The sequence below is a fragment of the Daucus carota genome, chromosome 4 (genome assembly GCF_001625215.2).
Source record: "Daucus carota subsp. sativus chromosome 4, DH1 v3.0, whole genome shotgun sequence".
Classification (NCBI taxonomy): Eukaryota; Viridiplantae; Streptophyta; class Magnoliopsida; order Apiales; family Apiaceae; genus Daucus; species Daucus carota.
This window is the reverse complement of record NC_030384.2, coordinates 30,270,164-30,382,715: the sequence shown is the minus strand read 5'-3', so window position 1 is coordinate 30,382,715 and position 112,552 is coordinate 30,270,164. Positions and strand designations below refer to the sequence as shown.

Genomic DNA, 112,552 nt, shown 5'->3' with positions numbered 1-112,552 from the left:
CATATATTTATCTAAAATATTTAACATCCGACGGAATACTAATGATGAAATTTAGAACATATATTATTTTTCATTTATTTTCCATTCTGAAATGCATATATTTATCTAAAATATATAACTCCCGGCGGCATACTTACGATGGAAATCAAAACATGTAATTTTTCATTTACTTTCTGTTCAGAAATGCATATATTTATCTAAAATATCTAACTTGCGACGGTATCCTTACGACGGAATTCAAATCATATTATTTTTCATTTATTTTCAGTTCTGAAATGCATATATTTATCTAAAATACTTAACTTATGATGGTATACTTACGACGGAAACTAAGCAGGAAACATTGATTATATTTTACTTATTTGTGCCAAAAAAATGACCATAGCTTATGACCCCGTCATAAATTCACGCGCAAAATAAGAAAACCATCGTAATAAATCCGTAGTGTAACTATCAACTAACTGCACCAAAACATATAATAAACAATCTAAATTTATTGCACAGGTCCCTTAATAGCAGTATAAATCTCTTGGAAGGTTTAGTTTAGCTGTGCAAAAATAACCCACCGTAGCATTTTTAAGGTGATAGCTATATATGGAGAGGTTACCACCATAAATCAACACCAAAATCCTGATTGGCTTGTTCATGATATAGCTGCCTACACCAGTCTCCACACTTAATTTGACCATCTTGGATAGAAGACTTTTATCTGGTCCTGTGGTCCACTTGCTCTTCATTTACCTTCAAACCTGGTCAACAATCTCTGGCCTCCCACCAGTCTGGTTGGCTCATGCATGGGCCTAGTATGTTTCCATTACCCTCCAAACAATTGCTCTCTTTTGAATCCGACTACTCGATAATTTCCTGTTTTACCTAGTCCGGGTACATTCGGGTTTTCTAGTTGGCTCAGGGTGTCAGGGTTTGTTTATGTATCCATTACTGGATGATATTGTGAATTGTGATGGTTCATGTAGCCATTTATAAAGATCAAGAATATGCACCGGTGGTGATCAAGGTTTTTCCGGCTAAAGCTGATTCATGAAAGACCTAGCCAGTCAGGATTAGGGTTCCTCTGTGTGATTTTACTTCTGATCATTCAGTTTATGTCAATGGTGTTGCCCACTGGCTAGCCTTGTCTGGTTCGGTAGGCATTACTCCCTCCATCCCAAAATACTAGTCTCATTTCAAGAATTTTTTTATCTCATAATAGTTGTCCATCTCTACATCCAATGCAAATTTATCTACACATTTTCAAATTTACCCTCTTATTTTTTTTCATTTCCAGTGCTAGTTTCTTACACTTATATATATGTCATGAAACTATATTATAATGCAATAAAGAGGGGTAATACTTGAAATATATGATTCAACTAACTTTTCTTGATACGCGTTATATTTCCCAAAGAGACTACTAAAATGGATGGAGGAAGTACATGCTAAAGTGGCCTAGTTTTTCTGAGAGAGTGATCTATGGGTGCAGAATCCAGAGGATTCTTGTGACCGACAACAGGACTTGGTTTAATAGTGAGGAGTTCAAGAAGTATTGTGATGATAATACTTCCCACCTTTAAATCCAACGTGCAGGCCGAGGTGGCAAATTGAATTATCCTAGATGGACTCGAGAAGATGGTTGAACTCTCGAAATCAAATCAGGTGGATGAGTTGTTTCCAATATCTTAGGCATACAGAACTACCAGAAGGTGACTACGGAGGTAACGCCTTTTCTTTTGGCTGATGGAGCCGAAGCAGTAAGACCCCTAGAACTAACCCACGACTCGCCCAGAGTGAAAGCATTTGAGCCGGACGGCAGCTGTGAAGGCATGAGGTTGGCTTTGGACTAATTGATTATGTCTGATATGAAGCGGATGTCAAGATTGTCTGAGTATCAGAAACGGACTCCTTTCTACTACAACATCAGGATGAAGTGGGATGTTAGAGAAAGGAGACTGAGGGCCCGTTTGGGCAAGCTTAAAAGAAGTGACTTCTTGCTTAAACTAAAGAAGTGGAGCAGAAGTGAGAAGTAAATAAGTGAATAAAGTGTTTGGAAAAGAAGCAGAATCTGTGAGAGAGAAGTTAGGATTCTCAGCTTCTTAAAAGTGCTTCTGCTTCTTTACACAAACGGATCAAGAAAAGCAGAAGCCAGAAGCAGAAGCTGCTTCTAGTAAACAAACAGCCCCTGAGTCCTTAGAAAAACTGAGGCCTCTTGAATAGGCAAGAAAAGGGAGTTGGCCCCGAACTGGGAAGGGTCATACTAAGGAGCCAAGAGGGCCTTTAAAAGTATTATTTTTTAAATTTTCTTTTTTTGAATAAAAGTAGGTAAAAGATAGTTTAATTCAGAAAAAGAAAATTTAAAAATAATATATTTAAGTGCCCGGTCAAAGCACATTGAGATGTGTGCAAAAAGTCAAGCGTCATATAAAAAAACAGAGGGAGTATGTATGTACCCATAAACTGTGTTGCCTAAGAGCATCTCCAAGAGGCTCTTCATTTAGGCTCTTAACTTGAGATTTGAGGAGTGAGAGGAAAAATGTTGCTCCAAGAGACTCTTAAGTGGCTCTTAAATCTTAAGAGCCTCATGTTTCTCTCTCCTCTCTCCTCAAAGTTAAGAGCCACCACATAGCTCCTAACTTATTTTTTTACAATAAAAAAATCATTCCCTCCAATTCACCTCCATCTTTCACTCTCTTTTGTTGTAGTGGAGCTCAATATATGAATAAAATATGAAATAGAGAAGAGATGTAGAGAGTATTGTTGGAGTTTACACTCTTAACTTTGTTCTAAATTGCTAAGAGCCATATTTTTTATATTATATTTAGGAGCCAACAAGGAGGCTTTTGGAGATGCTCTAAGTCTCTCATAAGATTGCTTCTTTATATATAAGCATATGTCACTGGGATGGAGCCAATTGAATCCTATATGACCATGCTATTAAACAGAGCAGTTGAATCTTTGCTTGTGCATCATCACGCCAAGCTAGAATAATAACACAAAGAGTAAGATGAAATCAGAATAACATGATCATGAAATAAATAAAAGATTCTTTTGTTCAACTTCAAAATATTTCCTCTGATAATTAGTTTTTCATGCCACTACTTTGTCATTTCAAACTTCATTCCCGCGGATTTTAAATCAAAAATCAAGCTTCGTGTAGCCTAGTATACCTTGTATTCAAGCTCAACAGGTAAATGACGAGATTTTCCAAAGACCAACTTATATGAAGACATTCCAATAAGAATTTTAAAACCTGCTCAAATAAGCCCCAATTAAGTTGATCATCAAGCTTCAAGGACCAATTTTTCTTGAGATTTCCATAGTTTTCTCCAAAATCGACTTTGGCTCACGATTTGAAATATCCAATTGTCACTAGCTTGTGGATGACAAGGAATGCAACTAGTTTATTAAGAATGTGAGAACCCCGTCATTTATAATAGCTCATGGAACTCCAAATCTGGTGAGCACTTGTTTAACTCCAAATCTGGTGAACTTGCTTATACTAGAACTTCTTCACCACTCTAGCATCATTTGCAGGACTGGCAACTGCGATCCACCCACTTGAAGACGTAATCAATGTCCACCAAAATGTACGTTAAAGGCCAATAAGATCACGATTACCAGATATTTACCACTATCTTTATGCTACTATTATTCCCACGATACTTTAAAGCGTGACGACAATGTTTGAGGATATCAAAAATCTCTTTATGCGGTACACATCTTCTCATCATCCCATCGTTTGTAGGGCAGAGGCTCTTACGAAAAGTAATGTTTTGACATCAAAAATGAACTTTTTTCCCTTTCTTGATAACTCAACTCAGGTGGCACAACACCTCCTACTATGTTATTGACTAAATTTCTATGTACCGTGGTGTGGACATGGAGACATTTAGAAGTGATTCTCTGAAAATAATCATCTACCAAGTTTTTAGGGCCTTTCTTATATCGCAAAATCAAACTCTAGAAGTAAGAGTATCCAACGGATCAAACGTGGCTTGGCATATTTTTTGACATGAGGTAATGAAACACAGCATGATCCAGGTAGACAATTACCTTAGATCTCACAAGATAATATCTAAACTTGTCAAAAGAAACACCACTGCGAGTAGCTCTTTCTTAGTAGTAGCGTAATTGACTTGTGCATCATCAAGTGTCTTGCTTGCATAGTAAATCATGTGCATATCTTTGTCCTTTTGTAATCTCAAAACCCGTTGCCTAGTCACTAGCATCACACATAAGCTCAAAATGCAAGCTCCAATATTCTGGGGCTTACATGATAGAAGTAAGCTCCTTCTTTGACATGTTCAAACAAACAAGACAACTCTCGTCAAAATCAAATATAATACTACAGAGCTGACGAGAAATTTTAGAAAAATTCTTGATAAATCGATAGTAAAACCCGGTATTGCCAAAAACTTTCAATCTCCTTCACCAGTGAAGAAATTATGCTTTCATTCGTCCTCTGTTTGATGTACCTCTTGGGTAAGAGAATCTAGTTTAAAAGTTAAAAATTCATCACCTCTGTCAATTGAGCTGACTTATATGAACTTGTGTCAAGTTTACTATTAATATTACTTCCATATGCTACATCCAAGCAAAGACAAACATAAGAATTCATAACTCCATAAGTACTCAAAATCATCAACCTTGTACAAGCTTGTTACGGACACAAGCCTTTTCTTAGTTGGTTTTAAAACTCAGAATTATAATTTATATCACCTTGTTTATTGAGTCTTGTCAGAAGGATATATAGTACTTGAACAAGAGCTTAATAGACGGACTCTCCCATGTAGAGCAGTTTCAAGAAGCTTTTGAAACAATTCCAGAACTGTCTCTATAATAGAACATTTGTGACCAGTGTACCTTTATTGATCTTAAATGACCCATACATTTGAACAAAGTGTTCAGAATGAGATTGTGGATCTTTTCTTTCAATATAACCTTTTAAAGCAAAGTTACTCACCACTGGGATTGATATCGTAGTAAGTTGCAATTATGTCAGGAGTCTTGTGGAGTCTCATAATCCCAGATAGTCACCTTGTCAAGTTAAATTTCACGTTCAATGTCGTGCCTTTTTCGTGACCATATATACTCCCTCCGTCCCATTTTAGTTGTCACATTTCTATTTTTTTTGTTGGTCAAGTTGACTAAATTTTGACCAAAGATTATGAATCAATACTCTTTCATTATTTTAAAAAATTGAAAATTACATCTTAACTTAGATTAAAAGTTATTTCCAATCACATATTTTTTAATTTTATCAATTAATCCAGTCAAACTTTAGTCAATTTGACCGGCACGAAACCAAATGTGACAACTAAAATGAGACGGAAGGAGTATTGATTTGTTCTTTTATTTTTCTTTCTTCTTGCTTCAAAGCTCGAATTTTGGTTCAAATTCAAAATCTCAAACACTTTTAGATCTCTATATATAAGAAGTAAAAGTAACTGAAAAGAAAACACCAATCAGATAAATCTTGATAACAAATTTATTAAAATCTTAATAAACTTAACATTATTACCTTCCCTAGTAGCGGTGTCTATTTGTTGAAGTAAATATATTTTATTCGTTCGCGGAGAATGACCAAATTTGAATATCAAGTATTTTATGTACTTTTTATATCTAGAAATTTGATTGGAAGGTTGTGTATTTTTTTCAATCAACTAAACTAAACTAATGAGCAATTAAAGTTATGAATTTAGGATAAGAGCTTTGTTAATTGAAATTAATGTCAATCAATTGTGATATACGAATCTTTACGTTGTTAAAAATAACTTTTATACCATTTATAAAGTTTTCTCTCAAGATAAAATATATTTCTTACAATTTTTTGTTGATATCACTTTCATGATCAATCAAAACCAAATTATAAGCTATTGTGAACCAAGGACTATGTGTTTCATAACTCGCCTAATATTCTCCAAACTAATTAATTAAGTTATGTCTATCATATCATGAACAACAAGAACTATACATCTCTAAGTTCTTATAATTCCTTAAAATTTAATTAGAGGTTCACAACTCCTATAATTATGTTAAATGCTTAATGACATATTAGCATATGTAGATGAATCATAATACGAAATTTAACAAAAATGTGATACTAACAAATACTCCATAATTCTCGGATTAGAAAATTAGTAACTCATTATAAACAAAGAAAACACGCGTATACATAATTGAAACTATGTTTACACAAGTGCATAAAGAAAATACAACTTAATTCCCTCAATCATTACTAAAATTCTCTCATAAAATTTCACTCTCACAATGCACGTAGGATGATCTCTGTCACACAATAATAATACAAAACCTAATAATGAAAGTGTTTTTAATGATTTTCTGGAAAGATAAACCCAATTTTCTTAAATAAGTTCGATTATAAAAAGAAAATCGTATATCTTCGATATCTGTAGATAATTTCATTGTCTTTACATGGATTTTAATATTATAGATAATATCATTGTCTTAGTGGAAAGTGTAATATTGTCCAACTCTCCTATCGAGAATTCTAATTATAGTCCGGGCAATATTTATTGCACAATATATCCCTAAAATTCGATTCATCTGAATTTCCTTCTCCAACTAAACTTGATTTTTACCAACTTTAGGAATATTTCACCTTTTGCTGCTTCTCTAAACGAGTCGTTTCCCCACGTCGTTCACATTTGCTCTGCATCTCCAATCATTTCCATGTCATTCCCACCTTTTTTTTTCCGGCAGCAGAAACAGATTTTAGCAGCCACCTACATTTCCTTTAAATTCTACCGCCACCTGCCTTCTAAAATAAATTTACTTCTTAAAGAAAGGGAAAAAAAAAAACTAAGACTACTGTTTAGTAAAATTTGTTGAACCTGTAAGATATTTCTCTTCAATGGTATTGGCTATATTGGTTGGCTATAATTTAAAAATAGCATGTTATTAATATTTTAGATTGTTAAAATAGAATATATCAGTTCAATATGGTAATAAATAATGTGCAATCTTCCTACAGATTTCTTACAGAGCTGTAGAGGTTCGACAAATTTAGTCATCCATAAGAGGTTGGCTAAATTTATGGACAACAGGTCACTGTGGTTGGAGTGTGAATTATTGAACTGGTTGGCTAAATTTTTTATTTTTGGCATGACAACTCACCTTTTAGCTAAGGGGTCTTCATGGTTGGAGATGCTCTTAAGTGAATATCTAAGTCGCACTGTAGTCCTACATGTTTAACTCGATCTACATATAAACGTTACAATTACAGGACTTTGTATATGCACGCGCTTAATGCTGCTGGTCATGCAGCAGTGCAGCCTTGTCTTACCAGTTCATCCTCTGGCCATACCCGACACAAGAATCATGCCAACAAACAATTTTAGTACCATGTGCAGATTCTAACAATACTAAAGAAAGAAGATTACAGATCCCTACTTTTACAGTCATGCTACTCAAACCAAACTAGTTGTTGAACTGCTATCAATACTGAGCAACGCTTGAAAGCTAGTTACAACTAAAATGTCGTCACTGTACCTTTTAATCATAAAATTAGCTGGTTGCAGGCTTGTGTACATGTCAAGTACTTACCAGTAAAGAAACTCATCACAGCAGAGCTACAACTTCATCTACCGCACTTAGGAGCTCATCTACAAACCGGCAACATTGATTCTCCTGCACGACCCAAGCATCAAGTTCATGAGTCATTCGATTGCCTCTCTACAAACAAATTACCATTTCACAAGTAGCCCAACTCGCTACTCTTCTTATTTGCACCAAACACATCTGACAATGAGTGGAATGCCCTTACTCTCTGCTAGTGCTCTTGCCAGACGCAAGGCGCCCATCTCCACCATGCACCACCTAAAGTCCCTCTCTATTACTGCTTCAATTGCATATAAAACACGTCGACAAATGCTGAAAAGTAGTTTGCAGGGCCTTAACAGTTTCTAATTATGATACTACTATATCATGATGAGTAACGCTACAGAGCATGCAGGACTAGATGCATGTGGCATACTTTTAATTGGGTACTCCTATAATATTGTGCATCTCTATTGACTCTACATAACTCATATAAGTGACCAATAAAGTTATGTCTCGTGTATTCAGGATTCAATTTAGAATCGATAACATTATTATGTGATTATAGCTTTCAAGAGAAAGGTATGCCAGAAAGCTATAAATGAGATTCTCATTCATATAAATCCTTTTTACCAATATTTGAAGAGACTCTTTGATAACACACAGACATTAAAATTGTTAGTCCTACAACACATCATAGATAATCAAACTGATATGAAGAAAGAAAAGGCATGTGCAAGGGACCTAAGATATTTAAACAGTAACAGGCCTAGATAGTGACTCAACAAAGATGGAAATTCTAAAGAGATGACATGCTATCATGGTTGCAACCTTCCAGAGAGATAAAGAGATAACTTCCTTCTCATTCCGGCTGCAGCCTTATCAACAGAATCACAAATTTGCTGCCTATATTCGGAGTCATTTTCATAAGTGAAGAGAATTTCTTTTTGCACCTCATCATCCAAATCGATTGTTATATTATGCAGCAGGCAGCAAACAAGAATAATTCTTGGTAACCTGTCTTTATCAGGTCTCCACATCTCTCCGCCAATGATCTTCCATGTCTCCTTCAACCGTGATAATGCCTTTTGTGCCACCGAATGTGTAGCAGTGTGCCTCCTATTGAAGCTTGCCTTATGTTCAGAAAGATTTCTTCCTCGGTAAGGAGTCAAGAGCCATGGTAACAAGGGGAATCCTGCATCTCCTACAATATATTCTCTCAGTTCTGTTCCTTCTGAAAGTTTCACTGTTTCCCCATTTAGTCTCTTTCCTTCATTGCAAAGTTTGAAGAAACTTGAGCTTTTGAAAGCAATAGAGTCGCTTAAACTTCCTGGCCACCCAGTAACAATATCTAGGAATCTCATATCAGTGTCCACAATTGCCTGTAAGATCATACTGTGGTTCTTCTCATTATCGTACCAGACCACATTTGATTTATTCTTACTACTGGGTAGACACATTTTAATGTGTGTGGTGTCAATGGCACCACAACAATTTGGGAGCCCTCGAATTTTCTCAAACTTTGACTTAACCGTTGTCATCTTTGTTTCTGTAAAAGGCCACTGGATATGGTGGATTCCACTTTCTTCCATAGCTTCCACAAACTTCCAAGTTATTTTACGGACAATTGCTTTGTTTACCTGAAGGGAATCACCAACAGTTAATAATGATTCACCAGAACTCAACCTTCTCAAAGCAACTGCTACTTGATCCTCAAGACATAAAACTCGCCCGTTAATATCAGTGAAACTTGAAAACCTTGCCATCATAACATCCTTCACAAGTGAACAAATGTACTTAAACGTCTTTCTCGATATCTTGAAAATTAATTCAAAATTTGCTGAATCCTTTGATTCAGACAATGACCCTGAAATACCATAGAATGCAGACATTAGTCTGTGCATCTCATTTTGAGTGACGTGGAAATACTTCTCAGGTTACTAATATAAGACTCTAATACTCAACATAGGCTTATCAATGAGTTTGCCAAATTGCAGATAGACTGATAAAGGAATCACATGATATGTTATTATTAGTTTTTATAGACCAGCTTTGTACCACTTTTCCTTCCTATTCACTGTCTATAATCAGTCATTTGCAAAACTGGGTACATTTCCTCTACAGAATTTCCAGCCTATTCCAAAGTTTCAAATAATAATTGTCGCGAATCAGAAGTCAATATCGTAAATACAGCAAGGACTCACAGATTTCAACAAAATTAAGAACCCTTGCAAAGAAACATCATCATTATCAAGCAAGCCACCATTTTTTTGTTGAATTTTTTCTTGATTGTACACAATCAAGAACAAATTCAACAAAACACAAGAACCGTGTAAGATCTCATAAATTCAAAGCTTATTTTTGGTGCTCAAAGCTTTCGATGAAGAACAAAAAATACATAAAAGAAGCACTAGTATTAATATAAGATTAATCAAGAATAAATTCAAAAAAAACCCATGAACAGTGTAAAATCTCATAAATTCAAAGCTTATTTTGGGTGCTCAGATTTTGATGAAGAACAAAAAAAAATACATGAAAGAAACACTAGTATTAATATGAGATCTTGTGGTAAAACAGACAATAGTAATTAGGAAACATGAAATATTATTTTAATTATGAAATTAATCCTACTGATCCCACTGGCCAATGAGTACTAGAAAAGAGTTTCAGGAATAATCAATATCTATTCAAATCAACTTTTTAATTATTCTTAATATTCACTCTTAACTCTAAGTTTCGCCTTAATCCCAGGTTCTAAATTTGTTTGACAAATATCATCATCAACCTCTTAGTTGGTGTACTGCCCGCCACTTACGTTCTGGTAAATTTTCACTAAAGCAATTTGTTGATGCACTTCTCACCAACTTTATCTATTGGAGGATATCTCTCCAATATTGAAACAACAGTTCTGCTAAGCCTCATCATGTGCCAGATTGACGCTTTCTAGGTCTTCTTTCTACGATCTTTCTGCATGTCCAAATTTCTTGCACTTCCAACACTAAGGTTTATACTCATTCCAGCAATCATCATTTTTAAAACAACATATTTTTGTACATTAATAAAGCTAAACTATTTTAAATAATCACAATATATAACCTTCATTTTATATTTATTACGTTTGACTGAATAAACTCCTCCAACCACATTTTTGTACATTAATAAAGCTAAATTACTAAGATCTACTGCTTCTATGTATGCTTTTTCTCATGTCATTCGGTCAAACATACAAACAATTTTTCGGAATTCTATTATCAAATAGACAATTCCCTGTTACCCAGAATTTGTTGACCACTGCCAGCAACTTGTTATAATAGTATAGTACTCATGTGCTCTGTCTATTTTTTATGCATAGAGTCCCAAAATCCCTTTGATATTTAAGTCTTGCATATTCATTGCACTTTATTGCCTTCATATTGTTCTTTAGCTAATCTCAATTATCAAAGCCCCTTTTCATGTTTCACACCTCATTTTTGTTTTGAGAACTGATTATGCAATGGCAGAACATGAATCATACATATATCAAGCTTGTAAAGCTTTTGTCGACTAGTCTCTATAGGCTCTAATTTAATTAAGTCTTGGATTCTTTTCAAGAAATTGTATTTTTCTCTCTGTTCAAACCTCAACCTGCTTCCTCAAACATAAATCACTCATGACTCATGAGCATTCAGTCGGAACTTTATAAATTTGTAATTGAAAATCTAAGAAATATTTAATGTGTGATTGAGAATCATGGCTTTATTTTTTTCTCAAAAAACCATATATTATGATGGGGAAGTAAAAATACTGTAAAGCAATGATAGTATTAGATATAAAATTTGTTATTTTTCTTCCTATATAAAAATGCAAGTACAAAAGTACAAAGGGCAACAATCAATGTATACACACACATATAATATTTACGAACTTGATCCATTGTCCTGATTATATGAAATTAAACCTAATAATATAATAGTATATATTTTCTGAAAAGAAGGAGAAAGTTTTACATCAACTTTAAATTATTGTCAACAGCTATAAATAATATATATATACACACACATTAAAATTCACATATTGCTGCAAACTTTTAGAGACAATGGTAATCAAACATAGAAGGAGGTTATATTTTCGAAACTAATTAATGACCTTCATTAAAGAATAAAACAATCGCATTTTTGTAAATAGGTAAAACTTTTAGTGCAACTTAGGTGCAACAAAGGTTAAACACGTCTATTATAAAGGATGGTGCCATTATTTATACATAACTAGAACTTTTGTATAATTGGGGTTAAACATGTAACAACAACGGTTCACCATAGATTATATATTCATGTTGCACCACATTTGTCCTTATATAGAAACTTAGGAATATAAATAGTTCGACTATGTTATAACTAATTACATAACGTTAATTAATTATTATAGGGGGCATTTGGATAGTTGATGAGGATCGGTAATGCCAATGAAAGATAGGAATCAGGGTGGATGGAAATGAGTATGATATAGAATTCGAAAGGATATGTACAGAATAATTTGCTCAAAGTAACAAGGTTCCCATTCTAAACAACCAAATTGTTAGTCCAAACACTAACCTATGAGATTAAGGTTATGATTCCCCTTCATCTTACCCGGGCATGTCCAATGGTTGTACTAAAATAGATGGAGCTATTAATATAATTTACCACCAAAAAGTTGTTCTTTTGCTAAAATAGCGTCATGTCCCAAATGGTAGGTTCCCAAAGTACCCCACCTATTTTGAATCCAAAATTTTTCTATCTAACTTTTTCACTTTTTCATGAGGTAAGATAAGGTGTCAATTATAGCCACATTTATATTTTGTTCTATATTTAGTGCAGCTTTTTAATAAGGGGGGATGAGTTGTTAATTATAGCTTCATCTATCTGTTGTTCTAAATTTAGGCAAAGCACAGTCTAGTACTGTGCTATTTTAGCACAAGATATTGAACACCATTGAAGTGATAAATTTTGGTCTTTGTTCTAATATAGATATTGAACAAGATATAGCACACCATTAGAATTGCCCTTGGATGTTAAAAAAATAATACATGGCTTAATATATTCTATATATGTTAATGCATATGTTTGACTCCTTTCAATTCTTTTGAACCTATTAATAATATAATAATACATGCCCTTGAATTGTCCTTATATAAATGTAATATTTATACACGACTCCTTTCAATTTTTAACCTATTACTTATATAATTTCTCAAAGAATACTTATAATATTCTATATATGTTAATGCATATGTTTGACTTAATTATAGTATAATATTTAATATATTTTTAATCCAATTAACTTTAAGATTATATATAATTATTTTATATATGATAAAATACACCCATCAACCATCCGCCAAACACCTTAAATTTTCAAGGGTTCGTTTGATTCGAGAGAGGTTACGGGGTTGAATTCCGGAATCGGGTTAAGGTGCTATGAGGTTGAGATATCATTTCGGAAATCAGGAATCGGGTTAAGGTGGTATGAGGTTGATGTATCATTTTGATATCATGTAATCGGGTTAAGGTGGTATGAGGTTGAGGTATCATTTTGGGAATCAGGAGTCGGGTTAAGGTGGTATGAGGTTGAGGTATCATTTTGATATCATGTGTTTGGTTGAGTGGTGGAATGAATATGGTTGACTTAAAATAATTTCAAGTGATTAATTTTCATTAATTAAAAAAATTATTTAATATTTTATTATATTTTTGGGTCATTAATTTCTTTTTGTATTAACAATTTTCAAGTAATGGCATAGATAGAGATGAAAATAAAAGGAAAAAAATTTGATTCCCTAGACCCAAACTTCATACTTACCTCCCCTTCAAATATGAAAATCTCATACTTTGTGAGGTTGAGGTATGGGTTTCGAGAAAACTTCTTTTTCAAACCAAAAACCGGGTATGGGTATGGAACTGATACTAGAAAAGCACGAACCAAACGACCCCAAATGAGTTTATCTAAACAATTCTGAATTGTCCTTCCCCCAATATATGTAAGATTGTAACACGGGTGGCCCCGACTATAAGCAGAAAAGACTTCTATCGTCTCGTCTCAACGCCCCCAAAAAGTTTCGGACCCCCGAAATTCAAGAATCATAAATACATGAATTCGAGAATACATAGCGTGTATACCAATTACGACCCCGTGAACCAATTTTGACAAGGAACCTCCAAACCCCAGGACCAACCCAGATTGATTGTCACACACCTTACGGTGGTCCACACTTAGCCATTACACGAGATCATCATAGAGGTCTAGTCTAGTCTAGTCTTGCAAGTAAATGGAACATCAAATATATCACAGCTAATGATTTAACAAAACCAACCAAACATACATACCAGTAAGCCTCTTGGAGAACTGGTCCCACCAATCAAAAGACTGAGGTTGAGGTGGAAGACAAGGGCCATCGTTGTTGCTTTCAAGCTCCTCAATGGAGGTATCTTTCTCTGCTCTCTCCTTTCTCTTCAGCCCTCTAATGGGTCCCATTGGCACACCAAAAACAACCCACTGAATATGAAGACTCGCAAAAGTTGTGAGCACCAGAGCGTTAATAAAATTGGGGGTGTGTGTTTGGAGAGTGGTGGTGGTGGTGCTGAGAAACAACGTGGAGTTTCTCGGTGGCCTTGACAAGGGGTTTATATACTACTTCACCGACCCATCAAGTGCATTTTGTTAAATCAATTTTTTTTGTTTTTACAACTAAAGATTTCATGTTCAAATTTTATTTATAAAAAATGTTTTGAAATTTTACGAAATTATTTTAGTGCACATCAGTATTCTTGAATATGTAATTTTAGGTGGAATGAATAATCTCACATTATATTTATTAAAATCGATTGCAAAAATAGCATTTCATAATTATGATTTGCATTTTATTCATTGTAATTTGTAGGTGCTATGTTTATATTTAGAAATTTAAAAGGTTTGTAGAATTTTATGAATTTCTTAAATAATTAAAGGAGTAAAACTCATGATAAGATGTAAAATTTTACAGATTTAGATAATTTTTTAACAAAATAGCCCGAAAAATCTTGTCCGAATTAAGAAAATTTTTTTAACAAATATCCTGGAAAATCTCATACATTTATGACAGACTTCGAAAGGGGCGATAAGTAATTAAAATTCCTATCATATAGAATTCCAAAAAACTCAATATTTAAATATCACAAAACTATGAAAATAAAAAGTATGTAGAAAATTTCAAAATGTTACAATGCAAATTTCATATGCAGCTATACCTATATTCTACACCTAGTACAAAGTGAAAAGCAACATGCCCAAAAGGCACACCTCGCAGAGTGCTCAGATATGTTATGGCGTTCTGAGCATGCTTTTTCCTTCCTCAAGAGTCAAGACGCATCATGAAAGTCTTTCCGGATCATGAATCCGACAAATCATGATCAGCATCTTCCAGGATATTCAACAAGTTCAGCAACGAAGTATCAATAATTGAAATAATTCTTCCAAAATATAAATCACTGGCCAAAAAAGTCTCGTGTAGTATCCGAAAAATTGGGCACATGGTAAAACCCAATGCAGGGCAGTTTATATTTCTAGAAGATATCAAATGAATTAAGACAGAAATAATACGATATCACCTTGTTTTAAATGGACAACAAAGGGTCTGCGTAATTAACTAGCGGTGGCAACCATTGAATCAGTAGATTGTTTCTTCGGACAAGCTGAAGAAAGGTGACCCTTCTCACCACACTCATAGCATGTTCTACGCCTTATCTTCCCGCTAACAGGAGTTGCATCAGCACTAACATTATTATTAGCCCCAGCGCTAACGTTTTTAACCTCAACATTAGCTCTTTCAACAGGGGCACTGTAAGAACTCACTTCAGCAATATTTCTTTTGATCAGGGCATCACGAGTAGTTGCTTCAGCATTATAGGCATTATTATTATCTGGCACAGATTTCATAAAGTCGGCAGGTTGCTTATTCGGGCACTGAGAACTTAGATGGCCCTTTTCCCCGCACTCGTAGCATGTCCTCCTCCTTATCTTCCCGCTGACAGGACCTACCTCATTATTATCAGAATATGCCCCAACAGTATCAACATTCATATTGGTTGGTATATATATTGTTGGATCAGCATATTGTTTATTAGGACAAGAAGAAGAAAGATGGCCCTTTTCACCACATTCATAGCATGTCTGCGCTATCTTCCTGGGGACAGTAATTATTTCAACATTATCAGGAATGACCTCAGCATTAGCAGTACTTGCTTTAACATTATCATCATATTTACTGGTTGACAGAGATTGGACTGCATCAGCAGCTAGTTTCTTTGGACAAGATGAAGTAAGATGACCTTTCTCCCCGCACTCATAGCATGTTCTCCTCCTTATCTTTCCGCTAACAGTACTTGTGTCAACATTATCAGTATTCACTTCAATACTGGTTGGCAGAGATTGGATTGGATCAGCAGCTTGTTTCTTTGGACAAGAAGCAGTAAGATGACCTTTTTCACCACACTCGTAGCATGTTCTCCGCTTTAGCTTACCACTGACAGCACTTGTATCCATATTATCAGATTTTACTTCCACATTTTCTACAATCCTACTAGTTGGAATAACTTTAGCATTGGGATCTGCCTTCTTTGCAGGAACTGCGCATCTTATTCTTACAGGTCTTCCACAAAGAATCTTCTGATCCAACTTTAGTGCCATGGTTACATAGAGGCTATCACTAAAATCCACATGGGCGTAACCTCGGAATTCTTTTGTTTCCTTGTCTTCACCAAATCGAATAGATGACACTTTGAAGTCGGCGAAAAAACTTTTCAAATCTTCCTCAGTTATATCCCATGATAAATTACCAACATATATCCTATTGTAACCCTCCACAATTGCAGGCGAGAAATCAGAAACTTTTTTCTCTATAGTTGTCTTGCAAGGCTGAATTTTGAGAAAAAGTCCACCCCTGCGAAAAAATTTATGTGGTGAGGTGCAAAGCAATATGAGGGCACAAGAATGACAATTAACCATAAGCAAATTCTTACATGTCAGCCCCATCAAGAGCCAAAGCTCTTTTTGCTGCTGCTTCAGTCTGCAAAACAACATCATGTTATTAGCACAGCATAAATCTATGGGCTCTCTGTAAACATGATCTCGACTTTCATGTTATATGGTTAGGGAAAATAACTAAGCTATAACAAAGCAGGATATCTTGTTTAGTATGAGTCTCAAAACATTTCACAGAGCAAGGATAAAAAAGCACACTGATCTGATTACTACAGACTTGTTAGAGCATCTGCAAGAGACTCTTCATTCAGACCCTGATATAATGCAAAAAACTTGCTTCTAGTCATTTAGAACATAGACATGTGCATCCCTCTCTAGCAATACTCCTTATATTTCCTAATGTTTATAATTAGTAAAATAGAAAATCGAGAAAGAAAGAGAGTGCCTTCAATAAATTTTTAACAAAATAAACATAGGAGTGGGAGGCTCTAAGAATCCGATCAGACAATATCGCTCCAACAATGTATTACCACCACACCAACCAGTAACACAATCAGGTGGCATTAAACTCCACCAAACAGGTTACAAATTATGATCTAAGCAATGCTTCTTAATAATTTATCAGCTTATATAGACTGTGTGCCTGTAAAAAACAAAGACATGATCATATAGGCCATAGAAACAGCTAGCTAAGATAAATCCTAATTATAAAAGCTGGTCCAAGGATGTTCGCAAAATAGGCATATCAATACATATAGGGCACGATAGAAATATACTGTGATATCCCAAATATTCACTGTATAAAAAAAAGGATGATTGGTTACAAGAGGACAATTTTGTGATTACACCTGATATGTGTATGTGATGATTAATTTATTCTTAATTGCTTTTTAATTGTACTTGTCTCTTATCTTACTAAAGGAGAAACCAAACAAGTACACTGTACACAAGTTTCTTTGTGTAATACTAACCTCTCCGTTTATTAGCACAAGCGCTGTAAATATGAATATACAGGGTCATATAGAGGTTAAGAAGATGCAAAACCATCTAGGAGGTAGGAGCTACCTTGAAACTGATGAAAGCAATCCCCCTAAACTTTCCAGTATCAGGAAACCTCATACAATCAACTTCAGTAATGGTGCCACAACTTTCAAAGAAACTACGTATATCCTCCTCGGTCGAGTAGTACGGAATGCCTCCAACATAAACTTTGGTAGAAACATCTGAATTTTCTTGACTGCAAATAACAGATAGTCACACATAAGCATTTTCAACATAATAACAGCCTCTCTATTAAAATACAGTGAGAAACGTAAGTTGGGTAAGATACTAAGATGAGGATTATTCTTATATAGAAAGAACAACTTATTTATTCTTTTCTAACCTTGTCTATTAGACCTGCTGTTAATTCGGGATCAAATATATTTAACCTAAATGGGAAAAAGGCCAATAAGTAGACCAAATGCTTAAGGTTAACCAGGTGTTCTACAGCCTAAGGTGAGAAATGAACTGAGTATTACTGCATTTTCTTATGTAAGCATCCCAAGCTTATTGCCCATGGCATAACCTATCGTCCTGTTCTACTAGTAAACCACATAAATTATGGTCTTATATGAGTATTGCTTCAATTTATCTTGCTGTTGTTTTACCCTTAAGCCATGTAGGCGTCTAGGAGGTTTGGCCACATGGTTCAGTTTACTATTTTAATTTATAATTTAGATCCCCAAAAATAAGAACTTTCGAAACCAATTGTTAACTCATTAATCAACCATATAAACTTTCCAGACTGAAATTACACCTACCGAAAACTTCATCCTAATATTAAAATCATTGAAAATAGCAAAACTAATAAGAGTTGCGCTCAAAAGAACAAACTACAAACTATAACATACTCAAAGTAATAAACTTTTAAGACAGCTCTCAGCAAAACAATTTATTTATCTTGCACAAACATCAACTACTTAAAAATAAAAACTAAAAAAAGGCAAGCAAAAAGAACCAGCATCCATATCAACTAACATCCCGCTACAAACCAATTTAACCTACAATCCAGCTATAAATTACTGGCTACTATAACACAACTCACTGGTACCATAGCACAAATCACAGATCATACTAGTATAAGTCTATTGTCAAAGTACTAGAGTTTATCAGTCTTGCTTGAATAGATCACTAGTTAGTAATTTGCATATGAAACAACACAATATCCAAATTAAGTTGGTACAAGAAATATTATCCATTGTATGAGTGAATATCGAATTTTATCTATCGAAGACTATCCATACCTATCAGTGACCTTAATCACCTCAGCAACCCGATCTTCCGCCTTCGCAACCTCCACAACCTTCTTCTCAACCCCAACCCCCTCACTCTTCTTCTTCCCTTTACCCTTCTTCTTCTTTTTCTTCTTCATCTTCCCCTTCACTTTCTCCTCTTTCACACCATTTTCCAACCCATCAATCCCCTTTTTCTCTATCCCATCAAGACCCACTTTCCCATCTCTCTTCCTCTTCTTCTCCACTTTCCCACCCTCTAAGCCCACCCCATTTTCTTGATTTTCCACCCCATCAAGACCCAATTTTTCACCTCTCTTCCTCTTCTTCACCTTCTTTTCAGCTTCTAAGCCCGACCCATTTTCTTGATTCTCTTTGTTTTCAGTTTGAGCATCAGTAGAAGTTATGACTCTGCGTTTATCTCGTTTTGACAATCTGGGTTTCTGGGTGAGTGAGTCAAGAAGTGATTTGAATGATTGTTTGGCGTTTTGGGATGATGAGATGAATGAATCTGTTAATTGGGCTCTGATTTTTTGCTTGAGCTTCTTGTTTGATAAGACCATTGTGGTGTATCTATTGTTTTGGAGGCGGTAGTGACGGAAGAGAAGAAAGCCTAGGCTACCCAAAGTGCTAAAACCCCAAGAGGCCAAGAAGAAAGGGTATAAACCAGACAGTAAACGACGTCGTTGGTTGGCTGGTTGGCTCTAATTTGTTTCCATATTTTTTCTAAGGGTTTGTCAAGTGTGTCAAGCGCAGACTTTTATATATCAGTGAGATTTTGATTGGTGTGGTTGTTGCATTTACAGGCATCAACAATTATTAAGATAGAAAAGCCAATAAAAATCTCTCAAACTTATCAAATTCCGTGCTTAGCGTGCGACACACACTAGAAAAATCGTTTTTTTTAATAGTTCAGGAAGGCATATTTCGTTAAAAATTAAAAAGAGTTACAATTTTGTTGCAAATAGAATAATTCAATCACTGATATAATTAGTATAATAATTTTCTAGTTATTCATCTTAAAAAATGATAATAATATTTAAAATAATAAAATTAGTATTATTTAAATAGTTACAAAATTTTCTCAAGATTGTCAAATAAAATTGATTAGATTTTTTAGAAGGGGTTAATTACAATCTAACAACTTTAAAAAATATTATTAAAAATAGAAAATAATTTTGAACTGAACTAAATTAACGAGATCTTTATATTTTTTAATGGATTTTATTGATAAATTTTAAGTGTGTTTGTGTGTGTGTATATCAGGGAATTTGGCAAAATTACCCAATTTTCACATATTAATTGCAGATGCATGTTTCTTCTAGTTTTCTTATAAATATATGATTGCTTTCAAAAACTTATTCAAATTATTGCAAAACATACGATACAAAGGGTTGTCTACTACACGTATACACACACAATTGCTTCTATACTACCTACCCCTCTTTATGTTTCCACATCTACCACTGCTTTTGCATGACGAGCTTATGTGAATACTTGACTTCTGTGACCGACCAATCACTATCAATAGCAACTGCCAGAGCAAAGATTTGGTGCAATTGAACAGCAGTTGTCACCTCATACCTGCAAATCCATAATTAAATAGATCATAAGTATATGAAGAGCAGTCGCAAATTATGTAAGTATGGAATGGTGAATAGATTGAGATGTAATAGAAACTGAAATGGGGGAGTCTGATTCTAGTTGATTTTATGATTGCTTTTGTTATATTAATATTGATCACGCAGGTAACACATTTTTCATTTACAACCACTTGCAACTTATTATATTTAAATGTAATTTTCAACAAATTTTTCAAAGTTGTATTTGTGGTTGCGTATATGGTTGCGAGCAGTCGCAAATATGGTTTCATATGAAACCTCTGTATTTTGCAAATATTTTTTGGAACATAATGTTTTTGCAATTCGTTCTAAAAAATGACAGTATTTTTGTAACAATTCTTTTTTTTAACGTAGGAACCCGCAGCCGCTATCCTTCGGGTGCGCACTAGATAAACTTAGACTTGGTATTTATGAAGAAAAACCCTATACATTTTCTTTGCATACAAGAAATTTTCTATACGTTCTAAGTAAATTCACTATTATTTTTTACTTGTAAAAATACTGTTATATTTGGTTATGATCCAAGTTTATAAATCAAATTAGATCTTATGAATATTATATTTCTAAATCCTGTAAAATCTAATATCATACTCATTTCTTTTGGTTTTTTAATTTGAAAATGTTTTTTCATATGACTGATTATTTTGAATATATTTCTAAATGACATGCTTCTTTCTTCGAGGTTCCTCAAATCAAGATTGTTTGGCTTTTAAGTACATCTACTTACTCAATCAACAATTGTGCTGATTTGTCTTTTGTGCAAATGGTTGCTTTAAACTGATAAATTCTCAATTAGCATTTGGGTTGAAGTACTAGTCGTTGATATGATTTATTTTTATTCATTGATAACTTTGAAGTCATCAATTAATCATCATTTCATTTTGTTCAAGTGACATTGAATAAAATATTTTCATATGACAAAAAAAAAAGAATAAAATATTTTCAATTCACCGTCCCATTTACAAATTCAATGATAGAATACGGATACATTTGTTGTTCCATTATACTATCAACTACTAACACATGAACTTGTTACAAAACTCATCCATTGATGGATTTCTTAATCAATCGAATACTACTAAAGTGTGTTAAATTCGTTGATCATTTACAAGATTTACGTATACAAAAAATATGCAAGATGTTAAGATTATCATTAATAATAATATAATTACTAACAAATGAATTTCTAGCTGCAAGTTTCACTTGAGATATACAAGTGTAACTTTTCCCAAAATATACCTATACAAAATGAATACTAATTCTGAAAATAATTGGATACATTCTAAATTAGGATTAGGCTATCCTCACGATGATGATTTTCCATATTCCTTAAAAAACTAATCTTTGGTCTTATGCCTCTTAATAGTTATCGTAGTCGTATAGATCTATACAAATCACGGATGACATGTGACTTAAAATACATATGATCATTATTATTAATTGAATCATGTGTTGTACATACATTTGCATAACTTAATCTATGCTTATATAATGCACAACTACACCTATCAATATATCACACGATATACTCTATACTAATACTTATATGTTTTCGTACATATCATGTTTGATAGAATATCTTTCTACAAACTAGTTGTTTAGAATCAATATTTTGTTGTTTCCTAATGTACTCAGACTCTCAAGTACTAACACTTCATGATACTAATCAAGCACTAGTTCGTAGTGCGTTATAATAGTGGTTGATGACTGTGTTTCCTACGCATCATTAAATCTTCTTTCCAATTTTTATAATGACAAAAGAAGCTTAGTCATGTTTAACAAAAATCTCCATTTTCATTTATTATAAAATACTCTCTTTATTTCGAAATATAAGTTATTCGAATTTTCTAACATACATTTCTAAATTTTTTGACCATATAGTTAAATTACTATTTTTTAAATTTTCTATTTCTGAAAAAAATATATATAATTAATATTATAATTCAAAAATATTAAATTTAACCATGCACTCAAAATACCTAAAAATATGTGTCAAAAAATTATATTTCAAAACATAGGCACTACCGGAGAAATTTTTAGTGTCATCATACTATAAGACGTCAAAATGATACAGAAAGCTAGGTAGATCTATCGCTAATGTCTAATGAAATGAAGTCTCCAGGGACACCAAGGAGGAAGAAAAAGAGAGTATCAATACTTACATTTTTCATAGCTTTAACCATTTTCACAGGTGTAAGCATCTTTCTTCTAGCTTTCAGATCCATCGATCCATCTTCTTTGGCCAAAGGTGACACAACCCAGTTCCTCACTCAAGAAATCACAGAAGCTGCTCTTGGCTATTCAACTCTCAATACCACAACTAATTATATTTATAATCCTCATAATACTACTCTGAGAAAGACCCAGAATCAAGAATGTGCCAGTGTGGAGCAGATGGGGGATGGGTTTAGAGGTGGGTTTCAAGAACAGAGTTTGAGGGTGAGGAAGATTATTCAAGCCCACTTTGATGTTAATGGTAATGTGCTATTCATTGTTTTTTGGTTATAGTTTTCATGGGTTTTTGTTGTTTTGTTTGTTTTGGCATAAAGATTGAATCTTGAATAGGAAATGTTGGTTTATTGGGAAAAATTGAATCTTGAATTATAAATGTTGGTTTAGTGGTGGAACAGTTTGTGATTTGTGGTGGTAGTTTCAAACCGTTTCCCAAATGTTTTGATTTGTTTTGTAAAAGGGTGCATGAATTTTTATTTTTTTGAAGTGAAATGTTTTGGTGAGGGTAATTGTGTTTGATAATCTAGTCGTGTTAGATATTGCTACCCTAAAAAGTATTAGCAACTTGAGGATAAGAGTAAACTCGTGTTTATAATTCAGAAATTAAATGTTAAGAGGACACCTTAAATTGGTATTTTTGTTGCATCGTTAATTGGTGTTCGTTCAAGTAGTTTATGTAAAAACATATCTTTACTTATGTAGTGGTGAAAGAAGAAACTGTATGAGTTTAGGACTAAGGTAATTATAATGTCATTGAGAGGGATAATACTCGAGATTCGAGAGTTTTATGCACTGGTTTCCTCTAAAGATAAGAAAATATATTGAATGATGCATGACGAGCAACAGTGAGACTACAACATGCTGCATAACCAACCAACTTAACTGCTTATTATTTTATTTATTCATTGCAATATTTTTCCTAACGAATTGCAAATAAGCTGCTCTGCTGGAGGCACAATTAAATTCTTATTCTATTCTGTCAATCTTTTAGGTGCTTCGCGAGTTCGTGACCTACCTCCAGAGCAGTTCTGTAGACATAAATTTGTTTTAGGAAAAGCATCTGAAGCTGGATTTGGGAATGAAATGTACAAGATCCTGACGGCTGCTGCACTCAGTATAATGTTGGACCGGTCACTGATTATTGGGCAAACCAGGCATATTGGTTATCTCTCAAGCCTTTATATATGTTTATCCATTAATTTCACCTAAATGATGAACAAAAGTAACCACTGATCTTCCAATTTGCCATTTTTTGTGCACTGATACTTTGTTAGTGATCCGATCTGTTAGGCAGTTGATATTGCTGCATGCTTCTCTGGCTATGTGCATGAATTTTATGCTAACGATGAAATTATAGCATTTTTGTCTAGGTTTTCATAGTGTTACTCAATTTTATTCTTGGTTGATAACACAAGACTGTGCATGCATTTGTGATCATAATATATAATTCACTATGAGAAACATTTGATCCAATATATAACTCTATTCCACCTTTAGTGAGTTTAATTCCAAAGATGAATTTACAACTTTGTGTCAGCTACACATATACTGCCTGAGTTTTTTTTACTTGAATCATTTATTGATAGATTGTTGCATGCATTCACCAACGATGTCTAGGCTTTTACATGGGAAATATACATACTAGGAGCGATGAATTTTACTGGAGCTTTTTTCTGGAGCTTTTTTCCATCTTTTACTGTTACTAATAATAAATACTATGTTGATTTTGATTTTTTTCCCTAATACTTGGTTAATTTGCATCTTTGCAGGAAGAAATTTCCATTTGGGGATCATGTCTCTTATTCAAACATATCATTTACCTTGAACGAAGTTAAGCATCTTTGGAGACAAAATGGCTGTGCTACTAAATATCAAAGACATTTGTTAATGAGGATTGATGATTTTCAGAAGCCAGCACGAACAAGTGTTCTTTGTAGCAACTGGATGGAGTGGGAGGAACCAATAATATGGTAAAAACCGTATTTTAATTATTACTCCCTTGGAGGATTTAACATATGAGTATTGACTTTCAGATACTATACCAGGCTCCAAAATACCACAGATGCTGTAGCAGCTCAGTTTTTTCTAAAAAACATCCACATCAAAATGAGGGAAGTTGCCATGAATCTATTTGGAAAACCAAATGATCTTCATGACAGGCCCAATGTGTTTGGAGAGCTTATGAGAGTCCTCATATCTCCCTTAGAAAATGTTAAGCTGGCAGTGAACTCAGTTCTTGGTGATGGGAAGGATCCTGATATTGCACTGCACATGCGGATGCTTATGAATAGGTATTGCAATTGCATAACCAATTTTATGTATTTCATTAAGGGTGTCATGCCTTTTTAAATGCTTTGGCGGTAAATTTCCAATACATAGATTATTGGAAAGTGTGTGCCCCCCCCCCCCCCCCCCCCCCCCTCTCACTGCTGCACCTAACTTGTGCAAGGGAACATATTTTAAAGTGTACAAACATGTTTTTTCCAGTCTAATAAAATTAGAGTGTTAAAGTTTGTAGTGGTGCACTGATTTCGAGATGCAGGAGCAGGACAATTGAATCAAGTGAATAAGTGATCATAAGTACTTATTGCTAGTGTATGAGTAATTTCTTATAAATAAGTGCGCATATGCTTTTCATTTTACAGGTATAAAGTTCTTACATGCTTCTCTACAGGTCTTTAAGAGCAACTCAGGCTGCATTAAGTTGCATAAAAAAAGCCGTTCATGATATGCAGCTGGGCTTGAGACCCAGAGTGGTTCTGATTTCAGACAGCCCCTCTGCTGTAAAAGATATCAAACCAATTTTAGAAGAATTTCTTGAGGTAATAATCAAACCATTATTTGGCTTGTGTAGGTAGCAAAAAGCTTCAAACTTCATACTTTAAATTAAAAAGTTCATTACATGATTTCTTGTATATCTGCTAGTTAATTTTTCTGTCATGATCTTTTACTTTGCTGAGGGTGTAGATTTTGCTTAACCTGCTTCCTCTCTGGTTGCTTCTTGATATCAGGTTCTTCATTTTGATTATGAACACTTTAAAGGAAATATATCAGGTAATACGTATGGACAACCTAATGTAACTTTTAGAGCAACGGATTGGGGACCTGCACCACGATGGGTTGCCTTTGTCGACTTCTTTCTTGCATCGCGTGCAAAACATGCTGTAGTTTCTGGGGCTCACAGGCGTGTTGGGACAACCTATGCCCAGTTAGTTGCAGCTCTTGCTGCAGCAAACAGTCTTGGTAATTTCATGTTTTTTGCCCAAACTCATTCTTCTAAAACCACACCCTATGTCTTCTACCTCTAATTTTTCCATGTGCATGATCTTCAGCAGAGAACTCTTCTGCTAGTTCCAGCTTCTCGTTCTTTAGCAGCTTCCAAAGTAGTTTGCTTACAGAAGGATTACGGAATCAAATTGGCTGGGGACATGTGTGGAGCAGATTTGCTGGCCCATTGAGCTGCCACAATCAAACTACTCAATGTGCTTACACGCCGCTTCTCCCTCCTGCTTGGTGGGATGGACTATGGCAATCGCCTCTTCCACGAGATATCCGCAAAATGGATGCTTATGGAATTCAACTATCAAGTCTTGGCACCTTTGATGAAGAACACCTTAAGTCTTCCTGCACTTCGAGGATAAAACATGCTACTAAAACTGTCACCCTAATCTGAACCTTAGTTCTCACCTTCTAGGATTGAGGGATTTTCATGTTCCCCATATTTACCAGCGAAATTCGATTCTTTCATAGATTTTTTGTAAGATAGACACTTATATTTATTCCACTTTATGTATCATAAGTTGAAGTGACCTAATTGTAAAATTACTCTGTATACAACAATATAAAGAATTATGAAGTAATATGTTTATGTTTTTATTTTTGACTGTTGTTATCTTCACATGTTATTCTGCTTTTATTGCTTTGATATCGTATTCACTTAAAAGCTCTTTCTTAAAAAGTGGTTGTTATTATGTGCCGGAGAAACCTGGTTGACTTAATATTAACCTATGTTTCTAAATGTTTATTTAGAAGAGAGAGTGAAAAAAGAATGGCAGAACAAACAAAACAAGAGAGAAGAAACCAAAAGGCAAACTAACAAAATAATTTGTATTGAAAAAAAAAAGACTAATGCCACGTAAGCATAATAACTAATCTTAACCATCACCAAGTGCTTACATCCAATCCATACAAATATATATCCATTTCAGACACAAACTAAGTTGAGATTGAGTGGCTCTCTGATTTCAACAATGGCAGTCTCATCACTCTCCCTCAGCTTACCGTCCACAAGTCTATCAGAAAGGGTCAGTTCTTGCTGCATGCACTTTACTATTCCAATACTAAATTCATTTTTCTTTCATCATTAGCCTATGTTCTGTACTTGTTTTCAGTTTAATGTGGCACATTCAAGATTTACTCTTAAGCCTTCTGCAATCCACATTAATGCCTGCTCAAGTGACCCAACTTCTGAGGATGAAAGTAAGCTGATACATTCAACTGCAGAATACTAATGTATTCACAACATTAACAAATGACTGCATATGTCTGTTTGTGCTAAATGCTCATGTTGCAGGAAATTCCAAGAGAAGGCTACTATTGCTGGGAGCAGGAGCACTTGCTTCGACTATAATCCCCGTGAATTCCGTGTTGGCTGAAGGTATCATGGTATTCTTTTGAACATTTTTTTTGACAAAAATCTTTTGAACATGAATTAGGTTGAAATTCTATTGTTTGGAGTTTCATGCTTCAAAAAATGCAGGAACCCCAGCAAACTATGATTCATTCACGGACTTATCAGATGGCTATTCATATATTTACCCCTCAGATTGGAGGGTAAGTTTCAGACATTTTGTTCTGTTGATGGAAGTTGATTTTTATGGTTGTACATAAACAGCAATTTTGTTATGTATAGGAATATGATTATAGAGGACATGATTCTGCTTTTAAAGATCGATATCTCCAATTGCAAAATGTTAGAGTGAGTTTTATACCAACTGATAAATCAGATATCCATGATATGGGTCCAATAAACAAGGTACTTTCATCTTCCAAATTACTTTTTGAAACTATCCTAATTGTTACTGACCCCTTCGCAACTTCTCAAGGTCGTGCCCTATTTGCTCAAGAATGTTTTGGCTACACCTACGCAAGTAGCAGATATATTTGATATGCAAGAGGTTAGCATCCTTTTGTGCATCTTGCAGCAGTATACTACAGATATGTCTAATAATAGTGGGCTAAAATTAAGGTTAAGCAGCAGAATATCTGTCTGATTCTTGGAAATCCAGTGCAAATTGCCTTTAAACTGAAACTCCAAAGTATATCAAATCTTGGCATAAATTTAAGGGATTTAACAGTTCTTGTGTCCATGAATTGTTGCAGAGGACAACCGATGGGAAGAACTATTACACCTTTGAGTATACACTCACTTCTAAGAATTTTTCAAGAGCGGCTTTTACAACTATAGCAGTTGCAAATGGTACGACATCTCTGACTCTAGTTCCTGCACTTTATCATACAGTTTTAAGAACTCTCAGTATAGCATCATCTACCAATTAATGATATTGCATTACGCCCTGGAACGATTTCATCCAGTGAGTCAGTGACAACGCATTAAATTCATATATGTTCTTTGGGAAATCAGAAAATTTCTTCTGGCATAGTCATACTATAATCAAATTCTTCTCCAGCCTATAAAACTCCATGCAAATGTAATTGTTAATAGACATTTCATTTTGCTTCACAGGGAGATACTACACGCTAATTGTTGGAGCTAATGAAAGGCGTTGGAGAAGAGTAAGGGACAAGCTTAAAATAGTAGCAGACTCATTCAAGGTGCTCGACATTTAAATGCTGTTAGAATCAGGCTCAGAAACATCACGCAAGAATGCTCATCGATTTCTTTATCTTGTACATAATCATGGCATTTGTACCAATGTGCGCTTGGGCTCCTTTTTGAAATTGAACGAGATTTGCAACTCAATATAGTACAACTGTCATTGATATTCCATTATCAACTACTTGTATATCTTAATCCAGTATTTTACATTAGCATTTTTGTGTTTTCCCGTCTACATTCGTTACTTTCAGTTTATAATTAAAAAACCAGACACTTGACTATCACGACCATGACCTTCTCCGCCATTTGAGGATTAGTAGATTGGTAATATCGAAGGATTCAGATATTTCAATATGGAGCTTCAAGTGACAATCTATCCTGCAAACTGCTGCAAAGTGCCAAAGCATTGATACTAGGTCAAATGATACAATTTTGATCAGAAAATAATGTAATTGTTACAAACACAAGTTCAAAGTAAGACAACAAGTGTTATATTTACCCCTTTTCCTAACCAATGATAGACATTGTTATCACAAGTACTTAATAAATAAGTAATTACTTACAAAACATAAAATGAAAAAAAATGTTTTAAAATTTGAACCCAAAAACATTGAATTTATATCGTTCTTTTACCATCATATTTCTTAAGGCCCTGCTCTCGAGTTTTTTCAGGGAGAAAGCAAGTGAATGCATATCCCACTTTTAGAGTGAAAGTATGCTATATTTGCATCCATTTTCACTTACTTTCCTCCTTTTTTCAAAAAAATTCGGGAGCACAAACAAAAGTGAAATTTACATGATTTTACTTTCTTTTCACATGTTTTCCTCCCTAATTACAACTAGGGAGCAGTGTGGAAGTTTCTTTCTTTCTTTTTTTTTTTCTAAAACACTTCTTCTTTCTTGAGTTGTTATATTTTGTCTTAGATAATCATAAAATGGTTTAAAAGTTAAAACTATGTTACATCGGTGAAAGATACAACAATGAAACGAGAAATCAATGTACTTAAGTATGGTAGATACATATACATATGTAATGATATTTTAAAGTTGTCATCTTTGAGACACCATTCAGTTTACACTTCAAAAACTCCACTCTTGACAAACAAAAATTCAAATTGTGGCGGTACCCATAATGCAGTTTCATTTGATTTGTCTCGCAGTAGTATATATCATGACGATGTAAAGATAAGGAGTCTGGGTTGTAGTGGGAAGGTTTATGAAGCAGAGAAGGTGTTTGATGGAATGCCGCAGAGAGATGTTTTTTCTTATACTTCAATGATTACTGTTTACCTTAAAAACAATGATCTTTTGAGGGCTGAATCGATATTTCTATCGATGCCGGAGAAGGGTATTGTTGCAGAATCTGCAATGATTAGTGGGTATGCTAAGGCGGGTCGAATAGAGGAGGCTCAGAAAGTGTTTGATGGAATGAAGGAGAGGAATGTGTTTTCTTGGACAAGTTTGATTTCTGGATATTTTGGGATTGGGAGAGTTGGGGATGCTTGCCGGTTATTTCAGGAGATGCCGGAGAAAAATGTGGTGTCTTGGACTACAATGTTATTGGGTTTTGCTAACAATCGGTTGCTTGATCATGCTAAGGTAACTTTTGAGGTAATGCCGGAGAAAAATGTGGTTTCTTGGACAGCTATGCTTAAAGCATATGTTGATGGTTGTAGGATTGATGAGGCCCGGAAACTTTTTAATGAGATGCCACAACGTAATCTATATTCGTGGAATGTAATGCTTCAAGGTACTTTAGAAGATGAAAGAGTAGATGAAGCTATTCAATTGTTTAGGTTAATGCCTTCTAGAAATGCAGTTTCCTGGACTATAATGGTGATGGGTTTGGCACGAAATGGATCAATTGAACATGCACGGACATATTTTAATCAGATGCCCAAAAAAGACATAGCTGCATGGAATGCAATGATCACAACGTACTCTGGTGAGGGCCTCATGGTTGAGGCAAGTGAGCTCTTTAATAAGATGCGTGAGAGGAATATTACTACTTGGAATGCACTCATTGATGGCTATGCAAAAAATGGCCTAGATGGGGAAGCATTTAAGCTCCTCGTTCATATGCTTAATTGTTTCCAGGTTAGGCCAAATGAAATAACTCTCACTTCAGTATTGATATCATGCAAGGAAAGCACTTCAGAGTTGTTGCAAGCCCATGCTCTTGTCATACGACTTGGGTTTGTTCGATCAACTTCGCTTATGAATGCTCTTGTTACAATGTATTCAAAAATCGGGGATGTCAACTCTTCTTGGTTAGCTTTCACTGATCTTGAAACAAAGGATGTCGTGTCATGGACTGCAATGATAGTATCCTATTCAATTCATGGATATGGTTCCCAATCTTTACAAGCATTTGCAAGGATGCTGAGGTCAGGAACTACACCGGATGACATCACTTTTGTTGGAGTTTTAACAGCCTGTAGTCATGCAGGTCTTGTCAATAAAGGTCAAAAGCTTTTTGACTCAATGGCTCATGCTTATGGGTTGGAGCCGAAGGCTGCACACTATTCCTGTCTTGTTGATATCCTTGGCCGAGCTGGAAAAATTGAGCAGGCAACTAGGGTTGTTGATACGATGCCTCTGCATGAGCGAGATGGTGCAGTTTTAGGGGCACTGCTTGGTGCGTGCAAAATACATGGGGATGTTGAAGTAGCAAATCGCATTGGAGAAGAGTTGATTGAACTTGAACCGGACGAATCAGGAGGGTATGTTGTTTTGTCCAATGTCTTTGCTGCATGTGGGAAGTGGGACAAGTTTGCTCTTATTAAAAAGAAAATGAAGGAGAGGAGAGTGAAAAAACTACCAGGTTTTAGTCAGATAGATATAAAGGGTCAGTCCCATGTATTTTTGGCAGGGGACAGAAATCATCCTGAGATTAAGCAGATATATACTATGCTAATAGAGAAGCTTTTACCTCTAATGCAATTAGATTACTCGAAAGAGGCAGCTGCTATGTTATCATGCTGATACAGCTCGGCAAAATTTTGTAAAAATTCAACACTTGCTGATGGAATTCGGGATTAGGTTGCATATAAAGCTTGAGATAAATGTACACAAACCCCGTCTTGCCTTTCAAAAATTGATGTCTGAGAATTATATCCCTTATCAGCTAACAGGTGAAACCAAGGAGACTAAACTCAACAAAAAACTCCCCGTAGTCATTCACAGAGACCCGAACCTCAGGCAAAAGAAGAGTAGCCAGACCAGGTCTTGCTTGAAGTGTATTGCAATGGTGATTTCATTGCGTATTCCGAAGTTGCTGGGAGCAGAAACTTCTTAGCACAAAATATATGAACCAACAGTTTCAAAAAAAGACGGGGAAGAACGAGAAAAGAAGCAATTTATAAGTTTGTATAAACATCTCCAGACGGGGTTCAGATTGTTAGCTATATTTTTTTCTATAGGGTTTCGGCCCCAAATAACCAAATTTGAGGTGATAATGCCCCAAATATCAAAATACCCAGTAAATGGCCCTCACTAACCATTAGTGACGCACATGATGTAGCGTCTTGGTTTTTTTAACCAAAACGCTACATCGTGTAGCGTCTTAGGTTTTGTTTTTTATTAATAAAATAGAAACGCTACATTCAAAAGCGTTTAGTCACTGTGGTTTTTGTTCAGCAGGGAGTGTATACAGGCAAGACGCTAGATGCAATGGCATCCAGCCTTTCTTTTTTTCTCATTTAACTAAACACGCTACTTAAACTTGCGTTTATATTAGTTTTAAAATCAAATGGTAGCCCAGTAGTGTCTAGCCTATAAATTTAAAATACCAAAAACAATTTTTGTCCTAAACCCTAACCGTCAGTCAATTTAATTTAAAGTATGAATTAATCATTCTATAACCCAAACCTAAACCCTAAATGTTAACGATTGTAAATTAATTTATTCCGCCGGTTTCTCGGCTTTAGGGCCTTCGGTCCTGCAGCCTCGCATTAATTATGGTTTAGGCTCGAGGGATTAGGGCCTACCGGCCCTACACCCTCAATCCTAAACACTAACCGTCGGCCAATTTAGTTTAAAGTATGAATTAATCATTCTATAACCCAAATCTAAACCCTAAATGTTAACGGTTGTAAATTTACTTATTTCGCCTACACCCTCAATCCTAAATCCTAAATGCTTTGTTTTTCAGGATCTTGGAGAGAGACCTTACGGGTTTTCTTATCAGACTATAAAATCTTATTATCTAAACGTCCGGAGATATCTTTGCGTATGTTTCGGTTAGATGATAAACTTTATTGGATGAAAGTAATCCCTGATGCGGCTATTGTATCTAGGGGTGAACACGGGTTGGGTCGGTCGGGTTAGGGGCAAAAAAATGACCCAACCCAATTAGTTCGGTTTATAAAAAATTAACCCATTAACCAAAAAAAATATACATAACCCAACCTTGCTAATTAAAATATGGGTTGGGTTGGTTCGGTTTGGGTCGGGTTTTACAAGCAAAAAAAAAAAAATACAAACTAAATAAACTGTCAATGCTGCCAAATTGCCAATCTGCTCCAGTTCACTGTTCTTGCACTTCATAGTTCATAATACATAACAAAATATTGTCCTAATTTACATATCAGAAGATAGTCTGCTTAAAAGTTATATAAGGGCAGTTCTAGTTTTAGCATCTGGTGAGTTTTAAATTAATTTACTAGTTGATCTGTCATTCAACAGTATCTGGTGAGTGAGGATTTAAAAAAAACCAGCAAACTATGTGGTAAAAAAATATTGGACCTGGGAATAATATGTTTATTTAATTATTTTTATATAAACGGGTTGGGTTGGGTTGGTTAAGGGTTAAAATATGTAAAACCCTGACCCAACCCAATTTATTCGGGTTTTTTGAAAATCAACCCATTTAATAATCGGTTTCAAATGGTTCGGTTTAATCGGGTGAAAAATGGGTTGGTTTGGGTCAGTTTTTGCGGTTTGGGTTGGTTTTGTTCACCCCTAAATTTGTATCCATGATACAACTCATCTACAAGTATGTAGATCCTGACAAAAAAAAAAAGAAGTTAATGGACCCTTGTATAAATTTCTGCTAAGCCCGTAGAATAAATGCATTTCCTTTGCTATGATGAAGCTTCGATGTTCAATCATCTCCTTGCTTGATCTGGTAAATGCTTATGGAATTGCTCTTACAATACGCACAAAATTAGGTGTGTTCTTTCCAAAATATAAAATGACATGATTATCCTTATGTCAATATTGATTGATTCAGTGTTTATATTATTGTGGCGTGATTCATATGTCATTTTTTCATGATTAGATATAATTATGCAACAATTTTTTTCTTCTGATTGTGAAGAGATTGGATATGTGTAATCGATCTTATATTTTTAATATGATTATTTACTTTTTATTTCTTATGTATTTTTGTTGTCGATTTTTAATTGTGGTTAGTGTTCTTGATGAATGTTTGTAGTTCTTGATCGTGTCAATGGAGATGTAGTGGTGACTTAATTAGTGCGTGTGATGAACTTAGATTATTCTGATTTATTGCGTGATTTTAGTTTTAGCTTTTAATTCTTGGATATTATTTGGTTTTATTAGTAGTAATGGTAGATATTAATCTTAGTTTTTGATTGGCTAGTTGACTCTCTTTTATTTTGTTCATCTCTGGAATTTGATTTTTCTTTGCATGCTTTAATTTGAATTGTTGTATTTTCATTAGAAAGATTAAAAGATTAATTGGTTGACTGAATTTTATTGCTGATTATTGTACCTGAATTCCATAATTCATGGGGGCCATAAAAGATGGCTTTATTGTGTCTTAATGAGGTATTATTGTGCCTTAATGAGGTATTATTGTGCCGTTAATGGTTGATTGGTAAATTGGTGCATACCAAGTTTATATTGTGTTAATAAAGATTACCAGTTAAACGTGATAAATTTTCTTCCCTTAATTTTGTCTTATATTGTAGTAGATATATCTAATTTTATTTAATTTACGTAATCATTGATATTACAAGTCAATTATTTTTTGTTGAGATTTATAACCTATTGTTTTATTAGGTATCTAACCAAAGAGATCTCATTATCTCTTTGGTGTAGATTTTTTGTGATTTTTTAACATACGTTTTTGATTCTACTTTCCTTGTGCTATAAATTATATTAATATTTTTATTTTGTATTTTATTATGAGTGTTGACTCTTTTCCTCTATCGTTTTTAGATAGTTACTCCCTCCGTCCCACCAGGTTCTTTACGTTACTTTTTGGCACGCATTTTAAGGCTCCTATAAAGTATACTTACATTATATATATTTTTTAAAAAAAAATCTTGAAAAAAAATTTGATGTCTAAACTTTTATTCAGAAAAAAAATAATTTAAAAAAATATTATTGACCTATCCTTTATAAGAGCCTCAAAATGCGTGCAAACAGTGAACGTAAACTACCTGGCGGGACGGAGGGAGTATATCATTTTATTGTCTGTATGAACTTATTGTGTTTTTTTTGTATTGTATTTTTCAGGCTATATTGGAAGGAAAAATGATAGCCGGACATCCTATGGGTGTTTTATTATCGAACATTAAAGCTTTATTGTCTAAGTGTCTCCAGTCATCTCTGCATGTCTGAGTGTTAGATGATAAATTTTCTTGAACGAAAGTAACTCCTGACAGCAGTTTTTCTATTCTGATACAATTTGTTATACGAGAAAGTATCTTGTGACAAAAATAAAGTATTCCTAACTCATAAGCTTTGTGAAATCAAGTTCATGTACCTTACTCGCTAAATTGACCGACACATCTTCCTTGTAATTTGTAACCAAAGATAAATTATTATTTTTTGGTAGAACAAGAGTTGATAAAAAATCAACTCATGAACAAGAGACAAAATCACTCCTCAGTTGAGAAGACACCTCATCAGGGGATCAAACACCCAACTGAGTGGCAGATTCTTCGAAAAAACTTGTTGAGTAACCTAGTGAGTAACACTTTTGCAAGATTGAGTCACAAAAAGGATTCTAATATGAAAAACAACCATTATTAATCTGATATCTCCTAGCTATAAGAACCACAAAATCCCTCTTCCATGCCTGATTTCATAGGAAACCACAAAGTGTCTCTATTTCATTATATTTCATCCATATCCCAATCATGACGGCGCAGACTCCGTAGTATAAAAACTAATCACTGTTTTGCAATCTAATTTAATGAAGGCATTAAAAAGACGATGTTGCCTTATGATTAAACAAGTTTCACGAATAGCAATTAGCTCAGATTGTAAAGGAGATGTGACAGAAACAAAACAACCTCTTTTATGAAGGCATGACGGTGCAAACTCGGTAATACAGAAGCTAATCACTGTTTTGCAATCTGATTCAATGAAGACACTAAAAAAATGATGTTGCCTTATGATTAAACAAACTTCACGAATAGCAATTAGCTCAGATTGTAAAGGAGATGTGACTGAAATACAACAACCTCTGTCGTTTACAAGTTTTTCATTAGAATTTCTATCAATAACCTCGATAGCCGCAATGCTTCGTTTGAAAGCACCATCAAAATTGAACTTCACCAAATTTACGGGGAGAGAAATCCGATGTCGTGAAGAATTGTCAACAGAGTTACTTGACTCTAGGTGAGATACTTCTAATAAAGAAGAGTATTATGATTGAGTAGAACAACTAGCCTTTAAAACTGAAATTGGACAGACGGACACATTGTCAAAAACAAATTTATTTCTTACCAGCTAAATGGACTATCTAACAAAAATAAAATTTGAAATATGTATACGATCTCTTCTAGTCTCCAACTTCGAAATAGGAGTTAACAAATTATGTTGAGTAGGAGGGAGGATGAAGCGCCAAGAGACAAGAGAACCAGATTGGTCGTGTCCATTAACGTTCAAAAATCATATGTTCAACAATTTCAATGCTATCCATATAGATTGAGCAAAATAGAGACAAAAAACACTTATGCTTGAAAAGATTTTCCCAAGTAACTATGGCATTAATACATATCCTCCTCCACATAAAATGTTTTAGTTTAGACTGTGCAGAAATCGACCTAATGAGATTCCAAAATGATCTATCAGGCACCAAAAATGAAGAAGCTTGATGAAAGGAGCAATCAAACTGATATAAACCATCCTCCTTCAATTTTATAGCTATATAATATTCAGACTTAAGTGTATAATATTTTAGAAATATAATGCCAAGCAAGTCTATCATTAACATCAGTTAAAAATGACTTAGTTAATGTTAAACTGAAACCAATCAAAAGATGCGACTTTTTACATAATCAAAGTTAGCTAGGGAATCATATTTTCTCTCAGATCGTAGCTTTGATAGATGTTCTATTCCTAGGTCTGTCAAAGATTGTATTGAAGCGGATTTATTAAGTTAATAAAATTCTCAGCTTTCCGTCAAAAAAAAAGTATCAAACCATAATCCATATCTCAATTTTGGTTCGCATCATATCAAAATTGGGTCGGATCTGACGAATTGTGCAGTTCAACCTATATCGAGATCACCCCTACGATAAACTACCATTTTTCATATAGAATAAAATTATGATAAAAATACTGGTCAAAATCCATGAAAACTTTATTTTAGAAATCTTCCACAACCATGCACGTTATTCTATATATAGTAATTACTTAAGGGTTTTTGAACAACTACTAAATAGACAACCACCAAATCGGGGTCGTTCGATGAAAATTAATTAACTAAAAAATGAATATTTTAACATACAATCAATTTTAATAATATTTGTTCATTATTTCAGTTTTTTTCGTTGAATTATAAATACTCGAGCATCCTCAAAACAAAACTAGTTCGAAAATTATTTTAACGTTATTTAATATCAAGAATATGAATGATCAATAATTAATTTTAAAACAATTAGTTTTAAACATAATTTCCACCTAGTCTTCTGGCTTATAACCACTTCCGACTCAAATCAAAACAGGATCAATACATAAGATTTTTTTAGGAAAGAAGATAAGTCGATAAAAATATCACAATTCTTATGAATATCACATGAAAGAAAAGTGGAGAAAATCTATCCGCAATATTTCAATTACGGGTGTTAAAGTACTCGTAAGTCGTCACAAGTTATTACGAGGCCATAATGTTTCATTAGGGCCCATGTGCACATGCTAAACGCAGAAATTTTTAGATTTGGACCATTTTGATCGGTGTGGTTGGTGTATTTGCAGGGGGTCCACCATTATTAAGAAGTAGGAGTCAATCAAAATGGTCCAAATATAATGATTTCCGCGCTTAACATGTGTCCATGGGCACACCATAGAAAAACCGATATTAAATATCCATCATAAAATATTATAAATGAATGGTGGCTAAAAACCGGTGCTTAGTCACTGGTGGTTGGGACCAGTTTCCTTACTTGGGACTAGAATATACTCCTCTGCCGACCTTCTGTTTCTTATCCCATCTCGTTTAAATTTTAGTCTTTGGGACTAGAAGGGTGTGTTGGATTGAAATTTTAATTTTGTGATAAAATGTCGCAGAATTGATATAAATTATTTAGAAATTAAATACAATGTTTCAAAGTCTCATGAATTTTACTGAGATTTCAAAAATCTTAAATTACACTGACCAATCCCATAAAATCCAAAAATATATCAACATTTGAAATACCATATCCCTATCACGCATGACAGACACATTTAGGGATGGGCACGGGCATTTCGGGGTCGGGGAGTGCTATCCCGCCCCCGATCCTCGAATCCAATACCCATCCCCGCCCCCGTCCCGAACCCCAAACGGGGATTATTTTCCTCCCCGATCCCCGCCCCGAACGGAGAACGGGAATCTCCACGGGGATTCGGGAAATTTTATTTTTTAATAAAATCATAATTTATAATATATAATATATATATTTTAATTGAAAAAACTACTAACTCCTAATATACGAATAACGATATTATCACATATTTTCAACATCAAATCATATTAAAATTGATTTATAATATAAATAAACAACACGAATCCCCGATCTCCGTGCCATCCCCGAGAAATTCCTCGAATCCCCGATCTAAATGGAGCCGGAATTGGATCGGGGTCGAATGGGGCGAGGTGAATGCCCATCCCTGGACACATTTGATTTTCTAAATATCGTATCCTTTTTCTCTTTTCAATTCAGTCCCTAAAGCTAAAATCTAAGGTTCCAACCAATTAGGACATCCTTGGTGGTATGCGTTGATGTATTCTTATGTAAGACTTGACTGGAAAAAAATAACTGAGCAGGGACCTGGGATTAAGAATTTTACTAGAGTTACTTCTGCCAAGCCATGCTTAACGAGTAAAAACAAAAACAATCATAATGATGGAAAACAATAACACGGATATAAATTTAGATAACGATCGAGTCAAATCATATTGAACATAATACATAAGAAAAATCAATAGTCCTTGGTTATTCCAGGATAAGCAACACGGACACAAGGAGGTTCCAACCAAAAAATCAACTTACCTGTATCTGAAAGAGTAGTCGCACAAGTATTCTTGTATTCATGAAAGTGACGAGCATCATCCTCCAACAAGTTTGGATTAGACTTGAATTCAACTAATTCACCATTCTCTATGGAGTAAACAATGCACCCACCATCCGAAAAATGATATATCTTGTCTAATAATACTCCGTTATTTCTCATATCCTTTTTATTTAATGTGGCGACTTGCAAGTTTTTGTCGCTCACAAATAATGCTTTATCGCCCAAGCTACTTAGAGGAGTCCAAGACTTCTCTGCCCGATTATATCTTTGTATACACTGTTTAGCTCCGGCTAAAGTGGCATTCTCTTGTGCATCTGAGCCACAATACAGAATCGTCAGCTCTCCATCCAACTCGAACACTCTGGGTATCCTTGACGAACGAAAATTTCGGACAAAGAGCCGTTTTACCAGCAAACATTCAAACTTGAGTTCCCCGTCAAGAATATTATAGTTATAGGTAGCTAATTGTCCACACGGAGATACAATGTACAACAATCCACCAAGGCAGACAAGACTGCAAGAACACCGCGCAAAATTAGGCACAGTGTCAAATTGTTTAGCAGTCCATTCTTTGTCACCACTTCGATATGTTAAAAGAGCAATTTTGCCGGCATGACTAGCGTCTACAAGAAAAAAGACGCAATCCGGAGAATCAGGTTGGGTGGAAAAGGTTGAGTGAAATAAAAAACGGCGTGGATAGTCAAACTTTGGGAGGGTGATGATTTTTCTAGTGAAAGGCGAGAACAATAACCAGTATCTACGAAGCCAAAAAAACAATCTTCGTTGACGCATGCTAATTAATAACCAGTTGTGCCTCACGCTAGGTCTAATTTTCATATAAGAAGAAGACGGAATGCCTAATTTAGCCAACGATATATAGTGTTGCGAAGCTAGGTTCGGAGATGAAGAAGCATCATAGAGTTGAATATCTAAGCGCTTTGTTACAGGTGTAAGTGAAGGATCCAAAGTTAGACACCAAGGTAATGATTTTGTAGTCATGATGGGATCAACAGGCAGCCAGTTCTTGCAAACAACACGAAAACGAGCCTGGGCAGTGAGACAGAGTCGGCTTAGAATTTCACCCAATAAGTTGGCATCAAGTTCAGACCATGACTTGATATCAACTAATTCTTCTTCATGCTCCTTTTCTATCTTCTTCTCAGGCTTATCTCTTGAGCAGTAATAGATGAGCAAAGGAATTGAGACGATGAACAAACCAAACAACTTCAGATTTTCAGTTTTTAAACCAGACATCTTTCACGCCTCTTACTAATATTCACGCACGTCGACCCCGCCGTGTATATATGCACATATTCCGCCAAGAATTATTATTCCGCCTAGAATTCATACTACTAGTCTACTTGACAAGGTATATTCTATTTCTACAAAAACTCTTCCCATCTACTTCTATCAGGAGGATACTTGCACCTTTACCATATTTGTTTTTTTTTTTTTTTTTTTTTTACTTTTTTAGTATGTAAGAGTATAATAATTGTTAGTAATTCAAATGAAAACATTATGATTTTATTGTTTTTTATGATACTATTTTTAATGACTTTTGGGTGTAGTGCTATATAAAACTGTTTCATGATGTAAGAGTGTACTAATCATGAATATACAAAAAAGAAAAAAATATACTCCTTCCATTTCAATTTACATGTCCATTTTTAAGAAAACTTTTAGTTTCAAATTACTTGTCTACTTCAACTTTCAATTGCAAAATCATATTTCCAAAGTCAATTTTATTCAACATATCTCTTATTTATATATCCTAGATCAATCTTACTCCACATATTTTGATCATTTAATACAATTAATTTGTAAACATCCACTATTTTTAAATTGTGTGATTTTTTTAAGTGGAAATCTAATTTAAAACGGAGTGAGTATATTCATAATACTAATTGCAATATGCATCCATAGTATTTCGTAATACTAATCAATTCAGCAAAAAAAAAAAAGTACTAATGAAAACAATAACGTGTATATACACAAATAACAAAGATAATAAGAGACGATCAATTAAAACTTTCCCAACCTTGTAACTAAAATTTTATAAACGGATTGGATGTAATTTCAGTTTTTCACATCAATTAGCTTGTATGATTGTATCCCATCTTCATCCTGCAACGAAATAATAAACAAAAGTAAAAATAATGAACAAAAGTAAAACTCATGAGATGCAACTTTGAGAGAACGAAGTAAATGAATATTCCAATAGAATTAGAGTTGAATTAGGAAAGGAAAGAGTCTTGAGGAGAGAACACACAAAATCCAATGTATAATTCAATTTCAAACTAAGCTTCGGGCAGAAGCTTCAAATTTGAATTATGCATTACATGATATAAAACCGGGAGATAGCACGCAAGTGTGGTGTTGGAATTTGGATGTGGCAAAAATGTGTCTTCATTTCCTAAATAATATCAGTGGCAGAGTTGTAATATTTATTAAGTAGAAGGGCAAAGAATCATGAGGTGGAAACTACTATTCCAAACAGGCAAAAGAAACTATAATATTCTACATAGATCATAGATTCATACATACATAGATGGGGTGTGAGTTGTGACAAGGAGGTTAAGAAAATTTAGTGGAAAAAAAGTAGTAGTAAAAGCTGTTAAAGTGATGAGACCGATTAAATATATATAGTGAGTGTATAGTGCGAGTAAGGGGTTGTAGTGGAAGATTGTAATGGGTGTAGTTGAATTATTATATTATAAAGGTGGTGTTTGGCAGCATATTATAAGTCGACTTCTGAGTTTGTAAGTTATAAGCACTTATTTGTACCGTTTGTGTAAAAAGTCAAGAAGCACTTAAAAGAAGTTATGATTACTAATTTTTGTTTCAGGAGTTCTGCTTATTTCCCAAACAGTTTAATCACTTATAAGTCTTAACTTGCTTCCGACTTCTACTCCACTTTTTTATTTTAAAAAAAAGCACTTATTTTAAAGTCACCCAAACGGCCCCAAAATCTTACTATTTCTGAAATGTATACAATCGTCCCAAAAAAGAATCTGTATAGAAATGAATGAGACGGAGGAAGTATCTTTTATCTGTATAATATAGTTGAGTTGCTGAACGCTAGGGCTGTAAATGTAAAGTCATATTTACTACCTATTACTGGTTAAAATGATACCTCGTTAAGTGATATATATCCCTTTAATGACTACTTTGATATTTAACCTTTTTTAATTCATATATTCAGGCCACTGGAATTCTACTTGATTGCCAATACATATATGCAAGTCATATTTACTCCCTACTGCATGCTACCTCATCTGTTACAAATTGCTATTGAGGCCGTGTAATTTAGCCACGACAAATGACAATTTAACACCAAAATACAGCGAATATACACACATCTTAATATATGTCACTAAAAAGCTTCGAAACAGGCAGTAAAAATAAGAAGCAAAACATTATTAAAGTTCTCATCTCAAACCTCAGTTCATTTTAACAAGGAATATATACATACAAATTGAACAATAGATTTCTGAAAATATAGACAAAATTCATAGCTATCGAAACTCAAGAAAAAGATAGACAAAACAAAACATATTTCATAGCTATTACCAAACATTAAAAAAGACAAGTCTAAAATCCAACACCCGTATATCTTACTGAAATACGCAACAACTTAAGATCAAAAGTTATAGATGCGAGGAATCCGTAATGAACTACTAACCTTTTTAAGCTGCAACTTTTGTAACCTGTGTTTAGCTCCCGCTTCGCACAAAATGATTCTACACTCTCCAAGTTTACAGCTGCCGACAAATAAAATACCAAAAAAAGGAAGACTTAGATAGGAGAGAAGCAATGGTAAGCTATCAGATATGAGGCAATAAATATGAAATCTAGTGAGGACTATGACTATTGAATGCTGCTCTATACTTGGAAAATAAGGCTCGAGAAAAAAATGATGAGTTTAAAGGACATGTATACATGGAAACCAAGAAGATATGATAGGGAATTTGATTAAAAAAGGAGGGAAGTTTTGAGACAAAGCAAAGTACTCCCTCCGTCCCACCCATTTCTTATCGAATGGGTTGGGCACGGAGGTTAAGAAATATGTATAAAGTAGTGGAAAAGAGGAAGAAAAGTGGGTAAAGTGGTGGGACCCATTGATTTTTAATGTATAAAAAGAAGATAGTGGAGTAAAAGTAGTGTGAAAAGGAAAGAAAAGTGGAGAAGTGGTGGGACCCATTGACTATTTTTGGTAAGTTTTGAAATGTAAAGAATTGGGTGGGACACCCCAAAAAGGAAAGTGTAAAGAAATGGGTGGGACGGAGGGAGTAATAGACAACAAAAAGAGTAAACACAGTGTACATAGTTAGTGAGAAACTGCAGTCATATAGTAAATATGAGCTTATTGCACTTTGTAACCCTACACTTTGGCCAATTAGCAAATCAGACCCCACATTGTGAAACGTGACACAATAACCCTACCCTTTATTTTCCTTTTGGTTTGTAACCCGGGCCCACTATTCCGTTAAAAAACCACGTTACTGTGAAGTGATTAAGGGTCAACAGCTGCAATTTCAATTTAAAACCCCCTATTGATTTCGTATACCTAATCTGAAACCCGTATCCGATCCGAGCCATTTCGTGTACTTTTCGTGTATATTATATATAAAAATATTAATATAATTTTAATCAATAAATAGTTTTAATATATAGTTTCCTATATAATTTATTAAATATGAATGATATATTGATGCTTGCATACAATTCTCTACAAATTTGTTAACGAATCTCTAACATATATTTACATATATATATAAATATATATATTTTACACAATTATTTATATAATATATTATAAAATATATATAATAAAAATTCTGTACAAATATTTCGTATATTTCGTGTACCCAAAATGAAAGCCCATATCCGACACAAAATCTATCGTGTAATTTCATGTTCGTGTACTTTCGTGTTTCGTGTATTAAAAATCAAAACTCATATCCATGTTTTTCGTGTCGTTTCGTGTTAGCGTGTTACGTGTTAAATTACCAGGCCTACATCAAGTACAGGGGTAATAGGGGGTTATAAACTAAAATTTCAGCTGTAATCCCTTAATCACTTCACGGTAACGTTGTTTTTTAACAGAATAGTGGGCCCGGGTTACAAACCGAAAGGAAAATAAAGTGTAGGGTTACAATGTGTCACGTTTCAAAGTGTGGGGTCTGATTTGCTAATTGGCCAAAGTGTAGGGTTACAAAGTGCAATAAGCTCTATAAATATCCTCTTTTATATGTAGAGCAGTCTGACTTATAAGTATGAATTTATATAATCGACAGCCAGTCAAGTTAAGATCTCGCTTTCTATGACACTATCACAACGTCATCGGCGCTATTACAACAGGTACACATGATTAATATAAGTGAATCAAAATATGACATGATGTTACATAATCAAAATATATAAACATGATGTTAATTTTAAAATTAATTAAAATTAAAAACAGTGAGCAGCAAGTTAATGTTACATAATACTTTATACAAATTAAAAAACATCAGTCACATAAACTAAGATAGGCTACTATGCATACCTATATTACAAGCACACTAAGCATATGTCACAAATTAAGCATATGTCACTCATAACCAACACTTAAAACCCAAAAGACAAACATAAAACCAAACTAATAATTAAAATTAAGTAAACACAGTATATATAATTACAAGCATGCACAGAGACAGCGAGAGGGGGAGGGGGGGCGAGAGAGAGAGAGAGAGGGGGGGGGGGGGAGCGTAAATTATACCTTATCTCCTTGCTGAGAGCTTAAATCGAGCTTAGCCGACTTCGAAATCCTAGGTGAAAACTTTTCTGTTTCGAACCCCCAAACTTCGAAACTCTAGTTGAAACCCTAATTTAATTTCTCTGCTTTGAAGAGAGTGAGTTGAGTTGAGTTAAGGTGAGAGCGCGAGTTGAGTTGAGGTGAGGGGAGAGCGATGTGAGGCTGAGGTTGAGGTGAGGTCGGGTGAGGTTGAGCGAGCGATGAGATGGTGAGATAGTGGGGAGTAACTGTACTTAGCTTCAATCTGGAGGGAAACATGCCGCCCATTTTTCGGACACACGTTTATTTTTATTTTTAATATATTTATTTTAATATTTTAACATTTTTTAATATTTAATATTATGTTTTATAAATATAGAATGTACAAATAAAGGAATATTTAATATATTCTTATATTTTCGGAATTTTTTTATTTAAGTTACATTTGAATACAGTATCGTTTAAAGATTTTTTAAAAACATGAAAGTGAAATTATAACGAGCATTATATTATATTTTCTACTGAGATCTGACACATCCCGTGCATTATATTTTTTGATTATTTTTTCCCGACACTCGGAAAGGTATTTAATATCATCTGTACGGTTGGATCGTTTTAAAAGACATTTAAAAAACAAACAGTGAAACCATCACGATCCCCAATACAAGTATCTTGTGCTACACAACGTTTACTGCTGAGATACGATACAAGACGTTCACTATATTTTTCGATTATTTTTTCCCAACACTAGGAAGGGTATTCAATATCATCCGTACGGTTGGATCGTCTTAAAAGACATTAAAAAACGAACAGTGAAATCATAACGATCCCTAATACAAGTATCCGGTGTTACACACGTATACTACTAAGATACGACACAACCCCTGCATTGTATTTTTCGATTATTTTTTCCCAACACTAGAAAGGGTATTTGTTAGGTCCAGGTACGATTGTAGAAGGGGGGGTTGAATACAATCGATACCAAATAATCGCGGAAGTGAATCTGATTGGAATATAACTTGTTAATCAGATTATAATTAATTAATATAACAATGTTTGAAGTCGTTATATAATTAATATGGTTCAGTTTTAATGTCCACTAAAGTTCGTAGAATAAATTCGACAGGGTATATTCTAGATTTAGTGATTAAAACAACCGGGTTATCAAAGCACAAAAAACTGTGGATATAACGATCAAGCAAGTTACGAACAACTTGAAAGCTTTACAAATGATTTGAATATCAAAGTGATGAACACTTAGAAATGAAGAAACTAAGCCATATTTATAGGCAAAGCTTTGTACATGAAAGACAATCACTAGACAAGACAATTACAAGCTTGAAAAGACAAATACAAAGCAAGTATGACAATCTAGGCTTGGGCAAGACAATACAAGGCAAGGTAAGACAATTTTGGATTGTCTACCAAGCATTAAACTCGCCAGCAAGACAATACATTGAAGGGAAAGATAATTAGAAAGAAGGAAAGACAATCTGTATGGCAGAAAGACAAACAGAATTGTCTTGATCATATTAGCACATTCGGCAAGACAATTTAATTGTCTGGCAGCCCTTCATAATTTTGGCAAGACAATTTAATTGTCTGGGCAGAGGTGTGAACTTGGTAAGACAATTCTTTAGAATTGTCTTGCTGCTTCATTAATCCATTCGGCAAGACAATTCATTTGAATGGTCTTGCACACCTCTTTCTTCCCTTGAAGCAAGTTCAGTAAGACAATCATGGATTGTCTTGCTGAGCTTGTTTTGGTGATTATAAATGAAATATAATAGCATATATAAGATAGAAAATTATTCACTTAATTAAGTTAATCATATAAATTCATAAATTAAATTAATTCGAGAGTGAATTAATTTAATAAATAAATTACATAATTAATATAATTATTTGAGAAGTGAAATATTAGTCCATTAAATATTTAATCACCCAATCTTTAGTAGAAATGCTTCCTGTCTTCTTTAAACTTTAATAACTTCTTCTTGATTTGTCGAACGAACGAACTACCACTTCTGCTTGACTTCAAATATTTAATTCGAATAACTGATACACAGATGTACTGTCTGGTTCATCTGTATCTAGTTAAATCAAATATTCTTCATCAAATAAACAATAAGAATTTGGTTTGTTCGTCGAGTCTTCGTCTTGTAAGTACTTCTTCATAAAATGGAATCTTCTGATAAAATAAAGTATAGAAACTTTATATCTTCTGAACTCTTGGACGTGCCACGAAAGATTATTTGTGCACTGAGGCTTGAACATATTAATGAACTTCTTTCAGTGGTGTGCAGCAGCATCCTGGAATTTATCTGACATATAATTCCCATAAATCATTTGACGTTCTTCGTACGGATTCCGATGACTTTCTATTTACTGAGCTTTCTTATCTGAGTTGAGTTGTACCTCTTTAAATACAAATAGGCTGAACATATGCCTTTCAGTATTCACTATAATCGGTACGGTTGGATCTCTTAAAAGACATTAAAAAACGAACAGTGAAATCATGACGATCCCCAATACAAGTATCTTGTGTTACGTACACACGTATACTACTGAGACACGGCACAACCCCTGCATTGTATTCTTCGACTATTTTTCCCCAATACTGGGAAGGATATTTAATATCATCCGTACAGTTGGATCATCTTAAAAGACAATAAAATATTTTTAATAATAGATTAATTAAATAAATAATTAAATAATTATTTAAATAATTAGTTAATTAAATTAATTTTTATTCAAGTAACGTGGGGCCCACAAGTGGAATCCACTAATTAATTTATTAATTAATTAATCGTGATTTTGAAAACAATCTTAGGCTATATATAAGTTATGCAATTTCTAACACCACTCATGGGTTGATGTAGTGGTTGGAACCTCATACCCTTTTATCGGTGGTCATTGGTTCAACTTCAAGCCTTACAAAATTTTTAGTAGCTATACTACAATACTAGTGCCATGTCAACAGTCGAGGTGGGACCTACCACCTGCCACGTCAGCAGAAGTGAGCCACTAGTGAAACCCACCGCTGCCACATCAGCAGTTGTAAAGACCACGTGTGGGACCCACCTTCCACGTTAACAGTAGGGGCCCAAGGTGAGACCCACCCCAGCCACGTCAGCAGAAGTAGGGCCCACGTGTGGGACCCAACACCTGCCACTTCAGTAGAAGTGGGGCCCACTAGTGGGACCCACGTCTGCCACGTCAGTAGTAGTGGGGCCTACGAGTGGAGCCCACCTGCCACGTCAGCAGTAGGAGCCCACGTGTAGGAACCACAACAAGCCACATCAGCAGAAGTGGGGCCCACGTGTCGGACCCATCACCTGTCAAGAAGTGGGCCTAGTAGTGGGACCAACCATTGCCACATCAGTAGTAGTGGGGCCACGTTTGGGTCCCACCTGTCACATCCGCACTAGTGGGCCCACAAGTGGTCGATATTTAATAATAATAAATTAAATAATTAATTAATTAAATAAATTAATTGTTTATTCAAGTAACGTGGGACCCTCAAGTGGGACCCAATAATTAATTAATTATCTAATTAATTAATTAAATAGTTAACTAATCATGATTTCGAAAACCAAATTAGGTTATATATAAGTTATGCAATATCAAAAATAACTCATATGCTGGTGTCGTGGTTGGAATTAAGCATTCTTTTATGGGAGGTCATGGGTTTAACTCCGAAGCCTTGCAAAAGTTTTACTTGCAATACTACAATAGCAGTGCCACGTCATCAGTTAAGGTGGGACCCATCACAACCACGTCAGCAGTAGTAGGGCCCACTTGTGGGACCCACCTTTCCACGTGTGGGACCCGCCATGTCAGCAGTTGAGGTGGGACCCACCAAAGCCACGTCAGCATTATTGGGGCCCACGTGTGGGACCTAGCTGCCACGTAGGGGACCCACCACTTAGCGGAAGTGGGGACCACAAGTGGGACCCACCACTGCCACGTCAGAAGTAGTGGGGGGCACTTGTGGGACCCACTTGCCATGTCAGCAGTGGTGGTCCCCACTTGTGGGACCCACTGCCACGACAGGGCCCACAAGAAGTGGATATTTAAGAATAATAAAGTACTTAATTAAATATTTATTTATTTAAATATTTAAATAAATTTATTTAACTAAATAATGTGGGGCCACTTTGGGCCACTGCCACGTCAGCAGATGTGGGTCCCACCTGTGGGACCTACCTGCCACGTCAGCAGCAGTGGGGCACAAGTGGTGGGGCCCTCTTATTAATTAGTTAATTATTTAATTAATTAACTAGTTAATTAAAATAATCAATTAAATAAACTATTGTAATAGTTGGACGTGGCGTTAAATAGTTGCAACACTGTCACGTTTAATGTAACACCGCATTCGGCTATTGTAATACTTCTTGAGTAGTGTTTCATTATGTCAAAATATGTCTAGCTATTGTAACACGTTCTTAGATTAAGCTATTGTAACACGTGCGTAGTGGTGGGCTTTTCATGCTTTATTAAGTCATTGAGGAACCGAACCTTCCAAGGAAACCCAAGACCCTGGCTGTTCCAACTTAAAGTAGTCATAATGATCGGCGGGTCTGTGAAACAGAGCCCCCATAAGCAAGTTTTTTTGGTTCTGGATTTGTTTTTGAGAGTCCATCATATGTTGATCCCCCAGTCCTTGGTTGTCAACTTGGTCCACTTCATTGGGCCTGTCCAGACGATGCCTTTTAAGATCCGAAATTGTAAGCCCACTCGATTCGAAATTCTTCAGATTATTATTCCACCCTTGCTGTAATGCTTTAGCGTTTAAAATTGAAACGGCTGCCATATTATCATTGCTGCTACCAGCATTTACAACTGGCATTAATATTTCATGACTGGCCTCTCCAAAATTTGTGGTGACGGACGTACCCTTGTTGTGTGACCTCTCCACTTCCCCGGCTGGATCTGGAACTGAATTTCCTTGCCATAATTAACCACCTCGACCCTTCTGTGTAATTTCGACGTCGCGGTTCCGCTTTCACCCAAACACCGTATGGTTTCTCGATCTTATCCGGGGATGTGTCAAACAATTTCTCACAATATTTTTCATCGTGCCCATAAGCCACGTATGAAGCAAAAAGTGGGAACTCCATCATAACGAAATTTTACCCAACACCATTGTTTCCCACTCATTTTGAGCTTCATTCGTCGTTTTAGAGGTATTTCTATTGATAACTTTACTCTTACCCTTAATTAATCACGCCATACCCCAATGAAGTTGTTAGGATCAGATTTTACAAACTGACCTATATAATTTTCTATGTTTTGAATAACCCTCTAAGACATGAAGCCCACATCCATTCCATGTAATTGGACCCAGATAAGCATATTATTCAGGCTGAGTGTTCTGGGGTTGTCGTCGTCCTTCAAGCGTTCAAACACCAAGTGACTCCTTCCAAACGTCCACGAACTACCCTCGATCACCCACTTGATGTCAACCTCAGGATAAAACTGAAATATGTACCGATTTGGTTGTAGTTCTTTCACATACACTCCCCGTCCGGGCCTCATAGCGCTGCCATTATGTTGCATTGCCTGAAAATCGATTGGAGAATCAATCGAAAAACGCCCTACCAAGCACCATCTCATATCAATCTCTGCCTGTACACCATCTTGTTCCTCATATTGAAGGCCCCTTTCTTCCTCATCTTCAATCCTGATGAGAGCAAAACTATCTTCCATTTCCTTAACTGCTGTATTTGACTCTGTCATATTGATACTATAGAAAAGAAAACTAGAAAGAACACACTTTTCGACTAAACAAAGACACTGTAGAAAAGAAAACTAGAAATAACACACTTTTCGACTAAACAAAGAGACACATCAATTTTAAAATAGTATGTTATTAATATTTTAGATTGTTAAAATCAAATATAGCAGATCAACATGATAATAAATGATGTGTAATTTTCTTACAAATTTCGTACAAGTAGATGTTCGACAAATATAGTCATCCCTATAAAGTTTGCTAAATTTATAAATAAGAGATGAGTAATTTGGTATGGTTATAATATGAATTTTTTAAAAAATTAATTATATTTTTTATTTTTAGTATGTCAACTCGCTTCTTATGTAAAGACTTTCTAGATTGGAGCAGGTCAAAGTTGGGTTTAGAAGCAAAAAGAGCGTCTGATGCTGTCAGGAAAGGTGGGAACCAAAATTTTGGCACATGTCAACATAATGACATAAGTAAAATTTCAAAATCGTTAAGTGATTCTCCAATCCGTGATATCTTGCGAAAACGAAATACTGAACAAAATGAAAGCTACATTTGTAACCACCGATTTAGAATCGGCCCACTTATTGGAAGTACCCTCAAAATCCATTTACATGTTTATTTTCAAAATAAATTTTATTCTTATTTACATGTTAATTTATATTTTCAAAACAAATTTAAATGATAATATTACAAATCTTCCTATAATTTCTATTTTCAAGACTTGACTTAATTATAAATTAGTTGAATTCACGTTTTCAACACATTAATTAGAGATATTCTACCCCTTTGAATACATTAGTTAGAGGTATTCAACAAAAAATTTTAGAGAATAAATTATTCTTTAATAGATGTAATTTTTCAAAATGGACATATAAAAAGGATAAAGAAACTAATTTACAATTTTTAGTCATAAATGCTGGCAACGTTATTTATATTGGGAGACGATATCTCGACACGCATATAAAAAAGAAATTTAAAAAAAATTATAAATTTATATTTTATTAAAATCTTAAAATACATGTGAAACAGTTTAAAAAAATATTATAATTATGTCCAAGTTTCTCTTGGAGAGCAATAGCATAGCCCAGTTTTTACTTTACAGAAAGATAGGGCCTGTTTGGTTCATGGAAGCAGAAGCTGCTTCTGGCTTCTGCTTCTCTTGACCCGTTTGTGTAAAAAAGTAGAAGCACTTTTAAAAAGCTGAGAATGCTAACTTCTATCTCACAGCTTCTGCTTCTTTTCCAAACACTTTATTAACTTCTTTACTTCTCACTTCTACTCCGCTTCTTTACTATAAGCAAGAAATCACTTCTTTTAAGCTAACCCAAACGGCCCCAATAAACCGCTGCTTAAGGAAATTCTCCCATCCATGCACTAAGAACTACTTCCTCGGGTTTAAGCAATTTTTCATGCTTTCCTTTTTCAGATATCTCGTTCAGTTCTTTACGATTCAAAATTTATTAAAATATAATAAGATTTAATAATATAAAAACAACTACTTTTTTCCGTCATACTTACTTTATATATTAAGAGGGCCGTATTCAATTTGGACTTTAATAGATTGTTTTAAGTTTATCAATTTTAATGGATTATATGTGATTTTTGATTGTACGAATTCTTGATAAAATGTCAAAGAGTTGATAAGATTTAAGCACAATACTTCAAAATCTCATGGATTTTGATGGGATTTCAAAAACTTAAAATACACTGAAAATGCCACAAAATCAATTATTTTATTAAATCCAAAAAAATCAATCAGCATTTGAATACCATCATATTTTAATGGATTTTAAACCGTCCCAACAGAATACCATCGAATTTTAGAGCATAATTTAAAATCTTAATTAAATACCACCTGATTGTGTAACATGATTTAAAATCTCATTAAATACCCCAAGTTTTAGTAAATTTCAAACCCAATGGAATACCTTCGGATTTCATTATTGGAAAAAATGCTTTAAAATCTCAATTCAACACACTCTTGTAAATATGGATAGGTCTCACTACTATCTCCGTGTGCTCAAATAAATATTTTGCCGGGGACGGTGGGAGACTTAGGGGTGAGCAAAAAACCGAATTAAAACCGAAACCGAACCGAAACCGTTAAAAACCGATGAAAACCGAACCGTATAAAACCGCACCGAACCGAAACCGCAAATTAAAAAACCGAACCGATTCTAATGGTTGCGGTTCCGATTTTAGATTAAAACCGAACCGAAATAAACCGAATCTAACCGATTATTTAAAATAAATAAATAAATATTATTTATAAATTATAATACATATATAAATATAAGTATATAAATATATTTATATATGTACATATATACACGTGTGTATTAAGATAATATATACATATATTTATATTAATATATCATGAACCGTAACTAAGTGATATATAAAATTTAGATTATAGTTTGGTATAGGTCGGAGAATACTTGAATTAGGTTCGATTATTTTTACATACCTTAGATTTTATCCAAAAGAATAGTATGAAACATACTATCAAAATCATAGACTCGCATCTTTGGACTCTTTCATCGATCTAATACCGTAAAGATACAAAGAGATAACTTTTAATGTTGTAATATAAATTATAAAGATTTAATACGTAATTTTTTTTTCTTTTTCTCATTTCTCGCGGTTTTATAACCGAAACCGAACCGAGGTTTTTGAAACCGAAACCGATCCGACGGTTCGGTTGCGGTTTCGGTTTTAATTTTAAAAACCGAAGATTCGCGGTTCCGGTTCCGGTTTTACCTTAAAACCGCCCTGAACCGAACCATGCTCACCCTACGTGTATAAAAATTTCAAGAGACTCAATTTTGTTGATAAAAAAGCAAAAAAAAATTAATTGACATATATTTTATAAAACGAAAAACTTAATACGTTAATGAAAAATCATTATTTCACTGATATTTCGTAAAACGTTAAAGTCCAGCATTACGGGCACAAATTTTTGTTATAATTATATGATTTAAGTACAAATTCATTGTAGATAAATAATATTATAAAATTGATTAAATGTTATTTGATTATTATTAGAAAGTACAAGCACAATAGCATACATATCTCCACTATTGTTGTTTATTTATTTTTGATTATATTTTTAATAATAAACATTTTTTTTTCAAATCTATTAATATTTACCAAATTTCTCAATATACATTTGAGCTTTAAAAATACTCGATAACTACACAAGGCAGCTGGAAGTTAGAGCGAGGATTTTTGGAGTTTTGATCAATTAATTTATCAACATTTACGCTGATTTATGAGTTTTTAATTTTTAAAACTAAAATGAGAGTATATTTTAATTTTAATTAAAATATTAAAAAGAATAAAGGAATGTTGTGGGTGTATCAGGAGAATACCAGCCCCTTCCGGAAGGCGGTAGAATGTTCCAGAAGATTTTTTTGAAGCCGTTAGATGATCATCCAAGGGCTGATAAATTTTCTATATAAACAGTCAACGTCAACCTGCACTTTTTAATTCATTTACAGTAATATTTTAATATCAGAAAAGATGGCTTTCTGGGGAAGAAAAGGAGGTATTGTTTGTGGGATAGCAGCTGTCGTCATATTCTCTATGCTTGCCAGGGTAGTCATGGGGAATCTCCGATCAGCTCCACCGTCTCTCGTCGGCTCCGACGCCGACTCCGCACCCGTCATCGACTCCGCCGACTCCGAGCACCTAGCTGACGCCTCCGTTGAAAGTGGAGAAGCCAAGACACCTGTTATCGACTCCGCCGTGCGCGACGCCGTCTCCGAGCACCTACCTGACGCCTCGGTTGAAACTAAAGAAGCCGAGACTCCTGTTATCGACTCCGCCGTGTGCGACGCCGTCTCCGAGCACCTACCTGACGCCTCGGTTGAAACTAAAGAAGCCGAGACTCCTGTTATCGACTCCGCCGTGTGCGACGCCGTCTCCGAGCACCTACCTGACGCCTCGGTTGAAACTAAAGAAGCCGAGACTCCTGTTATCGACTCCGCCGTGTGCGACGCCGTCTCCGAGCACCTACCTGACGCCTCGGTTGAAACTAAAGAAGCCGAGACTCCTGTTATCGACTCCGCCGTGTGCGACGCCGTCTCCGAGCACCTACCTGACGCCTCGGTTGAAACTAAAGAAGCCGAGACTCCTGTTATCGACTCCGCCGTGTGCGACGCCGTCTCCGAGCACCTACCTGACGCCTCGGTTGAAACTGAAGATGTCGAGACACCTGTCACCGATTCCGCCGTGCGCGACGCCGACGCCGACTCCGTATCTGACTCCTCCGTTGAAGCTGGAGAAGTCGACGCCGACGCCGACTCCGTATCTGACTTCTCCGTTGAAGACGCCGACGCCGACTCCGTATCTGACTCCTCCGTTACTGGAGAAGTCGAGGCACCTGTCATCGACTACAACGCACACGACGCCGACGCCGACTCCGTATCTGACTTCTCCGTTGAAGACGCCGACGCCGTATCTGACTCCTCCGTTGAAACTGGAGAAGTCGAGGCACCGCTCATCGACTCCGACGAGCGCGACGCCGACGCTGACTCCGTACCTGTCTCCTCCGTTGAATCTGGAGTCGAGACGGCTATCATCGACTCCGACGTGCGCGACGCCGACTCCGTGCACCTGCCTGACGCCTTGCGCGACGCCGAAGCCGAGTCCGACTCCGTGCCTGACGCCTCCGGTGAAGCCGAGTCCGACTCCGTGCCTGACGCCTCCGGTGAAGCTGGAGACGTGCGCGATGCCGACTCCGAGGACCTACCTGACGCCTCCGTTGAAGCTTCTGTAATCAACTCCGGCGTGCGCGGCGACGCCGACTCCGTACTGGCAACTATCTCCGGCGATGGATCTGCTGCAGCCGTCTCTGTTTTCGCATCTTACTCGGGAAACAGTACTACGGCTGATGATTTTGTTATCGTTGATGCTAAGAATGCGGATGAGGAGGGTGGGCTTGGAGGAGAGTTTGTTTTTGTTAAGAGTAATTCATATCGTGAATAGCTGTTGTAAAATTTGTCTACTATCATTGTAATATTGTTTGTAGGTTGTCTTGTTTTAGGTGTTTGAAATAGTGACATGTTTGTAGGTGAACAGTGATGTTTGTAGGATCTTTCATCTCTACTGGAAATTGAATTTCACATTTGGTCAATTGGTTTCCTTCATAGACTTCTAGGATCTTACATATTTCAGCTCTAGTGTTAGTGAAAACACTTCCATAAGCATCTCTATATAAGCAGTTATTCTGTGTTTATTTGCCTCATGTTTCTGCTATAGAATGTTTTTATCCAGTTATATATGTGCGGAACACTTTTAGCTCTACAGTTTATCCCCAGAACCATTTTATTAGTAGCCTGCTTTTATTTCTGACCTGCAAGCACTGAGTATCAGATTGAAGCAATTATACAAGAAGCAATTATTATTTTGTGGACTTATTTGCTGGGTATTTTTGATATGCTATTCTTTTGTATTTACTTTTTGCCTTTTGTATGGAGTTTTGCAATGGATCATTTTGAAGATTAGATGAAAATGTATATTAAGAGATTACGATAATCAGAGACCACAACTTTATAAAAGTGATTGAATTTGGTGACATGGATAAGTATCTTGCTCAAGTAAATGCCATGTTTGTAACTCTTTTTTTGTGAAACTAATCATGAAAGAAGAGTCTAGACATTGATTGGATTTTTTCCTATAATTTTTATCTGTTATTTCGAGTGTTGGAATTTCCATATTATTCATTACTTTTTGTTTGGAGTTTTCGGTGGATCAAATGAATTAGATGGAAATGTGTATCAATGGATTCAGACACAACCTTTTATAAGTATATGAATTTAATGACATGGAAAAGTCTTTAGCTTAAGTCAGTGTAACCTGTTTCCGCATTTTTGTTTATCGTAATTATGGGGACTTGTTTTTCTGTAAACTATTAATGAAGATAGTCCTGTGTGGTTGTTATACTTGGTGACCGAGGGAACTACTTGTACTAGTAATTCTTGATTTTAACATACTTTGTTAATTGTTTGTTCTATATTTTTTTGTTACCAGATAATGATCGGTTATTCCATGATTACCTCAAGAAGATAAATTCCTGTCTTGCTTATGTTCAATTTGAGTTACGTGCGTTCAGAAACCAGTATGATGGCACGGTGTAATATGGAGTGGTTAACAATGTTGCAGATGAACAGTCCAAGCTTGGCACTAAGTACACGGTTCCTCAAATTGCTTTCTACAAAGGAATTGTAAGTGTTGGTCTACCTCTGCATTGTTTGCATTTTTGGTAGTATGAATGTTTGTACGATTTGTTTAATACGCCACACTTATTGTTATTGCTTAAGTTTGTTCTTATATCTGGTAAGAATCTGTTAGCTGGAGAAATTGTGTAAAGAAAGTACCTGGTTTGAGAAACTAAGTTGTTTTAAAAGATTCCATGCCCCATTTCATAGTCAACAAGATATTTCACAAGGATAAATTATCCAGCGTTAAATGTTTTTCTAAAGTTATAATAAATCAATAGTTAACGCATTTAAGATTTATAGTACTATCTATCAGATGGTTACCCTCCTGGACTTTGGAATTCTGCCTATTTCAGCTCATACTGTCTTACTATTAGATACAAATATACAAGCATCTCTGGATAAGCAGTTTTTCGAGTATGAGTGGTATTAGTTTGCCTTATGTTTCTGCTGATGCAGCAATACTAGTACTTATTAGAGGTGAAAGTGCATACTATTGGATGTATAAGGTTATGGGTTGTGTATGCTCTCTAATATAAATGCTTAGCTACTCTTATTTGTCAGATATAGGAACCTGTTATATCCAGTTATATCTGTGTGGAACGCTTTTAGCTCTTCAGTTTATCAGCAGAACCATTTATTAGTAGCCTGCTTTTATTTCTGACCTGCAAGCACTGAATATCAGATTGAAGCAATTATACAAGATGACACTGCAAAAGGCAGCATTACCAATATTGATGCTCTTAATACACGGTTAGAAAATCAGGTACTTATGCCTTACTTATCTTAAATATTTCCATGAGCATGAATCCATAAATGTGTACATTTTGATGTTTCACTTACAAATATTCACCCCATAATCTGTGATTTCTCATTTACCTTGTTTGATTATTATCTAATACGATATAGAATCTTGCTACAATAATGAATTTGCACAATTCTTTGGTAGTTCTACTGCCAAAGGCTATATGTGTGTGTGGGATGTATAAAAAGCCTCTTTGAAGTAGACATAATGTGTGTTTATTAAATATATGACCAAAAAAACCAGAACTCTCTCTTTATACTTTAGTTTACTTATCTGGTCTTTATCTCTCCCCTATTCTTTCTTTAATCATGCTGTTCCGGCTAATCTAGTCATGCTGAAAAGCTAGGGCTTAATTTAGCTCTTGACTGTTTGCACTTTCTGTGCCAAAGTTATAATTATTGTCAAATGAAACTTTGCAACACAATTTGAGAATATACCTTGTGAATTGATTCTTGCGGTTTCTCTTAGAAATTAGAATGTTTTGGTGTATCTAGGTTCCTAATGGAGGTGGGCCAGAGTCACAGGGTGTTTCATCTCAGGTTCCTGCTGCTTTCAGAAATTTTTCTTTGTCCCAGAAGGAACGAACTCTTGATGAGCTAGTACGTGATAAATGGCTATGTCCAACCTCAGATGGTAGGATTGGACTTGGTGTTAGATCCTTTTTGGACCTAAGGAGCTGGTTTCGTAGTAATGATGTTCCTGCTTGCGATGTCTGTAATGAGGCTGGAGTGAAGGTCCCTCTTTTCACCATTTATTTTGAGGACTGCATGAGTATTTTTACTTTATATGAGCTCTCTCGAGTTTAGAAAAATGCATGTTTTTCTTTTTATATGAAAATTGCATTACCTTTTGTTCTTTTTATTAGCAATATCACATCTAATGGATTTCCAAAATTCCTGTATAGAAATATTCCCAGCAATGAAGAGCAAGGCACGTGATATATATTGACCAAATTTCCATTGTAGTGCTCAACATATCTCCTCAACCTGTTTACTGGTTGCTTAGATACTCCTTTGTTTCTTACATGTCACTCACTTATTTCTCACTTGGTAGTTTTGTTGATGGAGTATTACTTGATATAAAAAGGTTAAGATAACATTTTCAGCCCTTAGATGACTGATAAATATTTGCTGTTGATGGTTGTTTTCAGGCAGATCCATGTTCAAATGAAAGTTTTAATGTTCGCATCCATAACTACTGTCTGACGAGGAAATTTTCCCAAAGAAAGGTAATATGTCTAATTTTCCTGTTGTCACATCTTTTACCACTAATTTGAACTACAGGTTCTTTGTCAAATTGTCTACAACACCTATAATCTGCAGGCGGAGAGGATCTGTCCCGGTTTTGGCACACACTGGAATTATTCAGTGCCCAAAAGTGAATTTGTTGTACATGAGGAGGAGCTGCAAAATGGAAACTCTCAGAACGAACCACCTCCTGAACCCCCCAGGAGGAAGAAGCAGAGACGCGGCAGAACTGAGGACGACACTAGTGGATCTGGTCCCTCTCAGACTTGCACAGTCAAATCTGAAATGAGGACAACCAGGCGTTCTTCACGGCTAGTCGGTGCCAGCCAAAATTAACTAGTACCTATTTACTGGAATCATGCTTGTAAAATACACAATTGTCGCTTTCAGACTGGTTGTTTTGGATGCTGGAATCAGGAAATGTTTCGAAACCAAGCTTGTAAATTTTCTGGAACTAAATGGTTTTGGTACACTAAGCAAGCTTTGTAAAGCTTACTTTGTTAAACTATGTATTTCATCGCAAGTTGACTGACATTTGTTTTAGTTGTGTTTGTTCTTTATTTGATTGAAGAACAAATGACTCCCCTTTCAATGATGTCATCATTTTTAGTGATCCACCGCATTCACTCCCCTTTCACTGATACATAAAAGAAGACTGTGGAGTTGGATTGGACTGAGACTCCAAAAGTTGAGGCAGCCATGATGAGCAAGTGCGGTGTGATGTTGGATAAATTGATGAATGTAACACATCCGGGTCAAGGCACAAATATGAAAGTATTTACAAGGACAAGGCTCAAGGGTAAAAGAGACATTTCCAATGCAGGGGCAATTGTGTCATTGGAGAAAGGTGAGAGCTGCTAGGGTTAAGGACAGAGCAAGACGGTGGAAGGGGGTTTATCGAAATATTGTGTGTAGTTTTTCTTAATAGATCTGGGAGAGAGCGAGCCTCTCGAAAGCTCTGCAGTTTGTTACGCTATAATCAGTACTAATACTCTGTTTCTCAGTCTTTTGTTGCTATTAATTGAGAAGTTGCTTGGAGCCCTTGTTCATTTTTGCTAGCATTCTATTACAATTGGTATCAGAGCCTTCGATCTATGGGGCCACCGACTGTTAATCAGCGGATCGAGCAATTGGAGGACAAGGCGACAGCAATTGAGGAGTCGATGTCGGAAATGGTGACTAAGGCGGTTGATGCAGCTCTGGTTGCAATGAAGCATTCGTTGACTGAGTTGTTGGTGGAAGGGCAAGCTGTGGCGGTGCGCAAGCAAGGTGAGGAACTTGATACTCTCGCCATGCGACTGGAAGGGCGCCTTAGTCGTGCTCGTGAGCACCAGGAACAAATGATTAATATGATCAGATCTGATCAATTGAAGTTTCACTCTGAGATGCGATCTACCCTTTCGAGTTTTCACTCATCTTTGGGCCAAGTGGTAGACAAGGGAGAGGGCAGTGCCAACCATCTCGGCTCGCCGATTGGGGGTACTGGAGGGGGCCCTTCGGTGGCTGTGGGAGGTCGACTTGGACCTTCAGTGGGGATGGGGGTGCCTGTGAATGATGGTCCGGGATTTGGGCATTTTGGATCTGGAGTTCCTGGGAGTCATACGACACATGGGGGATATGGTTCGGGTGGCTCAGGGGCTGGTCAGGGCAATTGGCGGTATAGAAAATTGGATATGCCAGTGTTTGATGGTACTGATCCTGACGGTTGGATTTTGAGGGTTGAACGCTATTTTAGCTTTTATAGACTGACTGAGGAGGAGATGCTCGAGGCTGTTGTTGTGGCATTGGAGGGTGACGCCTTACGTTGGTACCAGTGGGAACATAAGAGGAGACCAATACGGTTGTGGGTGGATTTGAAGGACTTCATCCTCCGTCAGTTTCGACCTACTAATGGTGGCTCGTTGTATGAGCAGTGGTTGGCCACATCTCAAGTCACTACGGTACTGGACTATCGTCGAAAGTTCATAGAGATGGCGGCACCTCTTGACCGCATCTCTGAGAATATTTTGATGGGACAATTTATCAATGGCCTGCGGGACGATATCAAGGTCGAGGTGCGTCTGTTGAATCCCATTACACTCGAACAGGCCATGGAATTGGCTATGCGAGTAGAAGAGCGCAATAAGGTGACTGGCACTCTAAAAGGGGGGGGAGGCTCAATTAAATCGGGCTCTTATGCTGTGACGGGAAAAGGGGGTTCGAATTTTACAGTGCCAAACAAGGGTGGTGCAGTTAGTGGGTCTGAATCTCAGGCTTCTGTGGCCTCGCCTAAGGTACTGCCCCCACTGCTCAGTGGTGCCAAGCCATGGGGCGAAGTCAAGCGACTCACGGAGAAGGAGTTGATGGACAAGAAAGCTAAGGGGTTGTGTTTTCGTTGCGATGATAAGTGGGCTCAAGGGCATAGATGCAAAAACAAAGAGCTGAGTGTGCTGCTTATGGAGGAGGATGCAGAGGATGGAGAGGTGGAGTTAGTGGTACAGGATCCGGTTCCGGAGAACCCCTTTCATACTGAGGTATCACTAAACTCTGTCATTGGGCTTTCAAATCCTAAAACCATGAAATTGTTAGGTTATATTGGTACTGAGGAAGTGGTGGTGATGATAGACCCCGGGGCCACGCATAATTTCGTGTCCCGGGCTGTCGTAGAGAAACTACAGCTGCCTGTCACAGAGTCGGGTAAATTTGGGGTGAGTTTGGGCAATGGGGAAGCCATTACTGGGCAGGGTGTATGCCAGAATGTTCAACTCCAGTTGGCTGGGGGCGTGGCTGTGTTTGAGAATTTTTTGCCGCTAACTTTGGGAAGTTCAGATATAATTCTGGGTGTACAGTGGCTTGAGAAGTTGGGCCCCGTCACTACTAACTGGAAGACCCAGGAGATGCGCTTTGATCTTAATGGACTCCCAGTTCGCATCGTGGGTGACCCATCTTTGGTTCATGCCAAGGTGTCCTTGAAAGCCATGTTTCGTCAATTACGGAAAACCGGTGTGGGATATTGGGTGGAGTGCAACCAGTTGGATACATCAGTGTCTCTTGCGGAGTCTTTTGAACAGCAGTTACACCGGATTCCGGTCTTCCTTCACACAACTGTGGGTCAGTTTTCGGGAGTTTTTCAGAATCCATCAGGTTTACCTCCAAGCCGGGGTCATGAGCACTCCATTAATCTCAGACAGGGCAGCAATCCAGTGGGTACTCGACCTTACCGTTATCCCCAAAGTCAGAAGGACGAAATTGAGAAATTAATTGCAGAAATGCTTGCTGCCGGTTACATTAAACCTTCTAAAAGCCCATACTCGAGCCCGGTGTTGTTGGTTCGCAAGAAGGATGGATCGTGGCGGTTTTGTGTGGATTACCGTGCCCTGAATAAAGAAACAATTCCGGATAAGTATCCTATTCCGGTCATTGAGGAACTACTGGACGAATTGAAGGGAGCACAGATTTTTTCGAAGCTCGATCTTAAGGCTGGCTATCATCAGATCCTTGTCACCCCCGAGGACACACACAAAACCGCGTTCAGAACTCACAATGGCCACTACGAATTCGTGGTCATGCCTTTCGGCCTCATGAACGCACCGGCAACCTTTCAGTCATTGATGAATGACGTGTTCCGGCCTTACCTTCGACGCTTCGTCCTCGTCTTTTTTGACGACATCCTAGTGTACAGCAAGTCCGAATCTGAGCATATTCATCACCTGCAGTTGGTTTTGGAACTGCTTCACAAACATCAGTTGTATGCTAACTTGAAGAAATGTGACTTTGGGCGGACTACTATATCATATTTGGGGCACATGATTTCGGGTGCTGGGGTGGCTGTGGATATGGAGAAGGTCCAGTCAATGTTGGATTGGCCTCAACCCCGCAATTTAAGGGAGCTCCGCGGATTTCTGGGCTTGACCGGCTATTACCGGCGTTTTATAGCCAATTATGCCCACATTGCTCAACCATTGACTCAGCAGTTAAAGAAGGATTCGTTTGGCTGGTCTGAGGACGCTACGAACTCATTTCAGAACCTTAAGGCTGCTCTAATTAACCCCCCTGTGTTGGCATTACCAGACTTCGAAAAAGAGTTTGTGATTGAGGCCGACGCCTCCGGATTTGGCCTTGGTGCGGTTCTGATGCAAGCAGGCCGACCTCTAGCATACTACAGCAAATTGTTGGGGGTCCAGGCCCGTCAAAAATCAATATATGAAAAAGAATTGATGGCGATCTGCCTAGCAATTCAGAAGTGGAGACATTACCTTGCGGGCCGCCATTTTATTGTCTGCACTGATCAGCAGAGCCTTAAGCATATCATGTTACAGAGGGAGGTGAATGTGGAGTATCAGAAATGGGTCCGTAAGCTGATGGGATTTGATTTTGAGGTCCGTTATAAGCCAGGGCTGACTAACAAAGCTGCGGATGCTCTGTCCCGGAAACAAGCGGGAATTGGGTTGAATGCCTTGGTTTCGCGAGCTGCCATAGATTGGACAGAATTAGATAAAGAATTGGCAGCCGACAAGGTGATACAGAAGTTGGTCACCACGGTGAGCCAGAGTACTGGGAATGTTAATGGGTTTTATTTGAAAGAAGGCCGGTTGTGGTTCAAAGAGCGTTGCGTAATATCACAGTCCTCCAGCTTTATTCCCTCCTTGCTCTATGAGTATCATGACTCGGCGGTGGGTGGCCATGGGGGCGAGCTTAGGACCTATTTACGCTTAGCAGGGGATTGGTACTGGGTTGGTATGCGGAGAGATGTGGCTAAATATGTCCAGAAATGCTTGATTTGTCAGCAGCAAAAGGCGTCTCAACAGGTTCCTGCCGGGCTATTACAGCCCTTGCCAATACCATCTCAGATTTGGGATGATATTTCTATGGATTTTATTGACGGGTTGCCCTTGTCTAAAGGATTTAATTCGATTTTTGTTGTGGTTGATCGCTTATCTAAGTATGCTCATTTTATTGGGTTGAAACACCCATACACTGCTCCCACTGTAGCGGAGGTTTTTGTTCGTGAGATTGTACGCTTACACGGCTTCCCAGTTTCCATTGTCTCTGATAGGGACCGGATTTTTCTGAGTTTGTTTTGGAAGGAGCTATTTCGCTTACAGGGGACTGCTTTGAAGCACAGCACAGCCTACCATCCTCAGACGGATGGCCAAACCGAGATTGTGAACAAGGGTTTAGAGTCTTATTTGCGGTGTTTCATTGGGGGCAAACCAAAATCCTGGGCTCAGTGGTTGTCATGGGCTGAATTTTCTTATAATACTGCTCCCCACAGTTCTACAAAGTTCAGTCCCTTCAAGATTGTGTATGGCCGCGATCCTCCTCAGCTGTTACACTTCGGTCGTGGTCAGACCCCAGTGCATAGTTTGGATGAAATGCTGCTGGAAAGAGATGCCATTTTAGCTGATTTGCAATTTCATTTGTTACAATCCCAGCAACGCATGAAGGCTGCTGCTGATACACACCGTCGGGATGAGGTGTTTGAGGTCGGGGATCAAGTTTTCCTTAAGTTACAGCCGTACCGTCAGAGTTCTCTCGCACGGAGGCCGTTTGAGAAGCTAGCATCTCGCTTCTATGGGCCATTTCTAGTCCTGGAAAAGGTGGGGAAGGTGGCGTATAAATTGGAGTTACCAGCCTCAAGCCGGATTCACCCTGTTTTTCACATTTCCCAGCTGAAGAGGTTCATTGGCACTGCTCCTGTGTCCCCAAATATACCAGACCAGTTGTCTCCAGAATTGGAGTTGGTAGTCGAACCAGAAGAGGTCTTAGCTGTCAGGCAAGTGCACCAGGGTAACTCAGCTCACATGGAGGTGTTAATCAAGTGGAAGGGATTACCCACATTTGAGGCGACTTGGGAGGACATCACACTCACGTCACAGCGTTTCCCTTCATTTCACCTTGAGGACAAGGTGAATCTTGCAGGGCGGGGAAATGTAACACATCCGGGTCAAGGCACAAATATGAAAGTATTTACAAGGACAAGGCTCAAGGGTAAAAGAGACATTTCCAATGCAGGGGCAATTGTGTCATTGGAGAAAGGTGAGAGCTGCTAGGGTTAAGGACAGAGCAAGACGGTGGAAGGGGGTTTATCGAAATATTGTGTGTAGTTTTTCTTAATAGATCTGGGAGAGAGCGAGCCTCTCGAAAGCTCTGCAGTTTGTTACGCTATAATCAGTACTAATACTCTGTTTCTCAGTCTTTTGTTGCTATTAATTGAGAAGTTGCTTGGAGCCCTTGTTCATTTTTGCTAGCATTCTATTACAATGAACCATAAGCATGGTTGGGTTTTTAATGAACCTTCGTGATTATCATCAGGTTGTCAAGTGGAAGCTTGGTGAGCGTGTTCACAGGAATCCGCTTGATTTTGCCAATGATGTCAGACTGACTTTTGATAATGCTATGTTGTACAATCGCAAAGGAGATGAAGTGGCTGTTTGTTTGGGACTTATAAGTCCATCTTCTGGATTATAAGTTAGGAGCACTTATTCGTACCGTTTGTGTCATAAGTCAAGAAGCACTTATAAAAAGCTAGGAATACTAGCTTTTGTTTCAGGGTTTCTACTTATTTCCCAAACACTTTAATCACTTATAAGTCTTATCTTGCTTTTAACTTCTACTCCACTTATTTATTTTAAGCAAAAAACATTTATTTTAAGCTCACCCAAACGGCCCCGAAGTTCATGCTATGGCTGCTGTTTTGCTTGAGATATTTGATAAACTGTTCGACCCGGCTTATGAAAAGTTTGAGGTTAAGCGTGCACAACAGAGGAAGCTAGCAAGCCCTTGGCTGAGTTTACGCAAACACCAGGCCCCTGCAGAAGCATCCAAATGCGGCATTGCCTAAGAAAGTTAGCAAGGAAGTTGCTGGCAAAACTGTACCTAAGCAGAAGAGGACAGAGGCAGAGGCCGCAGAAAATCCACATGAAGAGAAATGTGTGTTAAGGAAAGGGATCAGTTGGGGCGGGTGTTGCAAGACTGGGCTCAGGAACATTTGTATGAGATTTTGCAGATTGTGGCCAAGCGGAATCCTAAATTGACAACCCCTGATGGAGATGGGGAAATTGAGCTCGATGTTTCTGCTCTTGACAGCGAGTCCATGAGGGATTTGCATGATTTTGTGAGGAACTTGAAGCCTAAACAGGACAATAAGGTTACATAAACACATCGACCAGTTAAGAAGGTAGTCTGTATCGGCCTATTGTTGTTTCCGGGATAGTGTATTGATCTCATATATAGTAATCAATGTTATAAAAATCGCCGAGTCGGCCGAGTACTCATTCCGAGTACTCGTTTTTAACCCCTCGTCCGATCCGAGTTCCGAGTAATCGGGTTCAAAACCGATTTATTAAAAAATCGGTCAAAACTCGGTTTGACTCTGAGTACTCGAGGTCAAATCCGAGTTTGACTTACCATTTTTTTTATTGTTTTATTTGAAAATTATTTCAAAAGAGACTAAACATAAATTTATATTTGTTTGAGTGTTTTTTTGCAAAGTATTGACATTAATTAGAAAGTATATGTGTTTTATCATTAAAACTTGTGAATGATTATTATGTCAAAAACCATCAAACAAATAACTTTTATTTGAACTTCATTATTTCAAGCGTGTTATTAAAATATTAATATTATTAGATAGTTTTATTATTAATCAGTATATAACTATTTATAAGAGAAAAAATTAATTAAAAAAAATACCCGATTAGTTATCCGATAACTCATTCCGAGTACTCTCCCGAGTTCCGAGTACTCATTTTTCCGAAACCAAACCGAGTTGGACCGGGTTCCGATTTTTACAACCTTGATAGTAATACCTAGTTGCAATAGAAGAGGACAGTGACACTGGCTGCTTTGTAGTTTGACTGAAACTATATTAAATTGTTTGCACTTCAGACTCTACTCGTTGTACTTTGCCTATATGGCTCTGGTTTTTAGTTGTTTTGAGATTTTTGTTAGTTTTAAGTTTTGAAGGAATCTGCAACCCAAATTTCTACAACACAATAAGGTTAAAGCGAAGGCAAGAAACAGATTTTCGAACAGCAAAAGAAAAAACATCAAAATAGATGACGTTGACATGAACATAGTTAAAGGCCAATCCATAAACAATAAAAAAGTATAATTAGTAAATAGATTCGAACTCTCCACGTGATGCAGAGCTATTTTTTATTATTGTGTTGCCTTTTGTGATTTCTGATTAGATGGCGTTTATGGCGTTTAGGAGTTAATGAAAAGAGCAACCTGGGAATCTTCCAAGATCTTATACACTTACACATAATAATATAACATCTGAAATTACTCTTGCTATTTCTTAGATTATTAATAAGGGTTTGTCTAGTGTGTGCTCATGGGCACATGCTAAACGCGGAATTTGATATGTTTGGGAGATTTTGATTGGTGTGGTTGGTGCATTTGCAGGGGGGTCCACTATTATTAAGATATGAGAGCAATCAAAACCTCTCAAACTTATCAAATTCCGCGCTTAGCGTGTGCCCATGGACACACACTAGAAAAACCGTATTAATAATTCTCAAGTATGAGAAACTCCGAGTATTAAAGATCTTGTATTAAGATATTATGAACAGAAAATCATGCTATTCTTTTCGGTGCAACAAATTATAAAAATTGATCATCCTAACTGAGATACTCAAAGTTTTCTAAGTCAGAACATTTCATCTTAACATTCCAACTCCAAGATTCATAGGAAATTTTGAAGGTAACATGCAAGGATGTCATGTCACACAAGACCTCTTTTCATAACTACACCAGTTAGCTAATTTACGGCCTACAATTTGTATATCTTTTCGTCTCAGCAGTTTATCTTAGAGTAAATTACAGATTGTGTACCCGTACTTTGCCACATATCCGATATGTGTACCTGTAGTTTCGATATATCAAATTGTGTACACCAAGTTTGAAAAACTTTACATAGTGTGTACAACCGTTAAAATCTTGTTAATGGCGTTAGTTTGTCTTTGAAAAAGCTGGTGACTAATAGGGGTGTGCATTCAGTTAACCGGAACTGAAATCGAATTTTTTTTCGGTTAATCGAAACCGAAATTTATCAAAAACTTCTACTGAATACCGAACCGAAATTTAATTTTCGGTTATTACCGAAAACCGAATTTATAAACCGAAATTCTTAAAATATAGTTGAAAACGTGAAACTCTCGCTTGCAAGTCTGATATCTACAATTTTAAATCATCAAAGATCCAAGCAGAGCAAGTAACAGCAGTCAGCAGCCAATTTTTTAGTTTGTAAATAGAAGATAAACCGAAAATTATAAATTTGGCTCCCGAAAACCGAACCGAAATATAAATTTCAGTAAACTGAACCGAAATTATTTCGGTTATTCGGTACGGTTTCGGTTAACCGAACCGAATGCTCACCCCTATGACTAAACTACAGTTTAGTCATGTTCAAAAATATGCTAAGTTGTGGAATTATGTTAATGAGGTTAAGAAAGCAATGCTTGATGTAGTAAAACTGCAGTTTAGTCACCAGCTTTTTCAAAAACAAACTAACGCCGTTAACAAAATTTTAACGTTTGTACACACTATGTAAAGTTTTTCAAACTTGATGTACACAATTTGCTATATCGAAACTACAGGTACACAAATCGAATATATGGCAAATTTCAGGTACACAATATGTAATTTACTCTTTATCTTATCCTACAAACTCTCCCAACTACAACAACATAATCAGTTTTATTTATATCTAATATCCGGATTTATAGCAGTGGTAGTATTCTTTTATTCTATTTCAATTTTGACACTTGCGCTTTACCATGTATTAGTATATATTAAAAATTATGTAACCTCTGCCTCTGTCCCATAAATTGTATACATTATTTTCTAACATGTGTTTTTAGATCTCTTTAAAGTATAATTTCATAATTAGCGTCTCACCAATCAAAGCTTGGATGTTATCGTTTCCCGCCAATCAGCTGGTTTTCCCCAAATCGGAGAAATCTAGGGTTTTACTCTTAACAAAGACCCGACGAAAAAAAGACCCTAATTATCAAAAATAACAGAACTAATGTCCAAAATACACTTTTTTTCAGAAAAGGCCCTAAATAACCACTAAAGACGTATTTGAATTAGCGTCTCACCTTTGTAACAAAACGTGACATCGTTTTGCGTTTTTTTGTTTTATATAACAATCAAACGCTACATACAGTAGCGTTTTAACATTTAGAGACTAAGTGTGGGATTCTGCTAGTATTGCCACATACACAAGTGTGGTTGACCATACTTCAGCATCGTTATGAAATTTTTGTCCAGCAGTAGGTTTCCGGTAGGCCTAGTTATGCAACAAACAAGTAAATTAAAAAAGCAAATTTAATTATGATAACAAAAAGTAAATTTAAACAAATAAATTAATAATCATTAATATTTAGGATTTGTATTTGGATTTTATAAAATTTAATTTATATTTTAAATTAAATTGAGTGACGGTTAGGGTTTAGGATTGAGAGTTTAGGGCCCTAAACACTCGAGTCTAAACCCTAATTAATTAATTTACAATCGTTAATATTTAGGGTTTAAGTTTGGGTTGCAGAATGATTAATTCGTACTGTATATTAAATTTGGCCGACGGTTAGGGTTTAGGATTGAGGGTGTAGGGCCATTTAGGGTTTAAGTTTGGGTTGCAGAATGATTAATTCGTACTGTATATTAAATTGGCCGACGGTTAGGGTTTAGGATTGAGGGTGTAGGGCCGGTAGGCCCTACTCCCTCGAGCCTAAACCCTAATTAAGCGAGGCTGAAGGGCCGAAGGCCCTGAAGCCGAGACGCCGGCGGAATAAATAAATTTACAACCGTTAACATTTAGGGTTTAGGTTTGGGTTGCCGAATGATTAATTTGTACTGTATATTAAATTGGCTGACGGTTAGGGTTTAGGATTGAGGGTGTAGGGCCGAAGGCCCTGAAGCCGAGACGCCGGCGGAATAAATAAATTTACAACCGTTAACATTTAGGGTTTAGGTTTGGGTTGCAGAATGATTAATTTGTACTGTATATTAAATTGGCTGACGGTTAGGGTTTAGGATTGAGGGTGTAGGGCCGGTAGGCCCTACTCCCTCGAGCCTAAACCCTAATTAAGCGAGGCTGAAGGGCCGAAGGCCCTGAAGCCGAGACGCCGGCAAAATAAGTAAATTTACAACCGTTAACATTTAGGGTTTAGGTTTGGGTTGCAGAATGATTAGTTTGTACTGTATATTAAATTGGCTGACGGTTAGGGTTTAGGATTGAGGGTGTAGAGCCGGTAGGCCCTACTCCCTCGAGCCTAAACCCTAATTAAGCGAGGCTGAAGGGCCGAAGGCCCTGAAACCGAGACGCCGGCGAAATAAGTAAATTTACAACCGTTAACATTTAGGGTTTAGATTTGGGTTATAGAATGATGAATTCATACTTTAAATTAAATTGGCCGACGGTTAGGGTTTAGGATTGAGGGTGTAGGGCCGGTAGACCCTACTCCCTCGAGCCTAAACCCTAATTAATGCGAGGCTGCAGGGCCGAAGGCCCTAAAGCCGAGAAACCGGCGGAATAAATTAATTTACAATCGTTAACATTTAGGGTTTAGGTTTGGGTTATAGAATGATTAATTCATACTTTAAATTAAATTGACTGACGGTTAGGGTTTAGGACAAAAATTGTTTTTGGTATTTTAAATTTATAGGCTAGACACTACTGGGCTACCATTTGATTTTAAAACTAATATAAACGCAAGTTTAAGTAGCGTGTTTAGTTAAATGAGAAAAAAAAGAAAGGCTGGACGCCATTGCATCTAGCGTCTTGCCTGTATACACTCCCTGCTGAACAAAAACCACAGTGACTAAACGCTTTTGAATGTAGCGTTTCTATTTTATTAATAAAAAACAAAACCTAAGACGCGATGTAGCGTTTTGGTTAAAAAAACCAAGACGCTACACCATGTGCGTCACTAATGGTTAGTGAGTTAGTGAGGCCATTTATTGGGTATTTTGATATTTGGGGCATTATCACCTCAAATTTGGTTATTTGGGGCCGAAACCCCTTTAACAGTAATATTCCGGAAACTCTGGGTTCAGATCGGCATACAACTCTGGGTTCAGATCGGCATACTGAACACGACACCAGGGTGTGTTTATGCAAAGATCAATACCCACAAAAGAACTATTGCGAACAGAAGTTGAACAGTTGACCTCAGACTCTTCACCATTCTATCGTACACTTGCATACTTCACAATCACATATTCACAACCACCTATTTTCTTTGATTTGCTCATCAGGATTAAAAAAAAAACCGCCAACATTAATTCAATTAGCCTCCAAATATAACCTTTTAATTTACATTACAAAACTGCTTCAGCTATAATTTACATTAAAATAACCTATAATGAAAAGCCTATATTTCAAATCTGCTTAATAATAAAAATAAAATTAATTTTTTTTAAAAAAGAAGCCTGCCGAAGAACAGTCTAGTTTGACTCATTATACACAAAGAGAACAACAAATATCTGCCTTCCCTCCTCGTCAGCTGCCCTTTTTCACCAACTGAAGAAATGAAGTCGCTAGAAGATTGCAAGCAAGGGAGCAAATGGAGTTCAATGAAACGCATCACACTTCGAAAAAACAACATAGCCATCTCTTCCTGTGACTACAGCTAACTGTCTAAAGAATGGGGACAAAACACATTGATAATGTGATTGTCCAGAAGAATATGCATCTACCTGTATAGCACACTCCAACCTTAAGCTCACAGAACACTTGTAAATTCTAGCCTTCACATCTCAGTCTGCACAAGGTGCATAATCCTAGGCTGCCACCACTACCATTTACGAACATAATCAGACCCGCAATTGTACAGCCAAAAGTTGTGTTGTCAAATCTTGTAAAGCATGTGATAAGAAAAAGGAAGTTACTGTACAGTCACAAAGTTACTTATATTAGTCTACGCTGCCTCATACCCTTTCCAAAGTGAGGCTGCATTAACCGGACATACAAGCCATTCTTTGCCATCAACATATCATGGCTCCCCTCCTCAACAATTCGGCCTCCATTCAGTACAACGATGTTGTCAACATGTCTCATCATAGCTGCTCTATGGGCTATGAGAATGGTGGTTTTGTTCCCCATGACTAATGTATCGAGCGCCTCCTGAACAACTCGGCTTGATTCGGACTCAATTGATGAGCTTGCCTCATCCAATAACAAAATGGGAGCGTTCTTTAACACGACACGAGCAATTGCAATTCTTTGTTTCTGTCCTGGGGTAAGATCCACACCCCTCATTCCAACATGTGTATCATAACCATGAGGTAAACTACTGATAAAATGGTGAGCATTCGCTATTCTTGCAGCTTCTTTCATCTCAGCTTCACTCGCGTTGTGCCTCGCATAAATGATATTTTCCTTGACCGTGGTTGAGAATATGATTGGTTCTTGTTGAACAACACCAAGGTGATTGCGCAACCACCTCAAGTTGTATACTTTTAAATCTCTGCCGTCTAGAAAAACCTGTCCAGAAACTGGATCATAAAATCTCTCGATCAAAGATAGTATGGTGCTCTTTCCAGACCCTGAAACCCCAACTACTGCAACAGTTTGCCCACCATTGACTTTGAGATTAAAATTGCTCAACACCAAGACCTCTTGTCGTGTTGGATAAGAAAAGTCAACCTTTTTTAATTCCAGACTACCATAAACATTCGGAGGTTTCATTGCTGAGTTATCGTCAGGGTCGATCTTCGGAACTCGATCAATGATTTCGAATACAGAAATTAAAGACTTCCTTCTTTTAAGTATGTAAGGAGCCAAGCCAAATGGCTCCACGAGAGCAAATGTGGCAAAAGAGAAAACCATGTACTCCTTGAGAGCAGTTGGAAGACTTGTGTAATTATGTTTAATGCATACTGCAGTATACCAGAGAAGACATGCGTTGCACGCAAATAGCAGAAATTGTGAAAACCCGAAAGCAAAGCCTATAGCCATTCCATGTAGGAAGCTCTGTTTAAATATTTTCCTCAGTTGCATTCTGTAAAGCTCCATTACCTTGTTGCCAGCACAGAAAGCCACGACAGTGTATATATTTCTGACAGCATCTTCAAGGACCAAAGACGCCTTCCTATGCATCTCTTGTATACCCTTTGAGAATCCAGCAAGCCACATTTTCTGCAAATTCAAAAGTGATTAGGGACAATATTACGAAGATATATGAAGCTTAAATTACTTCTGGAAGCCGAAAGAAAAATACTTCTGAAAAGTTTTAAATTCAGAAGACAATTAGAGGTCTAGGTTAGATACCAAAAAATAAAAACAACTCAGCAACAGAGTGGGCTATTGCATGCGGTCCAATTAAGATGAAGAGTCCTAGATGATAAATACTAAACAGAACTCTTTGCGTATCCATAATGTGGGGGGGGGGGATAAATATTAGTAAATTTGATGACTTGATGAAGATTATTAGCTTTAAATAGATTATCTAATAATGGTGTCCACAAGAATAGAGACATTATGGTTTACTTGTTTAGCCTTTTACAGTACCTAATCAACTCTTGGTAATAGAAAGATATAAAATCAATAAATTCCAGTACAAAGCAGTAAAATTGTCTTGCCAGATTACAAAAGCACAACAATATAAAATGCAAACCTGAGCAATAGCTGAAATGGTTAACACAGGCAGTGTCCCCAGAGCGACAAGTGCCAGTCGCCATTCAAGTATCATCCCGATCAGAACAGCCACTATAACAGCGGCACTGTCTTGAATAAATATAGACACTCGGTTGCTAAAAGCAGCTCTTACGAATGTAGCATCATTTGCTAGACGCATGGATAAAGTATCAGCACTGTTCTCTTCTTCATCAAACCATCCCACTTCATTGCGAAGCATTGCTGTCAGAGAGTAAATTGGACTAATTAAATTCACCATAATACACATCCACAGCATGATAAAATACATAACTCGTAACATTACGTTAAGAACAAGGAAGTTTATGATAAAAAAAACACAACTCATAACATAAGGATTGGGAGGAGGAAAGTTATGCACTCAATATAAGAACATTTATCTGCTAATTTGGGGAAAAGGAAAAGTAAAAAGAGATAAATACCTGAAAACATCATTCTCCTAATTCTTTCTGTCATCTTCTCACCCATTATACCAAAATAAAAGTGCTGCAGAAAATTGGCAACCACTGTTACAACACCCATGCAGGCAATTACCAAGCACCATTTATCTACGTCTTCCCGGTAGTTGTGTTTTTCTTTATTATAATATGTGGTCACTACAAGTGCAATAACATAAGCAAGAAGCGGATTGAAGGAACCAAAGATAGCTGCCCCTATGCTTCCTAGAACAGCATAAAGCCATTCTGCTAAGCTAAGCTCGACAAGCCTCCAAAATGATGGTATTCCTCGATGTTTCACATCTTTCTCTTCTTTCATTTCCATTGGCAAGTCATCATATTCACTGAGTGGTCGACTAAAGGTTTGTGAATGGGATCGCTCATTTTGTGGGTCAGATGTCAAAAGTGGTGAAACAGGCGATTCAGGATCAGAAGTATACGACGTATGTCTATTTGCCGAATGGACATCAATCTTTGGCAAATCTGGTAGTCTCATTTCGAAACTATCCTGTCTTCTCATTGAAGGTTCCTTATCTGTCCCATCCAACGCTAGACCATTTTCAGCCATATGTTCTGGAGGAGGGCTCTGATTTCTTGGTGATTCATGCGAGCTAAAAGTGCCGTCTGGGGGCTGAATTGCATGGATAGCAGAAACTCTCTGCAGAGATGGTGATTTGGCCATTCTGGGAGATGATGGTTCTTGGAAGCTATGACTTGCTGAAGAATCTTTTTCAATTTGGAATGCTGTAGCCTCTTTGTAGTTTCGCTTGGGCATCCTGAAAGTACATTAGACAATAATGAATATTAAAATATGTGAATAACTGCTCTCAGTCAGATGAGCAGAATAAAAGTTTCCTCAAGTATAATACCTCCTTGGTAATTTTGCAGCTTCTTCACATTTCAGAAGCTCCGCATATAAGCCATCTAAAGTAATCAATTCATCATGGGTACCCATTTCAACAAGTTGACCTTCTTCCATTACAGCTATATAGTCAGCATTTTTTATCAAACTAAGTCGTCGAGCAATTATTATAGTTGATCGGCCTAACATGAGAAGATCTAAAGCCTCCTGAACAGATCTCTCTGCTTCAAAATCAAGCCCACCAGTGACCTCATCCAGAAGAAGAATAGACGGGCTTGAAATGACTGCTCTGGCAACCGAAAGTTTTATTTTCTGTTCTTCTGTCAATGCCAATCCAGCCCTACCCACCTGACACACAAGATTCTAGATATAGAAACCAAGCCAACAGAGAAATTGGGAATGTGCGGGAGTGCCAAATAAAAAAAGGAGTATGAAGAATGCAATTTGAGATGCCTACCTGTGTCTGGTATCCTCTTTCGAGTGAGCTGATAAATGTGTGAGCATGCGCTATTTTAGCTGCTTCTTCTATCTGATCCATTGTCGCATCCCGCCCATAAGCAATGTTGTCCCTGATGCTCAGACTAAGCAAAGCAGGTTCTTGAGTGACTAAACCAATCTGATTTCTTAGCCAGTCCAGCTTTAGATTCTTGATATTTTCCCCATCTAATAGTACTTCTCCTGCAACAGAAAAATGAAACAAATATTGCTACATGGAAAAAACATCAATGCAGATCTCACAACAGCTCAAGTGACACAAGCTAAAATACATACCTAATGTAGGATCATAAAAGCGCTCCATGAGTGGTATAATACTGCTCTTACCAGAGCCATTTCTGCCAACAAGGGCGACAGTCTTTTTTGCAGGAACAGTAAGGTAAAACCCACTCAAGATAGGAATTTCAGGCCGAGACAGATAGCTGAAATATACATTTCGAAACTCGATGTTTCCTTGTACAGAGGAAAGGGTATTTCCATCATGGTTTACTGTGGAGGATGAACGACTGATCATCTCAAAAAGTCTATAAGCAGCAATTCTACCTTGCTCAAATGAATAGAAATTTGTTGCAGCTTGATTTAGTCCCCTGTGAAAAAACAGCATACACACATCAGAGAGACATAGTTACATTGGTCTTACTCAAGTAGAAATATAATTAAGAAAGATATACTTACAGGCCACTTAAAATGACAGCAAAAAGGGCTGTGACAATTTCACCTCCATGAGCTTTTCCATGCGTAATCAAGAACCTGCCCACCCAAAGTTGCAGAGCACAAGAGCAAATTGCAAGCCCGTATGTGAATCCCAGCCCAAGGCCTTGTACGAGACTTATCAAAATACCATATCTTAGGGTAGCTTGTAGCGAAGTTGCGTATGAATATTTTGCTAATGTTTCGTTTGTAAATGCATACAAGGTTCTAATGTATGAAACTGCCTGTGATATTGAAACAGCAAACAAAAAAAAATTTATGTTAAAAAAGCAAGAAACTATTGGGGTGGCAACCAGAATCTATGTTCTCAATTTCAGATACTTGAAAATGAATGTTTTCTGTTATAATGGATCATAAATCCTTACTTGATTACTTTATAACAGAATAGCCGCTTCTTATCAACAGTAACAAATTTATAAACTTAATCTGTTATCAAAGTAAAGCAGTGTAACATGCTTGATTTCCATAGAAAATTCAACTTAAATGGATATAACAACTGAAGGACATTGTGTGGAAAGATAACAAGAAGATATTAGCATACATTAATATGCCTAAATACAGATATGTAAGAGTAAGCAAGTTTATCACAGATCACAATTACATTTAACATGCATAATGTTGAATATGGTAGATGCAAGAAAACAACAATGCAGAATATTTACACGGAAGTGCATAGGATAGAAGACATTAATTAATTATATATCAGAACTCCTAATGCACAATGAACGTCAGAAGAGCAGCACATTCAGTCACGAAGCCAACTTTGTAGATGAAAAAAGTGAGTATACTGCTTTTTACTTTCTACGTGAAAACCTTATGTACACAAACTAAAACGAAACAAACAATATTGAATCAATTGAAGTAAATTTAGAAATCTCGAATTCTTGAATATGAAATAAATGGGGAACTCCCCAAAAAGCTTTTAAAAAAAATGCTAAATAAATAAAAAACAGCTAACACGATAGACAAGTGATCGGACAAATTCCAGTTAAGCAAAAAAGAAATCTTATCACGAGTGCCAATGTGTCATGATGTCCTCGGGATTAATATGCTAGGTATTATTCTCTGGTTTGAAGAGAGTTATTAGCTCCATTATAGAAATTCACTGAACAGTTCCTGAGCTACTAGATAACTAACAAATTCCACGCCAACATTATAATTTAACACAAGACATAAATTAAGCTAAATGAATATTAAAGGAGGGAAGCATATGCAAGAAGTTATTAACCTGTTCTGCAATGCTTGCTGCTTCAGCATATGCATCTTGAATGTTTTCCGCAAGCCTATGCAGAAATATATTTGATATTCCTCCTGCAGCAACAATAAATGGACCGGCAGCTAATGTAATTAACGCTATTTGCCAACAGTTGATGAATCCAATCACGAGACCACTGAAGAAGGTAGCCATGTTATGAATATAATTTCCTACCTGTTGTATGAATAAATTCTGATTAGCAAAGAAAAGAGTACACAAATACTTGGAACATAAACCAATTCAGTAAGCCTGCAAGTGTTAAGGCATCAGCATCCTAAATTGTACACTTTTTTTATCTTTTTCTACTGATGGCATGAATTGTTCCAAGACACTATGATGAAGTAGATAAAATGAGTACTACTTGAGCTGCACTTACTTTTTCACTAAGAGCAGACTGGATGAGCAACACGTCACTTAATACTTGGCTCACAATGTCTCCATTATTCCCATAGGTATCGAAAAAACTCATATCTTGATTAAGTAGCACTTGAACATATCTTGATCTAATCACAGCAGTCTGACGTTCTCCGGTTAAAATCCAACATGACACCTCTATAAGACAAAACTTGGGTCAAATATCTGGAAACAGCATTACTAATAACATAAACAATGGAGCAGAAATATCATATAACAATGTAGATTGCTTACCAATCCATCCAGCAGCAAAAACACCACCAGCAATATAAAGAATTGTTAAAGAAAGCTGCAAAAATATAAAGGACAGCAATTAATAGTTGTCTCTCTTCTCAAGTTGGTACAAATACAAACAACAAAAATTCCACCATAAAACATATAACAATCTATTTTAATTTAACACATTAATATAGGACTAGAGTACAAACACAGATCATAATTCATTGGTATTAAATTCCAGTTCAGGTTCATGCATAGTCAGTATGTTTGGCTCTCTGGGACAATTTTGGTCAGATCATGTCTGCCCCCATTTTTAGTGAATAATAGAAACAACAAGAGAAGACATGACCGTCAACAGAGCATACGATAATTAATCGTATGGTTACACGCTACCCAGAGTGTGATTAAGCAAAGAGAGACGGTGAAACAAATTTAAAAGATTGAAGTCGCACCCCCTTTTTTGTTTTCTTAGACTCATGCATATTAAAAGGTTCTAGGTCCACCGTGCAGAGAATTTACAACTAGATGACCTGTAGCTTTGAAATAGATCAAGATCTATTCAGTGACTTGTAACTTATTTAGACCAGTAGTTCTAAATTAAAGCAAGCTCTTATAGTGACCTATGTCACTTCTTGAGACCTGTAGCTTTGAAATAAATTAAGCACTAAGCTGTCTCTTCTTGTTCAAGGAAGACCCCTGCATAGCTAAGATAAATTGGAGTACAAAGTTGCCTTTTTCATTAAGTACCTAATTTGGGTGCTTTTCAGGAAAATAAGTGCTTATTTTGCAGAGGACAAATAGGTTCTAAGTACCTTGAAGCAGTTTTTGCTACCAGAAGCCTACAAAAGGTGAGAAGTTGTAGTAGCTTGGTGAACTGCTAAATACAACAGCGCCATGAATACATTGCTTCTAATACTAGTTGCAGTAGCTCGGATATCTTTTCTTAAAGCCAGGAAGAGGCAACCCTTACTCCAGTTATTAGTCATTCACCAAACCTCTTTATTTTTCTTCTCCCTCATACAGTTCTTGGTCCACCTATAAAATTTTTCATATTTAGCATTCTTTTAATTATCTGCTTGCTTTCCACGACCAACTTAATCTCCTAATTGAATCCCACATAATGCAGCTTTTTATCTTTCTTCTCTTCAACAAATAACCTTCTTCTCCATTTTATATAATTATCATATTTATTCTTCTTCTATCACCTTCTTGCCACCCTCTTGAAATATATCATGTCTATATTGATAATTCTGTATCCTGCAACTTTGCAGGAACATATTTGCTTTTTACCCAGTCAACACATTTAACACACTTTGTCGGTATAAACATGAACAAGGTCCAAAACTATTGAAAAGGCATTTAACAAATATCACTGTTTTGGAAGACCTTTGCCTGAGAAGTTACAACCATCCCTTCACATGAAATAGCATGAATAACTTTCCACTTTAGTTTCACCCCCATCTTAAATAAATATCCACTTCCGAATGCTCGTTCTTCTGTCTCCCTCTTCACTTTAATAAGTAATTAAGTTATTTTTCTATACAAACTATATGTTTCTAACAAAGAATAGGTTGTGACTCATGACATGTGCTTGATAACACTTTTGGTGCACGCTGTAAATTTAGACCAGCTAATACATGGTGGGTTACCGTACAATGCAACCAAGGGTTACCATGTAGCTTTCTTAAGTCTACATTCCAATTGGCCGGTAATTTCAATTAGTTTTCGGATTTGGGAGATGGAATTCTAAATTCATTTAACTACAGATTAACAAACTTGAATTTAGTTATTTTAAATTTGATTGAGCAACCAGAGCAATCAATTTTTATAAAGCTACAACTTTTTTAGCCCTAACTTTCAATCACTTAGCTGGAGAACTATTGGAAGTTTTTTTAAGGAATAGCAGCACACACTGGACAATTCAAATGGTAGAGTCAGAATGATTTATCAATAAATTGATACGGATGGTGGTAGAACCTGAAATGCAATAGAGTGACTCGAAGATGGAGTTCACTCGAACATATCATACCACCTTATTGCCTAGTAGCAAGCTTTTCTACATTGTTCACTTATTTGCTTAACATCTAAGTGGGTTCAATGGGTGCGGGGAATAAATGAAAATTGACTATTCCAACTAAGCCTGCCAAGTGCCAACCATTTTGATATAGAACATGGACTATGCCATAGGTGTCTGTTCTGCCCTCGGAAACAAATAATTTTGCCTTAGTTTGCTTTTGTCTATGTATATATAATCCTACCCACTCCGTGTAACAACAATAGTTTCATACCTAGTAGTTCACTTCAACTTCTCCATGAATACATCTCTGTTGATATGAAACCATGAGAGGCAATAGGTTGAATGGAAGATGGATGCCACTTGAAGCATGTTCTTCTTGCCAAGTAGTAGGAAGCTTTACTAAATTGAGTACTTAATTTGTTGACATCTTAGAGAATTCAATTTGTGCAGTGATAAATGCAAATTTACTCTTATACTTGAAGCCCGTCAACCACTCTGATTCAAAATGTGGACTATGCCATAAGTGTATTCTGCTCTAGAAAACCAGTAATTTTAGCTCACTTTTTCATAAAATAGTCCTTTTCCACTCTATGGCGACAACAATAATTTCATACCCATTACAATTCTCTCTAAATATATCTATGTTCCATTGCTCATAAAGTACACTAATTCCAACAGTTCCAAGTTTTGAATAGAGTATAAATTTCACACTAAACTTAAAGTCTAGTTTCAGACAAAGGTGGTATTCCTAAAAGGGAAAAGGCATATCGAAGCTTCAGAATATTGCCAACATTATTTAATATGTAACTCCAAAAATTTATTAAGACTGACGTCACGACGCACATAGCACCCACTGGTTTGCTAGGTAAAATAATAATTTTTAGTCCCTGTCTGATAAGCAAACGTGGAATTTAGTTATTTGATATCCCAAGTCAGCTCCTTCCGACTTCTATGCTCCGTTTCCTCATTCCTGGTATGAACTTTCTAGCCTTCATATATATTGACAAGTATTCACTATATGACTATGCATATTAATCTTATCTGTTTCTTCTAGAGTGAATGGACTACCCTACCCATGCTTGTTTTTTACTCGCCTCTTAATAATTACTGCTTACATAAATCATAAAGAACCAGGAATTCAAAATGAATGTCATAAATTAGTGGTTAAACTCTACCAAGGTATTAGACAAACATCATATTACAGATCATATAGAAAGAGAGTTCAATAAGAATTGTACCATACAATCATTCAAAAACTAATAACAAATAACTTGTAGCCTATCAGAACGTTGAACTATAATCATATTGAAGTGGTAAAGTTATATCATCCAATTAGAATTTTAAGATAGCAGCTCTACTATGATTTAATCTGTATTAAATGGCCTATGATTCATTACATTATGATGATCACTAAATTTTGCAATCTTAAATTTCAAATAACCACGTAGTAGTGATTGCAACCACATCTCAATTATTACACAATTAAATCCCAACTTCTTTTCCATAAGAATGGAAAAAATGCAAGTAAATTTAGTAAAATACTTAATCCTAAACGTGTCATATAAATTGAAATGTAAATGCCGCTCAAAGTTTTAAATAGAACTAGATCACTCTCCTACCACGTCCTGCCATCTGTACTGACTACTGATATATCAATGCAAAAACATACGTAAAGAACAAAAACTAACAGCAATGATCAGATTTTAACATTATACAATTTCAAATTACAATTGAATGCGCCACTGCTCAATCACTTCACGACAAACCTAAAAACGTATGCATAGCGAACAATTTCACACATTCAACTATCACAATGCACTAATCAACAAACAACTTCATATACACAAACAGCCACTACTACACGTGCATATCCATAATTGCGCTAACTAGATATATACTAACTAACTTTTTACCAGATATACCTAACAGGTAACAGCTCAAACAAACATCATATACACACAACGAACCTCAATTTCAATATATACACAATTTAAAGCCATGGTTCCGAGACACTACCTCAGTAAACCTATCGAACAACTTTTCAGGCGAATCGGAACTATGCGAGAGCAAATGAATAATCTTCGCGAAATAATGCAAGTACACAACCAAAGCAGTCCCGTGCGCTGCAGCAGCTACCGATCCAAACACCATTAGCACCCAATCCAGCCTATCCGCACAAGCAAACAGTCTCGAAAACGGCACCGCAGCTGGTGGAGGCTCCATCTCCTCTTCCTCATCCATCTCATCCTCCGTTTCAACTCCGACCGCATCAGCGGCGCTGCTATCTAAGTACGGCGACGGCGATTCCGGCGGCTCCGAGACTTCCGACACCGGAGTTAGCGGTTGTATGTGCGGCGGCGACCAGCCGAACAGGCCTCTAGATACCATCATCTTTGGATCGGAATTAACGGATACACGTACAATATAGACTTACAAAACCCTAGGAACTGTGTGTATGTATCTCATTTAACAGAGTTGACTCGGAGCGAGTGACTCAGTCAAAGTAAAAGAGGAGACGTTCTAGAGGCTGTATGTAATGGTGAAATGGTGACTCGTGTGACTCGGTGAAAGATGAGGGCAGGCTAAGGTGATGTTGACTCGGTAATGAGTGACTCAGAGAGGAAGGAACGAAATGAAAGAGGGGAGGACAGAGTATATTATTGTTTTTTTTGTTATTATAATCTGGCAACAGGCTAAGGTAATGTGTGAGTGTGACTCGGTGGTGAGTGACTCAGTTAAGTTGCTATTATTGTTTGTGACTCGGGGTGAGTGACTCGGTCAAAGAAGGGGGCGGAGAGAACGAGAGAGATTGTCAGAGAGAGAGAGAGCGAGAGAGATTGTGTGTGGGAGAGAGAGTTGACTGTAGAGAAATGGGATGGGGTCCAGGGGGAGTGTGTGTTAGCTTTAGCGGTGGCGGGTGGGTAAAAAGTTACCGTTGAATGGGTGGAGTACAGCTAGAGGTGGGGGTGTTTTGGGAAATTAGGGTTTTATAGGGGCATATTTATGTTGGAATTAATGTGTTATATGTAATTGAAGAGAAATGGGTATTTCATGTGTATTGTGCGGCAGTAGACATATATGCCTAGCTGGTGCGTGTGGGAGTGAAACTATTTGCTGTCCGGGTAGTTACGTTTCTTTTTAACATTTTCGTGCAAGTTGTAACCCTAATCACTATTCCGTTCAAATTTGCCGTTAACTTTAACTGTTTGGGAAGTAACAGTGTGTATATTAGATTATAACAATTACTTTACCTTCTGTGATCCCTCAAAGTTTATGTATTATATTTGGAAATTATTTCTGAACACACACAACGATGTAAAATAAATTAAAATAATTTTTAAAATAATTAAATATTAAAATAATTCTAAATTTTTTTGCATCGTTGTGTGTGTTCAAAAATAATTTCAAAATATAATACATAATTTTTGAGGGGTCACAGGGGTAAAATAGCTGTTAGAAACTAATATACACACGCTTACCTCTCAAACCGTTAAAGTTAACGGCTGATTTGGACGGAATAGTGATTAAGAGTTACCACTTGCACGTGAATGCGTGAATGCTAAGTTTAGGGTGCATATTACCACGTTTTAAAGTTCAGATACTAAACTGCGTTTGGAGCAAACTTAGAGGTTACAAAGTGTAATCTATTTCTCATTTTATGTAATTTTCGATAACTTAATGTAAAAGAAGAATTGTGAGGTTGAGGTGAATTTTCAATTTAGTTTTTCGGTTTTTTAATCTTAAACATAAAACTAAAAGATTAGTCTTATTTTAGTTTTGAATATGTTGTACAAAAGTTTATAATGAGTTGGAAAGATCGTTTTGAAAAAATCAAAAACTCTCTTTTTCAAATGTTGACTTACTGAAACGAACTTTTTTAAATTTAATTGTAGAATATTTACATATTTGATTAATATTTAGGATTAAGAGAATCTAGAGGTTATGCTAGAAAAGTTAAATCCTCTTTTTTAACTTCCAGCATATTTAAAATAACAAAAAATAATTTTTAATGATTAAATATATTATATTAAAAATCAAAGTTCTGCTTATTAAATTTTGAACTTATTGTGTAACGAGTTTTGTAAACGGTAGTAAATGGACACCAAAATAACACCAAAGTAGCACATTTAGTATAAGAATTAAATATTATCTAAATATTATTATATATCTACAAATGATGGTCAGATGTATGATCTAAATTCTAATCCAATCTATTATATAATTCAATGATTCTAGTCGAATTGAATATCAGACTAGATTATTTTTAAATAAATCTATATTCGTTTAAATAGTCTCGAATCATATCGGAACAAGTCTATTTACAGGCCTAGCTTCTTTTTTTTTTTTTTGACAGATATTTACAGGCCTAGCTGATTCCATTACAGTATATATTTACATGCAGCCGATAAGCAAATAAAATAAAATTACATGCAGCCAAAAATCTCAACAGGATTCTATGGTCACTTTGTCAGTAACAAACAAGTATCATGGCCAAACACTCCAGTCTTGTGCGTGCAACAAATATGTTGACCATTTTGGCAATACACGAGTGGGTCAAAACTATCGTTCAACAGAAAACAGCTAAGCTTGTTATAGCACCTGCGTGCATGGCTACTGATCCTGCTTGTTGGTTCCAGAAAAGATGAAAATGTGTAAAGGCCTGCAGTTTTGCAAATATGGCTTTTTAAACTGTTAAAAGTCATGCGACATTCTTAATTAAGACACTGATATTCTCTACATGCTTAGAAAGTTTTTAAAATGTGAATTTAGTGAGCTGAAGGCTGCCTTTATTTCTTGAGGGTTTTAACCCTTTCATTCCAAAAAAATTAGACACGTTACCCGACATTTAATTTTCTGGAATCATCGACTGCTTGAAATGAAGGACAAGGGACATCTCAAATTTTATATATTAAATTAATTTTTTTCTGCCAACGTATTTGACAGTTTTATATTTAGACTGCTGCTGTGGGTTGAGCTAAGGATGGGCAATTTATAAACTGGAACTTATTAAGGGAGTTTTGTAAACCTGTTTATATTTTAAAATTCGTTTATAAAATTATGGTCCAAATTGTAAATGAGATTGTAATGCTGGTTGAAAATGTTATTTTCATGTTAGAGGAAATGCAAATAAGGTTGCATATATAATTGCACCGTATCTTTGAAAAAAAAATATATTTTAGTTTGGGTATTTTTGAAAAAAGATCTTTTATTAATTATGTTTTGATTTGAAAAATGTTTATGAATTTTAATATTTACTCCCTCAAAATCTACACATCTTTTTTTTTAATCTGAATAAAAGTTTACGTATAAAATGATATGTAAAACTATATTCTTTTTTCCACTTAATATTATACGTAAAAATTTTAAAAATTATTATTTTTAAATAGAGGAAGTATAATATGAGTTGATGGGACGGTAAGTGCTCCCGGTCGACAAAAAATATGAACTACATCTCTGGTCTCCATAGGTTTCAAATGGCTCATCAAACTCGTTTACTGGTGTCAGAATCATCACTTCCGCTGTTAACTTTTGAATTAAAATTAACATAAGTATGGATAAAATGATAGATGAACGTGGCACGCTAGTAAATAAACGGCGTTATCCTTTTCTCCCACAATATGCAATCTTTTGTTTAGATTAATTTTAGAATATAATTATCTAAATAAATACATGGCACTAAATATTAAGATATAATTAACTAAATATCCAAGATTAACTTTTATATGTTTCTTGTTAGGTTATAATTATTTTTAAAATAATATTGAAATGTTTCTCTTTTAATAAACTTTATTTATGTGAATATTTTTTTGGCAAAAAAATTAATTTTATAATTTTACAATCCCGATCACTTCGAACTAGTAAAATATTAGAGTAGTGTACTTGTTCGTTTATTTTATATGTACGTCTAATTTTAATCTCAAGTGGACTACGGTAATATTTTACCAGTCAAATTTCATTTTTTTCATAAATAAAAAAATAGAAAGATTGTAACCTTAGAGTATGGTTGGTTAAATTCGACTGATAAAATATTATATAAATTTTTTTTAACTTATAAGATATTTTGTTTCGATGATATGATTGGTTATGTCTTAAAATGTATGTCATTATTATTTTAATTATTATATAGAAAATATATTATTTAAATATGATAATTGATGACATAATATTTGGTATAGATGTATAGTGACAAATATAATCATTTATGGAGGAGTACCCAAACAAATTCCCCAAATATTTATCAAATGATGTGACATAACACATGACAAAAATTAATTTGGAGGCGCATATATATGCACAGGAGGTCCCATATTATCATTAAGAAAATTAATATATATGTATTGACAACTCAATATTTAGGGAAAATTTTGAAGAAAAATGTGGGACATCTAGCATTTCTTTTTATAGAGACTTGGCTAAAATTACTTACTCTATTTTGAAATATAAGTCGCTCGACTTTTTTCACGCATTTTCAAGTCTTTTGACCACATGCTAAAAATCATTATTTTTGAATTTTTTTTTTTTGAATAAAAATATATGATTGATGTTATTATTCAGAAAAAGAAAATTTGAAAAACAATAATTTTAAACATGCGGTCAAAAGACTTAAAAATACTCAAACGACCTATATTTCAAAACGGAGGGAGTAATTACAACAAGAAAAATATAAGATTGGAGTGTTAGATTTTGAAAAGATTTTTATTTTCTTATTTATAATAGGTCAAAACTCAATTTCCAGTTAAGAATTTTAAGTGAAAGGAGTTACTGGCCGGTTTATAAACATTTTCAATAATTTAAGGGAAATGATATACAGGAATTTGTATTGAAAGTGTTGTGCAAATGCAAGGAGGAAAAAGCATTCAATTTGTTCTGGAACTAAAAGAATTGCTCTGGAAATATCATTTTCCTATGTTACGTGGAAGAAGGAGAATTGTACTCTTTCTTTCTTTTCCAAAACACCGATCAAAGCAAAGGGGTTTCCAAAACACAGTTCAATTAAACTCTCAAACCCTTTCCGATGCGCATGCGTATTTCAATTTTTCCCAGTTAGCTTATTTAGTTTTTCGGTAACATGCACGCTGCAATTCAATTCTCTCCCCGACTGTAGTTTATATATCACACAAGGATCTCCCCACATTTTGTGCACAAAAGCTCTTCCAATACTACAAAACAAAACCAAAATATGAGTGAAGCTAATTCAGGAAAAATCAGCCTGAAGCTCCTTGTAGACAGAAATGCCAAGCGAGTCATCTTCGGAGAAGCTGGAAAGGAGTTCGTGGATTTTCTTTTCCACTTTCTATCTCTCCCAGTTGGCACAGTTGTGAAGCTTCTCTCCAAAGACAAGATGGTTGGCTCACTGGGGAAGCTCTACGAAAGCATCGAAGCCATGCATGCCAATTACATGGAGCCGAATCTCAACAAGGAACATGTTCTGAATCCCAAAGTCTCGTCTAGCTCTCTTGCAAATACTCCATTCTTGTTGGGCTACCAAACTAATGATAAAGTAGATGGCTCTAAAGTTTCCTACCGTTGTCCTAATGCATGTAATTGTCAGTGCTGTTATTTTGATGGAAGTATTAGTTATAGTAATTGTAAAATTTATGTTTGTGATGATCCGGAAGCTATTTGTCCAAGTTGTCAAGGTCACATGAGCACTAAATTGACTTATGTCAATGGTCCGAGGAAGAAAGCGGTTAAAGTTGAGCAGGGATCGGGTTATGTCAGAGGATTAGTAAATTACATGGTGATGGATAATCTGATTGTGAGGCCAATGTCCACCATTTCCAGCATTATCTTGCTCAACACTTTTAAGGTCAAAGACTTGTCAGCCCTGGAGTCCAAGGAGGTTTTCATCGGAAAAGAGGAGGTACTGTTTCTAAGTAACCGTCGACATATTTGTTTAGTAGATACTATTTCTTATTTATATATATACTACATACTTACTGTTTTCGAAGCATAGGTAAGTTGGTATATATAAAAGTGATTGAGTTCTTGAGGTTTTTAATTTATTTGGTTAACGGTTTGAAATCGGTTTTATTAGGCTGTGGAGATGCTGAAAGCTTCGTTTGTCACGGACAAAGTATTAACTTCACTGTTTCTTGGGAATCAGAAGCCATAGTTAATCAAGCTGTACTCGTTGATCTACTGCATGGAAGGTCGTTTTTGTTGCTGCATCCAAGAAAGGACGTGCTGTGTTTTAGGTTTTGAAAGCTTAATTAGATTGAAGATGATCAATGCTAATATGATGCTACGAAGTTTGGTTTTAATGCATGTAGGTTGTTTGATGACATTTTGGTCAGAATTAATGATGTATCTTCGTTAATTTGATATCAATGGTGCCCTTCTCTTTGGAATTTGGATATTAGTAAATTTTGTTTAATTTGATATGAATGGGTGAAGCTAATTCGGGAAAACTCAGCCCGAGAGTCTGAGACTCCTTGTAGACAGAACTGCCAAGAGGGTCATCTTCGGAGAAGCTGGAAAAGAATTCGTTGGATGTGATATTATAAAAAGCGTAAATCACACTTGATCGCTAGAAACATAGAATAACAATTTAATTATTTTAATTGGATGATTAATAAATAATAGGAAATTATCCAATATATTATTTTTTAAGATTTTTATTGCAATATTACTACTTCATTGTATTCATTGCAATTTTACGTTTTTGGTAGAAAGAGAAAATGTAAATTTCATAAATACGGTACTTCTAAACTCCTCGTCTCTTTCTCCCATTTACTCTCTACCTACCTCTCTCTTCTCCATCCCTCTCCCTGTATCCTTCTCTCTCCCTCTCCCCTCTATCTCCATCTTCTCGCTCTCCTTTCTCTTTCCCATTGCTCTCATCTTCTTCTTACTTTCTGTCTTGTCTCGTGTTGTCTTGAAGAAAGTGAAGGAGTCCGCCAATAATCGAGATCGGAACTTTATGACCGGCGACGAGTGGCGGCCATTGTATCGCTGGCCGGCAGAGAGGATATTAGTCGATGAGTGTGTGAGAAATTGAGAGGGTCAGGGAGTTTTAATGAGTGTGGTGGTGTGAATGGTGATTTTGTGATAGAGGTTGAAGGTTGGTTGCTTTTGGTTGATTTCTAATTTGTTGGTTTAGTTGTTTTTAGGTTGCACTGTTTATATTGGTATTGGCCCCGCAGGGGTATTCTTTTAATTTTAGGGATTTGCAACTAGTTGCAATTTATTATGCAACTAAATGTAATTTTCAAAAAAAAATTTTAAGTTGCATTTGTGGTTGTATACATGATTGCTAACGGTTGCAGATATAGTTGCATATACAACCTCCGTATTTTTGCAAATATATTTTGAATTATAGTATTTTTGCAATTTGTTTTAAGAAATAACAATAATTTTGCAAAAAATCATTTAGACTTGGGTATTTATGAGAAAATCCCTTAAATAATTGATCAAAAATTTAATCAGTTCAACAAGTTATAGAATGATATTAACAGGTAACTAATCGAGAATGGACTTAGGTTCATCAAGAGATTCAATTTCTTTTCAGGTGTCCTGACTTAAAAAGTAACTTCTTCTTAGAAAGTAGGTTATCATCAAACTTTCAAACATCAAGAACAATTCTTAAATATTGAAGTAGTAAATGTATTGAGCTTGCTCCCAAAAAAATATGAAAAAAGCTGTGAAGGAATTTCACATGCATGGTAGCTTAATTTCTACCTCTGACATACCAATGCTAGCAAATTAGACAAACATTTGCATACTATATAATTATAGGAGCAAGGGTACAATATAGTAGAGATATAATTAAAAGTTCTAATTGGTATATTTAGCCTCCACAACACCCCCTCTCTCTAATGATTCATAATTTGGATTATAATCCATTGGAATCCATGTAGGAGCCCAGTTAGAAGCTGAAGGCTCCAGCAGATAACTCTGGTTGAGATCGAATTTCCATTCACACTTTCGGACCTTCTTGCAGTGATAATCAAATCTGTAGGCAACAAAAACTCCCATGTTTGTCGAACAATTTACCATTGTGGCTGAAGGGAACAATGAGTTGGTTGCAAATGTGAAACTGAATTGTTCACCAGCGTCCAAGTGCCTCACTTTCTCTGAACTTTCGAAGGAGAAGCACCTTATGCTGAGATAATTGGTGTGGTTATTTTGAACGCTTACTGTGATCTTTGGACCTCTGTTCCATAGTGAACCTTCGGAGACTGGAAGTAATAATAGCAGGGATAATACGACAGCAAAAATGGCCGAGTGCTTGCTAATGGTTGCTGCTGTCGCGGCTGCTCTCTTGCTGTCGTATGCCTCCCTTTTACCCTTGCGCCCTGACAGAATTCAATAGCACATTTATTCAGATAATTTTAATGAATGCAAGGCGATGAAAATATCAAGCGTGAATTAATTCAGTGGTGGAGATACGTCTTTACCACCAGGTTGTCCCTTATCCTCAAACAATTAAATAGTTGTACATTACGGATCAAATGCATCATTCATCTAAAATTAAAATTTGATGATACGACAATGTATGTTACAAACATGTAATGCAGATTTAAATAAAAACATCCAAGGATAACTGAAGGGTACCTGTTATAGCTGCCATTGAAGGAAGCTAGAATGGGAAGCAAGGATAATTGAGAGACAGAGAGAGAGAATGTGGGTAAACAAAACCAATTTGGATTCTCTTCTAATCTGCAGGCTAAGCTAATCAAATAGTTTATATATATACATAACCAGCCTCTCCATGGAATGCCTTGCTTTGTGGTCTACCACAAATTTGCTGAGGCTAAATTTAGATTTTGTGGACATTTTAAGGCTGCTTTAATTTATCTGTCTGTTTTTCTCTAAAGCGAAAGGATAAATAAATTTATTATCCTTGGCGATAATTAATTTGTAAATAGAAAACGTGCAGGCCAAAACCAGGCAACATGGAACCTAATCTGAAAAAAGATGATGTTCTTAATCTAAATGTTCAAAGACACTCTAGTGTTAAGCAACAAAGTACACTTTGTTGCTGAAAGCTTCTTTTGTCACTGTGAAAGATCTAGTAAGTGGTAACATAAATGATCATGGATGATCAGCAGTGAAGCCTATGTAGTATTGCTCTATGATCAGAACTTTATTCCCGGGGCCCCTTTTTTTTATTTAATTCGACTAAATAAAATTAGTTTCCTCCTTTTATTAGATTCGACCAAATAAAATGGCATATAATTTCAAAATTACCTCATAAACTGCCTTTTGAAGAAGCAAAGCAGGGTGATCTAAAAATTATAAAATTGGTATAAAGAGCAGGGGAAATAATTTTTTTTTGCACCCTTATTTCCCTTCTCTTTCTTGTAAATTTAACCCCCTTCTTTGCTTATTAGCTGGTACCATGATTCATGGGTGAAACAGTCCAATTTCTCATAACAAAAACCAAGAACAAATAAAGTCTGATCAGTGTAAAAAAGATGAAACTGGGAAAAATATATCTGACGTGCAATAGTTTTCAATAACTAAACAGAAAGGAAAATGTCGATTAACAAGACAGATCATTAAGCCAATCAACTTCAACTTCATATCAATAGAGCTTTCCAGCTTCCTTACATTTCATACTGAGTACTTCAAAATCTAAAATACATATATCTGGTTGAAAGCTCAACACAGGATTATCAATTTATCATGCCCTCTTATTTCCAAGAAACAATGAAGTCAACACTTTCTCAGTGACAAAAGAAGCTTTCAGCATATCCACAGCCTGAAAAAAAAAAAAAAACCAAATCAAAAATATTCAGAGAAATTAAAATGCAGATCATAAAGCACACACTTACCTCCTCTTTTCCAATAAAAACCTCCACAGTCTCCAGTGCACCCAAGTCCTTAACTTTAAAAGTGCTCAGCAAGGTAATGCTTGAAATCGTCGACATTGGCTTCACTTCAAGATTGTCCATCACCATGTATGTCACCAACCCTTTAACATACCCTGTTCCTTTCTGAACTTTAGCCGCTTTTTCCACCGGGCAAGGAACATAAATCAGTTCAACACTCATGTAGTTTCCACATGAAGGACACACAGCTCTCGTGTCGGTAGACGCATATGTGTAAGCACATGTCGCATACTGATTAGTACATCTGTAGACCACTGAGGACTTGATACGCTCATTATTAGTACTATTGTAGCCCAACAAGGGAGTGTTTGCAAGAGAGCTTGATGATACTTTCGGGTTGAGAACATGTTCTTTGTTCACATTCGCCTCCATGTAATTTGCATGCATGGCTTCGATGCTTTCGTAGATTTTCCCCAACGAGCCCACCATCTTGTCTTTCGAGAGAATCTTAATGACTGTTCCAACAGGGAGAGACATAAAATTGAACAGGAAATCCACGAATTCTTTTCCAGCTTCCCCGAAGATGACCCTCTTGGCATTTCTGTCAACAAGGAGTTTCAGGCTGAGTTTTCCCGAATTAGCTTCACCCATTGGTATGTGATTTGTGTAACTCAAAGTAGCTTACACAGGCAGAGGCTTGTGGTATATATACACAGAACTGGAGGAATACGTGGGGATAATTGGCATATAATAAGTGTTGACGCTTGGTATGATTGTAGCCAGGTTCCTGAATATTGCAGAGTACTAATGAAACGTATGTTGCTTAAATGTAGCAGTTAAATTCCGATTAGTAAATGATACATAATGTGAAACGAGAAGCCGAAAGATATTTTAACCACTATTTTTCTTTTTATGTTATGTTTGGTTGACATGATAAGACCATCATCATTCTTAAAAAATTATTATGTGATATGTAGCTTCTTAGTACATAATAATATCATGACAATTTCAAGAAAATTTTAAAATAAAAAAAAATCTTTGTGAACAAGGTGGATATCATTTGAAAATGAGTAGTTCAGATAGAATCGAACTTTCGATCGATCCGGATACTTGGGATGCTATGTATGAAGATATGGTTTGTTGGATTCCATTGAATTTCATTCGGAAGAGCCCTATAAAGATCGATTCTTATCAACGAAAGACAGGATTAACGGAAATCGGTCAAACAGGCATAGGTCAATTAAATGGTATTCCCGTAGCACTAGGGGTTATAGATTTTCAGTTTACAGGGGTAGTATGAGGTCCGTGGTTGTAGAGAAAATAACCCGTTTGATTGATTACGCTACTATCCAAACAGAACAAGAGAAACATGAATAGAAATAGAAAAAAACGAATGTTATATCTACTCTTATATATAAAAGAAGAACCAAGGGCAAAATATGTCAAAAAAATGCCCGTGAAATCTCAATTATGCCCTTAGTTATAATGTAATTACAAAAATACCAATAATTAATGTAATTATTATATTCTAACTAATTAATGAACTATGTACACAATAAATACTTATATTGATTGCTCTCATTAATAAAAGTATTATTATAATTTATTCATTTGCATAAATTTAATAAATTTTGTGCTAATAATTTGATATCACTCATAACCAAAATAATTAGTTATACTGAACTGAATTTAATATTTCAATCAAAATCAAATAACGAAACAAAAACTCAAAGTTTTTTTTTTTTTTTTTAACGTAGGAACCCGCAGCCGCTACCCTTCGGGTGCGCACTGGGTAAACCCACGAGCTCACGCAATAGCCTGCAAACTACGTGAACCAAGGTAAAACTCAAAGTTTTGTAGAGAATATTACTAGCAAATTAGGAAAATTTTTTAAATAAATACTTTATTTTATTAAAATTAGTCGTTTCGAACTAAATTACTAACAATAAGATTAATATACAATCGAAATTACTAATACTAATAATATTGATATATACAAAAATCATAAATGAATAAAAATTAAATTAATTTGCTTCGGTATTCGGTTAACCAAAATAAATGCTCACTCGTATGTGTGTGACCTAAAAGAGAACAAAAAAAAGGAGAGTGAGTGACCTCATCTATATACCGTTAATCAATAAATAATTTAGTGAATTTGAATTGCACATTAAAATTATTTAGCTTAATAACCCTGTCGAGAATAAGTACTTAGACTTCAAAAATAATAGGATCAGAATGAGATGAATCAAAATGTTTATCTAAATTATTTATGAGAATTATATGCATATTTGTATATTACATGTTACAACACTACTTCAAACTCTTAAGTGTAAATTAATTTAGTTATGTTGATTTGTATTTAGTTTGTATTTTAGTAGTTTGTATTAGAGTAGTATCCTATATATATATTATGCATGTTCCCTAGCTAAAGTACAATTAAAGATCGTCTATCATATGATTATATCAAATTAATTTGACCCAAAATTAATCTTAACTATCGAATTTTGATTGAACAATCGATTGGACAAATTAATATCAGTATAAACGTTTCATATATAAATTATGTTGTGTTAGTTCATGTTGAATAATAATATGTCCATATAACAACTTGAATCATGTATTATTAACATTATTAGTTGATTTTTAAAATAAATTTATATTTATAAAATTATAAAATCAAATATATTATGCAAAATATTAAATTAAAATTAAAATATATAATTTTAAAATAAATTTTATAAATTATAGGCTCGTGCCTAGTACGGGCTTTTATGCTAGTTGAATGATAATAAGCCAGGGGTCATTTTGTTCATGGGGATCTAGAGTAAGATATATGTTTTGTTCATTACATACTCATTTCTAGTGTTTTATTGCAAAAAATAATATTCCAAATCCATACTATAAACCCTCAAAATATGGATTGTTAACGCTCATGGAGGTGAGTATAAGATAGAGATATGAGAATCAATTTTAATTTTGATTTATTGTCTATAATTAAGTAATAAAAAATTAATTTTTAATTCAAGAATAATAAATGATGCAAAAATATATAATATGAATAATTTTATTAATATATTTAATTAATATAATTATTTTTTTAAAAAAATTGAATATATCAATCCCAACACTCGACTATCATCGATATGATACCTTAAACTCATACCAACTTAACTCAGTTTAACTTAACTCTGTTTCTCATTCCACCCTCACTCGGTGAACCAAACGATCTCTTAAGAGCGCTCATCTCTTTTAAAGAGACGAGAAAGATAAAATTCTTAAATATTTAAAGAGCCACTACACCATTTAAATTCTAATATTATTTTATCTAAGTTTGAAGTTAGAGTTGATAATTTGTTTAGAAAACCTATTGAAAATGGAAATAAAACTTAACATTTCAAGTGCTACATACATCCAAATTGCATAATAGATATAATTAAATAAATTAACAAAAGTAGCTTCTTGAGATTTCAAACAGTAACCGATAGTTGCTAACAAACAGTACTACATAACTAGCAGAACAATACTCAAAACATACTTCAACTAAAAAATATTCTTTAACTGGCAAAAATAAATAAATATTCTTCCTTTCAAGTTGTGATGATTTGGCAACTGCAACGAATTCGTGGTAGCGTTCGATCAAGCCTTCAAATTCCCAAGAAACAAGGAGGTTAAAACTTTCTTAGTCACAAAAGAAGCCATGAGCAGATCCACAGCCTACCAAACCAAAATAATCACTAATTAGATTAGACCAAAAATATACACTAAAAATAAATTATATGTAAATATATTATAATTACCTCCTTTTCCCCAATATAAACCTCCACGCTCTCTAATGCACTCAAGTCCTTAACCTTAAATGTGCTCAGCAGAGTGATTCCAGAAATATTAGACATGGGCTTCACCGTTAAATCATCCATGATCATATAAGTAACCAGATCTTTCACATAACCACTCTTGCTTATCTTACCCGCTTCCTTATTCTCCGCAGACTTGACGTAATTCATTTGATAAGTCATGATTCTCCCACACGAAGTGCACTTTGTCTTCAGATCACTTGCTATATATCCGCAACCAGAGCCACATCTATAGAAGAACTTTGTTTCGTGAAGCTGATCAGCGTTACCTTCGTTGCCTAACAAGAGAGGAGTATCTCCAAGGCTAGAATAAACTTTCGGATTAAGAACATCATCTTTAATCACGTTCGGTTCCATGTAGCTGGCCTGCATGTTTTCGATGCTTTCGTAGATTTTGCCCAAAGAGCCCACCATTTTGTTCTTGGAGAGAAGCTTCACAACTGTACCCACAGGAAGAGAAAGAAACTGAAAAAGGAAATCCACGAAATCTTTTCCGGCTTCTCCGAAAATGACTCGGTTGGCATTTCTGTCCACAAGGAGCTTCAGGCAGATTTTGCCTTCCCCCATTTTTATATGATCAATTTGAAACGAGATTATTTTGATGCAAATATGCAATCCATGAATGAGAGGCATCCGATATTTATATACATAATCCATAGTGCAGGGATATAAATGTTCACGCTTCGTTTACCGGAGTAGCTTTAAAAAGGGTTGAGTCCCAAGTGCTCGTAAATTGAAGAACATGCACGTATCGATGAAAATTGCAAAGAATATTGAATCCTTTAGCTGGAGCGATACATAGTTATATGCGGTTGTTGTGCCTGACTATCGGATGCCCCTGCAAATTCTTTAAGCAAATTAAATTTTATAATATTAAAGTGGTTTTTCTGGTATGTCACAATCATTTTTTGATTGGGGGAATTCGCTTCAATCTCATTTTATCCTTGTATGTAATGAGAGTAAAAAAAATAATTTGATTGTGTGGTACTACATAAAAAATATGACGGGTTGGATGATATTATTTGATAAATGATTGACATCATACAGTAATAAAAGATATTTATAATATTTAAATAAAAATTTTAAAGTCGATATTTTATGTCAAATAGAAGTAGGTTTTGGCTCAATAATGAAAATTAATATATTTGAATATTTTGTTCCTTAATAAAAATACAACTTAAAATGTTATTTTGGTAAAAAAAATTCCTTAAAATTTGATTATAATTAGAATCAAAATTCCTAAAAATAGTATTTATATACTTTAAAATTTAGGTCAAAATCAATTCGTCCTATTAGTATTAATTAAATATATACTTGATGTGTATATTTATATTTTATACATATTTAGTGGCTTCGCATACTCGGATCTCCGGGGACAAAGAGGATAAACCCACCATTTGGGCTATCCAATCGTGCTCATATAATTTGTTTTTAAGATAGAATAAGGGGAACAATTCCAAAAATTAAAGGGAGAAATATCTGTTACAGCTGACAAATCTAAATAGATTATCATTTTAGTTTCTAGAATATTAAATACCTGAGTAATTTGATGTCAATCAACCCATCTCATCATCAAAAAGAATACTATTGATGGAGGAAAATGTAAGTTCAACAAATTCCAGTTGAACCTACAACTCTATGAGTAGAATTGGAGCCTTTAAAATCGAGCTCGAATGAAGCTAGAAACAGTTCAAGATAGATTACACTTCTGTTTCACTTCACCTCAAAGTTAAATCAACCATCATCCATATATATGTTGGAGACCTATAAACATTTTCTTTTCCCAGTAAAAAAATCCTTGTTAAATTACATGGCTATAAGAAATTTCTAGCACAAACCCTATGGCAAAGAGAAACATTGCAATGGTTAATACTCCGTAAACTGGGTGAGACCTAAAAAATTCAAAGCCAGCCATAAAATAATCAAACACATCATTGCATTCTTCATTTTAATATAGCAGAGCGACGTATTGCTCGAGAACTAAAATTGAGAATAATTATGTCATATGAAATATACTAAAACTTTTCTCTTAATAATTTTTTTTTTTGTTGCTAAATCTCTTAATAATTGTTATACGAAGCATAAACAATTTGATTTTTCTGTAGTGTGAGTGTACATGGACTATGGACACACAAAAGATTTGATAAATTTTTCCTGTTTTAATTGGCTTACATCCTTTAATAATGATAATCCTTGTATTTACGACAACCAATAAATCTTTAGATGTGTTCATGCCACACACTAGACAAATCCTAAATACAAATACATAGGCATTATTCCACGTATCTGTAGCAAAACTGAAAATCTAAGATATAAACTCATCAGTCATCACCAAGCCGTCCGTAACATATAATTAGTCCGAAAAATTCAACTGCTACTATTAAACCATACATCCAAAATGCATAATAGATGACATAATATTAACAAGTTGATTAATACTCAAAACATACAATATCAAGTTACATATATTCTTCCTTTCATGTTATGACTTGTGATGATTTAGCAACTGCAATCTTGTCATGGTAGCGTTGGATTAAGCCTTCATATTGCCAAGAAACAAAGAGGTTAAAACCTTGTTCGTCACGAAAGAAGCCTTGAGCAGATCCACAGCCTATCACACCAAATAATCACTCGTTAAATTAAACTAGAACAAAATATATAACAGGTACTAAATTAAGTACTATAACCTTAATACATATACCTCAATTTTTCCAATATAAACCTCCACGTTCTCCAGTGCACTCAAGTCCTTGACCTTAAATGTGCTTAGCAAAGTGATACTAGAAATAGTAGACATGGGCTTAACTGTTAAATCATCCATGATCATATAAGTCACCAGATGTTTCACATAACCCCCCGTGCTAACTTTAGCAGCCTTCTTACTCTCCGCAGGCTTGACGTATGTCATTTGATGAGTCATTATATTCCCACAATCACCACACTTTGTCTGCTGATCACTTCCGACGTATGAGCAATTATAGCGACATCTATAGAAATACTTTGTTTCGTTAAGTTGATCAGCGTTAGCTTTGTTGCCTAACAAGAGAGGAGTATCTCCGAGGCTAGAATAAACTTTTGGATTAAGAACATCATCTTTGTTGAGGTTCGGTTCCATGTAGTTGGCCTGCAAGTTTTCGACGCTTTCGTAGATTCTGCCCAAAGAGCCCACCATTTTGTTCTTGGAGAGAAGCTTCACAACTGTACCCACCGGAAGAGAAAGGAACTGAAAAACAAAATCCACAAAATCTTTTCCGGCTTCTCCGAAAATAACTCGGTTGGCATTTCGGTCCACAAGGAGCTTCAGGCAGATTTTGCCACAGTGCGATTCCCCCATTTTTATATGATCAATTTGAAAGGAGATTATTTTAATTTTTGATGCAATGTATGTTTAACTTAGAGGTATCCGATATTTATATACGTAATACATAGTGCAGGGATATAAATGTTAACGCTTCGTTTACCGGAGTAGCTTTAAAAGGGTTGAGTCCCAACTCTCCCAAGTGCTCGTAAATTGCAGAACATGCACGTATCGATGAAAATTGCAAAGAATAATGAATCTGTTATCGCAACGGAGTCCTTCTGTCCCGTAACTAGGGCTGTTTAACGAACCGAGCTGTTCGCGAACAAGCTCGAGCTCGGCTCGTTAAGAGCTCGTTCGGCTCGGCTCGTTAAGTTAACGAGCTCGAGCTCGAACACAAAAAATTGTTCGTTAAGTAAACGAGCTCGAGCCGAGCTTTTAGTATGTTCGGCTCGAGCTCGGCTCGAGCTCGTTCGGCTCGAGTTCGGCTCGTTAAAGCTCGAAAAAATGTAATATTTTCGGGGTTTTTTTATAATTTATATATGTTATTGGACTCAGAATTCAACATAATATATATATATATATATATATATATATATATATATATATATATATATATATATATATTTTAGTGATGTAAACAAAATTTTAGGAAATAATAATTTTATTTGGTTTTTAACAGGCAAGTAGAAGTTTGACTAGTACCGCTAACTAGTGTTTAATCCTAATTTAGTGTTTCAATATTTTAAAAAATATTTTTTACCGATCCAACTGTATGGATGTTAACATATATACATTATAGTGATATAAACAAAGTTTCAAAAAAATTGAAATTATTAGGTTAGCTATTTTAAGAGTCAACTAGCGGTTTGTCCTTATTTTTTTTCTGGCTCGGCTCGGCTCGACTCGACTCGACTCGGCTCGGCTCGTATTTGTTCGCGAACAAGCTCGTGTTCGGCTCGTTAGTTAACGAGCCGAGCTTGAACACAATTTTTGTTCGATTAAAAAGCTCGGCTCGGCTCGGCTCGTCAGAAAAAAAATTAAAGCTCGGCTCGGTTCGGTCAAAACTCGGCTCGGCTCGGTTCGTGAACAGCTCTACCCGTAACAGAAATCACTTTGACTTTTTACACGTAATTTGAGTTATAAAAAAGACTTATCTACATGTTATTTTTTAAAATTTCTTTTAGTGAATAAAAAAACAGATGTTAAACTTTTATTTAGAAAAAGAAAATTTGAAAAATAATATGTACAAATATGTTTTTTTACACCTCAAATTATGTGTAAAAAGTCAAAGCTACTCTTATTATGGGACAGAGGGAGTACTTTTTGTTTTGGCGGAGGATTTTTATTGGTCATGGTTTTTATGCATTATATTATATTATATTATATTATATACTTATATATAATAAGCGTAAGGGGGATAATTTGATCGCATGGTCGCATGGTCATGTTCCTATCAAAAGATTATCATCCGTTGGATCATATACATCGTGAATAAGCACCGTTAGATTAGAAAAAAGAAAATATAAGTGAACTGATATATACTTGCATATTTATGATTCTTTTTCTTAATCCGAAACAAATTTCGTCTTTTACATGTTCATGATTTCTTTTTTAAATCTAAATTAAATATGAACAATTTTTTTTTTTAACGTAATTACCCGCAGCCGCTACCCTTTGGGTGCGCACTGGGTAAACCCACGAGTATGTAATATATTTTCTTAAACAACATATCAAACAAAAATAATATTATTTATAATATTAAATTTAATAAAGCAAATTTTATCCCCACATAATAAATAAAAAAAGATATGTCTTATAAGAAATTATTATTTAACCAACCCATACTAAAAAAACTTAACTTGGATAAGCGGAAAAAACTAAAAAGATATTGGTCTAAATAAAACTCCACAAAGGAAGTGTGTTCATAAGTGTGATTATAGAGTCAGACCGAAAAATGTAGCACCGGATGTTTCAGCCTTCTGCTTGCATGTTTATGATTACTTTTCTTAATCTAATAAAACTTATAACTATCAATTTTAATTTTAGAACCATATAAATTTTGGAAAACAAATAAATTACATTAGATTTCATATTTCTAATATAAAACACATCGATAAATATAATCTAATAGAAGTTTGTGTCACATATATAAAATCCTATCATACGATTACATAACAAAAAAATTAAATTAAGAGAAAGACGTGAAGTTACCGTGATAAAAGTTGATGTTACGTATAAAACCCTCCCATACAAATACAAATCAACCCAAAAATATTACTTCCTCCGTTTCAAATTAGATGTCCACCTTCAAAGAATCACATAGTTTAAGAAAAGTGGATTTTGAAGAAAAAGAGGTGTAATAAGTCATTAATTGAACCCAATGTGTGGTATATGGTTGATTTTGGAAATATAAATTTGAAATATGTGGAGGAGAGTTGACTTTGGAAATATAACTTTACATTGAAAGTTGAAGTGGACAAGTATTTTGTAACAATTTTTTTTCCTTAAAGTGGACATATATTTTGAAACGGAGGGAGTATAATAGAGCATGATCTTCAAACTTTTGTCACAACACCAAAATTTTAAGAACATAAAAGTAGTCAAGATCTTGAACATAAACCACTCAACACCCTCAACACCGGGCTTATCAATTTTTCCTCTCATCTTTGAAAATTATCATATAAAATTTTGTTAATATCAAAATATAAATGTTTTAGAGCGATAAAAAACAAGCATGATATTTCATGAATAATATATCAAAAGTACAAAAGGAGAAGGTCAACAATGGACTAATTAAAATAATAGAAGTCACGAACAGTACAACATTAATGTTGCACGAGTCAAAGGTGAAAAATAAGAAGTCAACAAAAAAATGGACAAGAGTTTGATACAACATTAGTAGTTCTGACTTTAAAATAAGTATAATTTTGTATTTTATTTTAATTTAAATAGAAATTATGCTTTATTATTGATAAATAATTTTTTCCAACATTTTAAATATATTAAAAATAAAATTTATAAAATTATTAAAGAACCCGTGCATTGCCGGGGTTATAAGCTAGTACTCCCTCTGTTTTTTTATGTCACTTTTGACTTAGGCATGTAACTTTAGGTGTATTGACCGAATAGTAAAACTTATTAGTTTTAATAAATTTTTTTTGTGAATTAAAATTTTGATTATATATTTTTATTCAGGGAAAAAAATTTCAAAAATAATATTTTTAACTATCCGGTCAAAGCACTTAAAACTGTGTGCCAAAAAGTCAAATCTCATACTCCCTCCGTCCCCTTTTACATGTCCATTTTGCTTTTCGAGAAGTCAAATTGACCAATATTTGACTAAACATTACGAGTTATCTACCCAATATTTTCCAAAATTTGAAAGTTGCATATTAAAATAAACTTAATATACTTTCTAATGATATAATTTTATTATTTTTCTCAATTATCTGATATATGTAAAATCCAGTCAAAATATAATCAATTTGACTGGTCAAAAGTCAAATTGAACATGTAGAAGGGGACGGAGGGAGTATATTAAAAAACAAAGAGAGTATATTATAATAGTCAATATCACGGGTTGACCAAAATGTTAGTGGGAAGGAATGTCCAATGAAAGTGTAGGATTTTAACATATACGCTATCATTTCCGTTTATGATATATTTCATCCAATTTTAGATGAAAAGTATATGTGGAGTTGCTTAAACGGATTAATAACCGTTTCCTGGTCATTGTTTATTTCCAGGTTGTTATGTTTGAATAGTAACTGATTTATATTTGATGATAATATGATCTTATTCCTGATTAGTATCATATATATTTCTTCAGCAAGCGTTGTTAGTGTCTTGGAAGATCACGTCCATCTTGTAGTGTATGATGATCATAGAGGGTGGACACCAATTCATTATGCAGCGTATCAATGACCGGTGAAAATGTTCTGCACATCTTGGCGCGCGAGAGAAATAAAAAATTGATTCAAAGTGTGTTAAAATATATTCCAGCCGAGGCTCTGAATCAGAAAAATATTAGTGGTAATACACCTCTCGCGACCTTTTTAATTGTTTTCTAAAATTTTATCTTAATATATTTAAAATGATAAAAGAATTATTTATTAATAAATCATAATTTTAAATTAAATAAAATATGAAATCATATTATATTTTAAGGCAGAATTATTTGTGCAGTACTAACCTCTTGGCTGGTTTTTTTGGTCACGTCTTAATTTTGACCTTTGTCTTCGTGCTTGTTTAATAATACTCCCTCTGTTTTTTTATATGACGTTTTGACTTTTGGCACACACTTTTAAGTGCTTTGACCGGGTAGTTAAAAATATTATTTTTTAAATTTTTTTTTCTGAATAAAATTTTTGATTATATATTATTATTCAAAAAAAGAAATTTTAAAAAATAATATTTTTAACTACCTGGTCAAAGCACTTAAAAGTGTGTGCCAAAAGTCAAAGCGTCATATAAAAAAAACAGAGGGAGTATTGTTATATTGTTCGCAACATCATTTATTATGATCAGCTTTTTGTTATTTTTTTTTATGTATCTTTTGATATATTTTTCTGATATGCTCATCTTTTAATCCTCTGATATATTCATATTTTGATATTAACAAAATTTTACAAAATGATTTGTACAAAGATGAGAGGAGAAATTAGTGAGCCCGATATATAAAGTGATTTATGTTCAAGATATTGGCCAGTTTTATATTTGAAAGATTTTGGTGTTGTCCCTGATGTTGAAGATTCCGCTATGTATAAATATGTTTGGTTAATTTGTATTTGTACGGGAGAATTTTGTTTGTAATATTAACTTCTATTACGATAATTTCACGTATTTCTTTTAGTTTTTTTTTGTTGATAAGTATTTGTGCATCATGGTTTTATATATGTGATGCCAACTTGCATTAGATTATATTTATAAATGTATTTTATATTAGAATTATGATACATAATGTGATTTATTTATTTTCTAAAAATATATATGGTTCTAGAATTAAAATTGGTAAACATAATTTGTTTTAAATTAAGAAAAGGAATCATAAACATGCAAGGAAAATGTAAAATTTGTTTTGGATTATGAAAAGATTTTTGAGTTCATTCCTCACATAAATTCGGCTGATTAATTTTAATATTGTGCATAATATTATTTTTATTTAGTATGTTGTTTAAGGAAATAAATTCGATAAAAATAATTTTATGACGGTGTGATTTATATGCTTCTACAATTAAAACTGGTAGGAACTATTTATTTTGGATAAAAAAAAGTTCATAAACATGTGAAAGGTAGAATTTGATTTGGACTAAGAAAAGGAAACATAAATATGTAAATAGATAACAGTTGTTTTATAAAATAAAATATACTTTTATTCTAATCTAACGGCGCTTATTTGTTCTGTATACGATCGAACGGATAATAAGCTTTTGATCAAATTCTTAAAACAAAGAAGGGGTCCACCATGTCCTTTACCACGAGGACTTGGACCTGAATCAACAAAACTATCAATCCAAACAAACTTCTAAGTAGAAGGGGGCGCTCCATGTCCTATACCATCACGACTTGGATCTGAATTATCAATTGTAGCTAAATCAAATTCTTGAGCAAAAGGAGAGTTACCATATCCTCTACTATCAAGATTGGACCCAGAATTGTCGGTATTGATTTCATTAAACTTTCGAGAAGAAGGGGGCCCACCATGTCCTCCGCCAGGACTTGGACCTGATTTATCAATGTTAACTAAATCAAATTCTTGAGAAAATGGGGGATTACCATGTCCTCTAACATCAAGACTTGAGCCAAAATTATCGGTACTCATTTCATAAAATTTTTGAATAGAAGGGGGTGCGCCATGTCCTTTACCACGAGGACTTGGACCTGGATTATCAATACCAACCCGATCAAACTTTTGAGAAACACCAAGTTTTTCATCAACAAAGACACGAGCATTTGTTGCGTAGACGACAGAGACGATAATTATAGCTATTAAGAGAATGGAGCTAATATTTATTTTTGATCCATCCATTATACTTAATTCAATGACGAGTGAAAATTTGTGATGCGAGTACATATTGTTCTTTACATAAACTTATATACATGGTAGTGTAGCGGTTTCAAATATCTAATAGCATAATATCTTTTCATATAATAAGAATGTAAAATCTTGTGGATTTTGTTGTTATTAATGATATATATCTCATAATTTTTTGGTGTAGATTACACTATAAATATCTGTTTATAGAGTAATCTACACTATATAGATATTTATAGTGTTATCTACACTATAAATAGATATTTATATTGTCTTTACAAAAACTTATATATACATGGTATTGTAACAGTTTTGAATATCTTAGCATTATATCTTTTCATATAAGTTTCAAACATCTAATAACATATAATACATGGTAGTGTAGCAGTTTCAAATATCTAATAGCCTAATATCTTTTCATATAATGAGAATGTAAAATCTTGTGGATTTTATTGTTATTAATGATATCTCATAATTTTTTGGTGTTGATTACATTATAAATATCTGTTTATAGTGTTATCACTATAAATAGATATTTATATTGTCTTTACAAAAAATTATATACATGGTATTGTAATAGTTTCCAATATCTTAGCATTATATCTTTTCATATAATAAGAATGTAGTATCATGTGGATTTTGTTGTTATTAATGATATCTCATAATTTTTTAGTGTTGATTACACTATAGATATCTTTTTATAGTGTAATCCACACTATAAATAGATATTTATATTATTCTTTACGAAAATTAATATACATGATATTGTAAAAATTTCAAATATGTATTAACATTATATCTTTTCTATTTCAAAAAAAAACATTATATCTTTTCATATAATAAAGAATTTAAAATCCTGTGAATTTTGTTGTTATTAATGATATATCATAATTTTTTAGTGTAGATTACACTATAAATATATATTTATGGTGTAATCTACACTATAAATAAATATTAAAATATTGTTCTTTACAAAAACTTATATAGATGATATTGTAAGAGTTTCACGTATCTATTAGCGTTATGTGTTTTTATATAACAAGAATGTAAATCCCGTGGATTTTGTTATTATTAATGATATCTCATAATTTTTTTAGTGTAGATTACAATATAAATATCAATTTATGTGTCATGAATATTGGATCACATTGATTTTGTCAAGATATTATTGATATCACGTGAATTCTTCAACATATATGTTATAAACTGTAACTTACACTATATTTATGTAATAATATATAATATCATATTGATTTTGTCCTGATATTATTTATTTCTCGTGAATTCTCACTATAAATAAGAAAAACCTGAAAATTCAGCTTTTTTTAAATGGAAACAATTCAGTTTTTGAGATAATCTTAGTTAGTGGGTATGGATAAATATGATCTTTGAAAGTTTGAGATTTGTATTTATAAGCGTAGCATATGTTGAAGTTAAGTAAATTTAAAATAAAATTTAGAACAATACATTACAATAATGATATTATATTTGGTTTCAAAATCATTTTATGATGCACTCCATACGTTTTAAGACAATTAATACATGTTACAAGGAAATCCAACAAAGTCCTAACAAATATCGATAAGTAAATTAAAAACAACATTCTAATGATTTAGAACATTATTTTAGTATATGAACAGCGAGATGTCTTATAATTGTGTATAACAACAAATTTTAAACTAATATTAGATGGAAATGAAAATATGAGACAAAGAGAAATGTGTCTAAATGGTTGCAAGTTAAAAGAGAGTGCCTAGACCTGAACATTAAAAAATACTGATATCTTAGTGTTAGATATATACCCAATTTACTTTCAATCACTTATATAGAGCAGCCTTAAACTCTGGAAAGGAATCATTTATATGGTGCCCTCATGTTATTACTCCATGTAACTCTCGAAATCCCATTTATTGAATTATTGGGTTGAAGAGTGGATTACATTCACCGGCGCCCATCTTTAGGGCAATTAATGCCTTCGTGTTCATTTTAAATTGTGAGAATATTGGGGGTGACGGAGAGTCGAACTTAAAGAGCTCCGCCAAACCTGGTTCTGATCCCATGTTGAGAACCATTCCATATAAGATCTTGAGGTGTTAAAAAGATGCCATCTTATGCTATTTTTCAACAGATATAGTGAACACTGGATAGTGGTTGAATCTGATCATGACATAGAGTCATTTGCTCGATGCTTGAGAGTTACTGAACTAGTTGGGTTAGATAATATAGAACATTATCTTCCCCAAAGAGTTGCTATGCAATTCGGATTAGACCAAGACGTTATCCCCCTTGTTATGCGATCCAACGAGTGTCCTAAAACTGCTTGGAGGAGTTATAACAAATCACTTAAAGGTACTACAATTTATATTCCACCTCGACTTTATGAGTTTGATTACTCTTCCCGATATGTGGTTTGGTGGAGGGACCAGCCGCCTATGAATGAGAAAATGGTGACTACTTGCATCCAAAATGAGAAATATTTGTCACTGATTTCTTGGGGATAGAAGAGAAGACGTTCAAGAAAGACTCTATCACCAAAGAGCACGAGATTTGAAAAAGGAAATGGTCCTGGTGATATGCTGATATTAAAAACTCAATCCGGAACTCAAACTCCTGCAAGGAGATTTGGCATGACTGAACCTATGATATTGAGTGTGCGAAGCATGTCATCTTCTGATAAAATTAAGGAGAGAAGTTCTTCGGCTGAAAGATTAATTTGTCATTAAGAAGATGTAGTTGTAAATAACACTAGTCATGTAGAGGCGAACAATGTTAATATCAAACTTGCAAACGACGCAGTTGTGAGTACAGCTAATTGTCCGCAGGATAAATTGTCAATATTATTATTAAAGAAGAAAGCAGCGGTAATTGTACATCTGAGTTGCCACATTTAGAACTAATGGCTCGTATTTTGAGGCTTGAAGCAATTGTGGATGCCGTTAAAGCAGCAAAGCTTGATGCTAGTTCAGTGGATATTGAGACAGTAGTTCTTGATAGAACATAGCATTCATATATTTCACTGAACTTTGTGTTTCCTTTAGTTTGGTGTAATGCAGATATATGTCTTTACGGCTCCCAGTACTCTATTTACTTGAAAGTGGATAGAAAATGTTTCTCATGTGTTTAACTTGTACAATAGCTTTCACATATGTTTTGTGATTGTTAAAAGTATCTTGCTGCAAAAATCTGACTTCAATGTTTAGGGTAAGCATCATGTCTACAGAAAAAAGAAATTGTTTGAGGTAAACATAGTAGCAATGCTGTTTAGGAAGTCCTAGAGCCTACTTTAAGTTTCCATCTTTCTTCCTCTCTAATGCTATTTGTTGTGCTCATACGATCTCTATTTTAGATAATTGTCCAGAATGCTAAAAAGATATATGCATCTGTTCAAGTCATGCGGTGGATGCATCATTTGTCACTAGGTTTATCTAAGTTCAAACTTCAGTTCCCCAAATGCTATGTTGCATTAGTAAAGCATCATTAAGTACACTTTTTCGTTTTCGTTGCTATACCATCATTCTAACATTCTATTCTTGAACTTGGTACAACTTCTAATCCAGTGGTTTTACTTTGTGCGACTTGTCTTTAGTGCAGGAAGCGTTCATGACATCAAAGTCTTTCTATTTGGGAATTCTGTTGTCATTTCTGCATGCAGTAAATCAGTTATATATACTTTTTCCAAAGCAGCAGTTGAAGTGTTCATCTTTAAATTCTGAAATCGTTTGTTTTATTGGTTTTGCAATAGCACAGTCTCTGTTTGTTATTATTTTTATACATAAATGTCTAAGTATATGTGAAACAATTGTTATGTAGCTACTAGTTAGTTAGCATATAACTCGGATCATGCACATGTTGTGCTGCTAGTTAGTTAGCAGATAACTCAGATCATGCACATGTTGTGATACTAGTTAGTTAGCAGATAACTCAGATCATGCACATGTTGTGTGCGCAAACCATATATAAATGGTTCGTACAGCTAACTTTAACTCTAACTCTAAGTTGCACTTTTTCAATAATTCAGCAATCACCCTCATTAGTTTGCTTTCACTTACAAATAGTGCACACCTCCCCAAAACATGAAGGACAAGTGTGCATCTCAGAAATTAACTATCTGATGATGTTAGCTTGTATTGCAGTCACTGGGATCCTGGGAAACTGGGCAATGCTTATAGTAATTTTTTTCATATAATCTATTATAAATTATTTCATTCATATTATGACAATTTAAGCTTTTACATGAGTTTAACATATAGTTTGATATTTGCAGGTGTCGCAATTGTATTTATGATGATCATAACATCATCACTGCTCATTATCATTATGATAATGATCTGGAGAACTCATATTCTCATGATAATCACCTATGTTGTTATTATAGGAGGATTAGAGATTTTGTATCTAACTGCGGTCCTTGCAAAATTTACAGAGGGCAGATACCTACCTGATAATATTTTCTATAATTTTGTTGGCAATAATGTACACATGGAATGATGTGTATAGGAGCAAATATTATTATGAGTTGGAACATAAGATCTCTACTGAGAGGTTGGAGGTATGTATTAAATTAACCACTTCTGGAGTTCGAAAGACTTTTGATAGAAAGATTAAAAGCATATGTGCAAGAATGAGCCAGATAGTGATGACATTTCTGGGGAAATCGAGGAAGATGAACCAGAAAATGAGTCTCTCTCTATGCAAATCAAAGAGAATGAAATAGAAAATAAGTCACAAAAATGATGGAGGTGATCGAGATGGCCTGAGAAGCTGGAAATGGTGCATTTTATCGAACATAATGAAGTGATTGCAGGCAAAGACGCCAATCTTTGGAAAAAAGTTCTGATCAATTATGCTTATAATTTTTTGCAGAACAATACAAGACATAGTATTAGCAAGGTGTTTAATAAGCCTCAAAAGAGGTTGCTCAAGGTTGGAATGACTTATGAACTTCTTTGACATACATGTCTTCCAGTAAATTGGAATTGTGATTTTTTATTCAAACAGTTAGATTTTTAACTTTTGGACCTGTGCTTTTAAATTTTAAGTTTGTTTATTTCATCTATTTGGTTTGAAACTTGAGAATTACGAAACTAACGAGTTGAAATATTTAAAAGATCTTATATCAAAAAAAAAATAACGAGAAATCCTTCATATACAAATTTATCTCTACTTATGGCAAAGAGTGCCAAGAGCAGCATTACTTCACTCCAATATTATGGGTAAGCATCATATTAAGGTTATAAGGATTAATGTGCTTATGGATAGACCTTACATGTTCTAGCTCACTCCATAGTTACACATTGTTAATCCACTGATACCCCATATGCAGGCCAGCATCTTATTAACAGTATCTGAAATACAGAGTTCAGGACTTCATTCGCTGTTCAGGGGTACTGTCACAGGCTCACATCAATGACCTTCATGATCTTCTTTTCTCTTATGCTGTTGTTTGCTATTAGTCACAAGGATGAGCATGAGGGTCTCATCTTTTTCTTTTTTTTTTTGCTAAATGAGGGTCTCATCTTAGTGTCAATTAGCTGGTCATTCTATTCATATACACCGACAATATGAGTTTGTACGAGTAATTTAAACTTTTAAGGGTACCATATGCTTTATTTTAATATTTTAAGTGATTTTTTTGTATGATGAACCTGCACCCTTACACTTACATGTGTAGTCCTTTCCTAAAGAAATCACACCATAGTTATATACTTATATAGAAAAAGGAATGAGCTAGTGACTCGAGATAATTATTGTAGAACAGTTGATTCAAATTGCCGCCCATCTCTGTGCTGCTTAAGCACTTGGCTATCCTATGATATTCATGAATAAATAGTTCGACTAATCATAATCCAGCAATAATTCCTCTAACAAGAGGAAGATAATTTCCAAAATCTGAGACTGAAAAAATGAGGTTGAGAAATTTATAACCTTTCAGATGCACATACTTGAAGCGATAGGAATGTTAAAAGGTTATATTATAGCTTTAGTCCGGAAAAAAACAAACAGTAAAGGCCAGATTGAGTCACAGACTTTCCCTCTCTTGGCAGCAATGTCAAATACACAATCTTATAAGCGTCTCCTACAACTAAATTATAAGTGTCGAAGTAACTGTATGCTGAGTAAGTTGTATAGAGATAGTGACCACTGGATAGTGGTTGAATCTGATGACATACAGTCATTTGCTCGATGCTTGAGAGTTTCTGAGCAAGTTGGATTAGACAATGTAGAACCTTATCTTCCCCATAGAGTTGCTATGCTTTTTGGATTAGACTAAGACGTTCCTCCCCATGTTATGTGATCCAACGAGTGTCCTAAATCTGTTTGGAGGAGTTATAACAGATCTTTTAAAGGTACTAAATTTATATTCCACCTCGACTTTATGAGTCTGATTACTCTTCCCGATATGTGGTCTGGTGGAGGGACCATTCGCCTGTAAATGAGAAAAAGGTGACTACTTGCATCCAAAATGAGAAATATTTGTCACTGATTTCTAGGGGATAGAAGAGAAGATGTTCAAAAAAGACTCGATCTATCACCAAAAAGCAAGAGATTTAAAAAAGAAAATGGCCCCCCTGATATGCTGATATTAAAAACTCTCTGGAACAGAAAGTCCTGCAAGGAGATTTGGAGTCCTGCAAGGAGATTTGGCATTACTGAACCTCTGCTATCGAGTGTCCGAAGCATGCCATCTTCTAATAAAATTAAGGAGAGAAGTTCTTCGGCTGAAAGATTAGTTAGTCTTAAAGAAGATGCAGTTTTAAAATAACACTAATCATGCACAAGCGAACAATGTTAATATCAAACATGCAAAAGAATCAGTTGTGAGTAAAGCTAAATGTCCATAGGATAAAATTGTCAATATTAAAGAAGAAAGCAGCGATAACTGTATTTGTACATCTGAGTTGCCACATTTAGAACTAATGGCTCGTATTTTCAGGCTTGAAGCAATTGCGGATGCTGTTAAAGCAGCAAAGCTTGATGCTAGTTTAGTGGATATTGAGACAGTAGTTCTTGATAGAACATAGCATTCATATATTTCACTGAACTTTGTGTTTCCTTTAGTTTGGTGTAATGCAGATATAGTCTTTACGGCTCCCAGTACTCTATTTACTTGAAAGTGAATAGAAAATGTTTCTCGTGTTTTTAGCTTGTACAATAGCTTTCAGATATGTTTTGTGATTGTTTCTTTATGCTGAAGCTGCACGTGGATGTTAAGTATCTTGATGCAAAAATCTGACTTCAATGTTTAAGGTATGCATCATGTCTACAGAAAAAAGAAAATGTTTGAGGTCAACATAGTAGCACTTTCTTCTATTACTACTATACATAACAGACGTGATATAATCTTAAATCTTTTTATGAAGAAGTGTGAAGTCAGTTTCTTGTCTGCCCTCCAAGACGAAACATTTGTGTATGTGGAAACATGTAGATACCTGTGTTTACTAAAAAAATACGGCATCAACTTGGTATTGGCATTGGTAAGGCTGCTGCACTATGGCTCAGGAACGAGCACGTACTGTCTTAGAAACAAGAGTGTTCCAGAGAAATTTATGTAGCAATGCTGTTTAGGAAGTCCTAGAGCCTACTTTAAGTTTCCATCTTTCTTACTCTCTAATGCTATTTGCTGTGCTCATACGATCTCTATTTTAATTGTCCAGAATGCTAAAAAGATATATGCATCTGTTCAAGTCATGCAGTGGATGCATCATTTGTCACTAGGTTTATCTAAGTTCAAACTTCAGTTCCCCAAATACGATGTTGCATT

The 112,552-nt window shown here is 35.2% G+C and overlaps 13 protein-coding genes across 14 annotated transcripts; 6 read left to right on the top strand and 7 right to left on the bottom strand.

Moving 5' to 3' along the window:
• Positions 1-8,167: 8,167 nt before the first annotated feature.
• On the bottom strand, positions 8,168-14,177 carry LOC108216876 (protein ALP1-like). The gene is made up of 2 exons (XM_017389734.2): positions 13,896-14,177; positions 8,168-9,421 (listed from the first exon to the last, which is right to left on the bottom strand). The coding sequence occupies exons 1-2, from the start codon at positions 14,041-14,043 to the stop codon at positions 8,373-8,375; spliced, it is 1,197 nt and encodes a 398-aa protein (XP_017245223.1). The 5' UTR covers positions 14,044-14,177; the 3' UTR covers positions 8,168-8,372.
• Positions 14,178-14,670: 493 nt separating this feature from the next.
• On the bottom strand, positions 14,671-19,521 carry LOC108215565 (phragmoplastin interacting protein 1). Its single transcript, XM_017388063.2, has 4 exons — positions 18,813-19,521; positions 17,593-17,764; positions 16,566-16,612; positions 14,671-16,486 (listed from the first exon to the last, which is right to left on the bottom strand). Exons 1-4 carry the CDS (start codon positions 19,361-19,363, stop codon positions 15,190-15,192), a joined length of 2,067 nt encoding a protein of 688 aa, XP_017243552.1. The 5' UTR covers positions 19,364-19,521; the 3' UTR covers positions 14,671-15,189.
• A 2,972-nt stretch (positions 19,522-22,493) lies between these two features.
• Positions 22,494-26,530, top strand: LOC108216077 (uncharacterized). 2 transcript variants are annotated; one of them, XM_064092573.1, is made up of 7 exons: positions 22,494-22,898; positions 23,646-23,808; positions 24,424-24,624; positions 24,700-24,945; positions 25,329-25,476; positions 25,666-25,897; positions 25,990-26,530. In XM_064092573.1, exons 1-7 carry the CDS (start codon positions 22,520-22,522, stop codon positions 26,325-26,327), a joined length of 1,707 nt encoding a protein of 568 aa, XP_063948643.1. In that variant the 5' UTR covers positions 22,494-22,519; the 3' UTR covers positions 26,328-26,530. The 2 variants fall into 2 exon arrangements, with proteins under 2 accessions (XP_063948643.1, XP_063948642.1); XM_064092572.1 differs by having other exon boundaries at positions 25,987-26,530.
• A 284-nt stretch (positions 26,531-26,814) lies between these two features.
• On the top strand, positions 26,815-28,718 carry LOC108216840 (photosynthetic NDH subunit of lumenal location 1, chloroplastic). Its single transcript, XM_017389688.2, has 8 exons — positions 26,815-26,958; positions 27,046-27,133; positions 27,228-27,311; positions 27,414-27,487; positions 27,567-27,689; positions 27,760-27,831; positions 28,037-28,133; positions 28,401-28,718. Exons 1-8 carry the CDS (start codon positions 26,905-26,907, stop codon positions 28,502-28,504), a joined length of 696 nt encoding a protein of 231 aa, XP_017245177.1. The 5' UTR covers positions 26,815-26,904; the 3' UTR covers positions 28,505-28,718.
• A 596-nt stretch (positions 28,719-29,314) lies between these two features.
• On the top strand, positions 29,315-32,193 carry LOC108216813 (pentatricopeptide repeat-containing protein At1g09410, mitochondrial). Its single transcript, XM_017389654.2, has one exon. The coding sequence runs from the start codon at positions 29,475-29,477 to the stop codon at positions 31,476-31,478; it is 2,004 nt and encodes a 667-aa protein (XP_017245143.1). The 5' UTR covers positions 29,315-29,474; the 3' UTR covers positions 31,479-32,193.
• A 6,683-nt stretch (positions 32,194-38,876) lies between these two features.
• On the bottom strand, positions 38,877-40,223 carry LOC108217199 (uncharacterized). Its single transcript, XM_017390043.1, has one exon. It carries the CDS (start codon positions 40,221-40,223, stop codon positions 38,877-38,879), a length of 1,347 nt encoding a protein of 448 aa, XP_017245532.1.
• Positions 40,224-54,016: 13,793 nt separating this feature from the next.
• On the top strand, positions 54,017-55,483 carry LOC108217198 (uncharacterized). Its single transcript, XM_017390042.1, has one exon. It carries the CDS (start codon positions 54,017-54,019, stop codon positions 55,481-55,483), a length of 1,467 nt encoding a protein of 488 aa, XP_017245531.1.
• A 1,651-nt stretch (positions 55,484-57,134) lies between these two features.
• LOC108217197 (uncharacterized) lies at positions 57,135-59,103 on the top strand. Its single transcript, XM_017390041.2, has 5 exons — positions 57,135-57,236; positions 57,401-57,481; positions 58,015-58,254; positions 58,671-58,748; positions 58,843-59,103. The coding sequence occupies exons 1-5, from the start codon at positions 57,135-57,137 to the stop codon at positions 59,101-59,103; spliced, it is 762 nt and encodes a 253-aa protein (XP_017245530.2).
• An 11,915-nt stretch (positions 59,104-71,018) lies between these two features.
• On the bottom strand, positions 71,019-82,497 carry LOC108218523 (ABC transporter B family member 20). Its single transcript, XM_017391501.2, has 11 exons — positions 81,841-82,497; positions 77,823-77,877; positions 77,551-77,726; positions 77,148-77,348; positions 75,884-76,143; positions 75,485-75,795; positions 75,171-75,391; positions 74,721-75,061; positions 73,837-74,627; positions 73,377-73,618; positions 71,019-72,898 (listed from the first exon to the last, which is right to left on the bottom strand). The coding sequence occupies exons 1-11, from the start codon at positions 82,213-82,215 to the stop codon at positions 71,669-71,671; spliced, it is 4,203 nt and encodes a 1,400-aa protein (XP_017246990.1). The 5' UTR covers positions 82,216-82,497; the 3' UTR covers positions 71,019-71,668.
• A 4,507-nt stretch (positions 82,498-87,004) lies between these two features.
• On the top strand, positions 87,005-87,940 carry LOC108217196 (uncharacterized). The gene is made up of 2 exons (XM_017390040.1): positions 87,005-87,688; positions 87,863-87,940. Exons 1-2 carry the CDS (start codon positions 87,005-87,007, stop codon positions 87,938-87,940), a joined length of 762 nt encoding a protein of 253 aa, XP_017245529.1.
• A 3,513-nt stretch (positions 87,941-91,453) lies between these two features.
• Positions 91,454-92,252, bottom strand: LOC108217195 (uncharacterized). Its single transcript, XM_017390039.1, has 2 exons — positions 91,605-92,252; positions 91,454-91,531 (listed from the first exon to the last, which is right to left on the bottom strand). The coding sequence occupies exons 1-2, from the start codon at positions 92,250-92,252 to the stop codon at positions 91,454-91,456; spliced, it is 726 nt and encodes a 241-aa protein (XP_017245528.1).
• A 2,985-nt stretch (positions 92,253-95,237) lies between these two features.
• On the bottom strand, positions 95,238-96,022 carry LOC108217194 (uncharacterized). The gene is made up of 2 exons (XM_017390038.1): positions 95,399-96,022; positions 95,238-95,315 (listed from the first exon to the last, which is right to left on the bottom strand). The coding sequence occupies exons 1-2, from the start codon at positions 96,020-96,022 to the stop codon at positions 95,238-95,240; spliced, it is 702 nt and encodes a 233-aa protein (XP_017245527.1).
• A 1,966-nt stretch (positions 96,023-97,988) lies between these two features.
• Positions 97,989-98,789, bottom strand: LOC108217193 (uncharacterized). Its single transcript, XM_017390037.1, has 2 exons — positions 98,157-98,789; positions 97,989-98,066 (listed from the first exon to the last, which is right to left on the bottom strand). The coding sequence occupies exons 1-2, from the start codon at positions 98,787-98,789 to the stop codon at positions 97,989-97,991; spliced, it is 711 nt and encodes a 236-aa protein (XP_017245526.1).
• Between the last annotated feature and the right edge of the window lie 13,763 nt (positions 98,790-112,552).

Coding starts and splice junctions, on each gene's coding strand:
- LOC108217195 (XM_017390039.1), bottom strand. CDS start 92,252: ATGGGTGAAGCTAATTCGGGAAAACTCAGCCTGAAACTCCTTGTTGAC. Junction 91,532..91,604: donor TTTTTATTGGAAAAGAGGAG/GTAAGTGTGTGC, acceptor TTTTTTTTTCAG/GCTGTGGATATGCTGAAAGC.
- LOC108216077 (XM_064092572.1), top strand. CDS start 22,520: ATGTCTAATGAAATGAAGTCTCCAGGGACACCAAGGAGGAAGAAAAAG. Junction 23,809..24,423: donor CTGATTATTGGGCAAACCAG/GCATATTGGTTA, acceptor GCATCTTTGCAG/GAAGAAATTTCCATTTGGGG. Junction 24,625..24,699: donor TGGGAGGAACCAATAATATG/GTAAAAACCGTA, acceptor ATACTATACCAG/GCTCCAAAATACCACAGATG.
- LOC108216876 (XM_017389734.2), bottom strand. CDS start 14,043: ATGGGACCCATTAGAGGGCTGAAGAGAAAGGAGAGAGCAGAGAAAGAT. Junction 9,422..13,895: donor GTTCTCCAAGAGGCTTACTG/GTATGTATGTTT, acceptor ATGGTATTTCAG/GGTCATTGTCTGAATCAAAG.
- LOC108217197 (XM_017390041.2), top strand. CDS start 57,135: ATGAGTGGTATTAGTTTGCCTTATGTTTCTGCTGATGCAGCAATACTA. Junction 57,482..58,014: donor ATACACGGTTAGAAAATCAG/GTACTTATGCCT, acceptor TGGTGTATCTAG/GTTCCTAATGGAGGTGGGCC. Junction 58,749..58,842: donor GGAAATTTTCCCAAAGAAAG/GTAATATGTCTA, acceptor TATAATCTGCAG/GCGGAGAGGATCTGTCCCGG.
- LOC108217199 (XM_017390043.1), bottom strand. CDS start 40,223: ATGTCTGGTTTAAAAACTGAAAATCTGAAGTTGTTTGGTTTGTTCATC.
- LOC108216840 (XM_017389688.2), top strand. CDS start 26,905: ATGGCAGTCTCATCACTCTCCCTCAGCTTACCGTCCACAAGTCTATCA. Junction 27,312..27,413: donor GAATTCCGTGTTGGCTGAAG/GTATCATGGTAT, acceptor CAAAAAATGCAG/GAACCCCAGCAAACTATGAT. Junction 27,488..27,566: donor TTTACCCCTCAGATTGGAGG/GTAAGTTTCAGA, acceptor TGTTATGTATAG/GAATATGATTATAGAGGACA.
- LOC108217193 (XM_017390037.1), bottom strand. CDS start 98,789: ATGGGGGAATCGCACTGTGGCAAAATCTGCCTGAAGCTCCTTGTGGAC. Junction 98,067..98,156: donor TTTATATTGGAAAAATTGAG/GTATATGTATTA, acceptor TTGGTGTGATAG/GCTGTGGATCTGCTCAAGGC.
- LOC108217194 (XM_017390038.1), bottom strand. CDS start 96,022: ATGGGGGAAGGCAAAATCTGCCTGAAGCTCCTTGTGGACAGAAATGCC. Junction 95,316..95,398: donor TTTATATTGGGGAAAAGGAG/GTAATTATAATA, acceptor TTGGTTTGGTAG/GCTGTGGATCTGCTCATGGC.
- LOC108217196 (XM_017390040.1), top strand. CDS start 87,005: ATGAGTGAAGCTAATTCAGGAAAAATCAGCCTGAAGCTCCTTGTAGAC. Junction 87,689..87,862: donor TTTTCATCGGAAAAGAGGAG/GTACTGTTTCTA, acceptor CGGTTTTATTAG/GCTGTGGAGATGCTGAAAGC.
- LOC108216813 (XM_017389654.2), top strand. CDS start 29,475: ATGAAACGAGAAATCAATGTACTTAAGTATGGTAGATACATATACATA.
- LOC108217198 (XM_017390042.1), top strand. CDS start 54,017: ATGGCTTTCTGGGGAAGAAAAGGAGGTATTGTTTGTGGGATAGCAGCT.
- LOC108218523 (XM_017391501.2), bottom strand. CDS start 82,215: ATGATGGTATCTAGAGGCCTGTTCGGCTGGTCGCCGCCGCACATACAA. Junction 77,727..77,822: donor TTTTGCTGCTGGATGGATTG/GTAAGCAATCTA, acceptor TTTGTCTTATAG/AGGTGTCATGTTGGATTTTA. Junction 75,062..75,170: donor AAAGAGGATACCAGACACAG/GTAGGCATCTCA, acceptor CTTGTGTGTCAG/GTGGGTAGGGCTGGATTGGC.
- LOC108215565 (XM_017388063.2), bottom strand. CDS start 19,363: ATGGTCTTATCAAACAAGAAGCTCAAGCAAAAAATCAGAGCCCAATTA. Junction 16,613..17,592: donor TTGCTTTCATCAGTTTCAAG/GTAGCTCCTACC, acceptor GTTGTTTTGCAG/ACTGAAGCAGCAGCAAAAAG. Junction 16,487..16,565: donor GCTCTTGATGGGGCTGACAT/GTAAGAATTTGC, acceptor ATTTTTTCGCAG/GGGTGGACTTTTTCTCAAAA.